The 130,521-nt window shown below is 45.7% G+C and overlaps 1 protein-coding gene and 1 pseudogene across 2 annotated transcripts; one reads left to right on the forward strand and one right to left on the reverse strand.

Annotated features, from left to right (window-relative positions):
- Positions 1-4,203: 4,203 nt before the first annotated feature.
- LOC147634786 (2-oxoglutarate (2OG) and Fe(II)-dependent oxygenase superfamily protein) lies at positions 4,204-104,131 on the reverse strand. 2 transcript variants are annotated; one of them, XM_086803968.1, is made up of 9 exons: positions 103,978-104,131; positions 103,744-103,870; positions 86,631-86,706; positions 86,467-86,539; positions 33,507-33,602; positions 7,937-7,981; positions 5,452-5,590; positions 5,021-5,364; positions 4,204-4,661 (listed from the first exon to the last, which is right to left on the reverse strand). In XM_086803968.1, the coding sequence occupies exons 1-9, from the start codon at positions 104,059-104,061 to the stop codon at positions 4,311-4,313; spliced, it is 1,335 nt and encodes a 444-aa protein (XP_086660094.1). In that variant the 5' UTR covers positions 104,062-104,131; the 3' UTR covers positions 4,204-4,310. The 2 variants fall into 2 exon arrangements, with proteins under 2 accessions (XP_086660094.1, XP_086660095.1); XM_086803969.1 differs by lacking the exon at positions 4,204-4,661 and having other exon boundaries at positions 5,094-5,216; positions 5,311-5,364.
- On the forward strand, positions 59,088-60,604 carry LOC147634787 (uncharacterized; annotated as a pseudogene).
- Positions 104,132-130,521: the final 26,390 nt, after the last annotated feature.

Here is a 130,521-nt window from a genome sequence, read left to right on the forward strand (position 1 = left end):
CATTCTATACTGATGTCTATCTGTACAGAGCCACCGCTATGGTCAGCTCCTATTACTGCAGGTCACGTATCAGGGATTATGATTGATGCTTATAGGGATGGGTAAGTATAAGTGTAATTGTTAGGCATTGTATATATATTTTTTGAACCTATATATAAATAATTGTATAACCTATTTGTTATGCTTTGATTTTAGGATATTGCATGACATTGATACGTTTATGGTAAGAGTTGTCGACGAAGGCATCGAGATGTACGAGATCGGTGTTCCTGATGAGGAGTGGGGTGTCTATTTGTTTTGGAGAGAGATGGACAGATGCTTTGTAACATTTGAGGGATATTCAATACGTGATGACTGATTGTTTCTTATATCTATCATGACCATTGGTATTCGTTATGGGTTTTATACTAGAGCTCCTCATGTACCATCCACTCGATGTTCTATCGTATGAGATAATTTTGATTATATTTTTCTATTATAAGATTTTATTTATCGATGTGTCGTTATGTGCAAGTCCTTTTGAGATTTTATTTATCGATGTGTCGTTATGTGCAGGTCCTTTTGAGATTTGATTTATCGTTGTTTCATTTATGCAGGTCCTTTGCATTCATTGATAGTAGAGCATGTGCGGGATGGATCACCACTTTACAATAGAGAGCGTATTGTGAGGAGACACATGAATGATCCTTCTCACAAGAGAAGAATTCAATTTGTGGATTCTGTTATTATTGATGACCGAGAATACGTATTTTGTGGTGCATTTTGAGAATATGTAATATTGGTCCTTTTTTGCATCCTCGTATGCTACATTACTATGATATTTTTGTTCTCGCTATAAATCTACGAGACATGGATGTTATTTTGAGACATGTATATATGAAGTCACTTGAAATAATGTATTGTGTTTACTTAAAACATGACCTAAATTGGAGAAATGAGCCTATTTTTTCTGGAACTCTACCTGCCGCCGTCGCAGCAACGCACGGGTCCAATACTAGTTGCCTTTATTTTCGTTCTTTCCCTCTCTTCATCTTCTCTCTCCTCGACAACACCTTCTCTCTCTTTTCCACCCCCACACTCTCTCTCATCAACACTATATTCTCTCTCTTTGACAACTCTCTCTCTTCGAGCACCCTCTCTCTCAACAAGAAGTTTTGGCACCAGTACTATACTCTAGTCTCTCTCTTCGACAACTTTCTCTCTCCTCGACAGCATTTTTGGCAGCGGGTGGATCCCGTCGCCATCGCCAGCTCCCGGCCATCCATCGCGCCGCCAGCAGAGACGCCATCGCCACCGCCACCTTGTCAATTACATCAGCGCTCCCTCCTCATCACAGTCCACCACCTCTACCTCTTTCATTCCGCCGGCCCCAACCACCATCACTCCCATCCCAAACACAGCCACACCACCTACATCCACCCTCGAGAATCTGTCACTTCTATTTCCGCTGCATTCCTCTTCCGCCATTGTGCAACTTCCCACATCCAGCCCACCCATAGCCCCTCTCCTGTCTGGCGAAGTATTCGAGGGTCCTAACCTTCTTGATCCCCAAGGTTGCCCCTCTCCCACCCTCTCCAATTAACCTGCCTCTCACCAGGATCCCCATCTCGCGGTCGCCCGCCAAAGTCTCTCTCCGTTCACCGACGCGAGTCCTGACCCGCTATGGGACATTCTTCCCTTCACTCGGCTCCCCGATACCTGCATCTTCCTTGGTCGGCTCGTGCTCGACGCTTGGCTTTCGGGCATTGTATGAGATATTCCTTGATATTTGGATACACTCTGAATACCTGATGAACTACTTTTTGCTTCTCAGGGAAAACGGGGCCTGCAGCGAGCTCATGATCAGGCTGTGTTTACAACCCAGCATCGTCAAGGAGGGGCTTCGTGGGAAGATCGATCCCAGCCATCAAATCAGCTTGCCTTATTTCACGGAATGCAACCCTGTAACCGTCATGATCATCATGACAGATGAGCGCTCCGAATTCATTACTTTCTGCAGTGCAGTGCTGAGAGGTGAGAATCGCCTGCAGTTGCCTGTCATTATCAGAGGCAGAACCTGAACTGTTGAAATCAGCTCCATCAGATCTGCCTGTCTATCACTCCCCCATCTTTGACGGCCGGGAAAGGCCTCTTGGAGTCAAAAACCAACTCGTGGCTGCCGTCGCTCGCTGGGTTTCCTCCTGGGAAAGGCCTTTTGCTGGCCTTTTCCTACTCCATCATGCCACCGACCTCACTGCTCTCCAGCGAGCTCATGATCAGGCCGTGTTTACAACCCAACGCCATCATGCCACCTCCCTCACTGCTCTCCAAATGGAAATCACCCAGGCTAGATCCTCCAAGAGCCGGAACTACGATCTTCCCACACTCTTGACCAAGCGGCCCAGTTCAGTGTCGTCCGTCACACTCTCTAGTGTGCTCTTTGCGGCCTCATCACCCTTCCGTCTCCCTAGCCAATCACCAAGTGCCATTCTGAGTCACAGCACCACTTCCGGGTTGAACATCCCGACGAGCCCACTACTTCTACAAGGCACTTGTGCAACCCGTTTTTCTGCCGTACTTAGTTTTTGTTCTTTTTTTCTGGGACCATCATCTTTGTAAATACTATTGTACTATACAAAATTTATCCTTATTTTATGTTCCTTAATTACTTTCTTGTAACCGCACCTTCCATGCTCACGACTGTGGTGGCTTCTTCCTACCTCTCAAACGGCTTGGCCTCTTTCTCTCTCTCCGCCAACAACTTCCCTGCTGCATTCACCAGGACGGTGAATCCTTTCGTGGTGGTTGACCTTAGCCCCACTAGACTGCCTTGACAAGTATCCAGCTGAGAATTGTTTAGTCAACAAGGGTCTAGCTGACGAGTATTCAGCTGGCAAAGTACTTGCCATCTCCATCCACTACTCACTGCACTTTTCCTGGATCAGTGGCGCCAATGCAATAATTACGCCTTACTCAATGCCAAACAATGTACCTGTCATGGGATGACCACTAAACATGGAACTCAAGTATTGCCAGGGGAACATTTGAACTAATCAAAGTGTGTGTTACGTTCTCACGTTCTGAGTCACTCTCTCATGTCACTGTGAATCTTTGGTGCATGGTAAGCAATGTCTTGTCAAAGTAATGTGAGTGCATAGTGGTGCAGGATAGTGTGGCTGCACATCTACCTAGTCAAGTAGCAAGTCCTGGGGGCATAGTACCATAGAGTGAACCCGTGTGATACTGTCTTGTCACAAACCTAGTATGCCTGGCAGCAATGTCTGCGACAAGTTGGTTTCCTTATACAACACAAGAACATCTTTCCTAATTACTTGAATACACCTCTACTACTATTGTAGATTCTTGTCTCTTGTCATCGCATAGACTCGATGCGAGAGTATGATGTAAAAAGTCAGTGCAAGCTCCCACGTAATCCTCTTCTTCAAGCTCCTTGGTGTATTCACGTTGTCTTAAGTTTTTGGTCTTCAAAGTTTCATATTAGGCATCTTGTTTTCCCTTGCCCTCTGTAGCACAATGAAGTCCTTTCTTATTTCAATGGGTGCACTTGATCTTTTCACCATCATAAGTTTTGATAAAATTACTCATCCAAGATCAACAAATTTAACTCTCGAGTATGGGCCTGCAACATGATTTATTTGAAGAGACTGTAAGACTTTCTTGGTAACACTCAAAGACACTAGCAACCAAGTTCTCAAGTCACCATGACGTACACCACCACCACTTGATCGTATAACCCTCAGTTCTACCATAAAAGTTTGATAAGACATATTTGCCATCTCATACTGCCTTTTAAAAATATCTTACTTTAAGTCATACCTTCATGTCAATGAGTTGTCTTATATTTTAGTGACAATTGCATAAAGCATCTCTAAATCTCCACTTAAGAGTACATTATATCTAAATCCTTCATGATTATAGAGTATAGAACTTTTCCAATGGTGATTTCCCAAAGCTCCAAGCATTTCAATTCCATTGCTCTTCTTTTTGTCAAGTCTTCCTTCAAGGGTTACCCTAGCTTGTGGATTGGCCCTCTCTACAGACATTTTATTGTTTGTCGGATTACCTTAGTCAGTTTCTGCCTACAAAGACATTAAATAAAGCAAATCCATTCTTATGTAGAACCAAAGCTTGTGATATAGCATGATGTGCACTGTGACCAATTTGATGGAAAAGATCTTCCCGTTGCAGACTATAACAGATTAATAAAATGAATGTACTACTCTATTTGATAAAACAGATGGTGGCTTTCATTTCCTACAATTAAGCACAAGTGACCAGATCGGCTACTACTCTGCATCAAGAGCTCTTATTCAAGATACACTTGCAGATATACACCTCAAGTGCTTCCACACTGGATAGCATCTTTGTAAATCATTGCAATATGCAATCATGTACTGTTCCCACTCTTTTATGTGCAAAGTTTCTTTAGTCCCATCTCTTGTGATTGTAGCACCTATTGTATCTCCTTCCTCATGAAGATTGTCAATGTAAATGGCACAAGCTTTGTTGCAAAACAACTCAGCTTGTGCACACATGCCAGCCAAGGTTTCAATTACACCAGGTCCGATGCCACTTCCATCACACTTATTTTCCTTCAGCAGTCCTGCTCGTGCTTCAAAGCTGTGTTTCTCACACTCCTTCCATTTGCAGAAGTACAGAACCTTGAAACAATGGCACACAGAATAGGCAAAGAGCAAAAGAGATCAACTGCTGTAATTATTCCCTTTTCAACATAATTTTGCAAAAGCTAGCTGTGTATGCTTGCATGCATGTATGTATACATGTATGCATGCATACATGCATGCTTGTCTGTGCATGTGGGGGTGGGGGGTGGGGTGTGAACGTGCATGTACCTGTGTGCCAATGTGCTGTTCGTGTGCCCACGGGCACGTGTGCATGGGCATGTGAGCAGATGCCTGTGCCTGTTCTTCGTGCATGTATGCATGTATGTTTCTATGTTTACGTGCATGCATATATGTATGCATGAATGTATGCACATGTGTTCAATGAGGCCAAGTACCTGAAGAGCATGTATACTATTTGCAAAGACGTATGGAAATTGGTGTCCATTAGATTTCAACTTTATGGGCCTATCCAAAGAATCCTGCATATTTCCAAGCTTTGCACTAGGCTGGCCTTCAACCTCTCCCAAGGCCACAAAAGAGCCCTCAAATGCGATGCAGAATTCAAATCCCAGTGTTGTCACTCTTGCTACTCTAATATCAAAATGGAAGTTTGACGCCTCAATTCTCTCACATTTATCAGACAAATCATGTTTCTTTTCATTACCAAAGCTAACCAAATACATACTGCTCGAGGCTGGAAGAGGCATCCACAACACATTATTGGCAGGAGAGTAGCTACCTGAAACAATCAATATTACCAAGTGACTTACAAGAGCAAATAGGCTTACATAATGTGCAAACACCTAAGAAATTCAGAAAACTATACCCATATTGTGATCATCACGGCCTGGCAATGGTAGCTGTAAGTGAGGATTTGTAATACTATTCAAAATCTTGATATCCTCATCACATGAGCTGTCTAATGTGAACCACAAAGCCAGAGTGCAACGCTCGCCATCTGCAACCTGCATCACACAAACACAACTCCTACATATGTAATAAAACGCATGCATGCCTGTGCACACAAAATTACCATATTTGGTTTTGTATAAGTAAGCTCCTGTATATTCATTTATCTATTGCCATATGTTTACTGGACAAAGTTATTCACTTATCTATTGCCACTACAATGTGTCAGCATAGCCTTGCACTGAAGATGTGCACTTGGCCAGTGAGGACACACCAATGAGAGCTCGTGTTGACAAGGGTGCAATGTAAGCTTCAAAAAGGGAGTCAGATATGTCATGCAATTCCCAATGAATCAATTACATTGGGTCAGAGCCATAGTTCCAATCAAACGCCTGAATGAAGCAGACGTTTGGAAGAATGATAGGTATGAAAACGTTTGCCTCAGCATGAGGTGGAATATAATTCGTCGCCCCAAACGTACCCCCTCTGACCAACACTACCTTGGATGTCTGCAGGCATTACAAATCTGAAATTATGAAATTAATAAATTATATAACTTGAACTTTGAACTATGTAGTATGAAATTTGAATAATGACAATGAAAAGCTGAAATTCTGAAATTATAAAGCATGAAATTTTGAAGATTCTGAATTCCTAAAATTCTGCAAAATCTTAAAATTCTGGCAACATTGAGGCTAGCCATTGGCCTTAGGGCCTAGGTCGAGGTAGTAGGTAACCCTATACTCAGGCTTCTAAGTTTAGAACTTCAGCCTGCTCCTAGTAGAGGGAACCGTCCCCCGGCCGTACTACATAGATGATAGGTTGCCCGCTGGGCGCTCAGAACAAGGCGCAACACACAAAAAAAGGGGCAAAACGTCACACGTAAAGAAAAAAGGGCTATGTATGAAACCCACGTTTCATACGTGTTTGTACCCAACGTTTGCAAATGTCTGCAAATGCGCCTGATTGGAACTTATGTCAGAACAGACTCGAGTTTATCAATTCTTTGTTAAGTTCCCATCTAAAAGTTATATTGTTGAGGACATCCTCAGTCTTAGTGGGGAAGAGTGTGACACACCTTGCCCCATTAAGCGTTCAGCTGGTGCAGATCCAAAAGGACCTGCCTCTATCAGGGGCGGGCTTGCCACATTCTGAACACTCTGCCAGTCTAATTTCAAATCAATTGCCCAGCCATAGCATGGGCAGGCCACCAGGCAGTGCTTTGTCGAGACGGGGTGGGCATGCCGGACAGGTGAGCAGGTCAGGCAGTAGGTCAGATGCAAGCAGGTTGGACAACATCTAGCCAGGGCACCCAGGTGTGAGCACATCAGGTATAAATGGGGGCTGGGGACTGGTGAAGGCATAAGTGTTAAACTTTATCAAGGAAAATATAGCAAAAAGCATGTCTTGAGTGAGACCAGCCCATATGCAGCTGACTTGCAAAACTTAACCTAGAACTCCCCACCCCCATTCTTCAACATCAGTGCTGTTGAATCCAGCCCTTGGTTGTCCAGCGCAGTCCCACTCAACAGCAGAAAGCATTCTCCTGCACACAGCTTCTCAGAAGACTTGAGTTGATTGTTTGGGTAAATTTCTTCAGTTTATTCTTTATCATTTCAGTTTTTTGACTTCAGCCATAGCCTTGGCACATCTGTCTAAAGACACACAAACATAGTCGCAATCATAGTCATATGATTGCTCATCTAAACATTTGTAAATGTTTGAAGAAAACACTTATGATACTTGCGTATGTTACATGTTCTTCTATTGGGCTTTTGAAGCATATGTTTACAACCATGACCATACACAATGAAGAATCATGGAAGCACAAAGCATTGAAGTATTCTCTATGCCTTTAATGCTAAACCATCATATCAACAAGTCAGATTATCATGATTTCTGGTCACTGGGAGCCAGTGTCTTGTTGTAGCTTGCTACTAGTCAACCTGTCAACCTTCTACTCCCCAAAAAAACAAATTGTTTAACTTGATGAGGATTTAAAAGTGTCGAAAACAAGCTCAAGGACAACTTTTGTGTAAGAAAATGGATCCACATACACTAGAATGAAGTAACACGAGTATGATTGGTGAGCCCTAATATTTGAAACATTTTCATTCTCATCATAATTTCAAACATTTGAAGTATGATAAGTATGATTGCAACTATGCACATGAACAGTATTTATCTCCATGTAAAACTTTTAAAAGCCTATAGTAGTGTTTACAGTGGAAGAACAGCACCTTAGCAACTAATTCAATATGACTTGACAAAATAGATGGTACTAACTTACAACAAAAAGGAAAATAGGCCCACCTCATCTAAGAGCAGCACCTTAGCAACTAATTCAATACGTCTTGACAAAATAGGGTACTAACTTATAACAGAAAGGAAAATAGGCCCACCTCATCGACACAGTGCACATCCTCTGCTCTATATATAAGCACATCCTGTAGACATAGAGAAGCAAGATTGTGCTCTCTCTCTCTCTCTCTCTCTCTCTCTCTCTCTCTCTCACACACACACACACACACACAATTTTTTTTAGTGAAACCACTGTCTCATTAGAAAAAACAACGTACATTCATAGTTGTCCCAGAGTGGGGTAGCTACTACTTAGTTCAGAAACAGTGGGAACACACTTCTAGTTGTTGGAAAGAAAGCCCTCCAATTCCATAAGAATCTTGGAGGGATCGTTAAGAGCTCTCTCTCTCTCTCTCTCTCTCTCTCTCTCTCTCCATTACACGCGCGCGCGCGCAAACACACAAACACACTCACACACACAACACACATGCATGCATACATATGTGTGCATGTATACATGTAAGATTGTATATATATACATACCCACATACATATACATGTGTGTATATATAAATACATGCATATATGTATGTATGTACATAAATATACACACACATACATACATACATGCATACACGTGTATATACACACACATACATACATGCATACACGTAGTATATACACACACATACATATATATGTATGTGTGACATTCCTTCACATGTAATTTCACCAATAGGAAACACTACGGTGGAGGATGCCTAATCTGGCGGTTGCAGATTGGCTTTGATGTCTCCAATTTGGCGAGGCCGGATAACGGTGCCTGGAATGGGCACATGTATATGTACATGTGCAAAGAGCTCTTATATGTGGTCGAGCCATGAGATTTATAATTGAAAGCTTACCCATTCTTGCATATATAAAAGTCAGACTAAGCCTCCACAAATTACACATTTGTTTTCCCAATGATCAACCTCCTGTCCATGTCATGGCAGTACAGACAGCAAGGAGGAGCTGGAAAAAGCATATGTATGGCCAGGCCAAGCAGCAATCAGACCTGTACAGTCTGCTGCAGCACGGAGCGCACTTGTACAGTCTGGTTCAGCAGTCTTACAGACAAATGAATTCCTATTAAAGCAGAAGACCATTGCGCAGCAGTGCGCACAGCATATACAGGCTGACTCAGTAACTGAACAAGGCACAGGCAGCAGATAAGATGTGCAGACATTAAATGCAGCAGTACAGACTGACGCCGTGGCCATATCAGACTGAGGATCAGGAGATGCCAGCACCCCCCCCTCCACCTCCACCTCCACCCCCCCCCCTCCCCCTCCCCCTCCCCCCTCCCCCGTCCCCCCCTCCCGCCTCGCTTCCACCCTCGTCTCCTCCCGTTCCCGCTCCCGCATTTTCAGCGTCTCCTTTCCCACCCCCTTCTCCCCCCCCTCCTCCCCTTCCGCTCGCCTCAGCTCCCCGGGAGGCACTGGCAGTACCCTGGCGCTCACCTGCAGTCTGGCGGGCACTGAGCACCGACCTTGCTCGTGCACCGCAAAGGAGACCTACCATGCCGATTCGTGCTTCACGGATATCCTCTATCCACAGTCGGCTTAGTAGTCTCGACACTAGACAGTGCTCGGAGGCTTTCGACTACTCCTTTACACGCCTTTTTGGAGCAGAGGGCCCCCATGAGCCAGCACCCATCAGAGCTCATGTGGTGATACCTCCGGCCCGAGGGGAGGAGGCACTTGATTCAGCGGTGGCCTTCTCCTTCCCTCTTTGCGGCACTACGATCGGGAGTGGACTCTGGATCTCGCTCTTAGTATTTTGCGGACACAGGCAGTTGAGTTTTCTCACCATGTGAGCGATTTGGAGATGACAGACGTGATAGGCCGACTCTGGGAGTTGGCACATTTCTTTGATACCGGGAGTGCGGATGCCTCCGGGAATCGACATTTGGTGGTTCGCATAGTGGCAGACCTAGCGCGAGACCCTGGCTATGTATACATACACGAGGCTTCTCTCTCCGAGCGGGAGGCAATCGCTATGGGGGACAGCCATTGGCGCCTGGTCCGAGACTCTTGCAACACACCGGGTGGGCAGATTCGTAGCCGCTCGGATGGGGATTACTCTCCATCCAAGCCGCTTGCGAAGGCCCGCCGTATGGCTGAGACAGCCTCCACCTCAACAGGTCATCCATGAGGATCATCTCATGGAATGTACACGGCCTTGGCGACGCACACTATATGTACGTTCTCGTGGTTGCTTAAGGTAGGAGCTTCAGAGATGCCTGGTTGGGGGCAGTATTGATATTCTGATGATGTAGGAGCACCATTTGAGTGAGAGCACGATTCGGAGATATGGTTCGGTGATGCCTGGTAGATGGGACACATTTTGGTCTGCAGGTTTTGGCCCCTTGGGTGGGCAGGGAGGAGTATGTATGGTCATTGCGGATGTATGGCGGCAGGCCATTGTGGATCGCGGGGTCATTGTGCCTGGTAGAGCACACTATGTTATTCTGAGGATGCACGATGAGCACTTTGGTGTGCTCAATGTCTATGCGCCCAATCATGCTAGTGCCAGAGCAGCAAAGTTCTGGACCCTTGTTACAGATGCATTGCCCGAGGCCGCACATTGGTGTGTCGGGGGAGACTTCAACATGCTTGAGGACCCGGCCGATAGGGTGGGAGGCAGTCATGTTACAGTGCACGGCACGGAGCTTGCAGCTTGGGAGCAATTTTGTATGACACTGAGGATCACTGATGCATGGCAGCATGAGGCTTTCTCCCGTTCTCAGGACAGTCTTAGTTTTTCTCGGTCGGATCGCCGGCAGGGAGGGACTAATCTATCACAGATTGATCGCTTCTATGTGGGCGACAGGTTCGGGGAGCGTGGTGGCTCCGTTGGCATTCTCGCTGGCACCTCTTTTTCAGACCATGCGCCGGTTATTTTGACACTTGAGGAGAGGACACGGGAGACCAGCTTGCAGTTGAGGATCCTAGAGAGGATACTTACAGACCCCAGTCTTTTTGAGGACATTGAGAGGATATGGCATGATAGCCAAAGCTCTGACCTGGATGCAAAAGGCCAGTGTGCCCAAGGACTCATCGAGCTCAGCTCTTTTTTGCACGCTACAGCCTTGACACGGCTGGGAGAGACACGAGAGCGGGAGCGGCGCTTGAGACGTAGCCTTGCTTCGCTCCAGCGTCTTCAGGAGCAGCTGCCTACATGTGAGTGGGTGGCGTCCTAGTTGAGCCAGGCACGCCAGGAGGTTAGAGAGGCAGAGGAGAAGAGACACGAGTTCTACTATCATCGCCATGCCTCTCAGTGGACGCAGCTTGGTGATAGAGTGACTGGGGAGTTTTTTGAGATCACCGGACCCCGCCATGCTCGAGCAGGAGTACGCCAGCTCAGGAGGCACGACGGATCGTTAGCCACTGATGAACCCGCGGAGATTAGAGCTATTGCCACTGAGTTCTATAGAGGCCTGCTTTCAACAGAGCCAGCCACGGAGGCACGTAATGCTTGCAGACAGACTGTGTGGGCCCATGTGCAGAGGAGGGTCACAGATCGTATGCGCACAGTTTTGGGTGTGCCCCTTTCACATAAGGCAAGCCTACGCCTAGGTCTTTCTAAGCCTTAGGTGTCAGTATCTGTCCCTTAACCCTCTTGGAGAACATTGCACCTAGATTATCCTAGCATTTAGTTGCATTTAGAACGCATATAAGGCATACATATAAGCCTACGCCTAGGTCTTTCTAAGCCTTAGGTGTCAGTATCTATCTCTTAAACCTCCTTGGCCTTGGGTGGGTGCCTTGGACTCTTTAGCCTCTCTTTAAAAAACTCTCCTCCAACCTTCTCTCCATCACAAGTTTCAAGCATTGCTCTCAAGCTCTCCTCTCTTGGGCCTCTTGCAAGGTGCCCCCCACATACCGACGCCACACACTACCATCTACTTCACACATGACATGGGAGACATATACACTGGCAGAGTAGAGGATGGGCTCCTACTCATGGATCCCCTGGCACCTATGGATACCATTACAGCCCAACTGGCATCACTCCTACACACGGTTGCATTACAAAGCTTCCCACATCCTGTCCACTCAGGAGAGCCTGCGAGATTTGGGACTATGCCCCAGAACAGATGGTATGATGACGAGTGCAGAGCCCTATATTCACGGCTCCGCATACAGAGAGCCTTGGGAGCCATCACATTGCAGGAGTCGAGGAGAGAGATGAGGAGACTTACTCGCTGCAAAAGGCGGGCCTTCACAGAGATACAGGAGCTAAAGATCTTCCATTTCTTCATGAGTAGAGATAGCCCTATCTCATGGCGGCACTTCAGAGAGCCCCGGACACCGACACCCATTGCAGACCCACAGACATGGCACACATATGCAGAGGGCCTATACCACGCCCCACAGCAGCCACCTATACCTCAGCCCACAGGAGCCTCGACCTACCACAGCTAGCTTCTTTACCCACTCGATGGTAAAGGAAGCTATCCGCCGCCTACAGCATGGACGGGCCGCCGACCATATGGGCCTACAGGGTGAGCATCTCATATATGCAGTAGATTCTTTGGCTCCTTTTCTTGCACACCTGTTTAACAGGGCACTAGTAGAGGGTTTGCCTGCGGAGTAGACGATGCACACCATTGTGCCGATCCACAAAACAAGGGATATGCTCGATCCGAGCAACTACAGGACGGTTATGGTTGGCCACGTGCTGGCCAAACTCTATGGTGCAGTGTTGGAGCAAGAGCTTAGCTTATATGCTAAGCGAGCAGGTTTACGCTCATCAGGGCAGGCAGGCTTCAGAAGAGCTTTCTCTACCACTGACCATGTATTCACTTTGAGATGTATGATTGATCAGGCCAAAGTGAGGAAGAGAAAGCTCTATTGCTGCTTTATGGATTTCCGCAAGGCATTTGACACAGTACCATGAGAGAGGCTCTTTCAGCGCCTGCAGTCTCTTGGCATACCAGCAGATATGACATGGGGCATCTATGCATTATACGAGCAGGTTTTTGGGCGAGTCACATGCCCAGGAGGTATGTTCGAGACTATTGCTAGCACCAGTGGTGTGAAGCAACGATGCCCACTTTCCCCCCCTCTCTCCAGAGGGCATGTATACGTGGGGAGCCGCTGCTTGGTCGACTTCGTCAGGGCCTGCTCTCGGATACGAGACGGAGCAGGACAGCCAAGCCATCAGATTCATTAGGGGCCAGCCTCGCCTTGTTCCTTCACCGGATTTCTCGTCCGCCGGCGGCTGGACACAGGAGAGGGATCTTCGATGGGAGCTCCTCAGCAGCCTCACCATATGATTCACGTGGAGAGCCCGTTGCTTCAGGGCCTTTGAGGGGAGACTGGAGCCACCAACAGAGACTGTTCAGGCTATCTGGCAGGAGTTGATTCACACCCTGCGAGGACAGTATGACCGCATCCAGGGCGACTCGGATCGAGCGATCTTGCGGGCCAGGCCTTCCACACCACTTGGCGCAACGGCCCCTTCTATACTCTACACGCGGGTACCCCCCGCTGGCACTACACGCCACCTGTTTGGATTTTCCCCCCTCCTATTGTATGATATAGCCTCTCAGTTATTTGCACTGTTATTTGTACTTTTTTGCACCTAGGGAGAGTCTCCCTAGCTGCCTTGATTGGCTCTCTGCTCTGCCTTCTTATGAGCAGGAGAGGGATTTGTAGCCCAGTGGGCGTTTTTTTATAACTAATGAAAGGATCTTTTCTCGGGAAAAAAAAAAAAGGATGCCCACTTTCCCCCACGCTATTTGGGTTATACAATGATGAGGTGGCTGACTTCATTACACGGGAAGGCGGAGATGGAGTTGATCTAGTAGGTACCTCAGTACATATTATGCTTATGATGATGATATTGTATTAGTGTCTAAGTCTCCAGGAGGTCTACAGCAGCATCTCGATGATTTCTGCACACAGAGGGGTCTTACTGTGAACCTTGGGAAAACCAAGGTTATGGTCTTTCATACATCGAGACAGGGCAGGAGTCAGCTGACATTCACTCTCGCAGGACGCCAGGTGGAGGTGGTGACATCATACGTGTACCTAGGGGTTACCTTCTCTGCAGCAGCCACGCGCTTCACCATGGGTTCAGCAGCCAGAGCCAGATTGACACGGGGATATGCAGCCTTGGCTATGCTAGAGAGACAGTGCCACCAGGCGCATTTTCAGGAGCCCTGGACGAAGGGATGGCTATTTGACACATTAGTCACACCGGCACTGATGTATGGAGCAGCGGTATGGGCGCCAGGACTTGCTACCCATTGGTGGACACAGATAGAGCACAGGCCCTCATGATGGCACGCAGAGTTTGCTGCGCCTCCTATGATGGTAGAGGCCATATTCCAGACTATATGCCTGCTAGACAGATTCAGAGAGATGCCACAGGACAGATTGTCATACAGAGCTTTTGAGGCATCTAGACAGCTGGCTGAGGCAGGAGACAGAGGATCATGGTATGCACAGGTCACACATTGGTTCTCACATCATGGCCTAGATATGGATCATCTACCACCATTCCAGTATGACAGGGATGCACCACATATCCGTCTCTCTCATAGTGAGAGGAACAGAGTATTGAGACAGGACCTATGGCAACTCTATACACGAGAGACATGGATATCACCTACACAACCTCTTCCACCGAAGATGCTATACTACAGAGATCACTTCATGAGTATCACTGATGATGGATTTATAGAGAGGCCTAGATACATGGAGGGCTTTTTACCACACGGCTCCCAAGTAGCTATTGGTCAGCTTAGAGTCTCATCACATCGATTGGAGATCGAGACTGGCAGAGCAGCACAGATCCCCCGAGAGGAGAGGGTATGCAGATTGTAAAGAGAGGTGGAGAGTGAGGAGCATTATGTATGCAGATGCAGAGCATATACAGCCATCAGAGAGAGATATCCCATTTTATTCAGAGAGCCACATTCCCTACGCCAGATCTTTGAGGCAGCAGACCAGCGCATACTCGGGAGATTCATTCTAGACATACAGCGTCACAGAGAGACATCATTACAGGCTCAGACAGCTCTAGAGGGGGGACGACAGACACAGATTACTACATTTTTCAGAGATCCACCCCACTCCCAGCCTCTACACAGTAGGGAATTACTCTCCAGAGAGCAGAGACACTTAGAGCCCGCAGGAGACAGAGGACACCTGGCTTTCGGACACCACGCCTATACTAGAGAGAGATGACAGAGATCAGAGCTCAGTTTCACAGAGAGGGTGCGGAGCGACAAGCTCGCTTCAGATCAGACCCAGGCATGTTCTTTAGGGAGCTGTGGACACCCCCTTCATTGATGTATACCATTCTATACCCCCAATATGGTATAGGATGGAGCTAGCTAGGTTGCATATTATAATTGTATACTCCATGCATATAGCTTTGCATTCGCCTAGCAGTAGAGCTCCATCACCTCTCCCACTCATTGTACTTATTGCACACCAAGATTCAGCTTTTTAGTTCAGTACTTTTTCATTTTGTTGGGATGACAGAGGATACCCCACATAGGTACACTGATTTGTCTCATAGGCCGAGTTCGGTCTTTTGGAAGATGTTTATAAAATCTTTCTTTCTTTCTCTCTCTCTCTCTCTCTCTCTCTCTCTCTCTCTCTCTCACCCTAGGCTTTAGCCTCTCTCTTCCGAGTCCCCCTCTCTCTCACTCTCTCTCCCTCGGGCCTTAGTCTCTCCCTCAGGCCTCTACCTCTCTCTCTCTCAAGCCGCAAGCCCATCTCTTCTCTTCTTCTTATCACAATGGTGAAGGAGGTGAATGAAGCCTTCAAGTTGCATACTATCCATTTCGAGAAAGCCACCAACAAGTCCAAGTCATGTAAGTGGACTTGTAGGTATTATAGGTAAGTGTTTTTTTAAACCGTACTTTACTGTATCATATTTCAAAATTTCCTACAGTACAGTAAATTCCCATATGGTATCGTACTGTACCGTATCATATACGACCGTACGCCAACAACTATGTTGCACACCAACACAATGATTGTATTATGATAATACTTCCACCATGTACAATGCTTTCATAGGCACCAAGGCCTTATCTTTTGACCCTAAATAAGAGGGTGTTCACACGTAGTGTGTTCACACCACTAAGGACACTTGACTAGACTCAAGACTAACTCCGAAATACCCAACAAACCCCCCTTCCATGTGATGGAGGAGTTGCATGCATAACCTTCAATAGTCCCATACTCCAACCCAAGAAAAGATCAAACATGAACCCTGCAAAACTAACTCAGTGGCTCATGAACATGGATCAGAGGCTAAAAGCATTGCTCAATGCAAAGGGCTCAGAAGCCAAATCCTGCCCGGGGGACAAGGACAGCCTACATCGGCATACCAAAACTACCCCCCACCACCACCTTAAGCAGGGGCAAAAAAGGGAATAATGGGGAGGAGCCTTTTATAGAAACAAGGCATTACAAAATCCAAAACGATCCAAAATATATACCTTAGATTTTGGGGGACTTACCTGGGCAGAGAATCCACGACTCAAAAAAGGGGACTAGAAAGCCCAATCATAATCTCTCCCCTTAAGAGCAAGATTCGTCATAACAACGAGGGCCCTGTTTGATGTTGTTGTGGATGCTTTAGCTTCTTCTTCACTTTCTAGTTCTAGCACCAGATTCGCATGATCCTCTGATTGCTCTTTGGCCATCTTTTTAAAACACTTTTCTTCTGCATGTCCAAGCCTTTTGCAGTAAGAGCACTTGATGGTCCTTCTTTCTTGCTTGCCTTTCATCTTGGACCGGAAAACCTTCTCTAGCTCAAGTGATGCTTCACCTTGCTCTTGAGACGGCAGTCTTCACTGATAATTGCTATCAAATCTTCATAATCCCGTTCTCGAGATGTCTGTAGTACCAGCATAATAACTTTATACTTGGAAACCCCTTCTATGCTGGTCAACTGGACAGCTTTCATATCATCTTCATCGATTAGTGCTTTAATGGCAACAAGTTGTTGAATGCAGGTTGCTCAGATGTTCACCTAAACTTTGATTTTCATTCATTCTCAAAGAAGCTTAAGGAATACCTTTGAGTTGTTGATCTTGTTGCCAAATAAGTTCTCCCATATCTCTTGAGCTGTTTTGTCTAAGTCCACATGGTGGGCGAGGTTGCTGGCAAGTCCCAAACCAATCAAGGCTATTGCTTTGTCATCTTGTCTTCCCATATTAAGATTTTCTGAGGATCTGCTGCGGGTTTCTTCTCTGTCCCCTTGACCATGTGCCATACTCCTTCCTGCATCAAGAGGACTCGGATCTTTGTCTGCCACGTAGGGAAGTTTACCCCAGTAAACTTCTCTACTGCCACATCGCTTATCAATGCCTCCATACTGCAAGATGACTCCGGATGCCACTTTGTGGAATGAGGCTACATTGGCTCAAAAGGGAGGTTCGTGGAGGATAAGCGAAAACACGGGAGGAGGGGCAAGCTCACTAAGCAGTGCAGCCCACAAGGAGGCCAGCATGACAAGGCAGCAACCGCCAGATTTGGGGGGGGGGGGGGGGGGGCTGTGCTGTGCAGCGCACATCCCTGCCCCCCTGGAGTGCCCAGGCAGCCACCAGCTTGGCCGGTGATGTGAGTGGGCAGAGCCCGCCCACGGGCAGAGCTGGCCAGCAGAAACGCGGGTGCCCAGCCAGTAGTGCTAGTAGGCCGGGTTTGCCCCCGGGCGGTGCTGACCGGTGGTGGGTAGCACTGCAGGCGGAGGCGCTATATGTGATGGGCGCGGCGGGGTGCTTCCAGAGAGGAAAAAAACGCAGCGTGGCAGGGGGAAGAAGAGGCACAGCACAGTGTGATGATGACCAATGACGGGGCAGAACACGGAGCCGCTGGCTGATCAGCAGAGAGGTGGCTGTATGATGATGAAGAGGCGCAACTGAAAACGCATACTGGTGATGATGTAACAGACAGCCAGCATTGAACAAAAAAACCCACCAATGATGGGTCTCCAAATAAAACACAGAAGCATAGAAGAAAACCAAAGCTCTGATACCATCTTGGTTTCCATGGTGCCAGAATCACAGAGAGACATGGACGTGGAGATGGAAGCTCAACCCATGGTGAGTGTTGGCCTAAGGCCTGTCACAGATTAGGGTTAGGGTATCACACAGAGAATCAGCAGCAGCAAGCAAGTACACAGAGGATAGTGATTGATGCCCACATAATGGATTGCATTGGAATGAATGGAGTTGAGGAGTCAACTCCATAATATCAAAATACAAATAAAAGTGGTGGCGTCCTTTCACACCAGATATCCAAGGGGAAAAACCCAAAGGGAGAAAAGTGCCCTTGGTTAGCCCATGTTCACATGTGGCACTACTCATAGCATATATGCCAATAGCACACAAGCAAGAGATTGCACACCATTCTTTGTGCTGGAGCTGTGAGAGCCCCCCCCCCTCGAACCTGCACCAGCCCGCCATCGCTGCCCCCCCCCCCCCCCCCCCCCCTCGCCTTGGCCGCCTCTCCTCCCCCTTTGTGCCCTGTTGCCCCCACCTTCGTCCCTCCTTCGTGCTGCCGCCTGTGCCGCACCCCCTCCCCCTCTCACCGCCCCCTCCCCTACTCCGCCCTCACCACCCCCTCTGCTCACCACACACACGCCCCCCACCCCACCCCATGCGCTACTTCCAAGATCCCTCCTCCGGCCCCTCCGTTTTGGAGACCATTACCCCGTCAAGATTCATCTTCAGGTTCTCAGATTCTAGTGAGGCCATCTGGTCCTACCGAGCCTTCGACGAACATCCTCCCTCTTCGGCGGATTCCTCTCTACCCCTTCCATCTCCCTCTTCCTAGATTCCCCATCCCCCTTCGCCCCCATCCCCAACCCTCACCTTCGACTCTCCCCGCAGCAGCCCCCCTTGCCCCGTCCTCTTCTGAGCCCGCACTCCCCCTCCCCTGCCTCTCCTGAGCATTCCCACCGCCCTCTGGCTGCACCTGATCTCAAGCGGAGGCAGTCGGCGAGTTCCGTCCGCTGGTTGATTCATCGCGTCTCGCAGCTGGTAGACATGACCATCACCGCCTCCCCAGTGAGGGCTCTCCTACCAGAGTCACCAGGTGGCCCCCCCAGGATCCTCGAGCAACCAGTGGATTACAGTTTCTTCTAATGTCTCGCTATCAAAGGAACTAATATTTTCGAGGAGACTATGGCTCCCATTTGGATTTGTGTGGTGTCCCATCATGCCGGGCCATCCACACGAGAGAGTGCCGCGATGATCTTCTCCTTTTCCTTGAGTGCAGCCCCAGGGACAGAGTGGGATCCAGAGTCAATGGCTGCCGCCATCTAGGGGCAGGTAGTGGAGCTGTCCCACCATCTTCATGATCTGCACATCACCGACCTGCTTACCCATTTCTGGCCCCTGCCTCGGATGGAGCTAGGAAGCTCAAGCCATAGAAATCAGGACGGGGAGGGGTGTCCTCCAGCTTGGAGGTGCTACTCTTTGTGTTCCTTCATATCTTAGTTGCAATATCCCTTCCCCCCTCTTACAGACACCTACATTGCAACCAATAGAGTTCAAAGCATAGTTTTTTTCATACTCGTATGGAAAATATTCCATACTTCCATACCCGTATGCGTATGGTCACGTATGGAAAAACTTTTCATACTCGTGCCAAAAAAGAAAATGTTTTGCATCTTTTCTAGACATAGAGATTAATTGTCAATGTGCGAAAGTCATGACGGATGAAACATGGTCAATTTGTGAAAACCATGATAGACCATCTATCATGGTTTTCACATATTTTAAGTCTCTCATGGTTCACTTCTTTGAAAATGGCATGTCTACCCTTTAATTTAAGAATCAAGCATGAAATCCCACGTATGGAATTTCTCCAAGGTTTGAACCATACTTATTTCGTAGTTCCAGACTCATACACCTATGTCGTATGGTTGTCATATGAAAAAACTATGCCTACACGTGACAGGTTTTGGCATTTGCCCACTCCACACTCCCCAGTCCCTAGTACCTACTTATGTAACATGTTACATGATACATCATTGATCATACATGTATGATGTAAACAAGTTACGATAATATAAAGTCCAAAGTTTGGATTCTGGCTCTACATCATTTATAAGTTTTCTAATCCCAAAATCTTTGCAGTTTCAAGTTTCTTTGGTTTTTTGTGTCATATGTAGCATGTTTTTTCCCTGAAATTTAGGGTGCCGTATGGTATCCAACGTATGGAATTTCTTGGGGGTGTGTTTCCCGTATGCATTTGCCGTATGGTTGCCGTATGGAAAAACTATGGTTCAAAGTATGCTTACTCTCCAGCTCGAACAGAGTGGCGACACATGGAGACCAGGATCCGCGCCCACTTGGCAAGCCTTCATCCCAAGATTGACTATGACTACTCCCCGTCAAAACCCACGCCCAAGACTCTTCGAGTGGAGGGCAGTTTCGATAACTTTGCCTCCCACACAGATTGATATGCGGATTGCCTCATGGAACATTTAGGGTTTGGGGGGGCCTCAATGCTTTCAAAAGTGACGCGTCCTTAGAGGAGAGCTCCATAGAGCAGTAGTCGAGGGACCCATTCACATTCTTTTCCTCTGGGAGCACCACCTTTGCGAGGGGCATACCTGTCTGTGGGAAGATTTTACTAGGCAGCAATCACACTTTTTGGTCTCCCCCTTTTGGCCCCTTCAGAACGTGGGGGAAGTTTGTATTCCCGAACGTTGCAAGCAAAGCCACCTTCTGGAGTATAGTCCGTCAGTCCCTCCCTTCGGCCGACTTTTGGTGCATGGGTGGGGACTTTAACATGACACAGTCAACATAGGAGGAGGCATGGTTCGGGACAAAGCGCTTGAAAGCATGACTGATGATGAGAGATACAGAGCAAGAAAGGAAGAAGAGAATAATGTTATAGCAATATTTAGAGTTCAACGGTGGCCTGCCTACGAACCTCGCCTCCTTGCGCCCCCAGCTCCCGCCTTTCCTTCGCTCCCTCTCCTTCTTGTGCAGCTGCGCTAGCCCCTCCCTCCTCCTCACTGCGCCATCCCCACCACCTTCTCTCAGCCTGCGCATGCCCCCCCCACCCCCTCACTGCCTGTCGCCTGCCCCTCCCTCTCCCCCAGCCCTTCCCTCCCCCTCTCTCCGCCTGCTATACTGATGTGTGTGCAAGCCCTTCTCCTCCCCCGCCTCAGCTCCCCCCTCCCCCCCCCCCCCCCCCGCTCCGCCCCCGCTATCCTCTCTCCTTCCGCCTCGCCGTTTCCTCGTAGGGCTGTGTCCCTCCCGTTGGTGACCCCGGTCTCTGGCCTTTTCCCTATGGAGGACTCCATGGAAGCCGCTCCGACTACCCCTGCCGATTCCGGTCTCCGTCTGGAGTTCACAGATGCAGATCATCAGTTGTTTGTTTCCACAATATCCGCTCTTGAGGCCTCCTCCTTGGTCTGCAAGATAGTGGGTAGCCGTCCGATGCGGAGAGAGCTTCGCGACCTTCTGCAAGGCAGCCTCGTTGGCGTGCCTGCCAAGATCGTCAGCGTCGATTTTTTGGGACGTGGCTACTACCAGGTGGATTTCGAGTCCCCCCAGGCAGCTCAGACGGTGCTGGCTCGGAGCCCCATTGCCCTCCGCTCATCCCGGGCGTTCCTGGCGCGATGGACTCATGGTTTCGACCCCGCTTTGACCCGCTAGCAGGCGCGACAGGTTTCCCCATCACTATCTGCTTTCCTGGACTCCGCAGGGAGTACCTGCCCCTCTTGTCATCCATTGGCAAGGCGTTCGGGCAGGTGGTGGAGACGCCTCAGACAGCGGCTTCAGTGATAGCTCAGGCAGCAGGACTCCTGGCCATTCGTGTTGTGGTTCCGTCACCGGGGTCCCTCCCGAAGACGATCCTCCTCCCTTGTCTTTCTGGAGGACATCTGATACAGTGCGTGGAGTATTCGGGCCTCCCCAGCCAGTGCTACATCTGTCGGGAGATGGGCCACCTCTCACGCGCCTGTCCCCGCAAGGGGGTTCATCCTTCACGTTCTGCCGCCTCTGGACCCCCTTCAGGAGGCCCGAGGGGTGGCCATCCACCTTAGAGACCGGACATCCCTGGCTCGTCTCAGCACGCGCCATCATCTGACGAGCAGGCCCCCCCGGCGGAGGATGCCGCGCAGACCCAGGAGGCTGGCGGATGGCAGGAGGTTCGCCGGTGGAAACGCCCGACCCGCAGGGACCGTCGCAGACGCCAGCAGGCAGCACAGGCTGGCGGGCAGGCTGGCGGACAGGCGACTCCGGCTGGCGTCCAGGCACCTACCCGCACTTCTGCTCCAGTCAGGGATAGGTGGTCAGCAGGTCCCACCCCGATGGACGCCGGTGGAGCCCCCCATGTGGAGATCCCACTCCCGCCTCCCCCCGCGGGGGGCCCCGCCCCCTCCATGGAGCAGATTCCTGAGGATCCCGGGCCGCACTCCGCGACCCCCGGCCCCTCTTCCCCTCACTCGGAGAGCACTCCTTCCACCCCCCCTCTCCCCCCCTAGCCCCCCCCCACTCCGGCCTCCCCCGGCGGCCCCCCCTGACACCTCTCCTCTGGCAGATGCCTCTCCATCCTCTCCTCGCTCTCCCCCCTCCTCTCTGCGAGCCACCATCCCTCCCTCGGCCTCTCCAGGATACTCCTCCAGACCACCCACTGCCCCGGGGCAGCGCAGCTAGATAGGCCAGAGTTCAGTTCAGCGGCTATTCCACCGCCACTACGGGCCGGTGGAGATGGCGATCCTAGCTTCGCCCGCCACAGAGTTCTCTCCAGCCTCCCCTGGGGGACCCCCGCGAGTGATGGGGCTCCCAGTGGATTACGGTTTCTTCAGGTGTCTCCAGCTGGATGCTGGCCCGTTCGAGACACTAGTCGCGCCCTTGCGAGTATGCGTGGTGTGCCATCCATCTCATTCTCCTTCAGTGATGAGCAGCATGGTGGCCTTCTCCTTTCCTCTCAGTGTTGCCCCAGACACAGCATGGGATTGCAACTCTGTAGAGGAAGTTTTGCGTGATCAGATACTGGAGTTTTCTCACCACTTCAGTGACTTGGGGCTCACGGACCTATTGCAGACCCGATTACACTCAGCCCGCATGAGCTTGTTTGGTATAGGAGATTGGTGGGCGGATCCGGTCCACACCTCAGTTGAGGCGGTGCTGCTGATTCTCCTCCACGCCGCCCCGAGGATGTAGCCTACCTTTAGAAACATATATGCAGAGGATTGGTCTCACGCCTATGCCCTGGACAGGGCGAAGGTGGAGTGGGGCTGGACACAGAGACAGGTCACCCTCTTTTTGGAGAGACTCCGCACCCGGACAGACAGTGACTATTCTCCCTCCAAGCCGGCGCCCAAAACTCATAGAGTGGAGGGCAGCTCATCCGGGCCAGCTGAGAGGGGTGAGCCAGTGGGCGGCTGCTTCACTTGCCATAGCTCATCCATGAGGATCCTCTCATGAAACATCCAGGGTCTTGGTGGACCTCGCTGCTACATTGGCCGGGGCAGACTTCGCCAGGAGATCCAGAGGGCTCTCGTTGGAGGGCCCATAGATATCCTTTTCATCCAGGAGCACCACCTTTCTGCCGGGCGCACCCGCACCTGCGGGAAGATCTTGCCAGGCAGGAGTCACACTTTTTGGTCACCGGCATATGGCTCCCAGGGGAACCAGGGTGGAGTATGCATCTCAGTCAGCGAGCAGCTTCTATCCGAGGTTGTGGATTCTGGCACTCTGGTTCAGGGTCGAGCGCAGTGGATCATCCTTCGGGTTGGGGAAGACCGCATTGGCTTCCTCAACTTCTACGCCCCTAATGGGGCGACCGGGAGAGCTGAGTTCTGGAGCACCATTAGGCAGTCCCTCCCCATGGCAGACCATTGGTGCCTAGGGGGGGATTGCAACATGCTAGAGGATGCAGAGGACAGGACGGGGGCAGCCAGGAGACCATTCATGGGCCGGAGCTCGCTGCCTAGGAGGAGCTAGTGCTGCAGGTGAGAGGCGAGGATCCGTGGACTCTCTCGGAGTTTGGCAGGATGCAGGGGAGTTTATCTTTCTCGCGCTCGGATAGACGGGCCACAGGAGTTAACCTTTCCCGCATCGACAGGTTTTACATTGATGAGTGGGCTTGCGATAGAGGTGGCACTGTGGGTATACTTCTTTTTCAGACCACTTTCCGGTGCTTCTCCAGATCGAGGACCCTACGAGAGGAGAGCGAGGCCAGAGCGTCCGGATTCCAGATTGTCTCATAGAGGAGCCCGAGATTGCGACCAGAGTTGAGCAGGTCTGGCGGGAGCTTCAGTTCAGGAGAGGATCGGCAGCCAGCGATCTTGACAGGGGTTTGCAGGAGATCAGTAGGATGCTCAGACAGGCTGCCCTGGACCGTCTGGAGGCTTTCAGAGAGCAGGAGAGGAGCCTGTGGAGGAGTCTAGCTTCCCTTCAGAGACTTCAGGAGAGGGATCCTACGAGCCCTTGGATTTCAGAGCAGATGGAGTCAGCTCGCACAGAGATCAAATCCATCGAGGAGAGGAGGGTGAAGTTCCGATTCCATGCTCGGGCATCTTTTTGGACACAGGCTGGAGACAGAGTGACTCGGGATTTCTTTGAGGTGACAGGGCCTCGCTTCAGACGAGAGGGTCTCAAGCGTCTTCGGCAGGCTGATGGCCTAGCAGTGGTGATCCCCCCAGGGTTCGGGCGATCGCCATAGATTTTTACAGGGATCTGCTCTCTGCTGAGCCAGCAGATGACAGGGTGAGAGAGGCTCAGGAGGCAGTCTGGAGCTTCACGAGACCGGTTGTGCCGGCCCATTTGCAGCACTCCCTTCTCTCCCCCTTCTCGGATGCGGAACTGGAGGCGGCTCTTCAGGCACTTCCTCGGGGCAAATGCCCAGGAGAGGACGGTCTCTCAGTGGCTTTCTTCCAGAGGTACTGGGGTCTCTTGCATAGGGGTTTCAGATTGGCATTCCAAGAGATCATGGAGTCGGGAGACATGCCGGACAGCATGGCAGAGGGGTTGATTCACTTGATCCCCAAAGAGGGAGGAGACAGACTGGAGATTAGACAGTGGAGACCGATCACCTTGCTAGGCACGGCCTACAAGGTCCTAGCTAAGGCGATCAGCAGGCGGCTTCAGCCTCACCTTCCGGACATCATCCACTCCACGCAGACAGGCTTCATCCAGGATAGGAGCATCCTGGATAACATCTTCTCTTTCTGGGAGGCTACGGCTTTGGCTAGATTTCGGTAGGAGGATCTGGCAGTGCTCCTTCTCGACTTCGAGAAGGCATATGATCGGGTGGACTGGGCCTTCTTGGAAGGCACTATGGAGAGGATGGGCTTCCCCCCTCAGTGGATCCGTGGGGTCTCTGCACTCTACACATCGTCTCATAGCCAGGTGCTGATACAGGGCGTGCGCGGAGAGAGGTTCCAGCTCTCACGCTCGGTGCGGCAGGGGTGCCCCTTGGCGCCCTTTCTTTTTCTTTTTGTGGCGGAGGCCATGAGCACTTTCTTGACGGCACAGGATACAGGTTTGCGGGGCCTCCAGCTCCCCATCCGCACCTCGGAGGAGCTCCTAGACTCGGAGTCTGCGGATGACACTGCTGCTTATCTTCAGGGAGGGGAGGAGAACCTCCACCGCTTCGCCTCAGCCCTGGACAGGTTTTGCACAGCTTCGGGCGCTTTGATCAACTGGCACAAGTCGTGGGGGTTGTGGGTCAGTTCTGTGCCCCCCCCGACTTGGAGGCCAGTTGATGGGTTTCAATGGCTGGCCCCCGGCACTACAGTGCGCTATTTGGGATGCTATGTGGGCATTGACATATCTCCGGAGCAGCAGATAGACCCCCTTCTTCTGAGCATTCGGAAGAAGCTTCTGTATTGGAGTACCACTCGTTTATCTCTGACAGGCCGAGTGGTTGTGGCCAACCAGGTTCTGCTTGCTACCATGTGGTACATCACTTCTTGCTGGGCCTTCTCTCGGGCGTGCATTGGCCAGGTGCAGAGGCTCATCAAGAACTTTCTTTGGTCCGGTGGGGGCGACGGGCGGCCCGCCAGGGCCAAGGGGGCATGGGCTGTGATCACTCAGCCGAGGGAGAGAGGCGGCCTGGGCATAGTTGATCCTATTTGTCAGAGCCGAGCTTTGCTTGGCAAGTTGGTGGTTCGTGCCCTCCTACACCAGGCGCTGAGCCGTGGAAGGAGTTTCTTGTTTCCAGGATTCTCAGCCGCACTCCTTCTCTTAGCGGCCCCTGGACCCCCAGCATCAGGTGGATCTTTACAGAGCAGCGATCCAGAGGAGTGGGCCTTGGTTTCGAGGAGCGTTTTGCAGCTAGCCTTCTGAGGGCCTGGGAGCATCTGAGGCCGTCGCTCTTCCAGACTCCCCCGGGCACCGATGAGGAGCGCCTGAGGCAGCCATTGATCTGGAACCCCTTGATCCGACTTCCCAGTGGTCATATGGTTGGATCGCGATCTCATGTGTCGTGGGGCCCGTTGAGCTCCGGCCCAGCCCAGTCCTTAGACGACTGGATATGTTTTCAGCAGCTGCCTCTAGAGGTTCAGGAGAGGAGACTCAGCGGGATGAGGGGCAGAGAGTTGATGAGGCAGGACATTGAGGCGGCCATCCCCCGGGAGTGGCGGACTCCAGTACAGGACCCTCCACCTCCACAGTGGATGGGCGTCTTTACTCGGCATGAGATCCTTCTAGCGGTTTGCGGCTTAGCAAAGAGAGTCGCCCCACTCACCTTCGAGGTGGGAGAGGCAGGCCAGCTTCAGAGGACCCGACTAGATTTGGATGAGTTCCAGGGTTGTATCTTTCAGAGGGTGCGGGTGGTCGACTTTCATCAGAGACAGTGGCATGTAGACCCCTCACCGGCCTCGATAGGGGAGGACTATTCTTGGAGATTATGGGCTTGGGACAGCAGGCCTCTTATTCGCCTTCAGTGGGATCCAGGCGAGTGGCTTTGGCGAGATCCTTATTCGGCCCCTACCAGCCCAGGCACCCCCTTTTTTCAGTACACTGCGAGGCTGGGGCGGCGGATCCAGAGGCACACGATAGAGGGCACCCCGGCGGCGGCCGAGCATTGGCGGCGACAGGGGCTCTCCCCTGCCTTCCTTAGGGACTTCTGGCAGCACCTTTGGGACAGCTTCTGGCCCCGGAAGGTGACGCTTTTTCTCTGGCTTACAACGCATAGAGGACTGGCTGTGGGGGCTTGGCTAGCTTTTGGCAAACACCCAGCGTCCTACCCTCGGTGCGGCCATGCACAGGAGTCGCAACGGCACTGCTTATGGGATTGCCCACAGGCACAGCAGGTCTGGCAGCGTGCTCTCAGGATGGTTTTTGCAGGCTCGCCAGGTGAGATGATGGTGACGTGGGGTGCGGTGGCTTGGGCCACGGACAGCGGCCCGTCCCTTGGATACGAGGACGTCCCTGGCAATGTGACCATCCAGGTCTCTGACAGGGCGATGGCGGTGGTTCCGACGCCAGACTTCTCTTCGGCAGTCTCCCAGGAGGGGGACGGGCACAGATGGGAGATGATCAACAGCATGACGGCTTGGCACATATGGAGAGCCCGATGCAGGGAGGCCATAGACCGCCAAGCGATTCCACCGGCAAAGGTCATACAGGCTCTCTCGGTGGACATCATTCACACCTTGAGAGGACACTGGGGGAAACTTCAGGGCGACTCGGATCGCATGAGAGATCGCCGCAAGGTGTTCCTCCGCACTTGGCAGCCTAGCCCTTTCCTCACCGCGAGGGGCGAGGATGTCACTTGGCACTACAGGCCTCCAGTTTGGCTCTTCTCACCTCCCGCATGTACTACTAGGTAGCCCCCCCAAGAGAGCGGCCAGCCACGGGGGTGGAGCTCCGGTATTCACTGTATATATTATCCCTCCTTGTGAGGTGAGCTTTGTAGCCTTATGGCGTCTTCTCATTAACTAATAGAAGGATCGTTTTTCCCAAAAAAAAAAAAAAAAAAAAAAAGAGAGGAGGAGGAGGCATGGCTACAGTCTCAGGCTCAGAGTACTTTTCGTGTAAGGAGTTGATCTTGGCACTTAGGGGACAGGACCCTTGGCACTTGCTAGAGTGAGGGCACAGCCTCGAGAATCTGTGCTTCTCGCAGTCTGACAGGAGGAGCACTGGCCCCAATCTTTCTCAACTTAATAGATTCTATGTGGATGAGTGGGCTTGCGGTCACGGGGGCATGATTGGTATCTTGGCGGGCACTACGTTCTCTGATCATGCTTCGGTTATTTTGTCCTTGGAGGACCCCTGCAAGCACTCGAGCACTAGGATTCCGGACAGCCTCATACAGGACTCTGAGATCTGCACATCAGGATAGAGCAAATATGGGAGGGATTGGATTTTCTCTCAGGTTCTACCGCACACACCTTGGATGCGGGCCTTGCAAGATCAGCAGCTTATTGCAGGAGGCAGCCCAAAGCAGAGGGCGGGAATCTGTGAGCAAGAGAGGAGCATTCAACGGGATCTTGCTTCTCCAATGACTTCAAGAGAGTTCCCGTGATAGCCCGTGGATTGAGAGTCAGCTACTTGCCACCCGTACAGAGATCAAATCCATAGAGGAGAGGAGGGTAGAGTATAGATACCATGCTAGAGCTTCCTTTTGGACCCAGGCCGGAGATAGAGTGACTAGGGATTTCTTTGAGATTCCAGGCCCTCACAGGCGGAGAGATGGTATTAGAAGGCTGTGAGGCCAAAACGGAGCTATCATTTCTGGAAACCCCCCCCCTTCCCCCTCCCCATGTGAGAGCCAGTGCCACGGATTTTTTCAGATCCCTCCTCACGGGTGCCCCATTATCCTCACAGGTGGTGGATGGACGATAGAGGGTCTAGTGGCACACACGAAGGAGGTGGTTCCCCCCGCTCTCCGAACCTTCTTATTGACACCCTTCACAGCAGAGTGTTCCTAGCGGAAAATGCCCGGGGGCGGATGGGCTTCCAGTTTCCTTTTTTCTTCGCCAACTGGGATCTCATGGAAGGTGGCCTTCAAGCAGCCTTCAATGAGATTATGACTACATGGACCATGCCAAAGAGGCTCTCAAAAGGTCTGATTTACTTATTTCTAAGGAGGGTGGTGACAGATTGGAGACTTCAGCCATTGCTCCCCGACTTGATCCATGACACTCAGACATGTTTTGTTTGAGATCGGAGCATTTTGGACAACATCTTCACTTTCTAGGAGGCGACAGCTTCGGCCAAGAAGAAGTAGCACGGCCTCATTGTGCTCTTTCTGGATTTCAAGAAAGCCTATGATAGAGTTGATTGGGGCTTTTTGGAGGGCATGATGTACCGGATGGGGTTCCTAGTGGAGTGGATCCGTGGTGTTTCAGGACTCTACTTGGACTCTCATAGTCAGGTTCTCATTCAAGGAGCCACACATGACAGATTTCCTCTTGCTCGCTCGGTCCAACAGGGCTGTCCACTCGCTCGGTCCAACAGGGCTGTCCACTCGCACCATACCTCTTTCTATTTGTTGCCGAGGCCGTGAGAAGTTCTCTCAGCTCAAAAGCCCGAGCTCCAAGGATTGCGTCTCCCCATCCGTACTCAAGAGAAGCTAATAGACTCAGAGTTTGTAGATGACACAACAACATACTTATCCGAAGATGTGGACTCCAGGGATTGCGTCTCCCCATCCATACTCAGGAGGAGCTACTAGACTCAAAGTTTGTAGATGACACAACAACATCCGTACTCAGGAGGAGCTACTAGACTCAAAGTTTGTAGATGACACAGCAACATACTTATCCGGAGTTTGTAGATGACACAACAACATACTCAGATTTCCCCTTGTTTGCTCGGTCCGGCAGGGCTGTCCACTGGCACCATACCTCTTTCTATTTGTCACCGAGGCCGGGAGAAGTTTTCTCTCAGCTCAGAAGCCTGGGCTCCAAGGATTGCGTCTCCCCATCCGTACTCAAGAGGAGCTACTAGACTCAGAGTTTGTAGATGACACAATAACATACTTATCCGGAGGTGTGGGGAATCTCCAGAGATTTGCAGAGGCGATAGAAGCGCACATCAATTGGCACAAGTCATGTGGTTTTTGGGTAGGCTTTCCATCCGCCCCGACTTGGCGTCCAGTTGAGGCTTTCTAGTGGATCCTGAGGGGCACTCCACTCGGCTATCTTGGATGCCAAGTGGGCATTGATATCTCCCCTCTCCCAAGAGCAACAGCTAGCCCCTCTTCTTCTCAGCATTCACAAGAAGCTTTTGTACTCGAGTTCTGCAAGGCTTCCCTTAGCCGGCCGAGTGGTGGTGGTGAACCAGGTACTTCTTGCCACCATGTGGTATATTACTTCTTGCTGGGCCTTCTCCCGAGCCTGCGTTGGTCAGGTGTACAGCACTTGATCCGTAACTTTTTGTGGGCCAACAACAATGAGAGGCCTGCAACACAGAGGGAGCCTTGGCATCATCAACCCTGCCATTCAGAGCCGTGCCCTTCTTGGCAAGTTGATTGTTAGAGGACTTCTCCCAGGTGGTAAGCCTTGGAAGGACTTCCTCTTGGCCAAGATTTCAACCTGTACTCTGAGCATGGGGGACCCGTGGCCGCAGAGCACCAGATGGATCTTCACCGAGATGCAGGCCCGCGGCTTTAGCCCAGCTTTTGAGGATAGATTTGCTGCCATCTTACTCCAAGCTTGGGATCACCTTAGGCCGGCCCTCCAGCAATCGGTTCCGGTAGCCTTGAAGGAGCACTTTCGGCAGCCCCTTAGCTGTTTACCCAATGGCCACATGCTGGGGGCCACGCTTCGTGTATCCTGGGAAGCGTTGAGCATAGGACTTGCCAGATCGCTTGGAGATTGGCTTGCATTCAGACAGCTCCCCCCGGAGGCTCAGGAGAGAGGCTTGGCTGGGATCCGAGGTAGAGATAGACTCATCTTCGACATCAACTCTACTATTCCTCAGGAGTGGCTGACCCCTATCCTTGACCCAACCCCCCACAGTGGTTGGGCGTGTTTACTAGGCATGATATTCTCTTGGCAGTTCATGGCGTAGATAAGAGCTGCGCCTTGCTCACTTTTCGATTGGACCCCATGGCAGATTAGAGAGATCAAACCCCCCTTTGGATGACTTCAGTGGATGAACCTTGTACAGAGTGAGGGTGATCGGATTTCAGGCACATAAGTGGCACATTGACCCCCCTCCGGCCAAGGTGGCCAGGAAGAGAGACTGGCGTTTATGGATTTGGGATAGCCGGCCCCTCACGTGCCTCCAATGGGACCCAGGGGAGTGGACTTGGTGTGACCCCGCAGACGAGGAGATGTTGGGTACCCCGTTCTTCGCATATACCTCACGGCTAGGCTACAGGATCCAAATGCCGGAGGTCGAGGACACCCCGGCAACAGCACGACACTGGCAATCACAAGGCCTCTCACAACGTTTTCTCTCAGATTTTTGCAAGATGCTCTAGGACAGTTTTCGGCCTCGAAAGATCACCCTCTTTTTGTGCCGGCTAGCGCACAGGAGTTTGGCGGTTGGCACGTGGTTGGCCATTGGCGGTGGACCGACAGCTTGTCCGAGGTGCGGCCACTCCCAGGAGTCTCAGCTACATTATCTTTGGGATTGCTTGAGGCTCACGCAGGTTTGGCAGCAGATTCTCCGCATTTTCACGATGGACAGGACCTCTCCCCATATCATTTCATGGGGCACTATCGCTTGGGCCACTGAGGCTGAGATTGTCATGGCTTATGAGGAGGAAAGTGGGGGGCTAGCTCTTCAAGTCTCTCACCTTCGCATTTCCGCAGTACCAGTCCCAGCCCCATCTACTAATCATTGGACTCCAGGTTCGTGCTAGAGATGGGAGATTTGTAGCAGCATTGCAGCCTGGCACATCTGGAGAGCTAGATACAGCGAAGTCATCGAAGGCACCCACACTTCGCCTATGGAGTTCGTTAGAAGCATTTGGCTCGACGTCATTCCTACCCTCCGCCTTGGCCAGTGGGGGAAGTTGCAAGGTGGCTCTGACCATATGAGGAAGCAACGGGAAGCTTTCTTGAGGCTCTAGCGACCTGGCAAAATGAGCTCAATAGCTGAAATTTTTAGCCCATCAGCCTTGTGAAGGGTGCCACTGTGAATTGAGAGATAACAGAAAGTATGCAACCATCTAAAGGCCCATTTGTCCCAATATCCATTCTAGAAATCCCCAATTCACATGAACGTGCACTCCTCTACTAATTTTTTAACAGAAAAAACTTTGTTGGACATGCTTTTGCTCTACACCAATAACCTATCAATGCCATAATTTGCATTCTCAACAAGGGCTGAAGTGTAAGGAAGCTCATCTTAGCTACATTTTTGTAAGCAGCCCTAAAAGAAAATTTCAGTATCTTCTGCGCCATCCTAGTTCTTAAAAGACCAGGTATATATGACCACGAGCCAATGGAGAAGGCATACATTCTTGGCCCAGATATCTTGTAAAGAATAAGGGGCATTGTGCTCAAACGTCTTGTGGCAAGCCAGCAGTGCCGAACAGCAGCACATGAACTGCTTAGCAGGCATTCTGTATCATCCTTATCTACTGCAAAGTAAGCTTTGGAGCAAGCTTCCAAACTCTCTACTATTTCCCAGATCTATTCAAAGTGTGAGGTTTTTGTGTAACCTCATATAAAGATCTGTTGCTATCTTCTGCATAGCATCACAATTTGTCATCAATAGCCCCTAAAAACTTTAATAACTCCTTGGATCCTTTTTTCCATTCCTAAGGCCAGCAATGAGAAAGAAGTGTATCTTAACTTTCCCAACAATTTTGAATCAAAAAGACGTGCCCACATGATACCTATATCCTCCTTGCTGGTCCAGAAGGGTAGTCTAGATAACCTATGTGGAATCAATTCCCACCCAGATTTATATAGAGTAGATAGATGGATTGATACTAAAAAGATTTTATTGCACTAAAAATTATAAAGGAGCGCTTTTTGAGCGTGTCACACTATTCTATGTTGTGTACCTTGACCTACTAAGGTTCTTCTTAGTTTCTCTATCCTTCCATAAAGATTCACAAAGCCATAGCCCACTCCCCTTCTCCTGAAATAACACACCTCTCCTCACTATACGATCTTCCCCGTCTGAGACTCATGGATCCTAAAACCTTTATGCTCCATGTCGTGTCGTGAGAGTATGCATTTTGAACTTGGTTCTTTAGATATCTAGCACATGCATGCAGCTCAATGGATGCATATTTTATGCATCATTCCAGACTCTGAGGTATGAAAAAGGGGATTGATTGTGTACAAGGCAGGTAGAAACTAGACAAACTCATGCTTGCTTGGAGAGGGTAGATGAGAATAACAATGCAATGGATGGCCGAACCTATTCCGTACAAATGGCCTGACAGGCCACAATTGCACTAAAGCTATAATGCAATACCACAAAATAAATATCACATTGGAGCTTGTTAAAGAAGAGCCACCATCATTCCATTACACACTACCACAGGCCACCCCTCCAGACTGACTATAAAAGAGAGGAACCCAACCATCAGAAAGCCACTTGCATACACTGGATCACGTAAGGTCACACAAGTAAAAACATTTGAAACAGCAAAACCAAATCTTTTCTCGGATAAGCTGTGAGGTCAATAAGGGTCACATAAAGTTGCTGTGTCCACATTTGAAGTTTTATAAACAGCATTGCCAAACACTCAGTGTGCAACTGCACATTACCCCTATTGTTGGTACAATGGTTGTCGGCATGCCTTCTTGGAAATGAAAAAGGCCACCCTGAAAATCGCATCCCTGGCTGTTTAGATAACACACTGCCTGCGAATCAAAAACTAAAGTTATCATAGAGTTCAACAATAAAGAACTGAAAAAGGCATTATAGCACTCATGATACTATGAATGGCTACACTGAAACTCATAAAAAGAATGAACGCAAGCAATGGATCCCAGAACAGCCACCTAGCTCAGTTTTGCGGAGACATTGATCTCCTCCGATATGATCTCATCTATAATCCCAGACGCAACTTAGAAAGGTCACTGAATCTCCAGAAGAAATCAATGTAATGCATACAGAAATCTCCATTCAACCTTGGAAATGCAACAAGCTATTCATGAAAATATATAAGAAGGTTCACTGTGGTGAGAACTTTGGACAAAGCTGCCATCTCAGAGGTTCAGCTTCGGAGTCGCATCTCCTAACAATTTTCCTCACAAACAACTAGGAACTCTCAAAAAATACGATGTTAATACCATCTCACTCTTTGTTTCAAAATCAATTGTATTCATGATCAGCTTGATCTGTCCAAAGCCAATCACTTCCATATCTGCAAGGCTTAACTTGAGGCTCTACATCACTCGCTTCCTTTAAATTTCAGCCCTTGGGACAAGCACACATGCATAGAATACTACGCATGCCCTCACTAGCATACTTGGATTTTCAAACAAACAGAATGATTCACATTAATCTGATTGTACTCCTGCTCACCCTGTAGAAGTAAATCACAAATAGGGATCTCTTTCCCAAGTCCATTGCTACTTGCAATCTTACAGAGTCTCTAGTACGTCATAAACAGGCCATCCAGGACATGCCATCACCTTTCTCCTCAACAAGAATGAAGTGTGTGTTTAACCAACGTCAAAGAAAGATTCCAATGCATTATTTTCTAAGATACTGCACCCTTACTGTTACTTGCAGCCTTTAACTTGTATATCCTACCCTCTCTATCTTCTTTTTTTTTCATAATAGAAGATATATTACCAAAAATTGCTTTACAAATGGCCGCATGGCTGCCTACCCCTCTCTCTCTCTCTCTCTCTCTCTCTCTCTCTCTCTCTACCACTCCCTAAGAGTGGGGACCCCATGGTACCAAGCAACTACAGGACGATAATGATTGGTGATTACTTGGACAAACTATATGGCTCTATATTGGAGTCGAAGCTGAGCCGATGGGCAGAGAGGCATGGTCATCGAGCACATGGACAGGCTGGCTTCAAGAGAGGATTTACTACATTGGATCACATAGTGACACTTTGGGCACTTATTGAAGAGGGCAGGGCACAGAAGAGAAGGATATACTGCTGCTTTGTGGACTTCCGCAAAGCCTTCGATACCGTACCACGTGACAGGCTTATGCACAGATTGCATGACATTGAGGTACCCGAGGATATGTAGTGGGGGATATATGCTTTGTATGAGTCTGTGTGACAGGCAAAGTCCGAGCTCCAGGCGGACTATTTGATAGGGTCACCAGCACGTGAGGGAGGGAGAGAGGGGGTGTGTACGAGAGGGAGAGAGAGTGTTTGTGTGAAAGAAAGAAAGCTGTATTAAACGTCTGCAAAAGGCCAAAATGACCTATGAAACCAAAATAGTCCATCATCATCATCTGGATACATCATCAAGATTCAAGGGTACAAAGTAAAATGAAATGAAATGAAATGAACCGGTAGAGTATAGAGAGAGCTCCAAAAGTGGGTATAAAAAACATCACCATCCTAGTGTGAAGTTTGAACTTTGAACTTTGGGTCTTGAGAAAGGCTTAAGGGAGGGAGGGAAAGAATGAGGAAGAGAGAGAGAGAGTGTGTGTGAGAGGGGCTGCCGTGGGCCCTTAAAGCCCCCGTCTAAAGACTCAAACCAGCAAAAAATAATAAATTTTTTTTTTTTGGGTGTACGTCTCGATGAGGCAGTCGTACGCCTCGAACACCTCTAACCGTTAGAGGCGCGCCTCGTAACAACTATGCCGCTATCGCCCACCCTCTTTGGACTGTACATTGATGCGGTCTGTGATTATGTAGACAGATTGGGAGGCCCGGGGACATGCCTAGCAGGGGTGTTGATACCCATCTTGTTATATGCTGATGATATTGTTCTAATCTCAGACTCTCCGGAGGGATTACAGAGACACCTAGATGCATTACAGGCTTTCTGTGCGGATAGAGATCTGACAATGAACCTTCGGAAAACCAAGGTTATGGTGTTTAACACCACACAGGCATGGGTGACGAGATCAGAGCCTCAGTTCACTTTCCGAGGGGAGCCGGTAGAGTACGTCAGGTCATATGTCTACTTGGGAGTTACTTTCACATGACCGCGTTTCTCCTTGAAGGACGCAACAACAGCTAGACTAGCTATAGGGCATGCAGCCTTGGGGGCACTTGAGAGGCAGTGTGCACACATACAGTTTCAGGAGCCATGCATCAAATTGTGGCTATTTGATACGCTTGTCACACCGACCCTCCTGTACGAAGCAATTACCTAGTCTCTTCTCACCTTCCTTACACATTCATCACCTACACACTTACTCATTCCTTTCTCACTCCATCAAACCTGCAAACTTTATGTCCTCTCTCACCCTCTTCACCTTTGCCCTCTCCTTCCATCTCCATTTACTCTCATATCTACTCTACACCCATACCTCATCTCCATTTCTCTCCCTACTACTCCCATGTTACTAAATTATTTTCCCAATCTCAAAAAATACATAAAAATTCAGCATGGCTGTATCATATTAACCTCTGCAAATATGGGGTTTTCATCTACAAAAACCCCCATGTTCTTCACTCCAATCAACTTTTGTGGCGTCGAATGCAAGAAGGAGACCGGCGGTTAACTTAAAGATCTACACATGGGTGAGTCCAAGCTTCTTTGAGCTTTCAACCACACAAAGGATCTTTCCAAATCTTTACTCTTCTCACTCAACCTCTCAGCCCTTCTCACCCATTTGTACATTGTACTACTAACCTTGTATAGTGATTACTAACTACTAACCACTAAACATATGTAAATAAACACTCACTCTACTATTTTTTGAGTAAGCATTACTACAAGTTATTTGCTCAAACCTCTACATCACACTCTCCTCTCACCTTCAATAATTCTCTCACCTTGAGCCCACATCCATGTGACTCAAGGGATAAGAAGAGGCCCACTCTCATTTCAAAATAAAAAATCCATAATCTATGATTTCTCATAATAAAATTGATTAGGCTTAATCCTAATTGAGGCTTCTCAAACCTATAAATAAAGCCCCTCCATTCCTTATGGAAGGGAAAATTACACACATTGTATACCACTCCCAACTCTAGTGTGTAAGGAGATAGTGAACTTGTGAGCTCTCTCTATATATCAATACCTTTGATTGCATAGAAAAGCTTGAAGCTAGTTATGTCATTGTGAGGGCTTGAGTGATGTCATACTCCCTTATCACAATTGTATCTCGCCCTTGTTGCATAAATAAGATTAGTAATTTGGGTGCAATTGTGTACAAAGTCTTGGACTCCTACATCTCCAAAGTTGATTTAGCAAGCGGTCCCATGTTTGATTTAAGGTAAATTCGATCCTTGTATTTTGTAGTGTGATTTTATGCTTGGCAGCTTGAGGGCTTGTTTTTGATTTGTTGTCTTTCAATCCATGGTAAGAGGGTTGTATGGTGAGAGGGCTCCCGTAACCTTAAGACCATGTGCATACCGACAACAAAATCAAGCTTATATTGTCTCTCTAAGCTCTTCTCCAAGTTTGGTGTGCATCTATTTGTGTTATACTAGTCTCCTCCACACACAATATCATATGTTTATGAGTGTATGTTGATGGTGGGTGTGCCTTTTGATTGATGTATATGGTTAGCTTGTATTGATTGGCTACAAGGAAAGATCTTTGGTGTTCTAGTTCATACACATAACTAGGTGGTGCCCCTTTTCTTGTTGAGTATGTGGTTTTGGGGTTCTTTATGTTTGTGTTGCGTTGTGCCCCAAGACCAATGAGCAACACGGGAGCCTTGAGGAGTGCTTAGAGGCCGCTCTTCTTGTTGCCCGCCCCAGACTGCCTCAATTTTCGTGCCCCCACTGAGGAACGAGCAATTTTTGAATGGGTATTTAAGGTACATCGATCTCTATAACACATAAATTTCCTTGTGTGCTTGTTGAGTATCATATTTTAAGAAGGAAAGTTGGTACTTTTATGTGATCTTTCATGAATAATCCACCTCCTCCTAATCCTCTTGGGATTCAATTCAACCGATTTCATTGGGTGCGCTCCATTAGAGTGAATGTTTGCATTGATAGAAAAAATTTCTACCAACAACGCAATCAACCAGTTACATTGGGTGCGCTCCATTACAGTGAATGTTTGCATTGATAGAAAAATTTTCTACCAACAACGCATGGTTCTTCTTTTTGGTCCAAAAAGACTAAGAGAGGTTTTAGCATCAGCTAATCATGTCTTACTTCCCATTGTAGATTACACCATTTCCTTTGATGTGCAGATTTTCATCTTGTTTTAGCTTAGTTTTATGAATCAAGAAGACTTATACTGTAGGCTAATTTCTTATGCTAGGCAAGAAATACACATAGTTGTCGGTAGTAAGTTGCAATTTCAGCGTGTCATTCGTCGTATGTTTGGACCTTGGCCAGTAGCAGCCATTAATGCCTCAGTTAATCCATTTATTTTGCCTTTGATTCATTCTGACATAAGCTTTGACGTCTACATTTTCATTCTACTTTGAAAAAAAAAAAAGAGTGAGAGAGAGAGAGTAAAGGAAGACCTTTGTGCAATCATATTTGTGCTTCTTTTTCTTAAGCATGGATACCACTAGGCAAATGAGTGGCTACTCCTTATTCTTTGGAGGGCCCGGTGAGGATGCCGAGTTATTCTTATCAAACTTTAGAATGGCAATCCACATAAGAGAGTGGTAAGAGACCAAGAGTGCTTAGACATGTTTGAGTTGGTCCTACAAAGAGATGCTTCCACTTGGTTTCAATCTCTACCTGCACATGCACGAGTAGATTACAAGAGAGTCATACAACTTTTTAGAGACAATTACTTCACTCCTTTGAACACACAAAAGCTATGGCAAGAAATAGTTACTCATAAGCAAAAGGATCTAGAGGACTACTTGAGTTATAAGCAAGAATTCTTACGTCTTTGGACTCTTTGGTTGCGTCGTCTTCCTAACCCTGGAGATGGTGCAGAATTCTTGAAGAAGGAGAGATATATTGCAGGGATGTACCCATCACTAAAATTGCAAGTAGAGTCAGGAGAGCCCACAACATTTGATGTTGCTGAGGCTAGGGCTACAAAGAAACTCCGAAAGATGAGGTGCATGCTAGGGAGGGGCTTTATCTTTGATGATTCAAAGCCTAGGAAAGAGATACAGTCTTGCACTCGTAGAGAATTACCTGAGGTCACAGTCGAGGTGATAGAAAAGTTAAATGAGTCTTTAAATAACTTGTCTATCCACTTTGCACAAGCTGTGGAACAGAAGAGCCAAGCCAAAAGGGTTGAAGAACGAGAGCCACGACCTAGGCGACTCTTGCAATGTTGGAATTGCGGAGAGTCAGGGCATGGGATGTATAATTGTCCTTGGCCTCGTGGGGAGCCAGGGAAGCCTAACATGAATTATCCACTGATGAATGCAAGTGAAGGCACTAGTCAACAACAACCAATGCTTTTGCAAAGGCCCAATGCAACAAGATCACCTCCAGGAGGAGTGGAAGGAATGCCGCCCTTGCCGGACCCAAATGTACATGTGGTAGAGGTAACAAAGGCCAAGGAGGTAGACATTGAAGCAAATGCTATCAAACGAGGGCGTGGAAAAGAGAAGGAAAAGGAGGGTGTGGCATCACAAAGTGACCATGGACGAGGAAAGAAAGTGAAGGAAAACAAGGAAGTCAAGAGGAGACGACGTCGTATAAACCTCCAAGATTTTCCCCTTGGACATGGTATGGCTCCATACAACCTTTTGGAAGACATGAGAGGTAAGGATCCTGATATCTCGTGGCCTCAATTTCTAGCTTTATGTCCACAAGTTAGGAGAGAATTAACAAAGGCCGTGAGCACTAGGAGAAAAACAAAAGAGAATGTGCCTGTTGTAAAAATTTCACAAGCCGAGATGGATGAGGACATTACACCTATATTAGATTGCTACATCAAGGGAAGGCTAGCTAAGAAGGGTCTAGTAGATGGCGGTGCACAAATTTGCATTATGACAGAGGACCCTATGCAAAGACTAGGCATGCACATTCATGAAACACCTGAAATTAAGGTGAAAATGACAAACAATAACAAAGCAAAGTGTCTTGGGATTTGTAAGAATGTTTCTGTGGAAGTTTTTGGCATTACGAAGGTTGTTGATTTTTATGTTATGTCTACCAAGGGAAGTGGTTATCCATTTATCCTAGGTAGACCATGTTGGAAATAAGTGCACAATAGGTGTACTATTTCTCTAGTCTAGTCTCAGTCTTTGTGTCTTGAGTCTAGTGCCATGTGGCACCTCTACATTTATCCCATAAGTCAGTCTACTCAATCTTGTACTTCTCACCTATATATTGTAGGTGTCACATCAATGAAAGTATCAATCTTGTGTCTTGTCTACACTCATCTCAAGGTATGTCTAAGCTTTGTGTTTCCTTTTAGTCTTGCTCTCATTTCAGTTTCAGTTTTAGCTTTGTCTCTCCCATTTTTCACAACATGGTATCAGAGCAGTGCTACTATGCTGCATTTTTCTTTCCATTTTCTGAACTGCTTCATCACTGCCTCGCCACTGAAACCACTGTGTGTTTTTTATTCTTTCCGCTGACCAAAATAAAGGCACGTCTGCTGCCATCAGATCTTTTAGCGCCACTGCAGCCCACCTGTACCTCTCACAATGCTGCGTCGCTTTGTTGCAACGCTGCCCACCTAGCCACTGCCACCTTTGCTTGTTGTCTGTCATTAACTTGCTGCTGCAGCAGGTCACCCACCTCTTCGTGCCTACTGCTCACCTGCTCGTGCCCCGCTTACTCCTGTCCATCATCAATCTATTATCATTGTACGTGCTGCAACCATTGTCTCTTTCATTTGAGATTGTCACATCTCTCTCTCTCTCTCTCTCTTATCCATTCACCACAATGGATGTTTTTCACCCTCCATAGCTGGAGTCTCTCCTGGTTGACATGTCTTCTCAAGTCGTGGACCTCCTGGATATTCAACTCATGCCACAACTCGCCATTTTTGGATCTCTGGTCTTCTCGACATCAGCTCGACACCCCTTTTGTGAAGGTAAACTCCAATGCTGATTTTGGACCTGATTTGCAACATCTGTGCAAAAGGCATTTTCCCCTTTGTTATTTCCCATTTCCTCTCCATCTTCACATGTGGGTTAGCTGTCCATTGGACCAGCCAGACCTGCAGCAGCAAATTTAAAGCAGCAATCAAGTGTATGTTGTGTTCTTTTTTCAGTCTACTCTCTATCTCTTGAAAAATTTAAAAAAAAATTAAAAAAAAAAGTAAAAAATAAAAATCTCAATACTGAATTTCATTGACTTCTCTATCTTGTACGGGATTAGACACTGCCCTTGCATTTCAGCAAGTGGTAAGACCTTCCCTTCATCTATCTGTCTCTCATGTACGGGATTAGACACTGCCAAATATGGTAAGACCTTCCAATCTCTCTCATATTTGTCTATGCTTTCATGCTATCTACCACCATTGATCACCAATGATGTAGATCATGGGGTAATATCATGTCTATTTGTCTACATGGACTTATCTTAGTCCCTATCCAAGAGGCACCCCTGCATTACCCACTCTAGCAGGAGGATTGGCCTTGAGGAGGGATTATCTATCAAGGTCCATCTCTCTGTCTATCTACAATCAGTCAGTCTCTCTGTCTATGTGTCGATCTTGTGTGATCTTACAGTCACATGTCTCTGACACTCTGTCTATCAGTCTATATGCCTCTCTTTTGTGGATTAGCTACCATACTCTTGGCATTTTTCTGTCTATGTCCCCATTTATCTTCTATTTGTCAGTCTCTCTCATGTCTATCTGAAAGTCTCTCTCTCTGTGGGACCACTCTACTGGCTGATTGTCTCTCTCTCTCTCTGTCTATGATCCACTCTTGTCCCTACCCTTGTGGACCCATATGAGGATATCACTTGAGGAGGGGTGTCTCAGGATCTTTTGTCTCTCATGTCTTGTCTATCAGTCTTTATGTCTGTCTTCTAGTCTTGTCCATCTTGTCTTCTAGCTTGTCTCTCAATCCTTGTCTAGTCTCTCTGTCTTGGTCTTATCTTTTGTCATGTTATAGTCTTGTCTTTTGTCTTCCTCCTAGTGTCCACTTAAGGAGGGTGTTGGAAATAAGTGCACACTAGGTGTACTATTTCTCTAGTCTAGTCTCAGTCTTTGTCAATGCGAGCTTTGAAAGATTAGGAAAATGGAAAGTTAATTTGCAAGAATGAAAATCATAAGAAGATTATCTTTGACATGAAGGAGCAACGACGAGAGGAGATAAATGAAGAATCTTCTCAAGGTGAAACAGAGGAGGATTGGACCGATGACACCTCAGAGAATGTGCCTATTGTAAAAATTTCACAAGCCGAGATGATTTTTGCATCTATAGCTCTAAGTCGTTGCATGTGCAGAGGGTGGAAGAAGGCTTGAAGAAACTCTACGACATGGGGAGCCAACTCAATCCCAACAAATGTCATATCAGTGAGGATGAAGTAATCTTGCCAATAAAAATACTAAAATAAAATATACAAAAATAATTGACATATGAAAAACTATTTAATGAAAATATTAAAATATATAAAAAATATTTAATAGTAAAAGATATATACAAAAATACTAAACTATGGAAGTCAAAAGGGAGGGAGACCCTCATTATTTTAGGATAGATGAGAGAATAAAAGATAAAATAGTCTAAGGGAAAAAGTATTATGAAGAAAAAATAATAATAATAATAATAATAAATAAAAATATACTTAGGTTTTGTAATACACACACCTAATGAAGTATTTACATAATTAGAGAAAATAGAGACCCCCATATTTAGGCCCTTATATGAAATGAAATATTTATACAAAATGGGCCGTAATAATTTTATTTATTTTTTATAAGTAGCTAGCAAAAACTTTTTTTTTAATAATATAAAAATATATAGAAGATATGGGTAAAGTCCCTAACGCACACACGCCTATTTACAGTGAAAAGGTATTTATGACAAAGAGTTTATGTGATTTTCCTTGGCCGAGGTAGCTCCTTGTGGTAATGTGGATAGTCGAAAAAACGGCTATCATTTAGCCCTCCCCCTAGATGATGGTATATTCATGTACCATCATAAAGTAGGTCTTCTAAAGCAAGTGGTGTAATGTGGTTCTCTTGTCCATCTTTCTTATGTTCCTCGTGTTTTGCACCACAGACATCACTCAAACAACAGAACTTACATGTCCTTTTATCTCCTTTTTGTGGTTGCTTTTGTAAGTCTGTCGGTAGAATGCGACTCAAGTATGGCTTGAGTCTGTAGCCATTAACCTTCTTAGAATGTTCTTTGTCATCCAAATCCATGAGCTGATAATAGCTAGAGTTAAAAACCTTCTTGACAATGTATGGTCCCTGCCATCTAGTTTCAAACTTGGCATCAAACCGGTTATCAAGTCGATTGTCATACCTTAGCACAAGATCTCCTTCTTTGATGCCCTTGTCTTTCAAAGTTGCGTTGAACTTCTTCGCTGCTTGCATGGCTTTTCTTCTATAACACTCGTATGCAGCTTCCCTTTTCCACTCTAGCTCAACTAAAGTGAGAAGTCGATCCACCCATGCATCTTGATCTCCTAGTCCACCTTTTCCATGTAGCCGCATTGTTGGAATGTTGAGCTCAATAGGCTGCAATGCTTCTTGACCATAAACCAAGTGAAAGCGCGTAAACCCCGTTGTTTCTCGGTAGGTAGTCCGGTATGCCCATAGTGCCCCATCAAGGAACTCGTCCCAAAGCTTCGTCTTGTTCTTCACCATCTTCCTTATGATTCCTGCAATGACACCATTAGCCTTCTCCACTAACCCATTTGATTGGGGATAGTAGGGTGTGCTATGACGATGTGAAATATGAAGCTCTTCACAAACTTCGATGAGCAAACCTTTTCTAAAACCTGGACCATTGTCACAAACAATCTCCAAGGGTGTGCCAAATCTGCAACATATATGAGTGTAAACAAATTTGCTTACAGTCTTTTCATTCACCCTTGCCACACTTTGAGCCTCCACCCATCTAGTCATGTAGTCTATGGCCACTAAGATGTACAATTTTTCATTTTTAGTTCTAGGTAGTGGGCCTATAGCATCAATGCCCCATTTTTCAAATGGACCACTTGCAATGACTAATTGGCGTGGACCATGTAGCAACCTCTTATTACCATTGACTTGGAAGTTATGACAGCTCTTACACCAATGTTGGACATCCACATGTAAGCTTGGCCAAACATACCCAGGAAGCAAAATCTTTTTCACAGTTAGTTCTTGAGCAAAATGGCCACCACATGCTTCTTCATGCAAACCTTCTAAAATGGCTGAAATCTCCTTGGTTGTTGGTACTCTTCTGCACACTTGATCTTTTCCTCTTTGGTAGAGGGTACCTTCTAAGAACAAGAAAGAACTTGCCCTCTTCATGAGCCTCCTCTTTTGTGCCCTTGTAGTAAAGTCTTGTGGGAATTCTCATCGGTCCAATCCTCCTCTGTTTCATCTTGAGAAGATTCTTCATTTATCTCCTCTCGTCGTTGCTCCTTCATGTCAAAGATAATCTTCTTATGATTTTCATTCTTGCAAATTAACTTTTCATTTCCTAATCCTGCAAAGCTCGCATTCTCATTAGCCATGGTCTACCTAGGATAAATGGATAACCACTTCCCTTGGTAGACATAACATAAAAATCAACAACCTTCGTGATGCCAAAAACTTCCACAGAAACATTCTTACAAATCCCAAGACACTTTGCTTTGTTATTGTTTGCCATTTTCACCTTAATTTCAGGTGTTTCATGAATGTGCATGCTAGTCTTTGCATAGGATCCTCTGTCATAATGCAAATTTATGCACCCCCATCTACTAGACCCTTCTTAGCTAGCCTTCCCTTGATGTAGCAATCTAATATAGGTGTAATGTCCTCATCCATCTCGGCTTGTGAAATTTTTACAACAGGCACATTCTCTTTTGTTTTTCTCCTAGTGCTCACGGCCTTTGTTAATTCTCTCCTAACTTGTGGACATAAAGCTAGAAATTGAGGCCACGAGATATCAGGACCCTTACCTCTCATGTCTTCCAAAAGGTTGTATGGAGCCATACCATGTCCGAGGAAAAAATCTTGGAGGTTTATACGACGTCATCTCCTCTTGACTTCCTTGTTTTTCTTCACTTTCTTTCCTCGTCAATGGTCACTTTGTGATGCCACACCCTCCTTTTCCTTCTCTTTTCCACGCCCTCGTTTGATAGCATTTGCTTCAATGTCTACCTCCTTGGCCTTTGTTACATCTACCACATGTACATTTGGGTCCGACAAGGGCGGCATTCCTTCCACTCCTCGTGGAGGTGATCTTGTTGCATTGGGTCTTTGCAAAAGCATCGGTTGTTGTTGACTAGTGCCTTCACTTGCATTCATCAGTGGATAATTCATGTTAGGCTTCCCTGGCTCCCCACGAGGCCAAGGACAATTATACATCCCATGCCCTGACTCTCCGCAATTCCAACATTGCAAGAGTCGCCTAGGTCGTGGCTCTCGTTCTTCAACCCTTTTGGCTTGGCCCTTCTGTTCCACAGCTTGTGCAAAGTGGATAGACAAGTTATTTACAGACTCATTTAACTTTTCTATCACCTCGACTGTGACCTCAGGTAATTCTCTACGAGTGCAAGCCTGTACCTCTTTCCTAGGCTTTGAATCATCAAAGATAAAGCCCCTCCCTAGCATGCACCTCATCTTTCGGAGTTTCTTTGTAGCCCTAGCCTCAGCAACATCAAATGTTGTGGGCTCTCCTGACTCTACTTGCAATTTTAGTGATGGGTACATCCCTGCAATATATCTCTCCTTCTTCAAGAATTCTGCACCATCTCCAGGGTTAGGAAGACGACGCAACCAAAGAGTCCAAAGACGTAAGAATTCTTGCTTATAACTCAAGTAGTCCTCTAGATCCTTTTGCTTATGAGTAACTATTTCTTGCCATAGCTTTTGTGTGTTCAAAGGAGTGAAGTAATTGTCTCTAAAATGTTGTATGACTCCCTTGTAATCTACTCGTGCATGTGCAGGTAGAGATTGAAACCAAGTGGAAGCATCTCTTTGTAGGACCAACTCAAACATGTCTAAGCACTCTTGGTCTCTTACCACTCTCTTATGTGGATTGCCATTCTAAAGTTTGATAAGAATAACTCGGCATCCTCACCGGGCCCTCCAAAGAATAAGGAGTAGCCACTCATTTGCCTAGTGGTATCCATGCTTAAGAAAAAGAAGCACAAATATGATTGCACAAAGGTCTTCCTTCACTCTCTCTCTCTCACTCTTTTTTTTTTTCAAAGTAGAGTGAAAATGTAGACGTCAAAGCTTATGTCAAAACGAATCAAAGGCAAAATAAATGGATTAACTGAGGCATTAATGGCTGCTACTTGCGAAGGTCCAAACATACGACGAATGACACGCTGAAATTGCAACTTACTACCAACAACTATGTGTATTTCTTGCCTAGCATAAGAAATTAGTCTACAGTATAAGTCTTCTTGATTCATAAAACTAAGCTAAAACAAGATGAAAATATGCACATAAAACGAAATGGTGTAATCTACAATGGGAAGTATGACAGGATTAGGTGATGCTAAAACCTCTCTTAGTCTTTCTGGACCAAAAAGAAGAACCATGCGTTGTTTTTAGAAAATTTTTCTATCAATGCAAACATTCACTCTAATGGAGCGCACCCAATGAAACTGGTTGAATTGAATCCCAAGAGGATTAGGAGGAGGTGGATTATTCATGAAAGATCACACAAAAGTACTAACTTTCCTTTTTAAAATATGATACCCAACAAGCACACAAGGAAATTTATGTGTTATAGAGATCGTTGTACCTTAAAAACCCATTCAAAAACTGCTTGTTCCTCAGTGGGGGCACCAAAATTGAGGCAGTCCAAGGCGGGCAACAAGAAGAGCGGCCTCTAAGCACTCCTCAAGGCTCCCGTGTTGCTCAATGGGCTTGGGGCACAACGCAACACAAACATAAAGAACCCCAAAACCACATACTCAACAAGAAAAGGGACACCACCTAGTTATGTGTGTGAACTAGGACACCAAAGATCTTTCCTTGTAGCCAATCAATACAAGCTAACCATATACATCAATCAAAAGGCACACCCACCATCAACATACACTCATAAACATATGATATTATGTGTGGAAGAGACTAGCAAAACACAAATAGATGCACACCAAACTTGGAGAAGAGCTTAGAGAGACAATATAAGCTTGATTTTGTTGTCGGTATGCACATGGTCTTAAGGTTACGGGAGCCCTCTCACCATACAACCCTCTTACCATGGATTGAAAGACAACAAATCAAAAACAAGCCCTCAAGCTGCCAAGCATAAAATCACACCACAAAATACAAGGATCGAATTTACCTTAAATCAAACATCGGACCGCTTGCTCAATCAACTTTGGAGATGTAAGAGTCCAAGACTTTGTACACAATTGCATCCAAATTACTAATCTTATTTATGCAACAAGGGCAAGATACAATTGTGATAAGGGAGTATGACATCACTCAAGCCCTCACAATGACATAACTAGCTTCAAGCTTTTCTATGCAATCAAAGGTATTGATGTATAGAGAGAGCTCACAAGTTCACTATCTCCTTACACACTAGAGTTGGGAGTGGTGTACAATGTGTGTAATTCCCCCCTCCACAAGGAATGGAGGGGCTTTATTTATAGGTTTGAGAAACCTCAATTAGGATTAAGCCTAATCAATTTTATTATGAGAAATCATAGATTATGGATTTTTTATTTTGAAATGAGAGTGGGCCTCTTCTTATCCCTTGAGTCACATGGATGTGGGCTCAAGGTGAGAGAATTATTGAAGGTGAGAGGAGAGTGTGATGTAGAGGTTTGAGCAAATAACTTGTAGAAATGCCTACTCAAAAAGTAGTAGAGTGGGTACTTATTTACATATGTTTAGAGGTTAGTAGTTAGGAATCACTATAAAAGGTTAGTAGTACAATGTACAAATGGGTGAGAAGGGCTGAGAGGTTGAGTGAGAAGAGTAAAGATTTGGAAAGATCCTTTGTGTGGTTGAAAGCTCAAAGAAGCTTGGACTCACCCATGTGTAGATCTTTAAGTTAACCGCCGGTCTCCTTCTTGCATTCGATACCACAAAAGTTGATTAGGATGAAGAACATGGGGTTTTTGTAGATGAAAACCCCATATTTGCAGAGGTTAATATGATACAGTCATGCTGAATTTTTATGTATTTTTTGAGATTGAAAAAATAATTTAGTAACATGGGAGTAGTAGGGTGAGAAATGGAGATGAGGTATGGGTGTAGAGTAGATATGAGAGCAAATGGAGATGGAAGGAGGAGAGGGCAAAGGTGAAGAGGGTGAGAGAAGACATGAAGTTTGCAGGTTTGATGGAGTGAGAAAGGAATGAGTAAGTGTGTAGGTGATGAACGTGTAAGGGAGGTGAGAAGAGACTAGGTGTACCTTGTCAAAAGGTGGGCAGATTGGGGTCCAATAAAAAATTCATATCTCACCGTCATTAGCTCCAAAAATTCTCAAAAAAATTTGAGCATATTCCTGAGCTCACGAGCTTACTTTTGTCCCTTGATGACCAGTCCAAATTTGGAGTGGAGGTGGGCACAAAAATTTCAGCAGAATCATGTATTTTCTGAATTTTCAAAATCTTTGTGTGGGTCCCCATTGGTGGAATTTCTTGATAGCTCCAAGAGTGAGCCCCCAATACATCATATCTTGACCTTAGAGACTCAAGTGTATATGGACACTTGCATGGAGGAGATTTTTTCCATTTTATAAAAGATATAATAGGAAAAAAACAAGCTAGTACTTTAACTAGTCAACATATCATGATAATATGGTTATTATGGTAGAAAAATAAAATAAACAAAAATATCTAATTGTGAATAAAAATACTAAAATAAAATATGCAAAAATAATTGATATATGAAAAACTATTTAATGAAAATATTAAAATACATAAAATATTTAATAGTAAAAAATATATACAAAAATACTAAACTATGGAAGTCAAAAGAGAGAGAGACCCTAATTATTTTAGGATAGATGAGAGAATAAAAGATGAAATAGTCTAAGGAAAAAAGTATTATGAAGAAATAATAATAATAATAATAATAATTAATAAAAATATACTTAGGTTTTGTAATATACACACCTAATGAAGTATTTACATAATTACAGAAAATAGAGGCCCCCATATTTAGGCCCTTATATGAAATGAAATATTTACACAAAATGAGCCGTAATAATTTTATTTATTTTTGATAAGTAGCTAGCAAAAACTTTTTTTTTTAATAATATAAAAATATATAGAAGATATGGATAAGGTCCCTAACGCACACACGCCTATTTACAGTGAAAAGGTATTTATAACAAAGAGTTTATGTGATTTCCTTGGCCGAGGTAGCTCCTTGTGGTAATGTGGATAGTCGAAAAAACGGCTATCAGCGCCTATCTCGCTTCTACAACCTCTCCATTCTAGACAACCCCATGGTGGAGATACTTGAGCTAACGAGAGGACAACACTTCAACTTATCAGCATCCATGGATCTACCTGATATACATTTTTTAGTATTTTCCAGTATTTTCTACTCAATATCATCTCGGAGTCTTACAGTTATGTTCTTATAACTGTAGGACAATCAGTTATTGTACTTTTTAGTCTTATTTAGTTGTCTTTGATGAGACACCAACTTCAGATGTACTCTCAGTTTTGGTCTCATAGGCCATTATGGCCTTTTAGAGACGTTAATATATCATTTCATTTCATATTCTCTCTCTCTCTCTCTCTCTCTCTCTCTCTCTCTCTCTCTCTCTCTCTCTCTCTCTCTCTCATCACATCAGCTAGAGATAGAGACTGGGAGAGCGGCACGGGTTCCTAGAGCTGAGCGGATATGCAGATTGTGCTGCGAGGAGGTGGAGACTGAGGATCACTTTGTATGTAGATGTAGAGCCCACCAGGGGGTCAGAGATAGATATGCAGGATTGTTTGAGGAGCACTCTGCACTACATCAGTTGATGGAGGCCTCGGACCAGCGACAGCTTGGCAGACTACTACTAGAGCTTCATAGTTCTCGAGAGAGACTCATAGTTCTCGAGAGAGACTCCTCCAGACACCCGCTCCCACTAGGGGTGGGAGACAGTCCCAGCTCACAGATTTCTTCCAGAGAGCTATGCCAGTGCCAGTTGACGTACCACGTGGAGTGACCGCACGGAGAGCAGAGGAATTGAGAGCCAGGAGGAGACCTAGACAGACTGGACATAGAGCACCCCGACTCCAACACCGAGAGATAGCAGCTCTCCGAATGAGACACCAGATGGAGACACAAGAGAGGTTAGCTCGCTTTCATTCAGACTCAGGGTACATGTTCATGCCATTCACAGCCTCAGCATCGGCGATGTATGATATCTTATATCCCTCTTATGGCACTGGATGGAGTTAGACATAGATCTGCATAGCCTGCTTGTACTACCCCTTCAGCATATAGAGATGCATCTTGCCTTAGCACTCCATCCACATCCCCACCCCCTTATATTGTTTGTATATGGGCTCCACCGATCCATGATGATTCACAGTTGTATCCAGACACATGCACACTTTTTCTTTTGTTTCTTTTCTTCCGATGACCGGAAGAACACAGTTGTATTATTTTTTGTCTCATAGGCCGACTTTGGCCTCTCGTAGACGTTAATATATCTTTCTTTCTTTCTTTCTTTCTCTCTCTCTCTCGACAGTCACATACCTCCATCACATCAGTCACATGGATCCCCGCAGGTACCGGAGGCTTACCTTGGAGTCCGCCTACCACCGCTTCAGTACAGTTTGGACTCCCCTTTTCTCCCGCTCTCTCATTACCAACCCGGTTATCCAGTTAGATCTTCTCAGCCTCTACACCCATTGCACATGGATCACACCTTCGGAGCTCCCAAGAAAGATGCATTTCTATAAAGATCACTCCCTCACGCTCACTGAGGATGGATTCATCCAGCAGCCTGGCTACGTGAGTGTTCACATATCCCATGCCATGCTTGCGATTGGCCACATCCCACCGCCACATAGTGGAGACCGGTAGAGCTAAGTGCATCTTCAGAGCCGGGGAGCTCATACGCAGACCTAGAGAGGAAAGGAACTACCGATTACACCACACAGAGGTTCAGACAAAGGAGCATCACATATGCCGCTGCCCAGTATATTATGAGATCCACAGGAGGTTTCACTATCTATTTCGTGAGGGATTTGGTTCACTCTCCAGGATCATTGACTTCCTAGACCAACATTGCCTAGGGCTCTTCTTGCTTGAGTTTCGTAGACACAAGGACACTTTCCTGAGAGAGCTTCAGCCCCAGACACCCTGACCCCTCACTCGCCAGCCAACCATCACCACTTTCTTCCGGACATCCATACAGTGGATCTTGTGGACCCACCTCGCCCGAGCCTGCAACAGACAAGGAAGGTGACAAGCCAAAGAAAAGGACAAATGCAACTATTGTAGGAAACCTCATCACTACATTAATGAGTGCAAGAAACGGCTAGAGAAGGAGAAAAAGAAAGACTCGGATATAGCTGCAGCTAATGCATCAACATCCAATGCAGAAAACAAAGAATCTACAAACTATGCACATGATGATTGGGCTTTCATTATGCAATGCAATTATGACCCTTCGCATAAGGATGTATGTGTGGCTATTATAGATGTACATGTTTGGTATTTTGACAGTGGTGCTAGTAAGCACATTACTTCTCATCACAGTTTGTTCTCATCACTTGAATCTTCTCCACAGGGAAACACTGTAACATGTGCAAACAACGCATATCTTGTAAAAGGAGTTGGTAAATATGTTCTCACTGCTGCAAATGGTGGAACGTTTAATGACGCTTTCATATGTATTATATGTACCACGGATCAAGAACTTATTATCTATCTCTCCCATAGTTACCAAACGTTTTTAAAACGAGAAGTATTATACGAGTTTTATGATTTTAAAAACGTTTTTTATTTTTGGAAAAGTTTTTAAAATAAGTTTTTTATTCATTAATTCTTTTAGCTATAATTATGGCCTGTATATATAGTTTTTAAGCCTACGAACCACAGATTTCATGTATAAAAGTTAAACTTGTGCATAAATACTCAAGAGTGAAACTTTTGAAGCCTATGGCTATCATAATTTATTATATCATAATGATAATACATTCACATGGTCCCAAGCTCCCATGGATCTAGTGGCAGAAATGCCATTTAACATTAACTTTAATATTTATTTATCAATGACCATTGAACATTAACCATTCATTTCCAAAAAAATAAGTGCGTTCCAAAAAAAATTTAAAAAAGTTAATTTGTGAAAAGAAATTGCCTTTAAAAACGTGTCTCAAAAACTAGGACGTTTTGAAACATACACGTTTTTTATTTTTTCAAAAAAATGCGTTTTCTTGCAACTATGGTTTCTGCCATTGTTAAAAATTTAAAGATGACAGATGTATTATTCATGATCGTAGTGACAGCAAGACAATTGTTGCTTCTGGTACTTTGTCTCATGGCCTTTATAGGCTAGATGCATATGAAAGACAAAGACATGCTGCAGCTATAGTTTCTGCCACAAAGGCAATGGGTGAGATGCTAAGCTGTGGCATGCACACTTTGGTCACTGGAACTTTGGCACTTTGCTGCGTTTGCATAAACATGACATGGTATCTGAGTTGCCACAACTTGAAGTCCCTATCAAGCATGGGTTGTATTCTTGGAAAGATGGTTCAATTAGAGCTATCCAAAAATGAGAGCTTATACACACTGATGTATGTGGTCCTATGAGGACACCATCTATTGGACGCTACGTCTATTTTGTGACATTCATTGATGATTATTCCAAACATACCTGGGTATATCCATTGAAACAGAAATCAGAGGTTTTCATGTGCTTTAGACACTTTGCTGCTATGGTTTAAAATGCTTTTACATATAAGATTGGTACACTTTGTACTGATCGAGGGGGTACTGTAACTATTTGGTCCTCCATGCTCTTTTCATACGATAGAACTCATGCCCGGACACATGGACAGGATGATGGACACATGGAAACAGGGTTCCTAATGCTGACATTGGAAAAAGCGCCCGTCTTGGTCAAAAAGCAAGAAAAAGCAAAAGTCAAACTTTGTTGACCAAAAAGCTGAGGGCACCATTGGAAAGAGGACATCGAACTGGATCAAAAAGCTAAAAGCCACTTTTTAAAAAAGCAACTCCAGGGCCAAAAAGCGAGGCCCTAAAGATTGTAAAAGCAAATCAAGAACTTTGACTATTATTACTATTTAATAAAACAGAAGCAACGAGACAAAGCAAAAGCAAGAAAATAAAACAAAAGCAGGGCAAGGCAAAAAGCATGGAAGCCCCCCCAATAAATAAGAAGCTTGTATCCTCCCGGTGAAGCATAGAAGAATTGTGGAGAATTTTGCGGGAGAATTTTTGAAGAAGCCTTCACCTTCACCATCTTTTCCGTCTTCTTCCTCACGCCACCCTACTTCACCACCCGCCAGAGGCAGCAACTCTGCAGCGCCCATATCCACCGCTGCTCCGCCACCCTGTTGCCGCTGTTTGGACGCCGATTGACCTCTGTGCAACTTCTGCGAAGAGCGTTGTCGCCTGCAGCACCCTGCCCAGCAGCGCCTCCGCCTGCAACTATGCCGCCTCTGTCCAGCAGCGCCTCCTCGCCTGTTTCTGCCCTGTGCACAGCCTCTAGTGCTCGTATCATCTCGAAACATAGCTTGTACACCTGCGTCATCAGACGCCGCCTGCTGCCCAGTCAGTAAACAGCCACTAGCGTCGCTTCTGTTTGCAGTACTACCAGTACTCTAACCATGGCTTTGATGCCATTGTTTGAGCATCGCCTCCATCCCGAGTACTGTTGTATCGCCTCTGCCCAGTACACAGCTTTTGTATACTGTTTGCTACCTTTTGACGCCACAGGTGTTAGCGCCCACCACCAAGAGTTCCACCACCGCCAGATTCTTTGAAACCCTGAGAAGACGGGGACTACTTTGTGGATATTTGGGAACATCAAACAAGGGACTTTGTTACTAGCCCGGTGTAAGTCTCTTGTGGGTCATCCTTGTAGTGAGCTCGGCATTAGTTATCTTGTGCCTCGACTTCGACTCGACCCGACCTTGACATCGACACTTTTGTTTGATATTGTATTCATTTGTTGTATTGGTCCTGGCTTGGAAAAGCCCGTTGATTGTTCCTGGAATAAATTCCTAAAGAGGGGTAGGGCATGTTCCCCGCTCAGCATGGTGTACTGTGTTGTGAAACCCCTATTCCCATTTCTCTCTCCCCCCTTCTCTCTCTCTATCTATATCTCTTGTATACGTGGTAGAATCTGCCACTGCATGCTCCGTTTATATATATATATATATATATATATATATATATATATATATATATATATTCTGTTTTCTTAAAAAAAAAACACCTTTAAACCTTAAGGGGGCCTTTAAACTCTTTTAAAAAAAAGTTTAATCTAAAAAAAACGAAAGCAAGCTGAATTCGGCGTTTCAATGCTTACTGTTTTTTTCCCCCTCTTGGAATTAGCGCCACCGGCCTGCCTTGCTGCCGTTGCCTGCCGTGCTGCCAGCGCCGCCTTCGCCCGGGTGTCCATGGCTGTCTGCGCCTAGGCTTGGCCACGTGCGCACGGCTGCCTACGTAGGCCTGGGCGCCTGGCTACATGCATAGGCCTGGCCCCTGTGTAGGCCTCGCCACATGCCGGCATAGGCCTGGGCGCTTGCTAGCCTGGCCTGGGCACCTGCCTGCGTAGGCCTGGCCGCCTATACGCTTGCGCCTACAACCACCGGCAGCACCAAAACTGCACCCGGCCAACAGCATGCGACCAGCAACCACAATCAGCCGGCGTTCCCTTCTCTCGCTCTCTCTCTCTCTCTTTCAAACAAAAGCGAACATGCTTTTTTTTTCTCTCTCAACTGTTCATGCGACTGCACAAACACACCCAGCCTTCTTCTTGCAAAGCAAAACAACCCTGCTAAACCACTTACTCCCTCATCACGGGTTTCTTTGATGAAAAAGCAACATACTAATCTGAAAAAACAGCAGTATGCATAAACAAAACAGCAAGCTTCTTGAACACATACCTATCTTCGACCTCATCTTCTCTACCTACCGACTTGCTCGTTCACGAGGCACGCTCTGATACCACTGTCAAAACCCCATAGGATCTCCTCGTGGAACGCTCCTGGTTCGAGACTCAAAACCTGCAAACAAACAAACAAACAAGAAGGGGGTGCAAGCCTGACTCACCTCCTAACCATGACAGCCGTGGGCAAGCCCACAGACTTGGTTGCCCCACCGAGCCACGAGCTGAGCTAACTAGATGGACGTACCGACCAATCTCTACCTCGCGACGTCCCATACCGCCACGAAGCTACCCTCGTGGGCCTCGAGACTGCTGCCGGCCTCGGCTGCATAAAGCGGTGCACGTCTGCACCACTAGATCCAAGCTCCTGACCATAGAGCTCTCACAAATCACGCGAGACCCTATATGACTAATGACTAACCTTGGCCACCCTTTTATAGGCTCTTGGCCGGTCATTGGGCGTCCACACTTCGGTGCCCGCCCGTCCATAATACTTGGGTGCCCGCCGTTAGTCCATCCCTAACTCAGCTCGCCAATCAGCCTGCCTAGCTCCAAGCTTCCCCAAACCTCGAAGCTAGTCTTGTGTGCGTGTAGCACACGGTAGATACACACTATGCACATGACAGGACTTTAATATGCTAGAGTTGACCGATGACAGACTAGAAGGTGGCATGGCTACTATATCACGTACAGAGTACTCGACATGGGAGGAGTTGATCTTGGCTCTCAACAACGGACAAGACCCTTGGCATGTTCCAGAGTTTGGACGTAGTTCCGAGAGTTTGTGTTTCTACACATCTGACAAGAGGAATACCAGCCCAAACTTATCCAGACTCAATAGGCTCTATGTTTTTGGCTAGCACTACTTTTTCCAACAGCACACCAATTACTCTCTCCCTGGATGACCCCTAGAGACAAGACAAATAGGTGAGTACCCGGATTCCAGATAGCCTCATTCAAGACCCACAGATCTACAGCAGGATAGAGGGGATTTGGGAGAGGCTTGATTTTCACTTAGGAGCAGCCACAAGAGCCCTAGTTGCAGGCTAGCTTCTGAAAGCAAGAAAGGGGTATTCGCAAGGGTCTTGCCTCTCTACAGCACCTTCAGGAGAGTGCAGCAAATAGCCCACGGATTGAGAGTCAACTGGGTGCCGCCCGTACAAAGCTCACATCCATAGAGGAGAAGCCTCTTTTTGGATGCAAGCGGGAGACGGGGTCACAAGAGATTTCTTTGAGATAGCAGCCCCACACAGACGGAGAGAGGGTATCCGTAGGTTGCGAGGCGGCCCGTATGGATCCATTGTTATAGGCCCCCTTGATGTGAGAGCCATTGCCACAGATTTCTTCTACGCTCTTCTCACTGGTGCTCCCATTTCCTCACAAGTGCCGGAAGCGAATAAGCGGGTGTGGCGGCACAGGAGAGAGGTGGTCCCTCACGCTCTCAAGACTTTCCTCTTGACCCCCTTCACATCTGAGTTGGCAAAGGCTATGATTGGTATTACCTAGGTGCAAATGCCTAGGAGAGGACGATCTTCCAGCCTCTGTATTTCTAAGGCACTGGGATCTCATGGAAGGGGGCCTCACGGCTGCCTTCAACTAGATAATGGTTACAAGAGCCATGCCGGAGAGGTTGTCAGAGTGATTCCCAAGGGGGGTGATGACGAATTGGAGATTCAGCAGTGCACATCCATCACCCTCCTAGGGACGTATCGAGACTCTACTCAGCTTCTCATAGCTAGGTTCTTATTCAGGGTGCTAGAGGTGATAGATCTCCGCTTTCAAGCTCAGTCCGGTAGGGTGCCCTCTAGCACCTTAAGTTTTGTCTCCGCCCAAGAGACCGGACTCCAAGAACTGCGTCTCCCATCCGAGTGCAAGAGGAGGTTCTTGATTCCGAGTTCACCAATGACACAGCACCATACTTGTCGAGGGAAGAGGGGAACCTCCAAAGATTCACCAGGCGATTGAGATTTTTGTCGTGCATCCGGAGCACAGATTAAGTGGCACAAGTTGTGTAGATTTTCGGTTGGCTCATCACCTGCCTCGACTTAGCGTCCAGCTAGGGATAAGGCCTCCCTTATTCATTGCATAGAATTATGGCAACATCCTACCTCATTGAAAAATTCAATGGTAATGGCTTTCATACTTGGCAAGTGAAAGTAGTATATGCTAATGAAGGAGAACCTATGGGGTATAGTAAGTGGGAGAGAAAAGTGTCCCATGGATGAAGAATTGAAGAATGAATGGGTTTGAAGAGATGAAAGGGCTTAGCCATAATTGCATTGGGTTTAGGACATTCAATCATATCACATTGCCAACTTAAAGACATCAAAAGAAGCTTGGGCTGAATTGGAAAAGCTTTTTTGGGCTAAAGAGAAAAGCTCTAAGATAAGCTTAGAGATTCAATTTTTCGACCTCGAAATGAAAGAAGGGGATTCATTTCTTTGAAAGGCATGATCAATCAACTTGCAAGCAGTGCCGCACTAGTGGAAGAGGAGGATGCAATAGCAATCCCTCAAAAGCATTTGAGTCTTGTGGATTTCCCGCGACACCCCAATCATATATTTGGGATGTCACATGGAGATTGATGTCTCGCCAGAGCAACAACTGGCCCTGTTCTTCTAAGCATTTGGAAGAGCTCCTTTACTGGAGCACCGCTCGGCTTTCCCTCATTGGCTGCATGGTCGTGGTGGCTAACTAGGTGCTCTTGTCACCATGTGGTACAAAACCTCTTGTTGGGCATTCTCCAAGGCATGCCTCCAACACGTGCAAAGGTTGATCCGGAACTTTCTTTAGGCGGAGGCGGGACAACCGTCCTGCGAGGGTCAAGGTGACCTGGAGGGTAATCATTCATCCCCGTCATCGCGGTGGGTTGGACATCCTTGACCCAGCTATTCAGACCGGAGCACTCTTGAGCAAGCTGCACGTCCGAGGATGAGCCCTCCAAGGCTTTTCTCCTCGCTCAGATAATATCGGCCCGCACGCCGTCTCTCGGTGGACCCTACCCCTAGTGTGTGGTGGATCTTCACAAAGTCCCAAGCACGCAGGCTTATCTCCTCCTTCAAGGACCTCAAGCCAGCTCTCACTTAGTTACCCCCTAACTCCGCCAACCCTTGATTTGGAAACTCCTCTTCACGATGCCAGTAGTCACCCCTTGGGCACTCACTCTCACATTGTGTGGGCGACCCTCAACGCTACTTCGGCCCAATCGTTGGGATAGTGAGCCAGCTTCAGGAGGCTCCCCCAAGAGACACAGCACAAATGCCTAGCGGGGATATGAGGGCGAGATCAAATTACCCTTTGTAAGGAAAGCTATTGACAGGATGAGGACTGGGAGAGTATATGATCATGATGGTTTGGTAGCAGAGCACTTTATTCATGCCAGAGATATGCTTGCAAAGCTTATTGCTATGATGTTTAACCGAGCCATGTGTGAGGGTTTTCCTGAGACTTGGAGTATGTCCACGATTGTGCCTATCTTCAAGTCAGGGGATCCCATGCTTCCTGGGAATTATCATACCATCATGATTGGTCACACATTGGCTAGATTATATGCATCTATTCTTGAGCAAGAGTTGAGTAGATGGGCAGAGAGAGGGCATACATGCATCAGGGCACGCAGGGTTCAGGAGAGGTTTCTCCACTCTTGACCATATCTTGACACTCAGAGCTATTATTGAGGAGGGCAGATCATATGACAGGAGGATTTATTGTTGCTTTGTGGATTTCCGCAAAGCTTTTGACACAGTTTCGAGAGCCAAACTGATGCGCAGACTACAGGGGATGGGAGTGCCCACAGAGCTGATTTGGGGAATCATGGCTTTATACAGGACAGTTGTGGGGCAGGTACGTACTACTCAGGGTATATCTGAGATGGTTCACTCCACTATTGGGCTGAAACAGGGCTGCCCCCTTTCTCCCACCTTATTTGGGATGTATGTGGATGAGGTTTCGGACTATGTAGAGCGGGAGGGTGATAGAGGAGTACAGCTAGCAGGGACATGAATTCCGATGTTATTGTATGCTGATGATATTGTGCTGATCTCAGATTCTCCAGAGGGGATGCAGCGTCATTTGGATGCATTGCACACGTTTGCACAAGAGTGGATTGTCTGTTAACCTTGGTAAAACCAAGGTGATGGTGTTTAACACCACAGCACAGTGGGTTAGGAGGTCAACACCCACCTTTACATATGGTCAGGAGACAGTGGAGTATACAGATGCATATACTTACCTTGGTGTGGTTTTTAGTGGCCCACTATTTTCCTTGAGGAGAGCAGCGGAGACCAGATTGACCGAAGCTTATGCAGCATTGGGGAGACTAGAGAGAATGTGTTCGCAAGTTCAGTTTCACGAACCTCGAACAAAGCTTTGGCTCTTTGACACTTTGGTCACTTCAGCCATGCTGAATGGAGAGGAGATATGGGGACCCTCAGTGGATCACCACAGCCGAGCTAGTAGCACTGATGGATGGAGATGTATGGAGAGGCCCTTGGTTTCTATGATTTCCCGAATGATTAGGATCAAGGCCTCCGTGCCACATGAAATTATCTGTGCAGAGATGGCTACCCCCCCATTGGTAGTAGAGGCACTCACTCGATCAGTCTCCTTTATACATAGCAATTGGGCTCTCCCTAGAGACAGATATGCTCGCTTAGCCCTGGAGTCTTCACGACAGTTGGCATCACAGAGAGACGGATCATGTTGGTATGCACAAATGACAGCTTGGTTCCAACTGCATGGCTTTAGTATGGATAGGCTACCCCCATTTCAGTACTCCCTGGATGCACCCTCCCTCCCTCTCACACGGGCAGAGATTACCAGACTTACCAGGCAGGACTTGACTCAGCTGGACACTAGGAGGACATGGATACAGCCGACACACGAGCTTGGTACGAAGATGGCTTTCTATAGAGATCATCTTCTCCAGCTCACGGAGGATGGGTTTGTGATTATACCCAGCTACATGGATACTCATCTTTCTCATGGGGTACGGTGTGCTATTGGTCAGATGCGCACATCCTCACACCAGCTAGAGATTGAGACTGGCAGATTCAGAGGAGTACCAGCTAAGGCCAAGATTTGTCAGTTGTGCCAGATGGAGCCAGAGATAAGAGTTACATTACATATGTCACTGTCCAGTATATTATGAGATACGAGGCCGTTTTCACTGCCTATTCAGAGGGGGTTTCGGACCACTTTCCAGAGTCATGAGATACCAAGATCGGAGATGCCTCGGATTATACTTGTTGGAGCTCCGTAGACATAGAGAGGGTCTCTTGAGAGGGAGGGGATCAGAGAGGGAGAGACACCTACAGAGGCAGACTACAGACTTCTTTCGACCAGAGATTGAGCAGTCAGGCCAGCAGGCATTGCAGCTAGCCCCAGAGTATAGCCGCACCAGAGGTACACTGATTGATCGGGCTATAGAGCTGGGGCGGTCCAGGCGCCCCAAGATGAGAGGCCCATCTCGGCACCGGTGGAGACTACAACAGAGGATCAAAACCATACTAGCACGGCATGGGAGACGTCCAGTCAAAGTACTCACCATGGAGGACATTGAGGATATCCGCCATCGACCGATGAGAGACATCTTTGGATAGTGATGAATATGATGCTTACCTTTGTTGCTGGAGTTTTCCTTCCCAGATGTTATCCATTAGGAGCTCCTAGTACTTTACTTTTCCTCATAGTTGTTGTTTTAGTTTCAGTTAGTTGTTTAGTTGTTTTAGCTTTTCTTACACAGACAGTGTGTTGGGGTAAAGGCATTATGCCCACCCTTATAGTGTGTACTAGCCCATAAGTTTTATAGACATAGTACACTTAGTACTTTTAATGTACTAAGTGCACTATGTGTACTAGAGCAAATATACATGTGTGATAGGGGAGTCACACACTCATATACCGTGAGTTGACTTAGCCCCACATGTCTCTCTCTCTCTCTCCCTTCTTCTCTATGTACGTCTCCCACATGAAACCCTAACTCTCTCCCTTCAACTGGTATCAGAGCTGCGGTTGTGTCCGTTTGTGTGCGGGTGTGCGGAGTCGTCTTCATCGCGAAGAAGAAGCTCGGCTATGGAGCCTTGAGCTTGGCACGAGCAGAGGAGATTGCTTGGAGCTTTCTGGTGCTCAGCAAGGAGCACGTGCGAAGCGGAGCGCTGTCGGGGCTGGAGCGCCTGGTTCTGGTGTGCAACTTCTATCCTCCGTGTCCTGATCCTAGCGTTGTGTTCGGACAGAGCGCCCACTCCGACCTCAACAGCCTCATCTGCCCGTCACTGCAATCCAGCGCGCAGTCCGGCAAACAGTCTACGCGCAGTCCGCTGACAACTGCCGCTCGTCGTCGCCCACGTTTGCCTCCCGGCAGGGCGACGCTAGTCTTGCGAGCTCTGTCGCCGCCCGATTCGGCCTCCCTGCCTAGCGGCTCTATTACAACGAGCTCCGCTGCCACCCGTTTCAGCCTCCACGCCCAACGGAGAAAGCTCCACCTGCCACCCGTTTTGCCCTCCCGGGCCAGTGGATTCAGTGGGGAGGCATTCGCGGCCAACGTCCCCTCCTGCGGCCAGCCTACCCTTCCGTTCGAGGTCCAACTGAAGTTCCATCACCATCTTGCTCTCGCCGTCACCGGGGCTGACCATCCTACAACAAACAGACCCTCGTCATCTGTCCCCTGGTCATCTGCAGGGTAAAGTCGCGAGGTACCGCCCACCTGCACGAATACAGCATCAGCACACGAGTCAGCAAATACGACGCCCCACCCCTTTCTGCAACAGAAATCAAAAATTTCAGAGGAAATTGGAGTGCAAATCAAAGGGCTTTTGTGCCAATTGGGTTGTTTTGCATGCAGGCACTGGCATTTGATGCTTTGGGCAATGTGTTGATGCATGTCAAGCACTCAATGTGCCATTAAATCAAGGGGCTTTTATGTATTGGATGTATATGTGGCCAGGGGGAAGCATTGTGAAGACTCTGGATGCCTTCATGTGCATTAATGTACCATTCATGATCAGAAATTGATCTTGAATCAAGGGGCTTTTCAAGATTCTGTGCTTGTTGAGCTTGGCAAAGCAACAGGGAAGACTTTTATGCCTTGAACCCTCAGAAATCCACTTGCAGTCAAGGGGCTTTTGCTCAATTTCTGTCCGGGACTGTTGTATGCAGTGGTGAGGACTGTCAAGGTCTGATTTTCATTCATTTGGACAGCCAGGAGAGCATTTATTGCTACTGTACTTGCTACAAATTTGGTACAACTTTGTACAAGTTTTGGCATGGCTGTACATTGATTTGAGTGAGGAAAAGGCTCATTTTCAGCTGCTGTACTTGCTGGTACAGATTTGGTACATCATTGGTGAGCACTTAGTACTGTTGTACAGTACTTTGGAAGGGGAACAGAGCACATCTAAGGTGCTGTCATAAATCTGCAGCAACCAGATTTTGGTGATTTTATCACATTCAGTGGAAGGAGAGCTGCATTCGTGCTTCCGCAATGGGAGATAAACTTTGGGAGAACAACTGTGAGCACTTTGTGTGCTTTGGTGCAGTGTTTGCACATCTTGCAGGGAGTCAGGCATTGACTGTGTCAAAGGTTGCATATTGCTATGGCAACCACAGGTGAGAGCTCTTCATTGCTGCACATCAAAAAGCTTGAAGGCTCACATAATTATGACATTTGGCAAACCCAGTGCTATAATGTGTTGCTCCAGAAGAAGCAGCACAAGTCCATCAAAGAAAGGGGTGTAATGCCCGCTTCTCTTACTGCTGAAGAATGGGAAGATATGGATGAGCTAACAAGATCCACCATCATGTTGTTTGTGTCAGACACTTTACTTTTCAGCATACGTGAAGAGAAGACAGCTTGGGGAATGTGGCAAAGATTGTAGGACTTGTATGCCCAGCAAAGTGCCTCAAGCAAAGTGTACTGGTTGAAGAAACTCATAGGTCTTCAAATGAAGGAAGGGGCATCTATGACAGCCCATCTAAATGAGTTTAATGGTGTTGTCAGCCAAGTCATCAATCAAAAGTTGGCAATGGACGATGAGTTCAAAGCCACCTTTCTCTTATGCACTTTGCCAGAGAGTTGGGACACATTCAGGACAGCCACTAGCAATTCAAATGCTATGCTGTCATATGCAGATGTGGAGGGTGCTCTCCTTCAAGAGGAGATGAACAGGAAGAACAACTCTGTTGGAAAGTCCAATGCAATGAATGCACGTGGGAGATCCCAGCAAAGGGGTAAAAGCCAAGAACGGGGAAGGAGCAAGTCCTGCTCCAAAAAGGACTTGGAATGCCATTATTGTGGCAAGAAGGGACATCTCAAAAAGCAATGCTACAAATGGAAGAATGATCAAAAGGAAAAGGGCAAAGGCAAAGACAAAGACAAAGATGAAGCCAAAGGGCAAAAGTGGAGTCAAGATTGAAGAAGTCAATGTGTCACATGCAGGTGACAGTGAGGATGAAGTCCTATTCATGTCTTCACTTGATGCCCATTCACTCCTTGCAGGAGATGGTCATGGTATGCACTCGTGGATCATTGATTCAGGTGCCTCCTTTCATGTCACAGGTTGCAGAGACTTGTTTGTCAGGTATACTGCCGGCAATGAAGGAATAGTTTATTTGGGTGACAACCATGCATGCCAGATTCTTGGCAGAGGTGATGTGAGGCTTGTGTTTTCAGATGGCTCACACCTTATGCTCCATGATGTAAGGCATGTGCCTGAGATCAAGAAGAACCTGCTTTCTACTGGACAGCTTGATGATGCTGATTATGTTACCACATTTGGTCGTGGAAAGTGGAAGATTAGTAAGGGCTCACTGGTTGTTGCCAGAGGCTCTAAGGTGGACACTCTTTACTTCATGCATGCTGGTGTTTGTCACCATGTTAATGTAAATGCAACCGAGCTGCCGGAAATCTCTATGTGGCATAGCCGGTTGGGACAGCAGGCAACTCCAATGCCCCCACAAGAAAGCTCTTGGACAGAAAGATGCTCAGTTAGAGCTTGTGCATACAGATGTATGTGAGATGCCTCAACTTTCTTTGCGAGGGGCAAAATATTTTGTGTCTTTTATTGATGATGCCACACGCAAGGTATGGGTTTATCCTCTTCGTTTGAAGAGTGATACATTCTCAGTGTTTGAGAAGTTTGTTGCTCATGTTGAGAATCAAACTGGCAAAACACTGAAGGTTTTGCGTTCAAACAATGGTGGAGAGTATATGTCCAAACAGTTTCAGGACTTTTGTGATGCTAAAGGCATCAAGAGGAAGCTCTCTACTCCTTATGATCCTCCACAAAACGAGACAGCAGAGAGGATGAACAAGACCATTCAGGAGAAGGTCCGTTCTATGTTGTCACATGCTGCATTACCTCATGGTTTTTGGGCTGAAGCTGTTATGACAGCCGTTCATCTTATAAACAGGTCACCTAACACGAGGCTTGGTGGGAAAGTGCCAGAGGAAGTATGGACAGGGAAGCCTCCGTCCTACAAGCACTTGAGAGTGTTTGGTTGCGTTGCGTACATGCACATACGCAGGGAAATACGCACCAAACTTGATCCTAAGTCTCACAAATGCATATTCCTAGGATATGGTGACAGAGGTGAAATGGGGTATAAGTGAATAGAAAGATTATACGCAGCAATGATGTCATTTTTGATGAAACATGCATGTATAAGGAGCCTGCAAGACAACAGGAGCCTGGCAGAGTCATCTTTGATGATGATGGACATCATGGACAACAACCAAGGGCTGTAAATCAGCCATTACAGCAACAAAACCAGCCCTTAAATGGTGCTGAAAATGGTCCAAATGGACAGCTAGAGATGGCATATCCCTATGGATATCCCACAGTTAGAGGAGATACCGGGCATGATCTTTCAACCTTATGGCATGGAACAGGAGCCACCAATAGGTGATATGCAGGCTGGACAGCAACCTGCAAATGATGGTCATTGGGTAAGGAGGTCCACAAGACCCTCCAGAATCCCTAACAGGTTTGTTCCAGGGGTTGACTACTTGATGCTCACTGACTGTGGGGAGCCCTCATGTTATAAGGAGGCTTTACAGAGGGCAGACAAGGCTCTTTGGGAGCGTGCCATGAAGTCAGAGATGGATTCTCTGCACAAAAATGGAACATGGAAGTTGGTGCATTTGCCTACAGGCAAGAAGGTTTTGCCATGCAAGTGGGTTTACAAGCTCAAAGTTGCACCTGATGCAAAGCCAAGATACAAAGCCAGGTTAGTGGCTAAGGGCTTCAAGCAGGAATATGGTGTGGACTTTGATGAGATCTTCTCTCCAGTGGTTAAAATGACCACACTTATTAGCTTTGGTTGCTCATGATGATCTGGATTTGATTCAGATGGATGTGAAGACTGCTTTTCTTCACGGTGATCTCCATGAGGAGATATATATGCAACAGCCAGAGGGTTATGCAGTGAATGGAAAGGAGAAGCTTGTATGCAAGCTGAAAAAGAGTCTTTATGGGCTCAAACAGGCACCAAGGGAATGGTATCATAAATTTGATACATTCATGAAATCCCAGGATTTCAGGAGGAGTGACATAGATCACTGCTTATACACCAAGAAAGCTTTGGATGGCAGTCTATTGATCCTCATCTTCTATGTTGATGATATGTTGATTGCCGCGAAATCTCGTAAAGAGATGGATGCCTTGAAGAAGAGGCTGTATCAAACCTTTGATATGAAGGATTTGGGTGATGCAAATCACATTTTGGGTATGCGGATACTTCGGGACAGAAATCAGCATGTGTTGTATTTGTCTCAGAAGGAATACATTGGCAAAGTTTTGCAGAGATTCAATATGGAAGGGGGGAAGAAGACTAGTACTCCTTTGCCTCCATATGTGAAACTCAGTGCTAAGGACAGCCCACAGTCGGACAGTGACAGGGCTGATATGGCCAAGATTCCGTATGCTTCAGCTTGTGGCAGTCTCATGTATGCCATGGTTGCTACCAGGCCGGACATTGCATTTGCAGTGGGAGTGGTTACTAGATACATGGCCAAACCTGGCAAGAAGCATTGGGAAGCAGTGAAAGGTGTCATGAGATACCTGAAGGGCACACAGGATATGTGCATTTGCTTTGGCAAACAGGATGCATTAGTGTATGGTTACACGGATTCGGATTATGCCAGTTATCCAGATAACCGGAAGTCTACTACCGGTTATGTGTTTACATTCACAGGAGGTGCTGTGTCATGGATATCCAGGATGTAGAAGTGCACTGCCTTATCTACTACAGAGGCCGAGTACATTGCAGCCACAGAGGCTTGCAAGGAGGCAGTATGGCTATCTCGGTTAGTGGTTGATTTGGGTTATACAGGGGATATTCCATTGTTGCATTGTGACAGTCAGAGTGCCATCCAGTTGGCAAAGAACCCTGTCTTTCATGCAAAGACGAAGCATGTGGATGTGAAGTATCACTTCATCAGAGAGGTGATAGAGAACAAGCTGATTCAGCTTGTCAAGATTCATACGGATGACAACCCGGCTGATCTGTTTGTATGGGAGAAACAAGAATTAGGGTTAGAGTTCAAGTGTGGGAGACATACACAGAGAAACAACAAGGGAGAGAGAGAGAGAGAGAGTTGTGGGGATAAGTCAACTCAATAATATGAGTGTGTGACTCCCCTATCACACATGTATATTGCACTAGTACACATAGTGCACTTAGTACATTAAAAGTACTAAGTGTACTATGTACTATAACTTATGGGCTTGTACACACTATAAGGGTGGGCATTATGCCTTTACCCCAATAACCTCCCACTTAAAGGCAAAGTGCCCTTAAGTAAAGGAAAAGAAAAATCAGCATGTACATGATAATATACAAGGCCATATCAAGGCTGAAACTGGCCTCATCCAATGCCCATCAAGTGTCTGCAATGAGCAAACCGCTCCGGAGGCAAACTCTTTGTCAACAGATCAGCCGGGTTGTCATCCGTGTGAATCTTCACAAGCTGAATTTGCTTGTTCTCTATCACCTCTCTGATGAAGTGATACTTCACATCCACATGCTTCGTCGTTGCATGAAAGACGGTTCTCTTTGCCAACTGGATGGCACTCTGACTGTCACAATGCAACAATGGAATATCCCCTGTATAGCCCAAATCAACCACTAACCGAGATAGCCATAATGCCTCCTTGCAAGCCTCTGTGGCTGCAATATACTTGGCCTCTGTAGTAGATAAGGCAGTGCACTTCTGCATCCTGGATATCCATGAAACAGCACCTCCTGTGAATGTAAATACATAACCGGTAGTAGACTTCCGGTTATCTGGATGACCGGCATAATCCGAATCCGTGTAACCATGCACTAATGCATCCTGTTTGCCAAAGCAAATGCACATATCCTGTGTGCCCTTCAGGTATCTCATGACACCTTTCACTGCTTCCCAATGCTTCTTACCAGGGTTGGCCATGTATCTAGAAACCACTCCCACTGCAAATGCAATGTCCGGCCTAGTAGCAACCAAGGCATACATGAGACTGCCACAAGCTGAAGCATACGGAATCTTGGCCATTTCAGCCCTGCCACTATCTGACTGTGGGCTGTCCATAGCACTGAGTTTCACATATGGAGGCAAAGGAGTACTAGTCTTCTTCCCCCCGTCCATATTGAACCTCTGCAAGACTTTGCCAATGTATTCCTTCTGAGACAAATACAACACATGCTGATTTCTGTCCCGAAGTATCCGCATACCCAAGATGTGATTTGCATCACCCAAATCCTTCATATCAAAGGTTTGATACAGCCTCTGCTTCAAGGTATCCATCTCCTTACGAGATTTCCCGGCAATCAACATATCATCAACATACAAGATGAGGATCAATAGACTGCCATCCAAAGCTTTCTTGGTGTACAAGCAGTGATCTATGTCACTTCTCCTGAATTTCTGTGATTTCATGAATGTATCAAATTTATGATACCATTCCCTTGGTGCCTGTTTGAGCCCATAAAGACTCTTTTTCAGCTTGCATACAAGCTTCTCCTTTCCACTCACTGCATAACCCTCTGGCTGCTGCATATATATCTCCTCATGGAGATCACCGTGAAGAAAAGCAGTCTTCACATCCATCTGAATCAAGTCCAGATCATCATGCGCAACCAAAGCTAACACAGCTCTAAGTGTGGTCATTTTGACCACTGGAGAGAAGATCTCATCAAAGTCCACACCATATTCCTGCTTGAAGCCCTTAGCCACTAACCTGGCTTTGTATCTTGGCTTTGCATCTGGTGCAACTTTGAGCCTGTAAACCCACTTGCATGGCAAAACCTTCTTGCCTGCAGGCAAATGCACCAACTTCCAAGTTCCATTTTTATGCAGAGAATCCATCTCTGACTTCATGGCACGCTCCCATAGAGCTTTGTCTGCCCTCTGTAAAGCCTCCTTATAACATGAGGGCTCCCCACAGTCAGTGAGCATCAAGTAGTCAACCCCTGGAACAAACCTGTCAAGGGCTCTGGAGGGTCTAGTGGACCTCCGTACCCAATGACCATCATTTGCAGGTTGCTGTCCAGCCTGCATATCACCCATTGGTGGCTCCTGTTCCATGCCATAAGGCTGAAATATTATGCCCGGTATATCCTCTAACTGTGGTATATCCATAGGGATATCTTCTGCCATCTCTGGCTGTCCATTTGGACCATTTTCAGCACCATTTAAGGGCTGGTTTTCCTGCTATAATGGCTGATTTACAGCCCTTTGTTGTTGTCCATGATGTCCATCATCATCAAAGATGACTCTGCCAGGCTCCTGTTGCCTTGCAGGCTCCTTATACATGCATGTTTCATCAAAAATGACATCATTGCTGCGTATGATCTTTCTATTCATGGGATCCCAAAGTCTATACCCCATTTCACCTCTGTCACCATATCCTAGGAATATGCATTTGTGAGCCTTTGGTGCGCATTTCCCTGCGTATGTGCACGTACGCAACGCAACCAAACACTCTCAAGTGCTTGTATGACGGAGGCTTCCCTGTCCATACTTCTTCTGGCACTTTCCCACCAAGCCTCGTGTTAGGTGACCTGTTTATAAGGTGAACGGCTGTCATAACAGCTTCAGCCCAAAAACCATGAGGTAATGCAACATGTGACAACATAGAACGGACCTTCTCCTGTATGGTCCTGTTCATCCTCTCTGCTGTCCCGTTTTGTGGAGGATCATAAGGAGTAGAGAGCTCCCTCTTGATGCCTTTAGCATCACAAAAGTCCTGAAACTGTTTGGACATGTACTCTCCACCATTGTCGGAACGCAAAGCCTTCAGTGTTTTGCCAGTTTGATTCTCAACAAGAGCAACAAACTTCTCAAACACTGAGAATGTATCACTCTTCAAACGAAGAGGATAAACCCACACCTTGCGTGTGGCATCATCTATAAAAGATACAAAATATTTTGCCCCTCCCAAAGAAAGCTGAGGCATCTCACATACATCTGTATGCACAAGCTCTAACTGAGCATCTTTCTGTCCAAGAGCTTTCTTGTGGGGGCACCGTAGTTGCCTACCATATATACAATGCTCACAAAATTGAAAACTTGAAAACTTTAGAGAAGGCAAGTAACCCAAACGAGACAATTGCTCCATTCCCTTGACACTCATGTGTCCCAACCGGCTATGCCACATAGAAATTTCCGGGAGCTCGGTTGCATTTACATTAGCATGGTGACAAACACCTGCATGCATGAAATAAAGAGTGTCCACCTTAGAGCCTCTGGCAACAACCAATGAGCCCTTACTAATTTTCCACTTTCCACTACCAAATGTGGTAACATAATCAGCATCATCAAGCTGTCCAGTAGAAAGAAGATTCTTCTTGATCTCAGGCACATGCCTGACATCATGGAGCATAAGCTGTGAGCCATCTGAAAACACAAGCCTCACATCACCTCTGCCAAGAATCTTGCATGCATGGTTATCACCCAAATAAACCACTCCTTCATTGCCAGCAGTATACCTGACAAACAAGTCTCTGCAACCTGTGACATGAAAGGAGGCACCTGAATCAATGATCCATGAGTGCATACCATGACCACCTGTAAGAAGTGAATGGACGTAAATAGGACCTCATCCTCACTGCCACCTGCATGTGACACATTGATTTCTTCAATCTTGACTCCACTTTTGCCCTTTGGCTTTACATCTTTGGCTTCATCCTTCTCTTTGTCTTTGCCTTTTCCCTTTTCCTTTTGATCATTTTTCCATTTGTAGCATTGCTTTTTAATGTGTCCCTTCTTGCCACAATAATGGCATTCCAAATCCTTTTTGGAGCGAGACTTGCTCCTTTCCCTTTCTTGGCTTTTTCCCCTTTGTTGGGATCTCCCACGTGCATTCATTGCATTGGACTTTCCAACAGAGTTGTTTTTCCTGTTCATCTCTTCTTGAAGAAGAGCACCCTCAACATCTGCATATGACAGCATATGCATTCGAATTGCTAGTGGCTGTCCTGAATGTGTCCCAACTCTCTGGCAAAGTGCATAACAGAAAAGTGGCTTTGAACTCATCGTCCATTGCCAACTTTTGATTAATGACCTGGCTGACAATACCATTAAACTCATTTAGATGGGCTGTCATAGACGCCCCTTCCTTCATCTGAAGACCTATGAGTTTCTTCAACCAATACACTTTGCTTGAGGCACTTTGTTGGGCATACAAGTCCTGCAATCTCTGCCACATTCCCCAAGCTGTCTTCTCTTCACGAATGCTGAAAAGTAATGAGTCTGACACAGACAACATGATAGTAGATCTTGTTAGCTCATCCATATCTTCCCACTCTTCAGCAGTAAGAGAAGCGGGCATCACACCCCTTTCTTTGATAGGCTTGTGCTGCTTTTTCTGGAGCAACACATTGTAGCACTGGGTTTGCCAAATATCATAATTATGCGAGCCTTCAAGCTTCTTGATGTGAAGCAATGAAGAGCTCTCACTTGTGGTTGCCATAGCAATATGCAACCTGTCAATGCCTGACTCCCTGCAAAATGTGCAAACACTGCACCAAAAGCACACAAAGTGCTCACAGTTTTTCTCCCAAGCTTTATCTCCCACTGCGGAAGCAAGAATGCAACTTTTCTCCCACTTTATGTGATGAAATCACCAAAATCTGGTTGCTGCAGATTTTGGACAGCACCTTAAATGTGCTCTGTTGCCCTTCCAAAGTACTGTACAGCAATACCAAGTGCTCACCAATGATGTACCAAACCTGTACCGGCAAGTACAGCAGCTGAAATTGAACCTTTTGGTCACTCAAAACAGTGTACAGCCATGCCAAAACTTGCACAAAGCTGTGCCAAATCTGTACCAGCAGGTACAGTAGCAATAAATGCTCTCCCGGCTGTCCAAATGAGTAAAAATCAGACTTTTACAGTCCCGAACACTGCATAAAACAGTCCCGAACAGAAATTGGGCAAAAGCCCCTTGACTGCAAGCTGATTTTTGAGGATTCAAGAAATAAATGTCTTGCATGCTGCTTTGCCAAGCTCAACAAGCATACGAACTTGAAAAGCCCCTTGATTTAAGATCAATTTCTGATCATACATGGTACATTGACGCACATGAAGGCATCCAGAGTGTTCACGATGCTTCCCCCTGGCCACCTATACATCAAATACATGAAAGCCCCTTGATTTACAGGCACATTGAGTGCTTGTAAGGCATCAACACATTATCCACAGCATCAACTGCGAGTGCCTGCATGCAAATCAACTCAATCGACACAAAAGCCCCTTGATTTGCACTGCAATTTGCTGCAATTTTGCCCAAATGTGCGATTTCTCACATCATACAGCATGTATGAGTGCTTAATCGCACAATTACATCAAAAGCCCCAAATTTCAACATCCAATTTCCTGCAAATTGATCCTGATTGTGACCAATGTCACCCAATTTTGCCAATTTTGCTCAAAATTGAGCAATTCGACACCTGTATCTGCTCAATTGTTGATTGTACTTGCTCAATTGCAAATCCCAAAAAAAATTTGAGGAAAATACCTTGTAATTTTCTGATTTTTCTCTGATTTGCAGGCGGGTTTTGTTGTTGCAGGAAAAGGGATGATGATGCTGCTGCTGTTCTGTGCAGGTGGGGGGGGGGGGGGGGGCACTTCTTGCTGATGTTGCTGCTGCTTTTGCAGAAATCTGATGCTTTGATGCGCCTGCTGCTGCAGTTTGACGTTTGCCTGGGGCAGTCGTGAAGAGCCTTTGTGCCTTCTAGTCGCCTGTGCGCCTACAAGCAAACAGCTCGAAGCCAGTTACGTGTCCACGTGCTTCGCCTAGCGCGCTGGCCTCCTCGCCGGTGACGAGTTGGGTTTCTGCCGATCGCGCTGGCCTCCTCGCCGGTGACGAGTTGGGTTTCTGCCCGGCTGTAGCCCGCGTGAGTTCGCAAACGCCTTCGCCCAACCCTTTTCGCTCGCCTAGTAGCCTTCGCCGTGTAGCGCTATAGTCGCCTACGCTCAGCGTTTGTTCGCCAACGCTCACTTCAGTGGCTCGCTACACGTAATCGCTCACGCCTGGTTCTGGTTCGTGGTGGGCTGAGCTCTGCTGGCTGAGATGCAAGGACCGCCCGTTGGCTGGCTATTGATGGTTCTCCAACTAGCGCCGTTCAGCCAACGGAAAGGGGCAGAGGTGGTTCTGCCTGCAATAGTGCCGCCAAGACTGGCTGAGCAGAGCGATGGCACACGGGACAGTCTGAACGGAAGTGCAGCCAGCAGCTTGAAGGCGCACAACTGAAATGGGTAGCTCCAGGAGTGACTTGCTCTGATACCAGTTGTATGGGAGAAACAGGAATTAGGGTTAGAGTTCAAGTGTGGGAGACATACACAGAGAAACAACAAGGGAGAGAGAGAGAGAGAGAGAGAGTTGTGGGGATAAGTCAACTCAATAATATGAGTGTGTGACTCCCCTATCACACATGTATATTGCACTAGTACACATAGTGCACTTAGTACATTAAAAGTACTAAGTGTACTATGTACTATAACTTATGGGCTTGTACACACTATAAGGGTGGGCATTATGCCTTTACCCCAACACTGTTGACAAAGAGTTTGCCTCCAGAGCGGTTTGCTCATTGCAGACACTTGATGGACATTGGATGAGGCCAGTTTCAGCCTTGATATGGCCTTGTATATTATCATGTACATGCTGATTTTTCTTTTCCTTCATTTAAGGGCACTTTGCCTTTAACTGGGAGGTTGTTGGGGTAAAGACATTATGCCCACCTTATAGTGTGTACTAGCCCATAAGTTTTATAGTACATAGTACACTTAGTACTTTTAATGTACTAAGTGCACTATGTGTACTAGAGCAAATATACATGTGTGATAGGGGAGTCACACACTCATATACCGTGAGTTGACTTATCCCCACATGTCTCTCTCTCTCTCTCTCTCTCTCTCTCTCTCTCTCTCTCTCTCTCTCTCTCTCGCTCTCTCTCTCTCTCTTCGCTGTTCGCCTGCCCTTCGCTGCCTGTCCTTCGCTCTCTCTCTCTCTCTCTTCGCTGTTCCGCCTGCCCTTCGCTGCCTGTCTACTTGCGCCCCCCCCATCCCGCTGCCTGTCCTTCGCTCTTTCTCTCTCTTCGCTGTTCCGCCTGTCCTTCGCTGCCTCTCTCTCTCTCTCTCTCTCTCTCTCTCTCTCTCTCTCTCTCTCTCTCTCTCTCCCCCCGCTGTTCCGCCTGCCCTTCGCTGCCTGTCCTTCGCTCTCTCTCTCTCTCTCTCTTCGATGTTCCGCCTCTTTCTCTCTCTTCGCTGTTCCGCCTGCCCTTCGCTGCCTGTCTACTTGCGCCCCCCCATCCCGCTGCCTGTCCTTCGCTCTTTCTCTCTCTTCGCTGTTCCGCCTACCCTTCGTTGCCTGTCCTTCTCTCTCTCTCTCTCTCTCTCTCTCTCTCTCTCTCTCTCTCTCTCTCTCTCTCTCTCTCTCTTCGCTGTTCCGCCTGCCCTTCGCTGCCTGTCCTTCGCTCTTTCTCTCTCTTCCTTGTTCCGCCTCCCTCTTCCCACCCACCCTTCGTGAGGCCCCCAAGGCAGCAACATAACTCTCTCTCTCTCCTGAATCTCCTCTCTTTCCCTTTCCCCTGCATGACTTGACCCCCCCCCCTCCCTGTTGCTACTGTTTCGTGCTGCTGTCATGGATTAATTTTCAATACATTGGCTGTGGGAAGTTCTGCAAAAAGTCATGGCCAAGACCGGGTTTAAAGAGGAGCTCGTGAAGGTGGACGACAAGCTCGGCACAATTATCAAAGAAAACAAGAAGATGGTCGACTCTTCCGTTACCGCAATCATAAACCGCCTCTCCAAACTTGAGAAGGGATTTGTCAAAATCCAAGAGCTCGAAGAGAGATCTTCCAAGCAAGAGGCTGAGATTTCAGCCTTAAAGGAGGAACTAGTGGAGGCCAAACTGCATGCTAAAAGTCAAGCGGCTGAAATCTCAGCCCTCAAAAAGGAGTTGGAAGCCACTTCAAAAAGCAAGCTTGATGATGGAGAATTTCAGCCCTCCTTTATTGAAGAGCTGAATACCATCAAGGAACAAATGAGGATCATTCGAGAGGAGGAGGAGCAACATAAAGAGAAGACATCTTCATGGGTGGAGGTGATCACAAAGACACAAAAGAAGATGGACGAGGCCGAGAAATGGATCGAGGTCGCCCAGAAAGGGAAAGGTAAAGAATCGCCACCCATCCCCACTCCCACCATCATCAACATGACCCTTGAAGAGGAGCAAAGGAGGAAGACCCGGGCCTTACATGTACCAGTGTCCGGTCTAAAAGACCGTGATGATGCGGAAGGGGAAACCAAGGAGCTCTTCTCTATGATGGGCATTGAAGCCACGCACACAAAGGCATGGAGAGTGGGAAAGAAGAGAGAAGGTAGTGGCGAATCTTCTTCTAAGGAGAGAGCACTTATCATTCGTTTCCCCTCCATGGAAGCGAAGGACTTCTTGAAGAGACGTCCTACACTCAAACAAACGGGAATATTTCTTGGAGATGACCTCACACTCTCGCAACTTGCCCACATGAAAGAAGTTATGCCCGAGATAAGGGCAGCCCGAGAGAAAGGAAAAGTGGCCTTCTATAGAGATGGTAGAGTGGTGATTATGGAGAGGCGCTCTTCATGACGGCGCGAGACCTATGGGACTACACTCAAAGTTGCTACTTGGAATTGTAATGGATCTCTACGCCTTGATGTAGGGGCTTTTGAGGATAGTTTCACTGGGAGGGACATCATCTTCTACTGTGAGACGCATCAGGCTCCTGGACAGTCCATGCCACATGTTAGTGGATACCGATGGGAGACAGCTTGTAGACAGGAGACTCGTTCAGAGCATAGAGGACGGGGCTCAGGAGGAGTGGCAGTATTGTTTAGAGAGGAGCTACAGCCACTAATACATATAGTCCGCAGAGATGAGCAGGCTAGGTACATGTGGGTTAGACTGAGGGCAGAGACCGGCAGATATCTCTACATTGCTGTATGCTATTTTGCTCCTGAGGACAGAGACCGGCAGATATCTCTACATTGCTATATGCTATTTTGCTCCTAGTACATCAGTGTATGCATCACCTAGCGGGCAGTCTCCCTTTTCTATTTTGGATGATGACATTTGGGAGTTCTCCAGGGATGGTGACATCATTCTCTTGGGGGACTTCAATGCCAGGACCACCCATAACCAGACAGTATTTTATGATACCTCAGAGGAGATGTTGAGGGAGCTTGATGTTAGGGATATGGGCCTATCTAGACTCTCACAGGATGAGGAACATACAGTGTATGGGCGGTATTTGATAGACATGGGACTGCACATGGATTGGCCATCCTGAATGGCCTATAGAGATTCCCGACATCGGGCGGTTTCATTAGCTTTCCACATCGGCATGGTGCTAGTACAGTGGACTATGTTATGGCTCAGCCCAGTCTCATTCCCTCTTTTCAGGATTTTATGGTAGGCACTAGGCCGGTTGGAATAGCAGTGGATCATGCTATTTTGTCCTTCACTCTCACATTTCAGTTCAGCACCGCTTCATTGGGACAGGTCTCCACACACACTCGTTATACCTTTACGAGGGAGACTGACACCGTATACACGGATGAGATATACAGACGCCTATGTGCCGAGGAGCCGGGACGGCCATTAGATGAGCTCACTTCGATATTGATAGAGACGCTTCATGCTGCAGCATCAGAGGCATATCCCCATAGTCAGCCTACACGGAGACGATCTGGGAACATGCCCCAGAACAATTGTATGATGAGGAGTGCAGAGAGATGAGGATCAGATTACAGAGAGAGGTGCTCATGGGTGTTACCACTCACAGACAATCACGGATTACCTTCCGGCACCTAGTGCGACGGAAGAAGAGGGCTTATCTTGCTCAGTTAGAGAGGGATTTGTACCAGTTATTTATGAGTCAGGACTCAGGCGAGGCATGGAGACTATTCCATGAGCATTCACCATCACCAGCCATTACCTCCACAAAGATTTCGGGTGAGTATGCAGCGCCCCTGCCAGACCCATCGGAGCCATGCCCAGAGACGTGTGCTTTCTTTACTGCTGAGATGGTAAGGAAAGCTATTGACAGGATGAGGACTGGGAGAGCATATGATCATGATGGTTTGGTAGCAGAGCACTTTATTCATGCCAGAGATATGCTTGCAGAGCTTATTGCTATGATGTTTAACCGAGCCATGTGTGAGGGTTTTCCTGAGACTTGGAATATGTCCACGATTGTGCCTATCTTCAAGTCAGGGGATCCCATGCTTCCTGGGAATTATTGTACCATCATGATTGGTCACACATTGGCTAGATTCTATGCATCTATTCTTGAGCAGGAGTTGAGTAGATGGGCAGAGAGAGAGGGCATACGTGCATCAGGGCAGGCAGGGTTCAAGAGAGGTTTCTCCACTCTTGACCATATCTTGACACTCAGAGCTATTATTGAGGAGGGCAGATTATAAGGCAGGAGGATTTATTGTTGCTTTGTGGATTTCCGCAAAGCTTTTGACACAGTATCGAGAGCCGGACTGATGCGCAGACTACAGGAGATGGGAGTGCCCACAGAGCTGATTTGGGGAATCATGGCTTTATACAGGACAGTTGTGGGGCAGGTACGTACTACCCAAGGTATATCTGAGACGGTTCACTCCACTATTGGGGTGAAACAGGGCTGCCCCCTTTCCCCCACCTTATTTGGGATGTATGTGGATGAGGTTTCGGACTATGTAGAGCGGGAGGGTGACAGAGGAGCACAGCTAGCAGGGACATGGATTCCGCTGTTATTGTATGCTGATGATATTGTGCTGATCTCAGATTCTCCAGAGGGGATGCAGCGTCATTTGGATGCATTGCACATGTTTGCAGAGGACAGTGGATTGTCTGTTAACCTTGGTAAAACCAAGGTGATGGTGTTTAACACCACAGCACAGTGGGTTAGGAGGTCAATGCCCACCTTTACATATGGTCAGGAGACAGTGGAGTATACAGATGCATATACTTACCTTGGTGTGGTGTTTAGTGGCCCACTATTTTCCTTGAGGAGAGCAGCAGCGGAGACCAGATTGACCAGAGCTTATGCAGCATTGGGGAGACTAGAGAGGATGTGTTCGCAGGTTCAGTTTCACGAACCTCGAACAAAGCTCTGGCTCTTTGACACTTTGGTCACTTCAGCCATGCTGTATGGAGTGGAGATATGGGGACCCTCAATGGATCACCACAGCCGAGCTGGTAGCACTGATGGATGGAGACGTATGGAGAGGTCCTTGGTTTCTATGATTTCCCGGATGATTAGGGCCAAGCCTCCGTACCACATGATATTATCCGTGCAGAGATGGCTGCCCCCCCATTGGTAGTAGAGGCACTCACTCGATCAGTCTCCTGTATACATAGCACTTGGGCTCTCCCTAGAGACAGATATGCTCGCTTAGCCCTGGAGTCTTCACGACAGTTGGCATCACAGGGAGACGGATCATGTTGGTATGCACAGATGACAGCTTGGTTCCAACTGCATGGCTTTAGTATGGACAGGCTACCTCCATTTCAGTACTCCCTGGATGCACCCTCCCTCTCTCTCACACGGGCAGAGATTACCAGACTTATCAGGCAAGACTTGACTCAGCTGGACACTAGGAGGACATGGATACAGCCGACATACGAGCTTGGTACGAAGATGGCTTTCTATAGAGATCTTCTTCTCCAACTCACGGAGGATAGGTTTGTGATTAGACCCAGCTACATGGATACTCATCTTTCTCATGGGGTACGGTGTGCTATTGGTCTGATGAGCACATCCTCACACTAGCTAGAGATTGAGACTGGCAGATTCAGAGGAGTACCAGCTGAGGCCAAGATTTGTCAGCTGTGCCAGATGGAGCCAGAGACAGAGTTACATTACATATGTCACTATCCAGTATATTATGAGATACGAGGCCGTTTTCACTGCCTGTTCAAAGAGGGCTTTGGACCACTTTCTAGAGTCATGAGATACCAGGATCAGAGATGCCTCGGATTGTACTGAGAGGGAGGGGATCAGAGAGGGAGAGACACCTACAGAGGCAGACTACAGACTTCTTTCGACCAGAGATTGAGCAGTCAGGTCAGCAGGCATTGCAGCTAGCCCCAGAGTACAGCCGCACCAGAGGTACACTGATTGATTGAGCTATAGAGCTGGGGCGGTCCAGGCGCCCCAAGATGAGAGGCCCATCTCGACACCGGCGGAGACTACAACAGAGGATCAGGACCATACTAGCACGGCATGGGAGACGTCCAGTCAAAGTACTCACCATGGAGGACATTGAGGATATCCGCCATCGACCGATGAGAGACATCTTTGGATAGTGATGTGTATGATGCTTACCTTTGTTGCTGGAGTTTTCCTCCCAAATGTTATCCATTAGGAGCTCGTAGTACCGTACTTTTCCTCATAGTTATTTCAGTTTCAGTTAGTTGTTTAGTTGTTTTTAGCTTTGCTTACACAGACATTGTATCAGATCCACCAATTGTTGTAACCTTTTTGGTCTCATAGGTCATTTTGGCCTTTTGAAGACGTTAATATATCATTTCATTTCATTTCATTTCTCCCTTCTTCTCTGTGTATGTCTCCCACATGAAACCCTAACTCTCTCCCTTCACATTGTATCAGATCCACCAATTGTTGTAACCTTTTTGGTCTCATAGGTCATTTTGGCCTTTTGAAGACGTTAATATATCATTTCATTTCTCTCTCTCTCTCTCTCTCTCTCTCTCTCTCTCTCTCTCTCTCTCTCTCTCTCTCTCTCTCTCTCTCTCTCTCTCTCTCTCTCTCTCTCTCTCTCTCTCTAAGTTTGAAGTCATAAAAGTGGATTGCTAAACTCGCGAAACTCACGATACAGAAGGCGGTGTGAGACTTGTGTGACAGGATCCTCAATTACGAATACTTCCGCTACTTGTTACAAAGAGTGAGTAGAGATTCACTATTTGGGCCATATAGTGTCCATGGAAGGGGTCAGGATGGACCCACATAAGGTCAAGGCTATTATGGAATGGCCAGAGTTGACTAGTGCACTACATGATTTAACAAAGAAAGCCATGGGATTTTGGTGGGCCAAAGCTAAAAAAGAATCCTTTGAAGCATTAAAGTTTTATGCTAGCAAAGGACCGATACTGATTATTCCAGATTTATCGAAGCCATTTGTGGTAGAGTGTGATGCCTCAGGAGAGATTGCATTGGAGCAGTCTTGAACCAAGTGGGCCATGTCTTGGTCTATGAGAGTCGAAGACTTAAGGAGCCGAAAAGACCGCACTCACATACGAGAAAGAATTGATGGCTATCATTCATGCTTTAAAGATTTGGAAGCATTATCTTATGCGTATTGAGTTTGTCATCAAGATGGATCATCAAAGTCTTAGGTATTTTATGTCTCAACCTGAGATATCAGAAAAGGATATAAGATGGGCTAGCTACTTGGTCCAATTTCATTTTCACATTATGCATATCCATGGTAAAGACAACAAAGTAGCAAATGCTCTATCTCGAAGACCCATAACGCATGCAGTTTCTATGGGATATCATTTGGACTTCACAATGATGAAAGATCTTTATGCTACAGATGAAGATTTCAAGGACATTTGGGACAAGTTGCAGAATGGAGACTTGGTGACCTCTTATGTCATCAAGGAAGGGTTTCTATTGATGCAAACCCGTTTATGTGTCACTAAGGAATTGAGGCCAAAGGTAATGGAAGAATGCCATGCCCCACCTTATATGGGACATAGAGGAATCATGACAACAACTCAGGCTTTGGAGAGTTATTTCTATTGGCCTAGCATGAGAAGAGACATCGATCAATATGTTCAAGAATGTTTTGTTTGTCAGAAGGTCAAGTTTGATCAACAAAAACCCGCAGGATTATTACAACCTTTGCCAATTCCCAATATTCCATGGGAAAGTATTGCTATGGACTTCATCTTTGGATTGCCAAAGTCAGGATTTGGGAATGATGAAATATGGACTATTATTGACAGGTTCAGTAAACAAGCCCACTTCATTCCAGTGAAGAAGACTATCCGCAAAGATCATATGGCGAGATTGTTTATTCAACAAATTTTCAAGCATCATGACTTACCCAAATCCATTGTAGAGGATAAAGATTCTCGGACTACCAGTTTCTTTTGGAGAGCACTTTTTGGCAACGTGGGAACAAAGCTGAATTTCTCTTCACCTTATCACCCCCAAACAGATGGACAAAGTGAGATCGCAAACCTCACTATTTTGGATATGCTAAAGTATTATGCTCTCGAAGCAAAGGATCAATGGAAGAAGTGCTTGCCACTGGTTGAGTCTTCCTACAACAACACTATCCACTCTTCCACAGGCAAAGCTCCTTTTGAGATTATCTATGGCAAACCATTGTTGTTGCCTATTTTAAAGACCAAGGAAGAGATCTTCCATGCATGACTGTATTGGATCTCATAGTCGAGCTATCAATGCGACCAAATGGCCCAGATGACTATGGAAGACTTCTCGGGCGGTCCTAGTGACCAGATGGCCTTGAGGATAGTCTGAGCGGTTTCCCTCGAGAACCAGATGGCTCAACACAGTTTCGATGAAACCAGACAGGACAATCCATGAATAGGAGGATCATTACTTGTGCATTGCATACCGATGTATGCTTGAAATTCTTTGACTTTGTGTGTTGTTTTTGATGTGTGGACAATGCTTGGATTTATGGCATGTGATAGTCCACTGGGTTCCAGACTACCTAGCCAGTACCTGGAATACCCAGTAGACGCGAATGATGCATACTTGTTTGTTAACTAGCTTGTGTCTAGTTTTTGCAGAAGGTGAGTATGCATTTATTATATCTAACACATGTGACATGCTATGAAGAACATGTACCATCAAGAACAAGGACACCGGCCAAAGAAAGGTATGAACCAGATGGGGCTAGTATCACGGTCATATGTAATATTTGTACCTCGGAGTTGAGGACAACTATGATATAAGAGGGAGGGAATGTAACTATTTGGTCCTCCTAGCTATTTTCACATGATGGAACTCATGCCCGGACACTTGGATTGGTTGATGGACACATGGGAACAGGGATCCTTAGGTTGGCATAGGAAAAAGCACCATTCTTGGTCAAAAAGCAAGAGAAAGCAAAAAGTCAAACTATGTTGACCAAGAGCTGAGGGCACTATTGGAAAGATGACATCGAACTGGATCAAAAAGCTAAATGCTGTTTTTTTCAAAAAACAGCTCCAAGGCTAAAAAGCAAGGCCCTGAAGTTGTAAAAGCACAAATCAAGAACTTTGACTATTATTAATATTTAATAAAGAAAAAAAAAAGCAAAAGCAAGAAAATAAAACAAAAGCAAAGAGGCAAAGCAAAAGCAAGGCAAGACTAAAAGCAGGAGCCCCCATCTATTATATAAGAAGCATGAACCCTCTTGGTGAGGCATAGAAGAACTTGTGGTGGAGATCTTGAAGAAGAGTTTGTGGAGATTCATCTTTCTCTCCATCCTCGCCAGCAGCCGCCTCTAAAAGCACCCATCTTCGCCGTTACTCAGCCGGCTGCGCCACCGTGCAGCACCCAGCCCCGCCTCTACCTTCCGCCGCTTCTGCTCAGCCTTGTGAGGAAGCGTTGTCACTACTGCAACTCTCTGTGAGCAGCGTCGCCACCTTTAACTGTGCTCCGCTGCCCTGCCGCAGCAATTTTGCCCTGCTCTGCCACATCTGCCGCCTGTCGCTCCTGCACTCCCTGTCGAGCTTGGCTGCACCACCACTATACCTCCTGCAGCTGCCTTTGCTGCTGCCTCCACTCGCCGCCAGTGCCAACCAGCAGCGCTAGTACAAGCGCCGTCTGCCACCATTGCACGAAGGCTCCAGCGCCGCCTGCAATGCCATCAAGAGAGCCGCCTATGCCTCCAGCAGCGCCGACTGTCCCACCTCAGAGTGCCGCCACCCTCAAAGCTCCATTGGCGTTCCGCCACCTCCTTGGTGTGTGTCTCTTGGGATTACCTTTGTCCGGATTGGGTGTAGAGAACCTTGTGGATATTTGGGAGCATCAAATTTGATTCAGACGATGTTGATTTTGGTACTAGCCCAGTGTAAGACTCTTGTGGGTCATCCTTGTGGTGAGCTCGGCATCAGATATCTTGTGCCTCGACATCGACTTCAGCCCGACCTCGACATCGGCACTCTTCTTTGATATTGTATTCATTTGTTGTATTGGTCCTGGCTTGGAAAAGCCCGTGGATTGTTCTTGAAATAAATTCCTGAAAAGGGGGCAGGGCCTATTCCGCGCTCAGCGTGGTGTACTTTGTGATACCCCTGTTCCCATTTCTCTCTTCCCCTTCTCTCTCTATCTATATCTCTTGTACATGTGGTTGAATCTTCACTGCACGCTCCGTTGGGCTTACACCGCGGGTGGGCAAGCCCTCCGACTCTCTCACTACAGGATTGATACAGATGGGTCCGCATAACCTTAGTCTCCAAGCACCAACCCTTTTCTATCAGGAGGCAACACGTGGGCAGGCCCTCCAACTCTCACTGTTCCCACCCCCGACAAGTCGGTGGGACCTTGGTCTCCGGGCACCAACCCTTTTCTACAAGGAGGCAGGTGGGCAGGCCCTCCAACTCTCACTGCAGGATTGATACGGTTCCCACCCCTGACAGGTCTGCAGAACCTTGGTCTCTAGGCACCAACCCTTTTCTATGAGGAGGCAGCAGGTGCCACCCCCCCCCCCCCCCCCCCCCGCAGGCCCCCCCAACAAGTCGACAGAACCTTGGTCTCCAAGCACCAACCCGAGATGGGAGATCATCAACAGCATAGTTGCATGGCGTATACGGTGGGCCCATTGCAGGAGGCCATTGAGGGTACCCCCACCCCTCCAACAGAGTCCATCCGCTCCCACATCGTTCATACCCTCCGTGGTCAGTGGAGGGAAGCTTCACGGCAGGTCAGATCGCCTACGAAGACAGCGATAGGTCTTCCTACGCACGTGGCGCAAAGGTCCCTGTCAACCGATCAAACCGGCAACATTACTTTGGCATTACAAGTCGCCGATAAGGCTCTCTCCACACCCGCCCTCCCCCCGCCCCCCCCTTGTATGAGGTAGTTTACCTCTGACAACAACCAGGCATGGAGGGAACCACCCCTCCCACTTTTTTCCTCTTATGAGGGTTATGAGCATGTACATTTAGCCCTCAGGCAAGATCTCCTTCCCAGAAAAAAAATACATGGAAACCCTTGAGAGTAGGTCCCATAGTCACAGGGGACAGGAGGATGGGAGGTGGGGACGCCATGTCGGGACGTGGTAGGAACGGGGAGAGTCGGTCGTCTCCCCTAGAGGCCTCCCTCACAAGGGACAGGGGGACGGGGATGGATCTAGGCAGGGACGGTGTGGGGGATGGATCCTGTGGGGACGGTCAACTATCCGTTGCGCAGTCTAACGATCACTTTTATAATCGTTTTGGGGGCCTTTGGGCCATAGTTCAAGGCCTTTGACCCATGGTCACGAGGGCCATAGTGGCCCTCTCGGCCCTCCTTTTGGGCCTCTAGTCTCTCCCTGTAGCCTCTCCCTCTTGCCTTCAAGACTCTTGCCTCTCCCTCTTGCCTACTATATAAGAACAAGCACACACACACACACACCCCTTCAAGCCTTCAAGCCTCTAGAGTCAAGGAAGTTCAAGTCTCATTGCTCATTGCTCAAGCTTCAAGCCACACACACACAAGCACTCTCTCCCTCAAGTCTCTTCCAACTTCCAAGCCTCTCACACAACCACTCTCTACCTCAAGACTCTACCAACTTCCAAGCCTCTCACACAAGCACTCTCTCCCTCAAGCCTCTTCCAACTTCCAAGCCTCAAGGAGTTAAGCCTCACACTCTCTCTCCCTCTCTCAAGCTATCAACTTTCAAGTAACAAGCCATCTTCAACCATGGCATCCTCCTCACATTTCGGGGATTCCCGTAGAAGGACGACGGGATGGACATGGTGGGAGGAGGTTAACTACACCCCATCCGCTCATGGAGGCGGTTCTCGGCCATGGGCATGCAAGCTTTGCCCGTACCGGCAAACGGGTGGCGCCAACAAAGTGCGAGCCCACCTCTTACATGAGAGTGGGCATGAGGTGCAGTTTTGCACAAATGTCACGCTCGAAAAGAGACGGGAACTTCTCGACAAACTTGCAGTCTACGAGGCGGTCGAAGCAGCAAGGACACCACGAGTAGCCATGGATCCCACGACGATGGAGAGAGGAACTCAAGCCTCTACGATGGAGTCATGTGGTGGATCAGGCCAATCGGCATCATGCACGCCATCACCTTCACCATCGAGTCGGAATGTTGCTCCATCCATCACGCCGGCACCCTCCATCTCCACGGCCTCTCAACCCTTGCGCGGCCCACGGCGACAATCTACACTTGGGGAGAATTGTAACCCCAAGTTTCAGGAGAAGGTGGATATGGCGGTGGCGGTGGCGGTGGCTCGCTTCTTCTTCGATGACCACATTGCCTTTCAAGCAGCTAGGTAAGTGCAATCACCGATTCATCATTGATGTTTTCATCGTACTACTCCCCTTCTCATTAGTAAATTGCTTTCTTAAATAGATCGGATTACTTCAAGGCCATGGTTAGGAAGATTGGGGAGTATGGCTCAACCTATACGTCCCCCTCATCGAGAGCTTGCACACTACATTGCTCGAGAAGGAGAAGCGCATTGTAGAGCAAGCGGCCGGCAACACAAAGTGGCAATGGGAGAGGAACAGGGTCTCCCTCATTGTGGATGGATGGAGCGACACCCACAAGAGGAGTATTCATGGCGTGGTTGCATATTCATGCTTGTGCCTGATTCATCAGTTAGGCGCAATATTAGGGACCAGCTTTCCATGTACAAGTCATTTCATGGCTCCTATGGTTGTCATGATAACCGCTCCAAAGTTGGTGCCACTCTATGGTGGGAGAACTTTGGTTCAGATGGACCAGAGCTACAATAGCTGACCATTCGCATACTTAGCCAGGCCGTCAGCTCCTCTTGCTTGGAGCAACTTTGGAGCACCTACACCCACATTGCCTCTAGGAAGAGGAATTGACTCGGAGTAGAGCATGCCAATGACCTTGTCTTCGTCAGCGCGAACTTGCGAATGCTTTGCAAGAGCGTGACCAAGAAGGCAGATCCCTTCACTGAGTGGGAGATGAGTCAACAAGAAGAGCAACAAGAGGATGAGGTGCAGCAGTAGCATGCCAATGAGGATGAGAGTGAGGATGAGCTTGATGTTCCTTTAGCACAAAATACCCATGACCATGAGGCGAGCACTTCACGTGGATGATCATTCATGGATCATGATTCATGGGCCTTACTACTTAGCTCTAGGCTTTAGCACTTTTGAGTCTTTCCATGCTTTAGCCTTTTTTGTCCTTCCATTTATTGTGCCTCCTTAAGGCTTAGTCCTGACTCTTGAGTCATTTTGTATCTACTTAATACAATCAACCGTCAATGCCTTCACTCTTTGATCGGCGTATTTTGTTAATATGACTCAAAAGCTAACTATTTTAGTGTAAATTTTTGCTCATTTTGATGTACTTCCAAAGTAGAATAAGTGTACAGTAGAAAAACTTTTAAAAAAAGTATTTTTTAAGTGTCGTTTCCTCCCCCGTCCTCATTCCCTACTTATGGCCGTCCCCCGTTACCGTCCCACGTCCATTGTGACTATGGTGGATCCGTGAGAAGCTCAACATGAGTATGCTTGACATAAATCAAGCACTTCAATAGATAAGCCCACCAAGAATCTAATAAGTCTCGCAACAAGCAAGGAATTCATACATAGAATTGTAAGTTTATGCCCTTAGACCCGAAAGCTATGCTTTATCGTGATCCCTTGTGTTCAAGTTGGTGGTAAGCAGAGTTAATGGAAGTCTATAGCAATCATGAGACCAAACTTTCAGCATCACACAAACTACCAAAGGCCAGATACACATGGCAAATACATGAAAAAAGCGTGTTCAACTTTGATCAAAAAACATATGCTCTGTACCAGGCAGGCTCTCAATGTACCGTGAAATGTCTCTGCTTCAAGTACGGCCTATCATTGTCACTGTGCCATCCAATCTTGGCCCCTTTCGTCCAGCTGCATGGAGGAAAAAAAGACCTGATCTAAGGTTGAAACATAATCAAAAAGCCATGAGTTCAAGCGTACGAATTTCATGTAGCTAACTAACCTTATCAAGCCTGTGAATTCCACAAAAAGCTCGTACTCACACCCGTAATATTCCTCAACCAATTCCTTTACTTTCTCTGCATAGAGAAAATGAATTCTCCAAAATATTCAGATCACAAATCCATGGTAATAGGAATAAGCATGTGCTGGAAAAAAAATAGATTAAAAAATGCTTACACAACTTTAAGGTTTTCTTTCCCATACCTCATGCAAATTTGATCCCATGCTTTAATGAAAAAAAAATTTACAAATTGATATGCAATAGACAAGAAAAATCCAAGGTATACAAGAAAGCAATATGTATTACTGAAATCCACTTACAAAGGCATTGTTACATGCTACACAAAAGCATGCTACTTATGTGCTATAATCATAGTCACAAGAAACATTTCGAGGTTTTTTTCGTTTCAAGGTTTTTGGGGTTTTGTTTCGAAAGGTTTTGTCCCTCGGCTAAGAAACCACGAGGTTTCGAAAAATCAATAATTTCATAAAGTATAAATACCTAAAGAACTTATAGTAGCCATCTAAAAACATAGTGTAATGATGAAAAAAATGGTGTCTTCTTCTAGATCTCAGGGAACCATCCTTATTTTGGTGAGGCATTATGGTAATTTTGCCTGATTAGATGCCACAAATGGTTTAATCAAGGACTCTAAAGAATTTGAAGAAGAGAAGCTAGAAATTGGGAAAGATTTAAGACATTGAAGGATGGTGTATGAAGAAAAAGGGGAAAGAAGAGAGAAGAAGAAGAGAAAAGGAGAAGAGCAAGGAAGAAGAAGAGAAGAGAAGAAAAGAAAGGAAGATGAAGACGAGAGAAGAAGAGAATAAAGGAAGGAGGAGTAGAGGTGAAAGAAGTAGCAGAAGATGAAAAAGGAAGGAGGGAGGCAGGAGAAGAAGAGGGAAGGAAGGTGATGAGGAGGATATGGAAGAAAAACAAAAGTAAAAAAATCCCCAAAAAAACGGGGAGGGAAAAAAAAACTGAACCTGAAATTTGGGCGAAACTACCGTACTGGAGAGGTTTTGAGGTCTTTAAAAACCGATTCGAAGTTTCGAGGTTTCGAAAGCTAGAAACAAGTTCTTTTGTTACTATGGCTGCAATTAACACTAATTAACGCAAAAAAATGAACACACAGAGATGGTAGAGAGATTCACCTAATCTACTAAATGTATCGATTGCATATTTGCACTGATTATTCAGATTCAGACTCCTAAACGATGTGAATTATGCTACTAATGCGTGGTACTGACTGTACTTGCTGCTCCAAGCTGTACAGGGCTCAAACTTGCTGTGTACAGGCTGCCAACTCTTGATCTAGGCTTTACTCTGTTGCGCATGGACTTGACACTGCAGATCTATGACTAAATGCTGAGAGCTAACCCAAGCCCTCCTATTTATAGGATCATAACTGGTCCAGTCAGCCAGACTTTTGCAAGCCCAAAAAGCATGTCATAACAATCCCTTAACGTGTTCATACTAGACTAAAAAGGGCGCCCAACCGTTGCCCCTTAGCCAGGCTGGTTTACACATGCTTAGAACTGGTCCAAAACTGCGAGATTATGTCCACATGCCACCATATTAATCCCCATGTAGCTTGGAAAACAACAGAATATAATAATTCACCTTTGCTCCACTTCCACCTAGATCATCCACTCACTCAATTTGTGTCCTCACTCCAATATTTTTTCAGGTTTTGGAACGATTCTACATGATGGCAAAAGACAACATTTCAATCATTACAAAGTTTGCTCAAATCTAGTCCATGTAATACGTAGCTTCCAAAAATCTGACTAACAGAGGAAACCTCTGTCACCATTTTGGGCATTTCTCATTTGGTTGTGTGTGGACGCAATAGGGAAGGCACCAGAGCATGTGCCCAAAACCGTTTAATTGTTGTACAAGCTTTGGGTTCGGAGGATTATCCAACACAAGATTTCAAGCACCCTAAAATGTTGCAAAAGCGCCCATAAACAGGACTACAGGCAAAGGGTACACATGTTGAGCTTTTCCCGCGCTCAAAACAACCCCGTGCAGCCATGGTGTTCTTTGGGAAGAATCCACACGTGAACACAGGCTTAGAAAAAAAACAGGGTGTTCACATCATATTTAATGGAAGATGGACAATTTATTAGATGGGCACCCCAGTTTTTGAAGGTATTGTCACAACCGGGCACATGAATATAGAAACTATTTGCCAAGGCACAACATGCATTCAGCATCCATCATACTTGGCAAGGCTATATGCACTTACTTCTCTTTCTACAAGCCAAACAGGTTTACTGGAGTTGACTCTAAGAGGGTACTTCCAATACATCTGTCAGAAATATTGAGAACATATACATCCTATAAACACAAAAGACAACCTTGCACATGACACAGTACTAGGGGCTGAAGTTGGGCTAGCCACCCCGAGGTATCTTTATTACCAACAGAGTATTCTTTTGTACAAGGGTGCCCGGGAGTTCATACTCTACTAGCAACATCAGATTATCCAAATCTATGTAATACAGAATAGAAAAACAAACTCTTGGTCACCAACCCAGAGTCAACAACTGCTCTCTTAAATACCTCGTGGCACCTGTCAGGCCCACCTGAGTGCTAGTACGTGATCACACCCTCTAGCTTAATGCTATCCACACAGTTGTTCACACAACCAGCTAGGTTTCAAGCTTTCGGGCCACCGGTAGGTTCCACCAGATCCTACATATGACCACCATGCTTGCCCGGAACGATGCCCTCTCTATCTCCAAGACTAAAAACAGCCTGTACTTTGTCCAGACAGTCCCAAATCAGCAAGTAAACAAGTCAGCAAGCTGTGGGATTCTGTCTGTGTTAGTCAACCAGCCCTGAGATTCCGTGTGTGCAAGTAGACTGCCCTGTGGAGCCCTGTATGCAAGTTGACCAGCTATCTAGGGCTCTGTATGCAACCAGCAAATAGAGAGAAGAGGGAGAGCCGACCAAGCCTGTAGAGGCCAGCTACGCACTCAGCCAGCCCATATATGCCTGTAGTACACTCTAGTCTCCAGCTAGCCTCGTTTGCTTGTAGAACCAGTCGCCTTTCTCTCTGGCAGCCCTTTTTCAGCCCATGTGTGAAGTTGCCCTCCCTTCAAGTCATGTTCATGCCTATATTAGCTGGACCAACCCAAAGAGGAATTCCCAAGCCCATCTTAGCAACTCGTGGGCTTCTTCTCCACTAGTCCAAGTGCCAAGTTGCTAATAAATGGCCTCGGTACATTAAAATAGTCCACCCTGATATGAACTCAGTTATAATCTTATAAGTTTGTCCGCCCAAGTTTTAATGAGTTTGAACATGTAAACTTTTTAACCATTAACTTCAGCAAACAAAGCAATAAAGATAAGTGTGCACACTTACCACCTACAAAACACATAAAACTGAGCACGTAGTGAGTGACCTCGAGCTTCCCCCCTCTGCGTCCTCTACCGGTTTGCACCCCACCCCCCTCTGCGCTCTTGCGCCTCCTGCCCCTACTTCCGTTGCCCTCGCCCCCCTTCTCTTCTCTCCGCCCATTCCATGGCCTGTGCAAGTTCCCTCTCCCCCCGTCTGCCCCTCTGCCTTCCATCTGAGCCTATCCCCCCCCCCCTCTTTCGCCTCCTCTCTTCTCCTCCGCCTGCTTCTCCCCCCTCCTCCATTTGCATTTTCTCCCCCCCCCTTTCCGCCCCCGTCGCCTTTCTTTTTTTTCCTTTCTTTCTTTCTTTCTCTCTTTTCTTTCTTTCTTTCTCTCTTTTTCCATTTTTCTTTTTCCTTTTTTCTTTTTTTCTTTTTTCTTTTATTTTTCTTTTTTCTTTTTGTTTTTTTCCCCTTTTCCCTCCAAAATCAGCAAAACGCTGACTGAAATCAGAAATTCAAAATCCTCCTCAAGTACCAAACTGCCTCCAAAGCCACAATCCAAACAAAAAAACCCCTCTGCAAGTGATCTGTGTCCAGTGGAGAAGAAAATGCAGCCAAACAAGGACTACAAACCTGAAAATTCAAGCCAATCAGTGTCCACACCTCCTATGAGGAAAAAACGCTGAAGAGAAGGTACCTTCGACTCCAACAGATGAAGCCCAGATGAAGGTAGAGCTACCAACAAGATCAGTTTAGAAAAACGCAGCAACCATGGCTGCAAATCTGAAAACGCAGACGTATTCGGTGCAGTAGTAAGGGCAAACTCTGGAAACGTAGAAGAAATAGGTACACCCAAGCCTCAGATCAGCAAATCGGCATCAAAAAACCTGTAGGAGAAAAAAAGCAACATGTAGGTTGCTGTTGTCCTGCACAGAATAGGCGGCCAGCACTACAAGGGGGGTAGATGCTGCTGAACACTGAAGACTTGCTGCAAAACTCCTGTAGACAACACCTATAGAAAAACGCAGCACTCTAGGTGCTGCTGCCCTAAAAACAGAGTACAAAACAAGTGAATCTCAGGGATCAAAACCTGTAAAGGATGACCAATAGCTACAATGGAGAAGACGCCTGGAAGAGGCAGGCGACCAGCAGTAATTCTGAGAAAAAAAACGCAGATCTGTCCATGTGCAGAAAAACGCAGCCAGGAGGGAGAGGAGGGAGCATTCAACACTGTAGATCACCGGCTCTGATACTATGATAGAATGTGCAGCGGAAGAAGGGAAAGTGGAAACACGAGAGAGAGTGAGAGAGAGAGATGGAGAGGAAACACAGGTGAGAACCTTCTCTCAATATCATCATCCAAAGGAATACATGTCCCGAGTAAGGGGGGAGAAAACCTCGTATGTGAGGGACTGCAGCAAACAATGCTAAGCAAGCAGTGAAGAATGAGGGAGGCAAGCCAGCTATATATATGCCCACATGAAGGAAGCCGACTAGGAAAAAGATCCTCCACGACTAGGGAAAAAAGCCCAAGACTCCATAAAATGGGGAATAATATGAGAAAACATATGTGAGGGGTGACTAGCCCCTATAGCTAACATGGTCAGTCCTAGAGGCAAAAATAGGACACCAAACACGAAGCCAGCAACAAGGGGATGATGTCTAACAGAGGACACTTGGTATGAAGAAGGCTTTGGAGGCCATGAATGCAAAGCTACGAAGATCTGGAAGAGTCAAAAACCCTATGCACAGGTTGACTTATGATGGTTATGTGACACATCACTATGCTTATATGGCAAAAGTTGTGCAAGTTGTGAAGCCCACATGTTTTGATGAGGCTGTTGGAAATGTGTGTTGGGAGAAAGCTATGGATGAGGAGATGGATGCATTGTATGGAAATGAGACTTGGGATTTGGTGTCATTGCCTGAAGACAAGAAATCTATTGGCTATAAGTGGGTGTATAAGGTGAAACATAACAGTGATGGTAGCATAAGCAGGTACAAGACTAGATTGGTAGCCAAAGGATATGCGCAAACACATGGGATTGATTATGAAGAGACATTTGCCCCAGTTGCAAAGATGGCAACTGTGAGAGTTGTGATGCGGTGGCTACAGCTAAAGACTAGTTTTTTACATTAGATGGATGTAAAAAATGTGTTCTTGCATGGTGACTTGCAAGAAAAGGTGTATATGGATCAGCCACCAAGTTTTAAGGATACAGGTCACCCACAGTATGTGTGTAAGCTTCATAAGGCTTTGTATGGGAGCTGAAGCAAGCTCCACGAGCATGGCATGACAAGATTGCTGAGTATCTTGTCACTATTGGTTTTCATATGGCAGATGCAGATCACTCTTTGTATGTGCGCAAAAGTGATAAGGATATTGTGATCTCACCATATATGTAGATGATCTTATTGTTGGGGGTGACAACTTGGATAAGATTGAGCATGTGAAAAGTCTTCTCAAAAGGAAGTTTGAGATGAAGAATTTAGGAGATCTGCGCTACTTTCTGGAAATTGAGGTTATTCGCACACATGAGGGTATTTAGCTGTCACAGAGACAGTATGTATTTGGACATGTTGTCCAAATATGGGATGGTTGATTGTAAGCCAATCTCGGTGCCATTAGATCAAAATGGCAAGCTTAGTGCGGATGCAGGTTGTGTGTCAGAGGATCCCACTCTATGTACAGGAAGATTGTGGGGAGTTTGATCTATGCCACGATCAGCAGGCCAGATTTGAGTTACACTATTGACTTAGAGAGTCAGTTTATGCAGATTTGAGTTACACTATTGACTTAGAGAGTCAGTTTATGCAGATTTCGCGCAAACTACATCTTGACAGTGTGCGACGCACGCTTTGGTATTTGAGAGCCACTGTTGATTATGCATTGTTTTATGCAGCAGGTGTACCATTGGAGCTATATGGGTACACAGACGCAAATTGGGCAGGTAGCATCTCAGACAGGAGATCTACCAGAGGATTTATGTTTTCATTGGGGAGTGCTGTTGTGACATGGAGCAGTAAGAAGCAGCCCACAGTTGCCTTGTCGAGTACAGAGGCAGAGTACAGAGGAGCTGCGGTGGTAGCGTGTGAGGTAGCTTGGTTACGCAAACTACTTGCTGATTTGGGGTTGCATGCGGAGTGAAAGGTTGTTATATATTGTGACAATCTTAGCAGTATATAGTTGGCCAGGAACCCAGTTTTTCATGCACGAACAAAACACATTGAGCTTCATGAGCATCATCTCTCAGAGGGGTGTACCTACCGATGCGGGAAGATTTTACCAGACAGGAGTCATACTTTTCGGTCTCCATCTTTCGGCCCTTCAGGGACACAAAGAGGAGTTTGCATCTTTGTCAGTGAGCAGCTTCTGCCGACCATGACAGGCTCAAGAGTCATTGTCCCAAGGCGAGCACAGTGGGTCACATTTAGAGCCCTCTTTTGAAGCACAATTCGGGAGGCCCTTCCCCAAGCTGACTTTTGGTGCATGGGTGGCGACTTCAACATGATAGAGGCAGCAAAGGACAGACTGGGAGGAGGCACGGCCAGAGTCTCAAGAGCAGAGTACTCTGCTAGGAGGAGTTGATGCTGGTACTGAGGGGACAAGACCCTTGGCATCTACCATCTACCAGAGTTTGGGCGTATCCCTATGAGCCTCAGCTTCTCAAGATTGGATAGGAGGAGCACTAGCCCTAGCCTTTCTAGGCTTGACAGGTTCTATGTTGATGAGTGGGCTTGCAGCCGTGGGGGCATGATTGGTATCTTGGCAAGCACTTCCTTCTCTGATCATGCCCCGATTATCCCGTCCCTAGAGGACCCCTCTAGAGGACCCCTGGAGGCACGACAGGCATGTGAGCTCTAGGATTCCGGACAGCCTCATTCGGGATTTCGAGATCTCCAACAGGATAGAGCAGATTTGGGCAGGACTGGAATTTACCTCAGGCTCTGCTGCGTGCACACGAGATGTTGGCCTAGGGGAGATCAACGATTTCTTGCAGGAGGCAGTCAGTCCAAAGCAGATTGAAGGGATTTTGGGCATAGTCACATGGGACGCGAAATGGGGACGGGAAACAAGGACGGAAAAGACTCGGAATGGCCATTCCCTGTGACTATAGAGTGACATGGGACACGAATGGGTACGGGAAGATACTACCATCCCCAACATTCCCGAGTCTAAAAGTGCCCATTCCTTGTGACTATGATTTTGGGAGCAGGAGAGGAGTCTGAGGAGGGGCCTAGCCTCATTACAGCGGCTACAAGAGCGTTCCCCAGATAGCCCATGGATTGAGAGTCAGATGGCTGCTGCCCGCATAGAGATTAGATCCATTGAGGAGAGGAGGGTGGAGTACAAATACCATGCCCGAGCTTCATTCTGGACCCAGGCTGGGGACAAAGTCACAGGAGATTTCTTCGAGATAGCGGCCCCCACAGAAGGAGAGATGGTATTCGCAGGCTGTGTGGCCAGGATGGAGTTATTGTTTCTGACCCCTCCCATGTGAAAGCCATTGCCACTGATTTCTTCCGTTCTCTTCTCACAAGTGCCCCATTATCCCCACAGGTGATGGATGCACGCAAGAGGGTCTGGCGACACACGAGAGAGGTGGTTCCCCCCCTCTTTGGCCTTCTTACTAACACCATTCACAGCTGAGGAGTTGGCAGAGGCAATGACGGCATTACCTAGGGGCAAATGCCCAGGGGCAGGCAAGCTTCCAGTCTCTTTCTTTCTTTGACACTGGGATCTCATGGAAGGCGGCCTTCGTGCTGCCTTCAATGAGATTATGCTCACAGGTGCCATGCCAGAGAGGCTCTCAAGGGGCTTGATTCACTTGATTCCCAAGGAGGGTGGTGACAAATTGGAGATCCAACAGCGGAGACCCATCACTCTTCTAGGGACCGCCTATAAGATCTTGGCCAAGGCCATCAGCACAAGACTTCAGCCCTTTCTCCCAGACTTGATTCATGACACTCATACCGGCTTTGTTCAGGATCGGAGCATTCTCGACAAAAAATTTCACCTTCTGGGAGGCGACAGCTTTGGCCATGATGCGGCAGCAGGACCTCATAGTGCTACTCCTAGACTTTGAGAAAACTTATGATAGGGTGAATTGGAGCTTTCCAGAGGGCACGATGAGCCGGATGGGATTCCCCATGGAGTGGATTCGGGGAGTCTCAGGACTTTACTCAACATGACACAGCCAGAATCTCATTCAAGGAGCCCGTGGCGACAAATTTCCCCTCTCCCGCTCGGTTCGGCGCTCGGTTCGGCAGGGCTGTCCTTTGGCACCTTACCTCTTCCTTTGGCACCTTACCTCTTCCTATTCGTTGCCGAGGCTATGAGTAGTTTTCTCTCAGCCCAGGAGATCGGACTTCAGGGATTGCATCTTCCCCTCCGCACATAGGAGCTGCTGCTTGACTCAGAGTTTGCAGATGACACACCAGCCTTCCTTTCTGGAGATGTGGGGAATCTCCAAAGATTAGCGGAGGTGATCGAGATTTTCTGCCGTGCATCAAGAGCACAGATTAACTGGCACAAGTCGTGTGGCTTTTGGGTAGGCTCAGCACCCGCCCCGACTTGGCGCACAGTTGAGGCTTTTCAGTGGATCCCGAGGGGCACTCCAATTCGCTATCTTGGTTGCCAGGTTGGCATTGATATCTCTCCTGGGCAGTAGCTCGCCCCGCTCCTTCTGAGATTCGAAAGAAGCTTTTATATTGGAGTTCTACAAGGCTCTCCCTAGCCGGTAGAGTGGTGGTGTCGAACCAAGTACTTCTTGCCACCATGTGGTACATCACTTCGTGCCGGACCTTCTCTTGGGCCTGTATTGGCCAGGTACAACGATTGATTCGGATCTTCTTATGGGCCAGTAGTGGCAGGAGGCCAACGAGGGCCAAGGTGGCATGGAGAGTGATCATTCAGCCACGTCGTAGAGGGGGGCTAGGCCTCATTGACCCTGCTATTCAGAGCTGTGCCCAGTTGGGCAAGCTGATGGTTAGAGGACTCCTTCCTAGTGGTGAGCCCTGGAAAGATTTCCTATTGGCCCAAATTTCAGCCCGCACCCCGAGTCTTGGGGGCCCTTGGCCGCAAAGTAGCAGATGGATTTTCACAGAGATGTGGGCCCGTGACTTTAGTCCAGCTTTTGAGGATAGATTTGCAGCCAGCTTACTTCGAGCTTGGGATCATCTCAGGCTAGCCCTTAGACAGATGACTCCGGTAGACTCAGAGGAGCGGCTTCGGCAGCCTTTGGTGTAGAACCCCCTGATCCGTTTACCCAATGGCCACATGTTGGGGGCCCGACCGCATGTATCATGGGGCGCCTTGAGCACGGGACCAGCCAGGTCACTTGGAGATTGGATCACACACAGACAGTTACCGGAGGTGCAGGAGAAAGGCCTGACAGGGATCCAGGGTAGAGACAAGCTCAGCATTGATATCGACTCAGCTATCCCTCAGAAGTGGCCGACTCCTATCCCAGACCCTACCCCCCCAATGTGGCTAGGTGTGTTTACCAAGACATGATATTCTAGTGGCGGTCCACGGAGCACATGAGGACAGTGGTCTACTCACTTTTTCTATTGGATCACATGGCAGACTAGAGAGATCTGAGCTCCCCTTAGAGGACTCCAGTGGTTGCACCTTGCACAGGGTGAGGGTGATTGGTATTCGAGCACGGGAGTGGCACATTGACCCAACACCGGCCAAGGTGGCTAGGGAGAGATTCTGGCAACTATGGATATGAGAGTGCCGACCTCTCACGTGCCTTCAATGGGACCCAGGAGAGTGGACTTGGCATGACCCCGTGGATCGGGAGGATACTATGGATGCCCCCTTCTTTGCATATACAACGCGGCTAGGCCGCAGGATCCAAATGCCAGAGATAGATGGCACCCCGGCAACAGCAGCACATTTGCAGTCAGAGGGCCTCTCACAACGCTTCCTTTCAGATTTTTGGAAGAGGCTCTGGGACAACTTTCGGCCTAGAAACATCACCCTCTTTCTTTGGTTGATGGCACACAGAAGTTTGGCGGTTGGTACTTGGCTGGCGGTTGGAGGTCGGCTAGCAGCTTGCACACGGTGTGGCCACCCTCAAGACTCTCAGCGACATTGTCTTTGGGAATACCCGAAGGCTCAACAGATTTGGCAGCGGATTCTCTGCATCTTCACTATGGACAGGGCATCAACCCAGATCATTACATGGGACACTGTCGCTTGGGCTACAAAGGCTAGAGTGGTCAAGGCTTATGAGGAGGATGGGGGAGGACTAGCCCTTCACGTCTCTCCACCATCGTATTGCAACAGTACCAGTCACAGTCCACCTACTGTCACCAACGGGCACGTGTATACGGAACCAATTCACTACCAAAACAGCATACATACATCAACCATTCTTGTCATATACATGATTACCATCATTGTGAAACATTACATGAGCATACACATCCTGCAAACATAAACCAAATTGCACATGGCACAGCACTAGAGACTGAAGTTGGGCCAGGCCCCCCCCCCTCCCCCCCCCCTTGAGGTATCTTTATTACCAACAGAAGTATTTATATGTACAAGATGCGGATGCCCGGAGAGTACACACTCATCCAGCCGACACCAGATTTATCCAACTGTGAAAACATAAGTAAACACAATACCTTCAACTCCTCGGTCACCAACCACTCCTGTTGCAACACCCTCGGTCACCAACCAAGGTTGAGCGATCACCAACCGCTCCTGTAGTAATACCCTCAGTCATCCAACCAAGGTAGAGTGATCACCAACCACTCCTATACTTTGATAGAGCGGTCACCAACCCTCTAACAAAGTGCTGTCCTAAACCTGCAAAACAGTAACCAGCCATGGTTTTGGCTCACTGGCAACCCACAGGTTCCACCAGATCACATCCCCACGCCTGGTACTTGTCTAGGGACATGTTTGCTCAAGTTTCGTCGCGAAAAACCTCCTGCAAACCTGTAAAAACAGCCAATAATGGCCCTTACAACAGTCGGCCAGCTCCTGTTGAGGCTCTGTTTACTCCGTCCAAGCCCTGTCCTCAACAGAGTAGCACAAAAACAGTCCCAACAGCCATGCGCCAGCTTCTGGAAACAAATCTAACAGCCTGCAGCCCTGTAGATGCAGTCGGCCAGCACTATAGAGAGAGAAATAGCAGCCAAACAGCCTTGGGACTCTTGCTCTTGGCATGTACTCCACTTGTAGCTCATGCAAATGAGTAAACTTGCTGTTTTTCCTGTCCAAACAGCTCCTAACAGCCCACACTTTTCAAATGAGTGCTCTACAAGTCAGGGCTTGCTCACTTTGGCCCTCCCACACCCAGAATAGCAACTCGTGGAGCTATTTGGGAGTGCCCGGGTGCCCATCGCTTATAATTGGCCTTGGTTCATTAATAAATAGTCCAGCCTGATGTGAACTCACTTATAAAATTATAAGTGTGTCCACCCACACTTTAAGTGAATGTGAACCCTGCACCCAATAAACCTTAGTAACATGAATAAATGAATAAATTGGGTTAAGTGTGCACACTTACCACCTGCAAAACACATAAGGAAACCATTTGAGTCCCAAACAGGTGTGCACACGTGTATCCACGGGTTGTCCAGGCGTCCCGGGTGCCCGTGGACATTCACAGGCAAAATACCAAGCAATGTCCAAGCATCAAAAACAAGTCATCCATGCATGTGCAACTCACATACATATGCTGGTGCACAAACATAGTGGATGAAATCTCCCAACTTACATCTTGTACATCCAACTAGCCCGTTCACAAGCGTCGTCCACACAGGCCCAAAAAGTACTCACCAAGGTAACCACCCTTCCATGAGTCCAAAGTCACTCACCAGGATTACCACCCTTCCATGAGTTCATAAATCATGCCAGGAACTCACACCAGGATACCAATCCTTCCACGGAGCCCTTCCACATGTATTCAATCATGACATCATTCCAGACATATGCCAGAGAAGTGGTGACATTCTCCCCGGCTTCTAATCAGTTGCCCGCAGCTGAAAAGCTTCCAAGTAGGCCGCAAGAAGATCTGGATGATCTTTAAAATATGCCACGTCCATCCACTTCGCATCAAGTGCTGGATAGTTCCTGAACTTCACAAGGTACTTACGGACAAGCCTGCCTCTAGCAGCTTTCCGTTCCTTGGGAAAAACAATCTGCTCAAGCTGCAATACCTCTTCCAGCTCATCAACCTCGGGTTGATCTTTCATAATTTCTTTGAGATTTCAGGCCCACACTAGCGGAGGCATGGTATCCGCAGGTTGCGAGGCCAGGATGGATCCATTGTTGTGGATCCCCCAGGTGTGAGCCATTCATAGTTACCGCGGAACGGTGTTCTGCCTTCCTGGAACGCCAGAACGCCGGTCTGGAGCTCAACGCGTGCCCGAAACGCAGAAACGGCAGGCGGAACGTGACTTGCCGGGGAACGTGGCGGAACAGTGAGCGGAACGCCGCAACGTAGGGCGGAACGCCCGTTCCGGGCGTTCCGGCATGTGCGCATATACGCGACGGCGGCGGGTTTTATCCTGTGTTCGGGTTTATTTCGCTGCGGCTGAGCCTCCTGCTTGAGTGCTCTCCCTACCACTCCACCCTTCCTCTTGGCTGCCCCACACTCTTCCTACCTCGTTGAGGCTTGAGCCTTGGCTGCCCCACACTCTCCCTACCTCCTCTTGGCCCCTCCTCTTGGGCCTTGGCAAGTTGGCCCCTTCTTTTGCTCGGGTGGCACTCCAGTCTTGAGCAGGTAAAATTTAAAATTTGACGCAATGAACATTGGATTTTGGAGATTCTAGTTTGCTGCGTTTTTTTCCACTTTGTGGACACTTTACTTATGTCTCATGCAAGGGCATTTTGCATGTTTTTTAAATTTTCAGCCATTTATCAATTTCAATGGCACCTCCTCGTGGCATAGATGCAAAAAATAGATCCCCTTGGTGGAATGAGGTGGATCTTGTGTCCAAATATGATAGTGCAAGAGGAGGAAGGTCACGCAAGTGGAAGTGCCACTTTTGTGGATCCATTAAGACTGGAGGCACGGATCGTGTGCGAGCCCATTTGTTGGGGGTTAGAGGCAAAGGCATTTCTGTTTGCCCTCCAGTGTCAGGAGCAGATATCATACGATTGCAAGCACTTGCAGATAGACTTGATGCAGCAGGGAGTCGGCCCTCTGTTCTTGATCCTCGAGGTACATCATCATCAGCTACACCTGCGGGCGCGGCATCTTCAGCGAGTGCATCTACCCCATTATTTGGGGCTGCTCCACAGCCATCCGCAAATGGAACAAATGCTTTCCAGACCCAGGCTTCACGAGGTCCAGTCTTGTCGCATCATGGCACCCTGGGAGGAGAGCACAAGTAGATGCAGCAGTGGCACGGTTTTTTTATGCTGCAGATGTTCCTTTGGTAAAGGCCCGCAACCCATACTTTGCAGATATGGTGAAGGAGATTGCTTCTTTCGGACCTGGCTATGCTCCACCCTCATCCGAGGCATTGCGCACTACACTTCTAGCCACAGAGAGGACGGCCATAGAGGATGCCTTGGGACCCATTCAGGATGTATGGCGTAGATGTGGCGTCACTATCATGGGTGATGGTTGGAGTGACACTAGGAGCTGCTCCATTCAGGGTATCCTTGCGTACTCCAGAGGATGTAGCTTTTTTATTAAAGCTATTCACAATTCAGAGGCGGGCAAAACTGCAGAGAGATTGGCAAATATTTGGAGTGAAGCCATTGATAACGTGGGTCCCAATAATGTCATACAGTTTGTTTCTGATGGAGAGAACTCAAACAGGGCAGCAGGGAGGATCATTGAGGATAGGTACCCACATATTTTCTTCACTCCTTGCATGTCACATGGGCTCAACAATCTCCTCAAAGATATTGGTAAGATGCAGTGGGTGGAGCCTTTTATTGAAATGGGGAATCACATTGTTTCATTTATCACTCGCCACCACTACATTTTGGCTGTATTTCGACAGAGATCCCCAAAGGATCTCTTAAAGTATTCAGATACACGCTTTGCATATAATTTCCTTATGCTAAAGCGTCTTTTTGAAGTGAAGAATCATTTGAGGCAGCTTGTAGTTTGTGAGGAGTGGGATGCATGGCGAGAGCGTACCTCAGTGGCAGGTATTCGATGCAGGTCCATAGTTCTTGATGACACTTTTTGGGACACTGTTGAGGTATTGTTGCAGGTTGTGCGGCCAATCATTCTTATGTTGAGACTTCTTGATGGAGATGAGCCTTGCATTGGCAAGGTGTACGAGGGGATGGACAGGATGATTGAGAGAATCCTATCTCTACAGACTTTGGATGGGGGTAGGAGACAGGAGCTATCTCGTCTTGCGACACGCAGGTGGACAGAGTATCACTCTGCATTAGAGGCTGCTGCATTTGTGGTGGATCCAGAATTTCAAGGCAAAGGACAAGAGACAGATGCAGAGGTTGTGCAGGGTTGGGAGAATATCTTGAGGAAGCTTGTACCCAGTGCAAATGATAGGAGGAGGGTTCGTGAAGACCTTTCCTTCTATCGACAAAAGAGAGGCCTCTTCGCTTTGCAAGATGCACAAAATGATAGGTTCAAGATATCCAGTGCACGGTGGTGGGAGGATTATGGGGCAGATACACTATTGCTGCAAAGATTGGCCATTCGAGTGCTTAGCCAGGGTGCTAGCTCCTCGCCATGTGAGCGCTTATGGAGCAGTTTTGGGAACATTGCAAGCAAGAAGAGGAACAGGCTTGGTGTCCAGAAGGCAAATGACCTTGTATTTGTTAATGCGAACTTGCGTTTGCTTAACAAGTTCAGGGCTGAGTGTACTCCAGAGCCATTTATTGGATTTTGCCTTGATCTTGATGACAATGATGGTGAGGATCAGCCAGAGGGAGAGGATGATGTGGAGCAGCATGAGGATGAGCAGATTGAGGGACAGCCTGGCCAGGAGCATGAGATCCCACTTGCTGATGACTAGTCTTTGACTCACCAGTTACCTTGGCCCTTGAGGCTAGTTTTGTACTTGTCATGCGATGTACTTTCTTTTTCAGTTTCTATATATCCTCATGCGATGTACTTTCTTTTCAGTTTCTATTTGGAGTCTGAACTCTTTAAATTTTTAATGTTTAAGACTTTAAAGTTTAATCTTGGATATTTTAAATGTTTTGTCATTTTATATCATATGCTGACATGTCATATGACGTGGCGTTCCCCGACGTTCCCGATCCGCTCCCGTTCCCGTTCCCGCTCCTGTTCCAGCATCCGACGTTCCCAGAACGTTCCCGTTCCACAGTAACTATGGAGCCATTGCCACAGATTTCTTCCGTTCTCTTCTCACGGGTGCCCCCCTATCCTCTCATGTCTGATGGCACTCCCCAAGGGCAAATGCCTAAGTGAAGATGGCTTCCAGTTTCCTTATTTCTTCGGCGATCTCATGGAAGGCGGCTTCAAAGCTTCCTTCAATGAGATTATGACCAAGGGCTCCATGCCGGAGAGGCTGTTAAAGGGATTGATTCATTTGATTCCCGGTGACAGATTGGAGATTCAGCAATGGAGGCCCATCACCCTCCTAGGGACCGCCTAGGAAATCTTAGCCAAAGCCATCAACCAACCGACTGCAACCTTTCCTCCACGATTTGATTCATGGCACATAGACGGGTTTCATCCAGGATCAGAGCATTCTAGACAACCTCTCAACTTTTTGGGAGGCAACCGCTTCGGTCAGCTTGAGGTAGCAGGAGCTTGTAGTTCTCCCTCTGTATTTTGAGAAAGCCTATGCCAAGGTAGAATGGGGCTTTCTGGAGGGGACGATGTGCCGGATGGGATTTCCCGAGAAGTGGGTCCGAGGTGTTTCTGGTCTCTATTCAGCTTTGCATAGCCAAGTCCTCACTCAGGGAGCTAGAGGTGACAGTTTAGTTTTCTGCTTTCTCGCTCGTTACGGCACAAGGTGGCCATACATGCATTTAGAGGAGGGAGAGCATATCAGCTTCACATATCTGGGTATAGGGCTACTTCACTGCCCAAGCCAAGCTGCTTACTTGCTAAGCCAACTACCTACACCCACCTTTCCTCCATCACATGCGCACAGAGGAGGGAAAGCATATCAATTTCATATATCAATGTATAGGCGGGCTTCCCTCCACATGTCAATTGGCTACACCCACAATTCCTCCATTGCACAAGGATGAAACCTTTGCCAAGTCCTTGACCAAAAAGTGATATGTTTGTTCCCAAAGGTACACGTGCTTGTCCACATCCATATGCAGGTATAGGTGTTGTTCCAACCAAGGACAAGTTTAGGTATTCGCCAAGAAAGTCAAGATCAAGTCATGGAGTGTTACTGGGCAAAGGTCCAACGGGAAGCCGAGAAGCACGTAGAATTTCACAAAAAGGAAATTGAAGACATAGATAGACGAAGGAAACAACTCCAAGAAGAGCACCGAGTCAGATGTCTGAAAGTGATAAAAGAGTTACCAGCCATGATGGCCGCATTTATGAGATCAAGTAAAAATTTGGGCATTAATTTGCATGAACCATTTCATGACAAGTATCCTGAAGAATTCTGGCAGGCATTGGACCTTGGAGCTTTACATCTTTGCTAGTAGTAAAGCAACCCCTCTTATTCAATTTGGCAAAAGTCCAACCACCCATGAGAAAAGACACTACAGTGTAAAGCATGCATAAATTTCTCCGCTAAAATTAACAGGTTTTCCCTCGTAAAGTATGGTTTTGTCTTAATTAATCTACTATAATTTAAGAGAAATTGGCTTACCTCTGATGGGGATGAAGGGCATTATCAAAGGAGAGCAGTTGGTGGCAATCAGATGCAGGAGAGTGGTAGACAACACAAAAGAGCGATAGCCAGCCACGCCACAACTCTTGTGAATGAACTCCAACTCCTGCTCGCAGAAGAGCAAATTTAAAGGATAAAAATTTAAAAGACCCTTGCTGGATTTTCTTTTGGGCGCGGGGCGGGGGGATAACAGAAAAACCAAGAAATCCATACCTTGCAAAGGCTCGTGGGTAGGAAATTTTCGAGATGCAACCTCTTTCTTGTACCAAGCTTGGAGGACTCCATTGGAGAACCCATTTAAGTGGGAGTTTAAAAAGGGTTTATCTCACTACATTGATAATGTGCTTCCCCAGTTTATCCCATCACTACAGTCGTTGGGCGGTTGGCTAACCCATGGCACTGCTGGATGGGGTGGTTAGGCTGCACTGATGGATCCGTAAAATGAGACTCAATTTCTGTTGTAGTACGCTAGATGAAGTAAATCCCTGATAGTAATTGTTCTATGTAAAAAGGAATCAACGGCTATGCCTCTCGATGAGAAAAAAAGCCTTGATCTCTAAGATCCAAGTGCAAGTTTCTTTCTTGATCTGACCAAGTGACTTTAGGTTCGGTCGGATCAGTTTGGTCAGTAATTAGATCCCATCACTACAGTCGTTGGGCGGTTGGCTAACCCATGGCACTACTGGATGGAGTGGTTAGGCTGGACTGATGGATCCGTAAAATGAGATTCAATTTCTGTTGTAGTGACCAAATTCGCTTAAGGACCTTTGTAGAGGCATCCAAATGGGCGTGGGAATTTCAAAGTTAGCTAGTTTCTGGGGCGGGTGACACAAAGCAAGGCATGCGAATCTAGTTCAGAGGGCACGTTGAGGACTCCAATGCTAAAATTTGAAGCCTGCAGAGGGCATCAAAGCCCTTCAAACCTTCTAGAGAAGAAAGCCTCTTAGAAAATAGGGTTGTAAAAGAAGGCCATTGAAGGCCACTATTTTGAAACTTTCTCTAAATTCTATACATAATATATATTGAAGGTCAACCTAGTTTATGGACTTCAAATTGAAGATTAGGGTAAGCCTTCAAATTTTAGCCTTGACAGGGAGACTCCCTATTCAAGGGTATGAACAGAGGAGATCTTCTTAAAAGCTAGAGATTCCAACACCTTTTCAACATGATTTTATTGTGTAAAGGCCCTAATGTAGAACTACAATAAAAGCACTTACTGATTTTACTGTGTAAAGGCCCTAATATAGAACTACAATAAAAGCACTTACTACCATCTTAGTTTTTTGGGACTCTAGTCAAGAGATTTGGAGAGTTCTACTGCATTCTGACTTAAAATCATTCGAAGCTTCAAATGCCATGAGTATCCTTTGTACAAATGAATTTAAAATAGTTTAGCTTAATACCATGACTGAAACTTTGATCAACATTTGTGGGAACATGATGTGTCCTCTTCTTCGGGATGTATCAAACACCAGTTATCAATCTAGAGTTAATGCTAAAATCTAGATCCATGTTGATGTGATCATGTTGTGCACTCTTAACATGGAACCGTATTAGCTAGGGATTGGCAACCTAGGCAAGTGAAAAATCTATTCAAAGTTAGCAATCTAGGCTAGTGAAAAATCCATTCAAAGTCATTTCCCTTGTAAAAATTGCAATCATATATAAGCAATTTCTCCAACTATCAAAGGTTTAGAAAATTATATAAACCCTCTTGTAAAGAATTTCAAAAGATTGACATGAGCTTCTTTTATTTAAATAAAAATATGAGAATCCAATTCAAGCTTACCAAACAATGGACATATTGAGTAACCAAGTTTCTAAAATAGTACTTTACATTGAAATCAACAAGCCAACACTTACAAAAATCAAAGAGAAAGTTTTTGAAAAAGAGGAAATCTAGGGTAAGGGTAGAGAAACGAGAGTGAGGTGTGAGGAAATAGTAGACCCAAATTCCCATGGAAATCTCCTTACACTTGTTTCTACTTGGGAATGTGTCCATGAGACAAATCACAAAACAAACCAAACAAAAGTTTGCATGCCAAACCATGGGAAGATTTATGTGCCAGATCATGAGACAATCACCCTAACAAACCATGAGAAGAAGATTCATGTGTCAAACCATGCAAAGAATCAAATGCCAAAACATGGGTAGATTCTTGTTCTAAACCCACATGCCAAATCACAAGAGATCCATGTGTTGAACCACACTGTAATCCATGGGAATAGTTGCATGACAAATTATAACTTTAGGTGTTAGTAGCAGTGGGGAAGAGTGACAACAAGGTTTATAGAAGTAGGATGAGTAGACAATTCCTACAACAATAACAAAAAACCCAAAGAAATTTAAAAAAAACTCAAAAACACCAAGTAGTATACTTTTTCGTAGGTGACAAAAATAGGGGTATAGAGTACAAGTCAACGGATTGATCACCCACATGAACTTGCCCAGGATAAGAGTTTCACCATTGCCTATATCGTAGTGAAAACTATGAGGATGGAAGAGCTTGCCTCCATTGTTGATGTCCACTACACATTGTTGCTATGAATGTCCTCCCCTTCTACTTGTTTTGGCTCAAATTTTTGCCATGGTTGCTAACGAATGTCGCCCTTCTACTTGTTGTGACTCAATTGCTGCTATGAATATCCTCCCCTTCTACTTGTTGTGGCTCAATTAGTGCTTCATCAAATTCCATTTCCTTGAATATTTCATACCTAATTTTGATGTACCTATTTGGGATATTTTCTACGACTCTTCTTTGTATTATTAATGCTATGTGAGTCATTAGATGGTGTTCATTAATCTCCTTAATCCATTGATTTCTTTTGAATCATCTTATTACATGTCTTTTATTCTTGTTGTAGCTCTTTCTTAGCACCGTTGGACAATGTGAGTCATTAGATGGTGTTGTAGCTCTTTCTTAGCACCGTTGGACAATGTGAGTCATTAGATGGTGTTCATTAACATCCTCCCTCCATTGATTTCTTTTGAATCATCTTATTGTGTGTCTTTTATTCTTGTTGTAGCTCTTTCTTAGTATTGCCAAACAATGCTATCCAAGGTCTTCAAATTTTGCATCCTTATTCCTTGTCTTCCTTTGCAATTAGGATCAAATAAACTTACCTCTTTTGTGGGTTCTTTGTCTCCCTCTTGCTCCTCCTTGTTGGTGTCTCCTCCTAACACATTAATGCTCCTCCTTGTCTTCCTTTGCAATTAGGATCAAATAAACTTACCTCTTTTGTGGGTTCTTTGTCTCCCTCTTGCTCCTCCTTGTTGGTGTCTCCTCCTAACACATTAATGCTCCTTGTTGATGATCTCCTCCTAACATGTTGTGTTCTTTATCTAAAGCTACCTCTTGGTGCTCCTTGTTGTTGTCTCCACCTAACATGTTGGGCCTAGTAGATGGTGTTCACCTTTGTCTTACTGGTTATTGTGCTTCATGAGATGTGATATTCCTCATTGGGACAATCTTTGTATAAAGGGCCCACTCCACAATCCTTGCATATAATGACTAATACCCTTGTGTGGTTTTGTTTGGAGATTCAACTTCTCTACAGATTTCCACCTAGTTACCATCATAATCGTAGCATTCCATTGATTTCCTTTTAATGTATTGGCACGTTATGCACACATCAAGAGGTAATGAAGTTTATCCTTTGTTGTCTATGTATTGGAATCTTGATTTTTCTCTTCATACATGTCCTCCTCATGCTCCCTAATATATTGGTAAGAGTTTCTAAATTCTAGTATTGTGGGAATATGGGTGGTGGTATGGTGAATGTATGACGATTTTGGTACATTCCACATGGATATGACATAGATACTACACTAGCTCTTGGTGATGGTTCCTAGAGCTGCGCTCTTTGTTGTTATTGGGGCTTGCCTCCAAGCTCCATACATCCAATTTTTGGTTTCGTGATTTCCCACTCTTGCAAATTTGATAGATGTATATCCTTGTCCTCAAGCAGGGACACTCATTGGTTGTGTGATGTACAAATGGAGCACCAAAAAATGTCCTTTATGGCCACCTAGGTTATTATGGCCTCTAATACGTTTCTGAAGTAATCTTAAGGTATTCTTGTATTATGGAGGCCATTTTTTGTATTCTTTGTGATAACACCTTTTGGTACATCATGGCGTGGTACTTAATTTCTACTACTTGACCTTGAAGACATTTGTCTCATCACTATCATTACCATCATAACACTAATTGTCTTTCCACCTTGATTCCTCTATCAAAGTAGTCTTTGTCTCTTCCACATCCAATCTCTATGCTTCTTTGCTAATCTTTCTTGTTAGAACTAATATGAAGTACTTAATAAGAGTTTTTGTTAAAATATGGATGTATTTGGAATGTCCACGTTATAGTCAATATAGTGCTAGAAGATTAAATAAATTTAGAGTTAAATTAATTAGTAAAAATAAATGTAAAAGGCTATTTCAAGCTAGAAATGATACATGGGTGTGATGATTAAGTAATTGAGAAATTATAGTTGAGGTGTAGATGATTTAGGAGAGGTGCAAAAATCAAGAGAGTCAATCTTGGATGTGGAATAAGAAAGGTGTGCCCTCCTCTAAGGCCATAAATATATATTCATTTTCTTTATTTTGTGTTATTGATTAAGTCATACAATTGGTCTCCAAATTCATGTGATGATCAACATTTCTTTTACTTTTCTCAAATTATTATAACATGGTGTCATAGCTTAGGGAAAGGCATTTGTAAGGCCCACTATGAATTGATAAGAGTTTTTGTTAAAATATGAATGTTTTTGGAACTTCCAAGCTATATTCAATATGGTGCTAGAAGATTAGAATAACTTTAGAGATAAAGTAACTCATAAAGTAATGAGTCAAAAATAATGTAAAAGGCTATCTTCAAGCTAGAAATGATACATGGGTGTGATGAGTAGGTAGATGATTTAGGAGAGAGAAAAAAATTAAGAGAGTCATTCTTGGCTTTTGTGTTATTGATTAACTCATATAATTTGTCTCCAAATTCATGTGATGATTAATATTTCTTTCACTTTTCTCAAATTATTCTAACATGGTATCATAGCTTAGGGAAAGGCATTTGTATTTCTTTCTCTTGCCTAATATAGTTTTTGAACTAGTAGGATAGGAAAATGTGGAAATCATCTTTTAATATTACATTAGGTGAATATTGTCAACTCTAATGCTAAGCCTCTCATAAATTCTTAGCTAAGGTTTATTTTGAAAAGGGAGAATAGGTACCGCATTAGGTAAATATTGTTAGCTCTAATGCTTAGCCTCTCGTAAATTCTTAGCTAAGATTCGTTATCGTTGGTGGAAAGGGAGAACAAGTACTACATTAGGGAAATATTGTCAACTCTAATGCTTAGCCTCTCTTAAATTCTTAGCTAAGATTTGTTATCGTTAGTGGAAAGGGAGAACAAGTACTGCATTAGGTAAATATTATAAATTCTATCTAATGCTTAGCCTCTCGTAAATTCTTAGCTAAGATTCATTATCGTGGAAAGAAAGGACACGTTAAAAGAGTACGCTAAAGGAAAGCATTCAATTAGCAAAATATAATATCAAGGGAAGAATAAAAAACGATCATATTTAAACTAATGGTGCTATGAGATAAGGATTAACATTATAAAATGGTGTGGATTGAAGTTTTCAAGATGTTGGCATCAATGTGAAGGGTTTCAAACACTCTTAGCTCTCGTGTTGTTGGTAGTAAAGGATTTAATATACTTATGAGTGAATATAATAACACCTAAACGTAGAATGTACAAGTTATTGTGGCCATATGCATGCAACACACAACCTCACCATCAACAACTTATTGCTGGTTTGGGATATTTACCAAGAACACTAACTCTTCAAAGACATCACATAGCTTGGTAGCATCTTCTTCTCCCTATTCATCCTTAAATTCTTTCTTAGCATGCCTTCTTTGTTTCCTTTTAAGTTTTCATTTTTGTCTCATAGAGAATGAGAGAATCCATTGCACCCAGCACTTGAGAGGCACTAGTCACAGAGGATTATGCAGAAGAATGTAGCCATTCCCAACTACACTAGATCATAGGAAAGTTTGTGGTCCCACTTGGGGGGGTGAGGATGATGTACCAGTCTTTTACTCCATTCAGGATAGATGGCTCTTGGAGAGAAGTCTTGAGTAGGATATCATTGAGGGTCTGACGTTTCGGTAAGTGAGAGTGGTGTGGTTAGGGCAGGGAAGCACATCTATATTGATCCAACTAGAAGGATGATTATTGATGCAGATGAACCTGAGTCTTTTGAAGAGGCTCAAGAAGATCCAAATTGGGTGAAAGCCATACAAGTTGAAATTCGTTCCTTTAAAAAAAATGGTACTTGGGATTTAGTGGATCTACCGCTTGCCAAGAAAGCTAGACACTTTCAAGGTTAAGTGAAAGGTAGAGATCCATGTAATTTTGTTTTATTATTGCATTGGGATGGCTTCCAAGCATCAAAGACGACCCAAAAAATTGTGGTGTGGTTGAGATCAAAGTTCTCAATTGTGGAAAGAAATCTTTGATTGGAGTAATACCTATGTTATTTATTCCATTTAGCTATTGCAAGAAAATTTTTGGAAGCTCGAGCAAACTTTTCCATGTTTTATAAAAACTTTGATGGATGAGTTGGAATTTCTCTTCATACATGGAATTGACTTACACTTCCTGTGTCATCTAACTTTGGAGATGATCACTTCTATAACCAAATATTTCAAGCTAGTGCTATGCTAATGATGGTGGCTGGAGACCATCTGACTCAATGTAAGATTGGATCATGTAAAGAAAGTGGTCAAGATTTTTGTCGTAGGAGACAAAGCAATAGCCATTTTGGACAGTGCAAGCTCGATCCTTGTATGATCAAAACATGTATCAATTTAGATATGCTCCAATGAAAAGATGTACTAAAGAGATCCCCAAACATTTAATTCTTGCAGATTGAGCAAGCACCCAAGCTCAATGTGAAGAGATATTGAAACATGCATGTCTTTCAAGTAGATCAAGTTTGTGGAGACTATATGATCTATATGGCTTTGATTTGTCTCTTGATTTGGTATATGATTGCATTCACATATTACCAGTGAATATGTTTTCAAAGTATATCGGTTCTCTAATGAGAGATGTGCACAATAAAGTGAGGAGAGAAATAGATCATGCAACTCACAAAATGACAGAAGTCACACCTTATTCAATTCAATATGGTCGATGGTCGGAGTAACTAAGATAAGCGTTGTTCTAGTTCACCCTCCAATGCCTTAGAAAGGCGATAGGGGAACTTACTGGGAGGCTTTGTCCTAGGGACCAAGTCAATGCGATGATCCTTGGGGTCAATGCGATGATCCTTGGGGGGCGAGAGGGTGGGAGATGTGGTGGGACATTGTCCCTCAACATGATATCTTGGAACTTTGGAAGGAGACCTGTCAACTTTCTTTCAAAGGGGGTTGTTTGGTTGAACAACAGACTGTTGGGCGCAAACATAAAGCAACGCATGCTCAATTCCTTGAGATCTCTTTTCTTTAGGCCTATCCATGTGAAATGAGAGGGATTCCTTGGATGCTCCTATCCTCGCGGATTATGACAAGCTCAGGTAAACTGTCAATAATTGTGAAGGTGTCTTGCTGCCAATCAGGAATAGGTGCATGCTCTCACATTACCTAGTCTACAAATGGGAACCCTGGCTTCACAGTCTTGCTTAGATTCCTATTTAGCAGACTATCCATCGCTCTAGACAACAATATGAACGTTTGAAATGTTGGTCTTTTACTGAAGATGCATTGCTTGTCGAGAAAGTCCAAGCTATGAGTAAGGCTCAACCATTGTCATCAAAAGGTGTTATAAAATATTAAGCTCCATTTTGAGACCTATGAAAATGGCATGTAAGAATTGAAAGTTAGTAGACATTACAATACATTAGAGCTATAAATGGAAGTTATGCATGCGTAGATAATAATCAATTTATTTACTGACATACCTGAGCACTTCGTACAGCCTAGAAAATCATGCATAGTCCACATCAAGATACCCTTGACCATCACATTAGGACATGAAATCGGACGAGAAACATCACGCACCCTTATGCCTCTCCACAATTGCTCGAGCTCATCAATCAAGGGCTCAAGGTATGCATCCATATTATTTACCTTGGACTTCCCTAGCACAAGAAACACAAGCAGCACATGACCCTTCTTGATGGATTGAAACGAGAGGTACACATGACATTGGGAAGCATGCCAATAGAAATATACAGACACGAGAGAAGACTAGATTGGGTCCCAACTGCCCCCCATGCGTGTGCCCAAAAGCATCCTTGCTCGAGTATTTTTATAGATTTTATTCCATCAAAAATAGGTTACATAGCTATTTTAGCCCAAGCTTGCTCTACAAGCTGCTAGGAATATAGCAACACCATGCACAAGCATGCATAGATAATTTGTACAAACATTTGGCACGTGGTCAACAAAAATAACTCATAAAATATCCTTGTGCACATTTGCATGTTCCAGTAAGCTGATTTCCTGAGTTGTGTAGAAGAAAATGCTACAACAATAACATGATGCTCGTTGCTATCGATGTCATAATCTCCTACAAGGTAAACTTAGAGGTCTGAACATGGCTCAGAGGCTGATTATGCATGGCTCAGGGGTTCTTATGGACATGGAATACCATAAACGGACTCAAAGGTTCATTGACCGTGCATGGCTCAGAGGCGCCAAGGCTGTTACCATATTATAGTAGTGATGTGTGTGAACACACTTAGGACCGCCGGGGCACTTTTTCCCTCACTAGGAGGTTTTTTCCCCCGTGCATTGTATATACGCCCATTATCTTCTAGGGCTTGTTATCTTTCATTTTTGGCACTCATAATACACTACTGTGTTGTGCTCAAGCTTCCTCATCTTCTTGAAGTTGTGTGTGCATTCCTGCAACCCTAATTCCAACAATTGGTATCAGAGCAGGCTTCCTCCTCCCGGGCAGCATCACCGGCACCTGCCGCTTCATCTCCTCCGATTGCGACGAGGTTTCACGAGCGTCTGCAGGTTAGTATATGCCGTGGGAAAGCCCGTAGGGCTAGTTCGTTTCAGAATTTTGATCTGAAGTCATTTCGCCCTCCGTTTTTGCATTCCAAGTACTGCGCAGGCAAAATCGTCCTACTGTGCAGATTTTCTGTCAAGATTAAAATCTGCAGGACAGGTGCCCATTCGTCTGTTTTGGGCTGTGCTACATAGCACAGGTCGATTTTATACAGGTTTACCTCTTACAGACAGCATTTACATCTAGTAGTACAGTCATTGGCCATGGCTGACAACAATGATGTATTCCGCATGTTGGCTGCTGAGGATAAGTTGGATGGCACCAACTATCCATTGTGGGCATATATGATGCGACATGTATTGGTAGCAAAGGGGTTATGGAACATTGTGCAGGGTATTGATGCACGTCCTATTGTGGCTGGGAATGCTGCAAACACATCAGAAACAGGTACTGTTGATGATGGTGCAGGCACAAGTGCTGTAGCAGCTGTTCGAGAACCACCACTTTCAGCAGAGCAGATTCGTTGGGATGGTAGAGATGCGCAGGCTCATGCCTTGATTGCGCTGTCTGTCAAACGTACCATTATCCCACATATTCGCTCCTGCAGGACTTCTAAGGATGCTTGGGATGTACTTGCCACATTGTATCAGGCAAGAAATGAGGCTCGTGTTGCTTACCTCCGAAAACAGTTGGAGAGTGAGCATATGAACGAAGGTGATTCTATGGATAGCTTTTTGACAAAGATCAAGGATTTCAAAGAGCAGCTCATTTCTGCAGATGAAATCCTGTCAGACAGTTCACTTGTGCAGACTGTTTTGAATGGTCTACCAGATTCTTATCAGGGTTTTGCTTCCACTCTTCGCTTGATGATGAAAGGCAATCCCAATGCCTTATCATTTGAGGAGTTAGTTTCTGTTTTGCTGCAAGAAGACCAGTCAAGGCAAAACAGGAATATTATGCGTGTCGCAGATCAAGCTTTCGTTGCTAGTCAGAGAAGCGGGAAAGGTAAAGCTGGCTTTTCTTCTAGTAAGCAGAAATCTGCAAATGCTGCGCAACCAAAGAAGGAAGACAAAGATGAGAAGAAGGGTGACAAACAGAAGACATTTTGCAAGTACTGTAAGGGAAATGATCATGTCATCAAAGCGTGTCCTAAGCTGGCTGCGAAAGAGGCTAAGAAGAAAGAGGCTGGTATGGCTGTTGCAGATGCCTCTCCTTCTAACAATGAATCTGCTAATGTTGTTCAAGATACAGAATGGGCATTCAATGCGCAGTGCAGTTATGACCCATCTTTGCATGACACATGTATGTCTGCAGTAGATTCAGATGTATGGTACTTTGACAGTGGTGCCACTAAGCATATCACCTCGCAGCGCAGTTTATTCACTTTCCTTGAGTCTGCTCCCACAGGGAATACTGTCACTTGTGCCAATAACTCCTCTTATCCCGTTAAAGGAGTTGGACAGATTGTGCTGAATGTTGCAAATTGCAACACCTTTACACTTTTTGATGCATTGTATGTGCCAGGGATCAAAAAGAATCTGCTGTCAGTCTCCGCATTTGCCAAAACAGGTTTGGTTGTAAAATTTGTGGATGACAGATGTACTGTTCATGATCTCTCTTGTGGTGACATCATTGTAGCATCTGGTTCACTATGTCGAGGGCTGTATAAGCTCAATATGGATGGCAAATGTGTAGAGGATTCAGCATGTGCTATTATGGATACGCAGGCTATTTCAAATGCAAAACTGTGGCATGCACGTTTTGGTCATCTGAATTTTGCAAGTTTGCTGCGCCTGCAGAAATCTGAAATGGTGTCTTCTTTGCCTAAGCTTGAGGCACCTGTCAAGCATGTTTGTGAGGGCTGCATATTGGGTAAAATGCAGCGTGCTTCCTTTCCCAAAGATGGATCAGTGAGAGCTGAACGCAGATTGCAGCTTGTTCACAGTGATGTTTGTGGTCCCATGCAAACTCCATCATTTGGAAACTACCTTTACTTCGTGACTTTCATTGATGATTTTACCAGGCATGCATGGGTATATCCTTTGAAGGCAAAGTCCGAAGTGTTTTTGTGCTTCAAACAGTTTATGGTTATGGCTGAAAATGTGTCAGAAAGTAAGATGGGCACCCTCCGTTCAGATCGAGGGGGGGAGTATATGTCTTCAGAATTTAATGCATTTCTGGCTGAGCGTGGGATAAAACACCAATGTACAGTGCCGTATACACCACAGCAAAATGGTGTGGCTGAGAGAAAAAACAGGTCTCTCATGGAAATGGCAAGATGTATGGTTAAGAGTCAAAGTCTACCACATGGTTTTTGGCTTGAGGCTGTCATGTGTGCCACTTATGTACTAAACAGGTGTCCCACCAAAGCATTACAGGTTGTCACTCCATATGAGGCTTGGCATAGCCGCAAGCCATCTGTTGGCCATTTACGTGTTTTTGGTTGCCTGGCATATGCATTAGTGCCTGTGCAACATCGCAGAAAATTGGATGACAAAGCTGTCAAATGTATTTTTGTTGGATATAGTGCTGAGAGCAAAGGCTATCGTTTGTATCATCCACAGACAAAGCGCATTTTGGTTAGCCGTGATGTTGTCTTTGTGGAAGATGCAGTTCAGCCCTTGGTTTCATGTACTAAGGAGACAGATATCAGCTCACGTGATGTCTATGATACATTGTTGCCTCTTTTCAGTGGTGCACAGTCAAGTGCAATACCTCATGAGGCAGTTTTTCAGCCTATGCAGGTTTTAAATGATGGCACAGATCAGCCTATATCTGATGCAGATGTGCATGATGCACTTGAGGATGAGAGACAAGAGATTGAGGGCTCTAGGAACATGCCTAGATGGCTGGTGCAGACTTTGCGTGACAGCAAGTTGGATGCCCCTTTGTCTAGTCGCACTCGTTCTGGCTCTCATGGTGCCTCTTATGCGTCAGATTGTTATGCATTGGCTGTTTCTAGTATGTGCGATGAAAGTGAGCCTGTTTCATTTGATGAGGCACAAAGTTCAGAAAATTGGATGGCTGCTATGCAAGCAGAATACGATGCTATTATGAAGAATAGTACATGGTCTTTATGTGACTTGCCCCCTGGCAAGAAGGCCATTGGCACTAAGTGGGTATACAAATTGAAGCGTAAGCCTGATGGCACAGTGGATCGCCATAAGGCTAGGCTTGTTGCAAAAGGTTATGCTCAAGAGAAGGGCATTGATTTTGATGAGACTTTTGCTCCCACATGTCGTATGACCACTGTTCGTAGCATCTGTGCATTAGCAGCTCATAATGGTTGGAATGTACATCAGCTGGACATAAAGACTGCGTTCTTAAATGGAGATTTGCATGAGGAGGTGTATGTATCGCAGCCTCGTGGTTTTGTTCAAAGAGGGCAGGAAAACAAAGTGTGCAGGTTAAAAAAGGCTTTATATGGTTTAAAGCAAGCTCCACGAGCTTGGTATGAAAAAATACATGCATATTTGACTGCACATGGGTTTCAGAATAGTCCAACAGAAAGCACTTTGTATGTTAAACGTGTGGATGGTGTACATCTAATCATTGCTCTCTATGTCGATGACATGCTGCTCACAGGACCAAATGAGAGTCATATTGCTGATTTTAAGGCTGATTTGAATGCCTCTTTTGAGATGTCAGATTTGGGGCATTTGCATCATTATTTGGGGATACAATTTAAGCAGTGTGATGGAGGTATTGCTTTGTGTCAGACAAAGTATATTGAAACATTGTTGCGGAGATTTGGCCTTGAAGACTGCAAGCCTATTGCTACTCCAATGGAGACAGGTTTGAAGTTGAGTCTTCATGATGCTGGAGATCACTTTGATGTCACACTCTATCAGACAGCTGTTGGTTGCCTCATTTATGTATGCATTACGAGGCCAGACATTCAGTTTGCAGTCTCACAGGTGAGCAGATTTATGCATAGCCCAGGCATTAAGCATTGGCAGGCAGTGAAGCGTATCTTTCGCTATTTGAGTGGTACTCGGCATCTTGGGTTGTTTTATCCCAAGGGGGGATCATTGCCGCCAGATTTACATGTTTTTTCAGATTCTGACTGGGCTGGTTGTTATGACACACGCGTGTCCACGAGTGGTTTTTGCTTCATGCTTGGAAGCTCATGCATATCATGGTTGAGCAAGAAGCAGCCTACTGTGGCCACTTCTAGTTGTGAAGCTGAGTACAGGGCAGCTTTCACAGCTACGGTTGAGTGTGTGTGGCTCAGACGCCTTATGGCTGATTTGGGTGTTGGGCAGCCATCTGCCACCACCATCTTCACTGACAGTTAGAGCGCATTGGCAGTTGCGCGGAACCCAGTGTTCCATGCTCGTACGAAGCACATTGAGGTGCACTACCATTATGTCAGGGAGAGACTCTCTGCAGGAGAGATCAGTTTGGCTTATGTGCCAACACAGGATAACCTTGCAGACCTTTTCACAAAGGCTCTGCCTCGTGAGAAGTTCGAAGCTTTTCGCAAAGCTTTGGGCTTACTCCCTTTTGTGGATTCGTCCACATAGCTAGACACTTCCCTATACATGAGTGCTAGCTCTTGTTCACCGCATCACTCCAGGGGGGATTTGTTACCATATTATAGTAGTGATGTGTGTGAACACACTTAGGACCGCCGGGGCACTTTTTCCCTCACTAGGAGGTTTTTTCCCCCGTGCATTGTATATACGCCCATTATCTTCTAGGGCTTGTTATCTTTCATTTTTGGCACTCATAATACACTACTGTGTTGTGCTCAAGCTTCCTCATCTTCTTGAAGTTGTGTGTGCATTCCTGCAACCCTAATTCCAACAAAGGCATGGCTCAGAGGCTCGGGTGAACATGAACTACAACAATAAAACTCGTGCGACACCTAGATTGGTGACCTTCGCACTCATCATCAAATAAAAAATAATATACATAGAATAACCTAGAAACATGAAGGGCTATTAATGCAACTCTAATATATGATTTACAAATGATCTCATCTTTATGCCACCGCTCAATCCACCATCCATACGACACCTCAATCGGTACCGTCGCACATCTCATGCCATATGATACCTCAATCGTACCCTCATGTGGTGCGACACCTAGATTGGTGACCTTCACACTCATAATCAAATAAAAAATAATATACACAAAATAACCTAGCAACATGAAGGGCTATTAATGCAATTCTAATATATGATTTACAAATGATCTCATCTCCATGCCACCGCTTAATCCACCATCCATACGACACCTCAATAGGTAATCTCATATAGTGCGACACCTCAATCGGTACCGTCGCACATCTCATGCCATACAATACCTCAATTGATACCCTCGTATAGTGCGACCTCTCATTCGATACCCTCGCACATCTGGGTATCTATACTCATAGAGTAATCCACATGAGTTAAACAATTAATTGAACACATCAATTAATCCCAACGTCGTCATGAGATATAGGTAACCATAAAATCAAATTACACGTACAATAAACGGCACACACAGGCGTCCCTGATATAAAATAAGAAATATAATTCCCAACAAACAAGAGTAATTCTTATATCATTCCCTCTTGGTGGGGTTGCAACTGTCCTCAGTTGCGTAGATCCATGAGAGGCTGCCTTCATGATTGGTGTGAAAAACTAGATCAATACATAATGCAAATATGCAATGAACCACTTAAATGAACATATGTGAAACGAGTCTATGTGTCCCATACCATAAAGGCACATTCCACATACACACATGAGATGGTAAAAGATAAAAGACATAAATGTGTCTGGAGTAAGCACATTCATGAAACGAATCTAATGTCCCATACCACCAGATTAATTCCACATATCACTCCTTTATAATAGAAGTTTGAGATGGAGTGGCTAGTTCCCTCTAAAACTTCAATTTTGACACAAATTTACTTAAGTTACAGAATTTGAACATGATAAGAATAAAATATAAATTGATTATGGATATAAAGATAAGAAATACTAACCTTGAGTTGAAAAGCTGTTTGAGAGGGTGTGAGATTGTAAATAAACAATAGATAGAATTGATTTTTCATCAATACATCCAAAGTTTAAGCATAAATATAAATATGAATGACTAGTAACAATCTTGATTAATAAAATGAAAACATAAATTTAACTATTTCATGATAACTCTCTCTTATGGATCAAAGTTCAAGACATAAATAAGTTAATGTGAAAAGGCATTACTGGGGAAGGATAGGTCATAAAGAAGGTATCTAGAGTAAGGAGGATTTAGGACCATCTTTCAAGGATCGTTATCATAGGTTTGGGTTGATGAAGCTCTGTGTGGGAACTAACATGGTCATCATAAGGAAGACAAGACAAGGATTTCAAAGACTAGTTCTAGAGTCTAATTCAAATTAGGTCGAACAAAATAAACTTGTACAAAATATAAGACATAATTTTATTGAAGGTTGTATAGATACCTTTACAAGATATTTGTAGCAAATGTCTCTTAAATTTGAGGAAGGAAACCTTTTGTTTTCAAAATGGTTTAAGCAAACAAGTCTAAATCTATGTAGTTACCTTAATGTCGAACGCGATGATGATGAATGAAAAAAAAATGATTTGCATTTGAAGTTGAAATAAACTTGAATAATAAATATGAAACTCGATGACGTAAAATAAAATAAGAGAGTTTTACCTTGATGTATTGTTGGCTACAAAATGAAAAGGTTAAGAGAAATAGAGAATTTAAAACAATTCATTAATAACTGAAAATATAATTATTCGGTAAGGATGAGGACTTATCGTGTTGTGTAATAATTGTTGTAATAATAAATATGAAACTTGATGACGTAAAATAAAATAAGAGAGTTTTACCTTGATGTATTGTTGGCTACCAAATGAAAAGGTTAAGAGAAATAGAGAATTTAAAACAATTCATTAATAAGTGAAAATATAATTATTCGATAAGGACGAGGACTTATTGTTTTGTGTAATAATTGTTGGAAACTCAACATGATCCCATGGTAGAGATCATAATCTAAGTCGAGAGTCCCTGGAAAGCTGAGAAAATGTCTAAAACGATTAAGTCCAAACAATGTAAGTATAATAATAATCACCTTTTTTAAAATAAATAAATAAATTTCTCTCTTTCTTTCTTTCTTTTCTTTTTCTTCTTCTTCTTCTCTTCATTCTCTCTCTTCTTCTTCTTCTTCTTTTTTTCTTTCTCACTCCTCTTTTACTTCTTCTTCTTCTTCTTATCTCTCCTCCTCTTCTCTTTCTTCTCTCTCTCTCTCTCTCTCTCTCTCTCTCTCTCTCTCCTCCTCCTCTTCTCTCTCTTCCTCTTCTTCTGCTCTTCCTTCTCTCTCTTCTTCTTCTTCTTGTCATGTTCTCTTTCTTTCTTTCTCTCTCCTCTTCTTCTTCTTTTTCTTCCCTCTCCTGTGGCTCATCTCCCACTGCCACACAACTTCGATTAATCCCATATGGCATTTTTGAATTCTAGCACAGAGGGTATAAGAGGGAGAATTGGATGTCTTTTGTATTTCTCTCCTCATCAACAGACATCCACGTGCTTGGGTCGGGTTGCGTGCCATTGCCTTCGTCGGTCGGCATCTATCTCCTTCTTGTGTCGCCCGCTGAGTGTGTTGAGCCAGCACGCATTGATGTGGTTTTGACTGGTCGTGTGTTGCCGGTGTTTGATCATATGCCCGGTGATGGTGCTTGCTTGTCGGCCGTGCACTACCTGGTCACCGTTGGCCGGTGCCCTTCGTGGTGCTCTTCCGCCTGTCTGATGATTGCACTTCATTGCTCTATGTACCTTCACACAAGACCTGTTGGTCCCTGGGTCGTCTGAGTGCCCCAAACACACACACCTTTTTGATGGAGCGTACCCTGGGCTATGATACCACTGAAATGATACCATTGCTCTATGTACCTTCACACAGGACCTATTGGTCCCTGGGTCATCTGAGTGCCCCAAACACACACACCTTTTTGACGGAGCGTACCCTAGGCTATGATACCACTGAAATGGGAAAGTACACAAGACCTCGGGAAGCATGCCAACATAAATCTACAAACGCAAGAGAAGGCCAGATTGGGTCCCAATTGCCCCCCCAAGCATGTGCCCAAAAGCATCCCCACTTGAGTATTTTTATAGATTTTATTCCATCAAAAATAGGTTACATGGCTATTTTAGCCCAAGCTTGTTCTACAAGCTTTCTTTTTACAAAAATAGCTCAAACACTAGAGCTTGTTCACACACCAAGTGTAAATGATTACAACATTCCTAGCATATATGCTAGGAATATAGCAACGCCATGCACAAGCATGCATAAATAATTTGTACAAACATTTGGCACGTGGCCAACAAAAATAACTCATAAAATATCCTTGTGCACATTTACACATTCCATTAAGCTAATTTCTGCACGCATTAAATCAAGCATATTTTTCTATGATTATTACGCATCAAAAACATGATAAAATATATACCTATAACTATCCTCCCATTTGAGGAACCAACTGTCCTGAGTTGTGTAGAAGAAAATGCTACAACAATATCATTATGCTCGTTGCTATCGATGTCATAATCGTCTGCAAGGTAAACTTAGAGGTCTGAACATGGCTCAGAGGCTGATTATGCATGGCTCAGGGGTTCTTATGGACATGGAATACCATAAATGGACTCAAAGGTTCATTGACCATGCATGGCTCAGAGGTGCCAAGGCATGGCTCAGAGGCTTACGTGAACATGAACTGCAATAATAAAACTCGTGCGACACCTAGATTGGTGACTTCGCACTCATCATCAAATTAGAAATAATATACACAAAATAACCTAGCAACATGAAGCGCTATTAATGCAATTCTAATATATGATTTACAAATGATCTCATCTTCACACCGCCACTCAATCCACCATCCATATGACACCTCAATCGGTACCCTCGTATAGTGCAACACCTTAATCAGTACCCTCGCACATCTCATGCCATACGACACCTCAATCGGTACCCTCGTATGGTGCGACACCTCATTCGGTACCCTCGTATGGTGCCTCATTCGGTACCCTCGCACATCTGGGTACCTATACTCATAGAGCAATTCACTCTAGTTAAAAATTGAAAACACATCAAGTAATCCCAACGTCATCATCAGATATAGGCAATCGTAAAATCAAACTACATGTACTAATAGGCATGACCACTCATAGGCATACTTGATATAAAAGAAGAAATATAATTCACAGTAAACAAGAGCAATTCTTGTTGGAATTAGGGTTGCAGGAAAGCACACAAAGCTTGGAGAAGAAGAAGCAAGAATGCACACAACACAAAGTGTATTAGATTGTGTCAATGTACAAAGATAAGTTAGCCTTAGAAGGATGGGTGTATATACAAGCCGGGGGAAAAAATCTCCTAAAGAGGGAAAAAGTGCCTCGGCGGTCCTAAGTGTGTTCACACACATCACTGCCTATGTATATGGCAACAAATCCCCCCTGGGAGTGATGGTGTGAATGAGAGCTGGCACTCATGTATAGGGGAGTGCCATGCCCGAAGTAGATCAATCCACAAAGGGGAGCAAGCCCAAAGCTTTGTGGAAAGCTTCGAACTTCTCACGAGGAAGTACCTTTGTGAAAAGATCGGCGAGGTTGTCCTGTGTTGGCACATAGGCCAAGCTGATTTCTCCTGCTGAGAGTCTCTCCCTGACATAGTGATAATGCACCTCAATGTGCTTTGTGCGAGCATGAAAAATTGGGTTTCTCACAACTGCCAATGCGCTCTGACTGTCAGTGTAGATAGAGGTGGCAGACTCCTGTCCAACACCCAAATCAGCCATAAGCCGTCGGAGCCACACACACTCAACCGTAGCTGTGAAAGCTACCCTGTACTCAGTTTCACAACTAGAAGTGGCCACAATAGGTTGCTTCTTGCTCAACCAAGATATGCATGAGCTACCGAGCATGAAGCAAAAACCACTTGTGGACACTCTTGTGTCATAGCAACCAGCCCAATCTAAGTCCGAAAAAGCATGTAAATCTGGCGGCAACGATCCCCCCTTGGGATAAAACAACCCAAGATATATGGTGCCACTCAAGTAGCGAAAGATGCGTTTAACTGCCTTCCAATGCTGAGACCTTGGGCTATGCATAAACCTGCTCACCTGTGAGACTGCAAACTGAATGTCCGGCCTCGTAATGCATACATAGATGAGGCAACCAACAGCTGTCTGATAGAGTGTGACATCAAAGTGATCTCCAGCATCATGAAGACTCAACTTCAAACCTGTCTCCATTAGAGTAGCAATAGGCTTGTAGTCTTCAAGGCCAAATCTCCGCAACAATGTCTCAATATACTTTGTCTGACACAAAGCAATACCTCCATCACACTGCTTAAATTGTATCCCCAAATAATGATGCAAATGCCCCAAATCTGACATCTCAAAGGAGGCATTCAAATCAGCCTTAAAATCAGCAATATGACTCTCATTTGGTCCTGTGAGCAGCATGTCATTTGGTCCTGTGAGCAGCATGTCATCGACATAGAGAGCAATGATTAGATGTACATCATCCACATGTTTAACATACAAAGTGCTTTTTGTTGGACTATTCTGAAAACCATGTGCAGTCAAATATGCATGTATCTTTTCATACCAAGCTTGTGGAGCTTGCTTTAAACTATATAAAGCCTTTTTCAACCTGCACACTTTGTTTTCCTGCCCTCTTTGAACAAAACCACGAGGCTGCGATACATACACCTCCTCATGCAAATCTCCATTCAAGAAAGCAGTCTTTATGTCCAACTGATGTACATTCCAACCATTATGAGCTGCCAATGCACAAATGCTACGAATGGTAGTCATACGACAAGTGGGAGCAAAGGTCTCATGAAAATCAATGCCCTTTTCTTGAGCATAACCCTTTACAACAAGTCTAGCCTTATAACGATCAACACTGCCATGTGGCTTTCGTTTCAACTTAAAAACCCACTTACATCCAATGGCCTTTTTACCAATAGGCAAATCACACAAAGACCATGTACCATTCTTCATTATAGCATCATATTCACTTTGCATTGCAGCCAACCAATTTTCTGAATTTTGTGCCTCATCAAATGAAAGAGGTTCTTCCTCTTCACACATACTAGACACAGCCAAAGCATAACAATCTGTATAAGAGGCATGCTGAAAACCTGAACGAGTACGACTAGTCATAGGTGCATCAATCTTACTATCACGCAAGGTTTGCACCAGCCATTTAGACATACCTCTAGCCTGCTCATTTTTTTAATAAAAGTGTTATTCTTATTAAATTTCATTTTTATGCATAGAAAGATGCATAAAGGAATTTTTTTTAATTACAAAAGTATTATTCTCAGTCCAGCCTAACCCCATCAGTCCCATGGGTTAGCCAACCGCCCAACCACTATAGTGATGGGATCCAATTAGGAATTTGGTTAGGTTTTGTCTCGGGTACCAGGGAAAAGAGTTCCCAGGTCCCCTAGCCAGATATTCATACAAACTTAAAACTAGTCACACAACTTACACACCCAATATGAAATTGCCTTTTTCATAGATTCAGCTGTCTTTAAAACAATCATTTAATGAAATCATAGTTACTGATCATAATCCTTCAAAAATTTTGGTTGAATTCTAATTTCCAATCATTTCTTCCTCAGTGTACCTATGGCATCATTGGCAACCAGAACGCTCACCACCTGTCCACTCACAGGGGTCTTTTCGATGGTTCCTAGCTCATAGTACTTGGCAATATTCATATTTCAATATGGAATCTTCGTTGAAGATCAACAAGATCAACCAACAAATCCATATGAAAGAACCATGGACTCATCCGTTGAGGACTAGCAAGGTCAATAAACCAAATCCATGCCCGAATTCAGAAAACAACTCTTACTCCTTGTTCTAATATCTTTCACGACGCACGTGTGGGTATCTTCGACGACCTAGAGCCCGAGCACCGTATGGTCAGCACCCTCTAGGATCCTTCACAGGTCACCCTCATAGGCCGCTTCCTTGGTCCCTCATCCACTGTACTGTGGAAGCTCACCATTTAAATCAAACTGAGGCTGGTCAAGACCTCGGTCGACCTTGCTACGCGAGACGTTCTCCGTTGACTCTCCGTTTTAGCAGTTGTAACTTTAATAGATAGGTCTCCACGACCTCAATCACAAGATGGTCAAAATGCTTTCCCAGCATTCTTGACATAAAACAGCCATTTAAAAACAGATTTCACATACAAATACAGTTCCAACAATACTTCCATCTTTTCTCATTACTCCGCATCCTTTCACATTAGTCCCCAACTTTTCTCATTACTCCGCATCCTTTCACATTAGTCCCCATCTTTTCTCATCTTACCACAATTTTATTTTCTTCATTGATCCCTATCACATCATATCATTTCCACATCAAATCACATCCAATCGCATCATCCACACATCAATCCACATCATCCACACATCAAATCACATCCAATCGCATCATCCACACATCAATCCACATCATCCATACATCCATCCACATCAACCACATCAATCCACATCATCCATACATCCATCCACATCAATCCACATTATCCATACATCCATCCATATCAATCCACATTATCCACACTTCCATACATCCATCCACACATCAATCCACACGTCAATCCACATTATCCATACTTTCATCCACATCAATCCACATTATCCACACGTCCATTCACATCATCCACATCATCCATCCACTTTAATCCACATTACCCACACATCAATCCACATTCATTTCATAAGTATTTCCATTCTCATCTAATCACATCTTTTTCTATCTCATCACTTACTTCCTCATTTATCCTCATCAGGTCTCATCCACTTGCATCTACCCATACATCTCATCACTTCACCACTTATCGTTCATTCACATCCCGATTCACATCACATCACATCCATTCACATTCCTTATCATTCATTCACATCCCGATTCACATACTAACACATTCATTCACATCCTATATCATTCATTCACATCCCGGTTCACATGCTAACACATTCATTCACATCCTATATCATTCATTCACATCCTGATTCACATGTTTACATCCTGATTCACATGCTATCACTTTCATTCTAATCCCTTATCATTCATTCACATCCCGATTCCCATGTTTACATCCTGATTCACATGCTATCACATTCATTCACATCTCTTGTCATTCATTCACATCCCTTATCATTCATATCTATCCAATTTACATCACATCTCATCGCCTCAATTTTTGTTCATATCCATCACATTTACATCCACATGTATTCTCCCACATACATCCACATCCATACTTATCACATACACATCCACATCTATCCTATCACATACATCCACATCCATACTTATCACATACACATCCACATCTATCCTTTCACATACATCCACATCCATTCTTTCACATACATCCACTTCTACTCTTCACATACATCCACTTCTATTCTTCACATACATCCACATCCATACTTTCACATACACACATCCACATCCATTCTTTCACATACATCCACTTCTATTCTTCACATACATCCACATCCATTCTTTCACATACATCCACTTCTACTCTTCACATACATCCACTTCTATTCTTCACATACATCCACATCCATCCTTTCACATACACACATCCACATCCATTCTTTTTGGAATTAGGGTTGCAGGAAAGCACACAAAGATTGGAGAAGAAGAAGCAAGAATGCACACAACACACAATGTATTAGATTGTGTTAATATACAAAAGATAAGTTAGCCCTAGAATGATGGGCGTATATACAAGCCGGGGGAAAAAACCTCCTAAAGAGGAAAAAAGTGCCCCGGCAGTCCTAAGTGTGTTCACACACATCACTGCCTATATATATGGCAACAAATCCCCCTTGGGAGTGATGGTGTGAATGAGAGCTAGCACTCATGTATAGGGAAGTGCCATGCCCAAAGTAGATCAGTCCACAAAGGGGAGCAAGCCCAAAGCTTTACGGAAAGCTTCGAACTTCTCACAAGGAAGCGCCTTTGTGAAAAGATCGGCGAGGTTGTCCTGTGTTGGCACATAGGCCAAGACCATCTCTCCTGCTGAGAGTCTCTCCCTGACATAGTGATAATGCACCTCAATGTGCTTTGTACGAGCATGAAAAACTGGGTTTCTCGCAACAACTACCAATACGCTCTGACTGTCAGTGTAGATAGAGGTGGCAGACTCCTGTCCAACACCCAAGTCAGCCACCCACCATAAGCCGTCTGAGCCACACATACTCAACCGTAGCTGTGAAAGCTGCCCTGTACTCAGCTTCACAACTAGAAGTGGCAACAGTAGGTTGCTTCTTGCTCAACCAAGATATGCATGAGCTACCGAGCATGAAACAAAAACCACTTGTGGACACTCTTGTGTCATAGCAACCAGCCCAATCTGAGTCCAAAAAAGCATGTAAATTTGGTAGCAACGATCTCCCCTTGGGATAAAACAACCCAAGATGTATGGTGCCATTCAAGTAGCGAAAGATGCGTTTAACTACCTTCCAATGCTGAGACCCTGGGCTATGCATAAACCGGCTCACCTGTGAGACTGCAAATTGAATGTCCAGCCTCGTAATGCATAAATAGATGAGGCAACCAACAGCTGTCTGATAGAGTGTGACATCAAAGTGATCTCCAGCATCATGAAGACTCAACTTCAAACCTATCTCCATTGGAGTAGCAATAGGCTTGCAGTCTTCAAGGCCAAATCTCCACAATAATGTCTCAATATACTTTGTTTGACACAAAGCAATACCTCCATCACACTGCTTAAATTGTATTCCCAAATAATGATGCAAATGCCCCAAATTTGACATCTCAAAAGAGGCATTCAAATCAGCCTTAAAATCAGCAATATGACTCTCATTTGGTCCTGTGAGCAGCATGTCATCGACATAGAGAGCAATGATTAGATGTTCATCATCCACACGTTTAACATACAAAGTGCTTTCTGTTGGACTATTCTGAAAACCATGTGCAGTCAAATATGCATGTATCTTTTCATACCAAGCTCGTGGAGCTTGCTTTAAACCATACAAAGCCTTTTTCAACCTGCACACTTTGTTTGCCTGCCCTCTTTAAACAAAACCACAAGGCTGTGATACATACACCTCCTCATGCAAATCTCCATTTAAGAACGCAGTCTTTATGTCCAACTGATGTACATTCCAACCATTATGAGCTGTCAATGCACAAATACTACGAATGATAGTCATACGACAAGTGGGAGCAAAGGTCTCATCAAAATCAATGCCCTTTTCTTGAGCATAACCCTTTGCAACAACAAGTCTAGCCTTATAGCGATCAGCACTGCCATCTGGCTTTTGTTTCAACTTAAAAACCCACTTACATCCAATGGCCTTTTTACCAATAGGCAAATCACACAAAGACCATGTACCATTCTTCATTATAGCATCATATTCACTTTGAATTGTAGCCAACCAATTTTTTGAATTTTGTGCCTCATCAAATGAAAGAGGTTCTTCCTCTTCACACATACTAGACACAGCCAAAGCATAATAATTTGATGCATAAGAGGCATGCTGAACGACTAGACATAGGTGCACCAATTTTACTATCACGCAAGGTTTGCACCAGCCATTTAGGCATACCTCTAGCTTGCTCATTTTCAGCCCTATCCTCATAAATTACATCCTGTAAATCTGCATCAGAAATAGGCTGATCTATGATGTCGTTTGAAATCTGCATAGGCTGAATTTTTACCTCATTAGGACTTACATTTGAATTCCCACCTGTAAACAGAGGCAACAACGTATCAAATACATCTCGTGAGCTCACATCTGTCTCTTTGGTACATGATAACAAAGGCTGCACAGCATCTTCCACAAAAACAACATCTCGACTAATCAAGATACGCTTTGACTGCGGATGATACAATCTATAACCCTTGCTCTCAGCACTGTAACCAACAAAAATGCATTTGACAGCCTTATCATCCAATTTTCTACGTTGTTGCATAGGCACTAAAGCATAGGCCAAGCAACCAAAGACACGTAAGTGACCAATAGAAGGCTTCCTGCCATGCCAAGCTTCGTATGGAGTAACAGACTGCAAGGCCTTAGTGGGACACCTATTGAGTACATATGCAGCACACATGACAGCCTCAAGCCAAAAAGCATTTGGCAAAGCTTGGCACTTGACCATACATCGTGCCATCTCCATAAGTGACTTGTTTTTTCTCTCAGCAACACCATTTTGCTGAGGGGTATACGGCACTGTACATTGGTGTTTTATCCCACGACTAGCCAAAAATGCATCAAACTCTTTAGACATGTACTCCCCCCCTCGATTAGAACGGAGGGTGCCCACAGTACAATTGGATACATTTTCAACCAGAAGTAAAAACTGTTTGGAGCACAAAAACACTTCGGACTTTGCCTTCAGTGGATATACCCATGCATGCCTTGAGTAATCATCAATGAAAGTCACGAAGTACAAGTGTTTACCAAATGACGGAGTTTGCATAGGCCCACATACATCACTATGTACAAGTTACAATTTGTGAGTGGCCCGCACAGAACCATCCTTTGGAAACACAGAACGCTGTATTTTGCCCAAAATACAGCCTTCACAAACATGTTTCAATGGTGCCTCAAGAGGGGGCAATGAAGCAACCATATCAAATTTCTGCAAACGCAGCAAACTAGCAAAGTTCAGATGACCAAAATGAGCATGCCATAGTTTTGCATCTGAAACTGCCTTTTTATCATAGAAACTGCATTTGCTGAATCTTCCACACACTTGTCATAAGAATTGAGCCTATACAGCCCACGAAACAAGGTGCCAGATACAATAATCGTATCACCAGAAGTCAAATCATGAACAGTATATCTATCATCCACAAATTTGACTACAAGTCCAAGTCTAGCAAGCACAGAGACAGACAATAGATTCTTCTTTATCCCTGGCACATACAAAGCATCTGAAAGTGTGAAAGCACTGCCATTTACAGCAGTAAGCATAATTTTACCAATGCCATTCACTAGGTAAGAAGCATTATTGCCACATGTGACAGTATTCCCATTAGGCACAGCCTCAAGACAAGTGAACATATCACGATGCGAGGTAATGTGCTTTGTAGCACCACTGCCAAAATACCATACATGAGAGTCAATAGAAACTACCAAACATGCATCATGTACAGATGGATCATACTGGCAATACACGCTAAACACCCATTCTGTGTCCTGCACAACATTTATAGAATCTGCATTTGTAGAAGCATCCGCTATTGTGGCTACATTTGACTCTTTCTTCTTTGCCTCTTTAGCCTTTAGCTTAGGACAATTCTTAATGACATGATCAATTGCCTAACAATAGTTGCACCTCATTTTAGAATACACAAACAATAGGGATTACTCTTTTTGAATAATAAAAGATAAAACTTATTTCACAAAATTTAAGAAAATTTTGCCATAACCTCCTTTGTATGGCTTTTCATTTTTTAATTTTTCCTATTCTTAAGTTACTTAAAAATTATCCCCAAATGGTTTAAAGCATTCTAAACTAATCAAATTCCACTTTTAAGAGAGAAACAATATGAAAAGTTTAATTCCAACAATTAGATTACTTATCTAGGATAAAGAAAGGCTGGATTTAAGAAGAAGAGAGGGGGAAAGCCTTTCCAGCAAGGCATAGCATCATCTTACATTTTAAAACAAAACAAAAATTAGAAAACCATTAAAAG

The sequence above is a fragment of the Cibotium barometz genome, chromosome 10, assembly GCF_041138505.1.
Source record: "Cibotium barometz isolate CiBa-2024 chromosome 10, ASM4113850v1, whole genome shotgun sequence".
Taxonomy (NCBI): domain Eukaryota; kingdom Viridiplantae; phylum Streptophyta; class Polypodiopsida; order Cyatheales; family Cibotiaceae; genus Cibotium; species Cibotium barometz.

What these genes read in the sequence shown, in the direction of transcription:
- LOC147634786 (XM_086803968.1), bottom strand. Translation starts at nt 104,061, where the DNA reads ATGGGTTCTCCAATGGAGTCCTCCAAGCTTGGTACAAGAAAGAGGTTG. An exon ending in TGAAGCAGAGACATTTCACG is followed by an intron (nt 33,603 to 86,466) that starts GTACATTGAGAG and finishes TTTGATTCGCAG; the next exon opens with GCAGTGTGTTATCTAAACAG. An exon ending in CCGTGATGATCACAATATGG is followed by an intron (nt 5,365 to 5,451) that starts GTATAGTTTTCT and finishes TGATTGTTTCAG; the next exon opens with GTAGCTACTCTCCTGCCAAT.